The sequence below is a fragment of the Xiphias gladius genome, chromosome 3, assembly GCF_016859285.1.
Source record: "Xiphias gladius isolate SHS-SW01 ecotype Sanya breed wild chromosome 3, ASM1685928v1, whole genome shotgun sequence".
NCBI lineage: Eukaryota > Metazoa > Chordata > Actinopteri > Istiophoriformes > Xiphiidae > Xiphias > Xiphias gladius.
The window spans coordinates 1,813,670-1,953,314 of NC_053402.1; the positions used below are offsets into that span (position 1 = coordinate 1,813,670).

The 139,645-nt window shown below is 40.6% G+C and overlaps 10 protein-coding genes across 23 annotated transcripts; 7 read left to right on the plus strand and 3 right to left on the minus strand.

The window, feature by feature from the left end:
* The first annotated feature begins 1,761 nt into the window (after nt 1-1,761).
* dus1l (dihydrouridine synthase 1-like (S. cerevisiae)) lies at nt 1,762-11,747 on the plus strand. The gene is made up of 14 exons (XM_040154668.1): nt 1,762-2,132; nt 2,991-3,290; nt 3,506-3,614; nt 3,689-3,739; nt 3,954-4,066; nt 4,570-4,652; nt 4,850-4,953; nt 5,098-5,245; nt 7,414-7,510; nt 8,608-8,696; nt 8,886-9,055; nt 9,148-9,185; nt 9,583-9,658; nt 11,177-11,747. The coding sequence occupies exons 2-14, from the start codon at nt 3,054-3,056 to the stop codon at nt 11,311-11,313; spliced, it is 1,452 nt and encodes a 483-aa protein (XP_040010602.1). The 5' UTR covers nt 1,762-2,132; nt 2,991-3,053; the 3' UTR covers nt 11,314-11,747.
* Nucleotides 11,748-17,887: 6,140 nt separating this feature from the next.
* Nucleotides 17,888-26,241, minus strand: LOC120788232 (tryptase-2-like). Of its 3 annotated transcripts, none has more exons than XM_040123837.1 (5): nt 26,116-26,241; nt 25,033-25,207; nt 22,892-23,169; nt 21,200-21,339; nt 17,888-18,245 (listed from the first exon to the last, which is right to left on the minus strand). In XM_040123837.1, the coding sequence occupies exons 1-5, from the start codon at nt 26,165-26,167 to the stop codon at nt 18,057-18,059; spliced, it is 834 nt and encodes a 277-aa protein (XP_039979771.1). In that variant the 5' UTR covers nt 26,168-26,241; the 3' UTR covers nt 17,888-18,056. The 3 variants fall into 3 exon arrangements, with proteins under 3 accessions (XP_039979771.1, XP_039979769.1, XP_039979768.1); XM_040123835.1 differs by having other exon boundaries at nt 22,895-23,169; nt 26,107-26,230; XM_040123834.1 differs by having other exon boundaries at nt 26,107-26,230.
* A 1,264-nt stretch (nt 26,242-27,505) lies between these two features.
* Nucleotides 27,506-44,225, plus strand: cln3 (CLN3 lysosomal/endosomal transmembrane protein, battenin). Of its 3 annotated transcripts, none has more exons than XM_040123872.1 (15): nt 27,736-28,019; nt 28,129-28,165; nt 29,410-29,506; nt 29,649-29,732; nt 30,249-30,328; nt 31,790-31,875; nt 33,935-34,007; nt 34,898-35,041; nt 35,920-36,059; nt 37,165-37,217; nt 37,305-37,373; nt 37,568-37,623; nt 37,725-37,818; nt 40,365-40,474; nt 41,644-44,225. In XM_040123872.1, exons 1-15 carry the CDS (start codon nt 27,965-27,967, stop codon nt 41,687-41,689), a joined length of 1,224 nt encoding a protein of 407 aa, XP_039979806.1. In that variant the 5' UTR covers nt 27,736-27,964; the 3' UTR covers nt 41,690-44,225. The 3 variants fall into 3 exon arrangements, with proteins under 3 accessions (XP_039979807.1, XP_039979806.1, XP_039979804.1); XM_040123870.1 differs by having other exon boundaries at nt 40,334-40,474; nt 41,644-44,223; XM_040123873.1 differs by lacking the exons at nt 27,736-28,019; nt 28,129-28,165 and adding an exon at nt 27,506-27,720 and having other exon boundaries at nt 40,334-40,474; nt 41,644-44,224.
* A 917-nt stretch (nt 44,226-45,142) lies between these two features.
* LOC120785530 (serine/threonine-protein phosphatase 4 catalytic subunit B) lies at nt 45,143-53,966 on the plus strand. The gene is made up of 9 exons (XM_040120325.1): nt 45,143-45,351; nt 46,029-46,328; nt 47,504-47,555; nt 47,647-47,697; nt 48,390-48,491; nt 48,820-48,993; nt 49,188-49,314; nt 51,320-51,509; nt 52,998-53,966. Exons 2-9 carry the CDS (start codon nt 46,219-46,221, stop codon nt 53,125-53,127), a joined length of 936 nt encoding a protein of 311 aa, XP_039976259.1. The 5' UTR covers nt 45,143-45,351; nt 46,029-46,218; the 3' UTR covers nt 53,128-53,966.
* Nucleotides 53,967-56,134: 2,168 nt separating this feature from the next.
* Nucleotides 56,135-69,251, plus strand: aldh3b1 (aldehyde dehydrogenase 3 family, member B1). 5 transcript variants are annotated; one of them, XM_040123428.1, is made up of 10 exons: nt 56,135-56,606; nt 57,081-57,250; nt 57,624-57,734; nt 58,731-58,851; nt 59,272-59,357; nt 59,857-59,938; nt 60,955-61,347; nt 66,288-66,454; nt 66,544-66,647; nt 68,383-69,251. In XM_040123428.1, the coding sequence occupies exons 2-10, from the start codon at nt 57,089-57,091 to the stop codon at nt 68,600-68,602; spliced, it is 1,446 nt and encodes a 481-aa protein (XP_039979362.1). In that variant the 5' UTR covers nt 56,135-56,606; nt 57,081-57,088; the 3' UTR covers nt 68,603-69,251. The 5 variants fall into 5 exon arrangements, with proteins under 5 accessions (XP_039979362.1, XP_039979357.1, XP_039979350.1 ...); XM_040123423.1 differs by having other exon boundaries at nt 56,136-56,795; nt 66,544-66,643; XM_040123416.1 differs by having other exon boundaries at nt 56,136-56,606; nt 66,544-66,643.
* A 3,862-nt stretch (nt 69,252-73,113) lies between these two features.
* On the minus strand, nt 73,114-79,822 carry LOC120804748 (caseinolytic mitochondrial matrix peptidase proteolytic subunit). Of its 3 annotated transcripts, none has more exons than XR_005709481.1 (8): nt 79,706-79,822; nt 78,177-78,278; nt 77,530-77,601; nt 77,329-77,425; nt 76,375-76,562; nt 76,136-76,241; nt 73,620-73,949; nt 73,120-73,268 (listed from the first exon to the last, which is right to left on the minus strand). XR_005709481.1 is itself a non-coding variant. In XM_040154339.1 (7 exons), the coding sequence occupies exons 1-7, from the start codon at nt 79,715-79,717 to the stop codon at nt 73,720-73,722; spliced, it is 807 nt and encodes a 268-aa protein (XP_040010273.1). In that variant the 5' UTR covers nt 79,718-79,822; the 3' UTR covers nt 73,114-73,719. The 3 variants fall into 3 exon arrangements, 1 of the variants encoding a protein (XP_040010273.1); XR_005709482.1 differs by having other exon boundaries at nt 73,122-73,233; XM_040154339.1 differs by having other exon boundaries at nt 73,114-73,949.
* Nucleotides 79,823-82,935: 3,113 nt separating this feature from the next.
* On the plus strand, nt 82,936-85,940 carry si:dkey-204f11.64 (uncharacterized protein LOC100537752 homolog). Its single transcript, XM_040121967.1, has 3 exons — nt 82,936-83,190; nt 85,190-85,318; nt 85,506-85,940. The coding sequence occupies exons 1-2, from the start codon at nt 83,020-83,022 to the stop codon at nt 85,313-85,315; spliced, it is 297 nt and encodes a 98-aa protein (XP_039977901.1). The 5' UTR covers nt 82,936-83,019; the 3' UTR covers nt 85,316-85,318; nt 85,506-85,940.
* Nucleotides 85,941-86,897: 957 nt separating this feature from the next.
* carm1 (coactivator-associated arginine methyltransferase 1) lies at nt 86,898-114,408 on the plus strand. Of its 3 annotated transcripts, XR_005706473.1 has the most exons (17): nt 86,898-87,039; nt 90,951-91,076; nt 95,006-95,112; nt 96,398-96,502; nt 97,897-98,007; nt 98,204-98,381; nt 99,219-99,309; nt 103,400-103,481; nt 103,927-104,012; nt 104,175-104,264; nt 104,391-104,528; nt 105,706-105,795; nt 105,916-106,028; nt 107,141-107,218; nt 108,573-108,641; nt 108,759-109,599; nt 113,883-114,408. XR_005706473.1 is itself a non-coding variant. In XM_040118648.1 (16 exons), the coding sequence occupies exons 1-16, from the start codon at nt 86,898-86,900 to the stop codon at nt 108,896-108,898; spliced, it is 1,746 nt and encodes a 581-aa protein (XP_039974582.1). In that variant the 3' UTR covers nt 108,899-111,644. The 3 variants fall into 3 exon arrangements, 2 of the variants coding, with proteins under 2 accessions (XP_039974582.1, XP_039974594.1); XM_040118648.1 differs by lacking the exon at nt 113,883-114,408 and having other exon boundaries at nt 108,759-111,644; XM_040118660.1 differs by lacking the exons at nt 107,141-107,218; nt 108,573-108,641; nt 108,759-109,599; nt 113,883-114,408 and adding an exon at nt 106,357-106,547.
* A 1,636-nt stretch (nt 114,409-116,044) lies between these two features.
* Nucleotides 116,045-129,845, minus strand: yipf2 (Yip1 domain family, member 2). Of its 2 annotated transcripts, none has more exons than XM_040123895.1 (9): nt 129,553-129,845; nt 129,219-129,284; nt 127,987-128,141; nt 127,808-127,888; nt 127,524-127,611; nt 124,338-124,454; nt 124,075-124,241; nt 117,911-118,093; nt 116,045-117,828 (listed from the first exon to the last, which is right to left on the minus strand). In XM_040123895.1, exons 2-9 carry the CDS (start codon nt 129,247-129,249, stop codon nt 117,739-117,741), a joined length of 912 nt encoding a protein of 303 aa, XP_039979829.1. In that variant the 5' UTR covers nt 129,250-129,284; nt 129,553-129,845; the 3' UTR covers nt 116,045-117,738. The 2 variants fall into 2 exon arrangements, with proteins under 2 accessions (XP_039979829.1, XP_039979830.1); XM_040123896.1 differs by having other exon boundaries at nt 129,458-129,845.
* A 5,627-nt stretch (nt 129,846-135,472) lies between these two features.
* On the plus strand, nt 135,473-139,404 carry timm29 (translocase of inner mitochondrial membrane 29). The gene is made up of 2 exons (XM_040154475.1): nt 135,473-135,758; nt 138,488-139,404. Exons 1-2 carry the CDS (start codon nt 135,653-135,655, stop codon nt 139,162-139,164), a joined length of 783 nt encoding a protein of 260 aa, XP_040010409.1. The 5' UTR covers nt 135,473-135,652; the 3' UTR covers nt 139,165-139,404.
* The last annotated feature ends 241 nt before the right edge of the window (nt 139,405-139,645 follow it).

Genomic DNA, 139,645 nt, shown 5'->3' on the forward strand with positions numbered 1-139,645 from the left:
TCGGCTAACTGCCAGTCTATCTCAAGGTCAAAAAGCACATGATGTCCTGAAGTCCTTCAGCAGTCACCTTCCCTGGGTACTCCCCTTTGTATTTCCAAGATGTACCTAGGGGCCGGAGACCCTAGAAGGAAGTATGGGCCCCAAAGATGTCTGTCTCCTAAGCTGCCCAGTGACCCAGAGCCTCAGCTACCCATCGTCACCAATGACCAGCCTGCTCCTGGTCCCATTCATCCCAGCCGCTGAAGACCAGCCTGCTCCTGTGCCCATCATCCCAGTCGCCGATGACCAGCCTGCTCTCGACGCCGTTGTCTCTGCCAACACTGTCTCTGCCGATGAACAGCCGTATCCCAACCCACTGCCTGCTCCTGAGGCTGTATTCCCAGTGGCGAATGCAGCTCTTTCAGTTGCTTTCTCATTGTTATTGGTGGTGCATTTGCAGGGTAACAGCAAATGATGTAACACAACAGCTGAGTGAGTGATACATCTATCAGTATCCATAGTGAGGGATGATTTCTAAGGTGAAGAATAGTGAGTGGGACTTAATGTGAAGTGTCACTCAGTTTAGGCAAGGGTTGTGGGGTTTTCATTTTCATGATTTAACTGGGAAGCTGTTCAGTGGGACAATCTACCAAAATAATCGTGTGTTTCTTTAACAATTCACCTGCACTAACTGCAAAATTTTATTTTTTAATGCTTCTATACTACTGGTAATTAAATGTTACATGTTGTTTTAGTTTCATATGTTATAGATTATTTTAGTTAAAAGCTCGACCTCCACCAACTACGACACACTCACACCTGAGTGCTTTAGTATTTACAATCCAATAGTAATACATAAAATTATTTTAAAACTGGCAGGAACCACTTGGCTGCATAATGAGTACTTTCAATACTCGGTACATTTACTTAAGTGAGATTTTTAATGCAGTGCTTTTACTGGTATCAGAGAACTTTGCATGGCTCTATTGTTAGTTTTAATCAAATAATGTTAAAGGAGCTGAATACTTTCCTACCATCTGCTTTCATGTTTGTTCCATACACCAAAGCAGAAGGGGGCGATAATACACAAAATTAGACGGATACCATACAGCATTTCTAAGAGGACGAAGAAGAAGTCCCCCCCCCCCCGGGCGTTATTTCGCCGTTGCATAGCGTTGGAAAAGTGCTGCGCCAGGAACCAAAGGTCCCGTCGGCTCCGTCCCATTACACACACTTGCACTTTTAGCGACGACTTAAGTGCCCACTTGTGTGACGTAGTTGCCACGGTGCCCGGCCGCTCGTCGGGCCTGCAGGCGCGTTATGTAATTACCGATAGGAGTGTGGCTCGATTAAACGTTTGAACGGCTTGCCGTAGCGGACTTTTGTCATACGTACAGCGACGTCCTCGCCGTCATCACGTCAAGTCGGCGAGGGAATGAAATTCCCGCTGAGACAGGGCTTGAAAACCTCATTTGTTTCCCTGGAGATGAGCTGGAGTTTGTGGCTATGTAACTCATTTCAAAGTGTCTTTCTGAATCGGCCCCTTACGCACACGCTATGCGCAGCTGTGCTGCTTTACACAGTAGCAATAACAGATATGGTCAGAATGTGCAGTGAAATATTCCCTTTAAACGAGCTGCCAAACACGGTTTTATATCGCCGTTAAACTCTCAACTGAGGATCCTCACACCATAGATGGACAGATACCGACCTTTGCCCGTTCGGTTTTTGCAGAAGATAAGAAATGTGCAATAGGAAGCCTTAATGCGTCAATGAAGTTAAACTACAAAAATGAAGAAAAAAAAAAAGAAAATGCCCTAAAAAATAAATATGGTACTTATTTATGTATGTATTTATTTATTTATTTAATCGTCACGTCCATATCGCGATGGATTATGGGTCATTTCCCGAGCGAAGTCTGGTGAAGTCTGCATCCCGTGGGGACTATCTGGAGGACTGCAGAAAGTCCGCTTGAAGCCCCTTGTGGACTTGATGAATGGTAGATATGGACAGCCCTCGGCACTCACGGACTGTCCCGCACCGCGCCCGTTAATTCAGCGACTCAGCGCCAGTGCGGTGAAGTCCGGACGTTTGGATTCAGCCATACTCTCCATATCTCACGCTAGTACAGGTGAAACGACAAAACGATCAAGGTAACTGATTTTGTGATTGATAACTACAGCTAGAACATGACCAGAGCAGCGCTTAATGGCGCCAGAGAAACATAACCGTGATCACTTTTCTGTCCAACTCGTTACAGTTATGAACTGCAGTGGTGCATCACGTGCTACATGTGTTTGCTAGCTAGCCGACAGTACAACACACACAGCTAACACAGCTAGTTAAATGCTAATAACTATTGAGGCAGACAGCAGAAAGTCAAACATTGAAACTTTAGAGACAAACAATAAAAATAAAAAAAATTGAACTGTCAACATCACTCTTAATGTTAGAAAGACATGTGAAAATTTGGCTAAGCTACAAAATTAAGTGTCATAAATAGTTAGTTACTTGTTAACGTCGTCAAATTGGTGGGTCTGTGCTTTAAGTAGTCGACGTCCATACGGTTCGTCTGTACACAACTGAAATTTGCTGAATTGAAAGTATTCCAATTGCTTCTGTATTAAACCGGCAGCCACTTGTCAGTAACTTTAGACACTTACAGATATTCACACAGTAGTGCTGGTTTGACGGTAACAAACTAACGTAAAGATCAAGAAATGCGATGTCATCGGTTTGTTTTATGTATGCTAAGTAAGCTACCCATGCCATCAAAATAAAGGAGCAATGGAGGAGCATTATTTTGTTGTTAGCTTCCCTGCAGCGCCAGGTTTCCTTTCAAGCCATGTCTTTTAAATTCAACATGGTTCACAGTTGCATTTTAAAACACTGACAACAAGGCAGGAGGAAACATGGGGATTTAAGGGAACTACTGGGAGCTACAACAAAAGCAAAACGTGTACACGTGTTCACACTGTATTCCATGGAGTACTTTTCCTCATTCTGTCCAGTGTTGTGTTGCCAAGAAGGAAACCACTTTTTGCGGGGTCTCTTGTGTCGTGAAGTCAACCGTGATGGCCAAGCTCCAGGGCTTTGAGTTCTGGAATAAGACACTGAAAAAGGCACGCTTTGTGGTGGCACCCATGGTGGACCAGAGCGAGCTGGCCTGGCGCCTGCTGAGCCGCCGACATGGTGCTCAGCTCTGCTACACCCCCATGCTGCATGCTCAGGTATTTATCCGTGACGCCAACTACAGGAGAGAGAACCTCTACAATGAGGTTTGTGCGGAGGACAGACCTCTCATCACACAGGTGAGGATCTACAAAGGCAAGGTCTACAGATTATTAATGATGGTAGATTGAAGTGCTGTTGGAAATCCCAGGGCATGGTTTTTCATTTTTGATAATCCCATGGAGTCACAGGCTTCTCACAAGGCATATTATGTGAACTTACACACACTTACATTTGTATTGTTCCTTATGTAGTGTTAGATCTAAAACACAGTGTTCCATTTCCCTCGTGTCAGTTTTGTGCCAATGATCCAGAGGTGTTCCTTGAGGCGGCTCTGCTGGCCCAGGACTACTGCGACGCCATTGACCTCAACCTGGGCTGTCCGCAGATGATAGCTAAGAGAGGTAGGCACAGTTTCTACAGAAATTAACCCTCAAATTCTTACTATCACTAACCTCTTCTGATGCTTGTTTCTAAGGGCACTATGGAGTCTTCTTACAAGATGAATGGGAGCTGTTAGAGAGAATGAGTAAGTCTATCCATCTTAAGGTTCAGTTAAAACATCAGCAGAACAGAAATTTCAGTAGTTTACTCATCTGAAACCAGAAAATTCTGAAATATCACACTTGGTCGGCGTAGTGCCACTTGAGCTTAGTTTTCTCTCAATTGATTTATAGTTTTTTTTGGTTGACAATCACCTCTGTCTTAATGTCTCAAACTAAAATGCCACTCTTATTTTACAGTCAGGTTAGCCAATGAAAAGCTCTCGGTGCCCATCACATGTAAGATCCGTGTCTTCAAGGAGATTGAAAAGACGGTCTCCTATGCCCAGATGCTGGAGAAAGCTGGATGTCAGGTAAGATTATGGTGATGATTTGAATGAGTCCACTGCCTATCACCTCTAGTCAGTTCAGCTCATACAGTCACACTGCCCCCTCAACCCTGTTCTCTCTTAAGGCACCATCCCTCCTTAAGTTTTTTCCCTTATTTTCTATATTTTTTCCTTGTAGTGCTGTCTTTAGTTTATTTAGGACATCATTATCACTATTGCTACTATTATTACTGTTGTTGCTGTTACTGTTATCACTTATTTTCCACATTCTCTTTTTAAAAAATCCCTAAAAATCTCATTATTAAAACAGATTATGAATCAACTGCCTCTGTGGATCAGTGCTTTATGGTGTACAAATGTACAAATCAGATATTGCTTCACTTTCCCTCAGAATGAGAAATATTGGGCGTATTTTAAGTTCAAGCATGTTTATTTGTATATATCTTGTAAATTATCCAGAAATGCAGCTTCAGGAAGAATTAGAAAAGTCCTAAACTTGTCTTTTCGCCCCTGCATTTCTTTCCTAGCTGCTGACAGTGCATGGCAGAACCAAAGAGCAGAAAGGAGCCATGACAGGTATTGCTAGCTGGGAGCACATCAAAGCAGTACGGTGAGCTACCACCACTTTGTTTCAATCCTTAACTGTATTGAATTTAATCTGACCGATGGTCCCAGTTTAATATTTTAGTGCCTGGCTATCCAGTATTTTTGATATTAAAACAGAATCAAATGACATTGGCTGAAAATTTCCGTTATCCTGTAATGCATATAATTTTCATTAAATTGTTTGGTCTGCTTTTGCTACAGGAAAGCAGTTAATATTCCAGTGTTTGCTAATGGCAACATTCAACACCTGAGTGATGTGGAGCGCTGCATTCAGGAGACAGGGGTCCAGGGAGTTATGAGTGCAGGTTAGGGTTGCTTGTCTAGTTTTTGTTCATTACACACATTTTTTCCTAATTCATTGGTGTTAATAGATGATATACGCACGTTCCTGCAAGGGTTGTACATTGCTCTGAAAATACTTTGTGTTCTTTTTTGTATTATTTTTTTAGAGGGGAACCTCCATAACCCCGCACTATTTGAGGGCCTCAGCCCTCCAGTGTGGGAGATGGCTGAGGAGTATCTAGAGGTGGTGAAGCAGTATCCTCCCTGCACGCTGTCCTATGTGCGAGCCCACCTCTTCAAGCTCTGGCACCACACGTATGTCTGTCTGGTCTGCGTGTGTGTCTGTGTACATATGCATATACTTTATTGGGCTGAATATAGTACAACCCCCTACTTTACTGTCAGATGTTTTCGGGAGAAGACTTCTTGAAGATAAAGAACGCTTTATCAGACTGGGGCCCTGTTGGTGAGCGTTTCCAGAGGTGCAGTTAGTCTAGAGCTCGGCTAGTCCTCATCATATTGAATCCTCAAAACCTTTACTTGTGAAAAAGGGACACATGAAATTCTTCTATTTAAGTTATAAACCTTAAGATTTCAGTGCTGTTTGATGTGGTGACATCCACGGTTACCATGGTAACAGCAGTGTGGTTTAATACAACAGGTCCCAGAATTCAACAAACACTTTACTTGTGCTGTTTACTGTGCAACAAAACAAACCCATACTATTTATTTTTTTTAATAAAGAAGTCAATCAGTAACATTTGAAACTGATTCATGCTGCACACTGTGTGAGTAGTTTTCCACTCAATCACAGGTCACAGTTAAAGGAGCCGGTTACCTGGCTGACACGTTGGAGGTGTGCAGCCTACGGCCTGCAGCTTTGCATCTAACAGCTGAGGCTGCTGCTTCTTTTTCCATTATTCCCTCCAATATTTCAAACTGATCCCTGTCCAAAAATGGATCAGACCAGATCTCATTTTGTGGATGCGTTTTTTAATGCGTTATCCTCTGAGACAAATACATTGCATTTCCTATGACTACTTCATAATGTGGGCCAGTTTATGAACTAATTTGTAAAATGTGTCGTCCGACCACGTCAAAAATCTAAAGTGTTCTTACCTGATCCGAATGGCCACGCTGGAAGGGGGAGCAAAAAGCCGGCCGTCATAGAGAGGTGGGAGATGTGATATTTCTTAGAAACTGGGAAATCGATAGACATTTTGGAGTGTCTCTCCATTCATAGTGTTCCACTTGGTTGCTCACATGAAAAGTGCCACAAATAGTTGAGAAACAAATGTTAAAAAACAGAGTAAGAGAGAGAAGTTAAATCCGTGGCTCGTCTCACCTCCGCACAGCTGACCAATGTGGATGTTAATGTCAGGTCATCATTTATGGAAAGTTAGAGAAATGGTCGGACAAAGGCTGCCCTTATCCAGTGGGGGACAGGGGTTTCCAAAGGTATCCAACCATCTGATAAGCAGTATGGAAGGTGTATAAATCCTGCTTAAAAGGCTACAAACAACCCATAATGCAATGCTCTGAATGTAATAGACCTACTTTGTAACACAGGGCCAGTATTCACTCCATTGAAAGACAACATTGCTGTGTTGTGAGTGCGTGTCTAGTCATCGAATATCATATGAGCTCCAGTTTTTCAAATGTAATATCCAAAAAAATATAGAATATTGGCTTATATTGGGGCCAATACAATAATCATTTAGGACCAAAAGCCAGTACAAATTCTGTGGTAAGTCTGGAGAATGTATATGTCTTTAAATATAGTTAGTACAAATCTTCTCCTTTTTTTGAATATCGTAATGATGGGTTTAATTTGTAGCTCTCCACTATGTGGTGAGAATTTAAGATGCAGGCTGAGCCTCAAATCCAAGAAAGTATTTATATAACTAGTTGAAAACGTCATGCTGTCGTGCAAGGGGTGGGTGATATGATTATATATACTGTGAGACTATCTAAGTTTGTTTCTGATTTTTCTATATGATTTATACCATGGATAGCCCTCCTTTTAATATTTCTTGAATTAGCAGGACTGCTTTCTTATTATATTGGATTTATACATGATTTGTATGATGAAGCGTTGGGGACTTGTTGGTTATTTAATAAGCTGCATAAGCCCATAACAGATTTTCCTGTTTGGCTGTTTTATCCGTTAATTGTTAATTGAGTTTTTTAGAAAAATTACTTTATAATGAAATATACTGTATATTGGTATCATTAATGTGATAGGAATGGCTGAAATCCATATGTAGTACCGTCTCATTCACATCTAATATTTCACATACATTTTAAAGTAGGATTTTTTTTTTTAAAAGACAGAATTTGCAACAATGTCATGCTGCTCAGATCATACATCTTGCCTAGTGTATACCTGACAAGTAGCTAAACCTTTTGACCCCGTCTGAATGCTTTGTATATGCTGAGTTGTAGCTGTGTGTGTGTGTGTCCGTGTGTCCGTGCGCGCGCAGTCTACAGATCCACCAGGACCTGAGGGAGGAGTTGGCCAAGGTGAAAAACCTAGAAGGTTTGGCCGATGTCAGCAAAAAGCTGAGGCTGCGCTGCCAGGTAACCGTAACTATAAATAAAAGTTGAGAATAAAATTGCACCTCTCCTAGTATCGGAAGAATTATCAGGGAAAACAGGCAAATGTGACAAAACAGCAGCTGACACTTATTGATCACATTGTACATTTCTAATTTATCAGAACAGCATGTTACACTGTTGAGGCATGTTGCCGCTCAGTCAATCACAGTCAGGTTTGCATGTGAGAGAAAAAATCTGCCCGTTACACAGGATTGCAAAGCTAGTTTGATAATCATAAGCAGAGTTAGTTTGTGTGTGTGTGTGTGTGTGTGTGTGTGTGTTTGCTTGCTTGTTTGTTTGTTTGTTTGTTTGTTTGTTTAGATAGATAGATAGATAGATATAGATATAAACTATGCTTACCATCTTCGTTCTACCCCTATTAATATTGCAATGGGAGAGGGTTATGGGACAGATGGGGATAGCCGAAGCAACTATAGCATGCTTTTCTATCTTTGCTAACTTGGCTAACATTATTCATACTGTAACTGAAAGTCTCCTGAAGACATCTTGCTTTATGGGCTCTACTAACTTTTCCCAAGCTGCCCTCTACCAGTGATGTTTTTAGAGGTAGTTGTTCTCTAAAACACCACCAGGTTTTTTAAATGTTTTTTTGTTTTTTTGTTTTTTTTGCAATGTTTTTAAAAATGTGACCAAATTATACAGTAGTTTAGATCCAATATGGGCCACAATTGGTCTGGCTGATCAGATCTATTTCTGATTGAAATAAGTTCTGCATGCATTTACAGTACATCTTGATTTGACACGCATTTTTCCTTATCCAGAGGAGCTATCCATATACAGATTGCAAATGTTAATACCAGGCAGAAATTGGGTCTTGGGTGGTGGCTTCAGGCTACATACACATGGCAAATAAATTGGGTCCAATACTTGTTGGACATGCAGGTGACCTCTGATCTCTGACAACGACAACGTCGACTAAAATCTTTTGAATTCAGCTTGTCTAAGTGACACAGAGCTTTTTAATGTGACTTTTCCAAGCAGACTGGAATAATAACTGGATGGAGGATGACTGGTATAGATGGTTTTCTATACCAATAACTGCATGTGTGTTCGTACAGGAGGAGATAGCCAAAGGAAAGGATGTGGAAGAGAAGGAGGGCAGCCAGCCCTTCCCCCACTGGATCTGCCAGCCTTACGTCAGACCAGTGTGAGTCTTTTTTTATTGGTCTATATATAATCATCTTTTCACTGAAGCAGTTTTATAAAGTTATCATACATCAGTAAACATCCTATCAAAGGAGGTTCTATCCTGACAGCAAGAAAACAGATTGTTTAAAAAAAAAGAATTTATTTTTTTTGCATTGTAATCTTACTGTTGACTGACTGTACCTTACAGGCCTAAGGAGCCAGTTGCCAATGGTAACAGCCAGGGTTCAGAGGTGAAAAGGACAGCGTGTCAGAAGAGAGCACTGGAGGACTCTGATGGATCTGCTGACACACTCTCCAAAAACAAGCAGAAGAAGAGATCCCGCAACCCCAACAAGAACTTCTGTCCCGAGCAGAAACGTAAGTCTAACCTATCACTTTCTGCTAAGATGCTGAGTTCCTAATTTGAAATGTATGAAGTCTGACAGTGTCCTCCTCCTATATTTCCACAGCCAAGTACATCAAATGTGAACAGTGTGGGAACCCAAAGGTAAGCAGCTAGTTTAAACACTGTGTGTGTGTGTGTGTGTGTGTGTGTGTGTGTGTGTGTGTGTGTGTGTGTGTGTGTGTGTGTGTGTGTGTGTGTGTGTGTGTGTGTGTGTGTGTATTTCATTTGAATAATGGTGACAGACGAGCCCAAATACAGTAGAGTTGTAATGTACATATACTGTACACATCAGTTAGCTGTCATCATAGGTGTCCCAGATCCCCGCTATCTGAAAGGATTCCCATTCAAGACTTGCCCTTTTTTAAAAGCATCTGTGCCTGAAATTCTGCATGTGTTGCATTATGTATTTAAACTTTACCAAAGACTCATTTAGAGCCTTCTAGTGCATTTGTTTGATCATCCACTTAAGCACTTGATATTGTTTTATTTTGCTCTTCAGGGAAATAAGTGTGTCTTCAACCTGTGTCGAGGGTGCTGTAAGAAAAAGGCCTACAAGGAGGTGGCAGACTGTCCAAGTCAGTACACACACGCACATACACAGATAAGTGTCAGAAAATTGTGCAGATGACTGCTGTGCTGTTTTTGACCACAAGCCGATTGTTTTATTGCTTATATATCTAATGAGTTTTGTGTTTTAGATCAAGTTGGGGGGTTTTTTTGTTTTTTTTTTTAAACCAAATGTTACCCAAGTTTTATGCAAAAGTCATTGTATCATGCAAATCAATGTATTCTCATAAATACATAATCTCATAAATACATAATATGCTGATTAGGGACTGTAGGAATATTACTGAAGGGTAGAGAGAGGGGGTCAGAAATTATTGAAATTTTTCTTCTTATTAAACAGAGGTGAGTTTGACTTTTCTGGCGGAGCAGGGGAGGGTTTCTTATTTTTTCCATAGTCTACATTTATATTTTACTTCACCTTTCCCTTGAGAGATTTGTTATGTTGAAAAATATCACATAGTTACATCAACAAGGTGGCTTTCATGCGTCTCCGGGTCATTTTTTTCACCAGCCTCTACAGTTGTGGTCCAGTCTTTGGCTCAGCTGTCTGGACAAAACAAATTCTCTAAGTCTCCAACTGCTGCTCAAAAACACACTGCTTAACATGCCTGATTATGTAACTCAGAATCATGTAATTGGCTTAATAATGACAGTCAGTCAGACAACTACTTTATTTTAGCTTAATTTATTTGAGTCCAGGTTGGGGTAAAAATGTTTTGGTGCTAAGTCCACTCAGGAGCCACAGCTCGTGCCTGTGCCAAGTTAACTCTTTCAGTGAAAGTGGAATATCTATTCATTTAGTAGCTGTTAGTTCTAAGACAGAGAGTCGCTGGAATATTTGGTAAACAGGAAGCATGAATTGCTTGCCATAAATTTTGCAACGGTTTATTTCACTTCTGATGTGCTTACTGGTGATGCACGTTGTGAAAATGAATGCTAAATTAAATGTTAAATGTTAGTTAAATTAATATTCTATTAGCACATCATCTTAAATTTGTGATGCTTTTACTCTTTTCCTCTAGCTATTTATTTAAAGTATTTGTAGCATTTCAGTAATTTTAATATTTTGGGATATTATAAGGGACTGTGTTATTGTTTCTTTTCTAAATTAAGGGTTGGGTCCAAAGAAAATCCTTGCTTCTTTAAAAAGAGAAACCTAAGGTTCCTCTCCTTCCTCCCTTCCTCCTCATCCCTACACAATAATTTTCATACAGTCCCTTAGCTTATTCATCGATAAATCTAAAATTAATCAACAGTCAGTGAACCACATACATTAATAATATTGATAATATATAAAAGTACCAATTATTTGCTGGTTCCAGCTTGTCAGATGTGAAGATGTGCTGTTTCTCTCTGTTTCATATCATTGTAAATTAACACACTTTGGACTTTTGGACAGTTGATAAGACTAAGTAATTTGATGACATTACTTGCAGCCCACTGTTATTTTCTGCAGACTTAATCAGTTAAAAGAAAAAATAGACTAATCAGTACTGAATACAATCTTTATTACCTGTGATTGACAGGCCATGGGTTGAGGTTCAAGACCAAGGCAGAGAAACGGAAAGCTGACGAGGACAACGGGAAGGAGGGCTCAGCAACAGAGACAGAGAAAAGCAGCAGCTCCCCTCAGCTTATCCCACAGCCAAGTACAGCGCTATGAGCAGGACTATGGCTATCTCTACATGCACAAACCATAAATTGCTGTTAATACGGTTCTGAGCCGTCAAGTGTTCATCATAGTAACGATCAGTACAGCAAGGCTGTTGTGAGGACCTGCTTTGATATATTTTGATGGTGATGAACACATGACGGGCGAGCTTTTGTGTTTACTCGGGCAACTTCAGGTGAGCAGGTTTATATGTGCATGTAGAGGTAACCAATGATTAGTCAGGACGGTATACACAGCTGCTAAATAACCTCAATATCTGTTGTTTCTCCAGGAAGAGACTGTCTGTTATGGACTAATGATGAAATACGTACATTGATCACCAGACCAAAACCATAAAGTAAAAAAGAAATATTTTTTTATTTGATTTGGATTTCCAGGACGATAATTAGCTTGGCATTTTTTTCGGCAGGAGAGATGGGAAGTTTTCTCATGAAAATGAATTAATTCTCTACAAATTCTGTCAATTTATGTTTTTTTTTTGTTTGTTTTTTTTTGTTTGTTTGTTTTTTTTTTTTTTAAGACAAAGATTGTATGAGGATATGTTTTGGACATTATTTTGGCCAAAGTGGTTACTGAGCCACCAAAGTTTAAATATTCAGTAACTGTCAGACTCTGTGGAGAAAATACCTGGTCCTGACAGACTTTATTGCTTTCATTTAAGGTCATGAATGTTGTTGCATTTTCAACTGATTAGTTAAACTATTTATTTGGGGTTTTAGGTTCGCCTTGACAGTATGTGCCTTTTGATGAGAAATACTACTGCCTATCCAGATATGAACTTCATCTCATGAGGGGAAAAAAGGGAAAGAAAGATCAAAGTGGTGGTCCGTCTGGTGTTGTCCAATACAAGCTCAGTGACTACACAATCCAAAAAATGTATTTAAAGGCTCATCTGCCTGTAAAAGTGAACACTGACATTTTGGGAAATATGTTTCCTCAATTTACAGCTAGATAAGCTCATTATCAAAGTTTTTAGCCTAGCTTAGCACAAAGATTAGAACCTAGCCAAGCTCCACCAAAAGTGGGGAAAAAAAGAAATCCAGAGACTCAAAAAAAAAACAACTTAGTGAACACATTGTCCTTCTGAATTTGACAACACAGAAGTGGGAAATTACATATTGTGACACAGACAACTTTTGGATGTGTTGGCGACCAACTTACTTAACTAACAAGGCACAAAAAGGGAAAACAGCAAGGAAAAAAAAATCTTTTAAAAAAAATAACTTTTGATGGAGGCTAGCGGTTTCCTGTGGTTCTTGCCTTGTGCTAAACTAGCATAAAAATGTTACATCTCTCTACTGAAACCACAATTAGGTAATGATATTGATTCATCGTGTGATCTAAAGAAATAGTTTGACATTTTGGGAAATACACTCATTTGCTTTGTTGCAGAGAGCTAGATGAAAGGACTGGTACCACCCTCATGTGTGTTTGGAAAATATGCAGCTTATCTTAGCACAAAGACTGCAAACGGGAAAACAGCTAGCCTAACTCTGTCCATAGGTAAGAAAATCCACTGGTGCCTCTAGGCATGTTTTGTTGCGTTTTGACCTTAGGCTAGCTGTTGTCCCCTTTTTGCAGTCTTTGCGCTAAGCTAAGCTACATATTTTCCATACATGAGGGTGGCACCAGTCTTTTCATCTAACTTTTGGCAGGATATGTATTAGAAAAAATACATACCTTAGCTTAACATTTCAAACTAAAAGCTCACTTGTCCAAGTTAACTTCACCCATCCAATGAATCATAACTCTACTTGTGAGAGTTGATGTAGCTAGACAAGAGTTAATTAGATAAATTGACTCAATTAGCATTATGTTAGCCTGGATTAACTAAACAGCATACACAGACTGGGGTGCCGATCTTTGTGTCAACTTGTTTACTTGAATCGATAAACTGAGAACAGAAGACACACAAAATCGATCTTCCATTTCATCCAAAGACTCAAGATAGCTAGCAGTTAGCCTGAATAGTAATGTGACATACACAGAATGGGACCCCACTTGATTACTTTGTAGCTTGAAACAGGAAGAGACTGCTGTTCATCAAATGCAAATAGACCTAACCCCTTTTTAAGTCTCTAACAATAGCAGATGTTGGAGAAAGTAAAATGCTAACAAAACTCTTCCCCCACATGATTAACGTCTTAATGAATTCATGATGAAATGGTGATGGGTAATGAAGTCTTAACCAGCACTGTGCCTGCTATTTAAGAGAAATATTTAAGAGAGCACCCTATTGGAGATAACCTGTATGTCCATTAGGGGGGTTACATTTTACAGTACAATGGGTATTTTTACGCTGATTGTAGCATTTCGAAATCTGTCGATACTAAGATCAACATAATAAAGTAAATTATTCTGTATTTCTCCACCAGTTTTATTCCTGGCTGCAGAGAGAATGATTTGAATCAGCATGTAGGCATCAATGTTGGGAAATAAAACAGCAATGCTTTATTTTAACGGGCCATAATTTCCTGATAACTCCACAGGAAGTTTTCTGTTATATGAAGAATAGTATTAAATTACATCCGACTCATTTGGAACATGACAGGTTGTTTTGATGAAAGTTCATCTGCCATAGCTCAGGACGTATTTCAGACAGAAAAGGGTTGGGAACCACTGGTTAAGGATGTGAAAAGACATTGGTGCCCTAAGCAACTACTGTTTTTCTCATGTTCAGCTTCCTGTTTGCCTGACTTACCGGCTATGATGTTTTGATACATTTTTGAAAGCATTTCTACATCAGACATTTTAATCAGCCTGAAGTGTTGACTGATGGAAGGAAAGTATTCCCAGCAATCTGGTCAAGCATCAGCAGCATTTGAGGCTGCTTATCTTAACACAGGGCAGAGCCTTCAAAATTTGAAAATGTAGTATCAGTTTCTGCTATATCTAAATTGGGAGGTCAGCAAGTTGACCAATAATTTAGGTTTCCTCTTTTTTTGCAGGTTTTCTCCTGCAATGAAACGATTGTGCTACAATTGTGTTACTTTGTCAAAGTCAAGGGTTTTTGTTTCTGGTTTGATTATTGATGTATGTGTGTGTATATATATATTTTTTTTTTCATACATGTTGACTTGGTCCAACATTTCCCATTTCTGCCCATCACACAGTATCATACATTTAGTGATGAATGACATCAGCTTTAGTAACACTGACCATTAGAGCAGCCCAGATTAAAACATTTCGGGTCCCCTGTTGCTCCCAATCTGTTTGTTTTGTGTAAGAATCTTGTTGCTTTTAAGTATGCATCAGGTAGAAACACATAGCAGCTTCATTATATTTTGTCCAGAGATAGAGAGACCAGCCAGTACTCTAATTGAAGTATATCCTGCCATGGGTTTGGGATAATTTTATTAAAATGTGATTCTTAAAAAGGGCCTCTACCCCAGGATTACGTAAAAATGCATATTTTGCCTGAAAAGATTATAGACAAATGAGAAGTCCGTAATATCTTAATGCAATCTATCAATGCCCAACACTGTTAAACCTCTGACAATTTTCATTTTCCTTTAAAATCAGTAGTAAGTTTCTTTAAATTCAGGATAAAACATATTCTGCACTGTCTCATGTCTCAGGTATCCCAAATCTACTCATTTCATCACTTTACTGAAGCTACTGTATGATGCCTACACTGTTTTTTGTTTTGTTTTTTGTTTTTTGTTTTTTTGTTTTTTTTAAAGCATCTAACTATAAATGGATGCCTGCCTGTCTGTGTGTTTCGATTTTCTTCAAAACCGGTCATCCAATCAACTTCAAACTTGTCGGGTGCATTGCTGAGGACCCAAGGAAATGGTGCAGTGTGAAGTTTTTTGGATGAGCAGTTCTCGAGAAAGCTTCAAATATCGCCTTTCTACATGTTACTTGACGTAAACAAAAAATAGATAGAGATGCAAACCAGTACCTGTGGATCAAGTATATGGAAATACTTTTAAGTATATACTTAAGGATGAAGCAAACACTAGTGTAACCTGCAAAATATGCAGATCTGTCCTTAAATACAGTCCTGGTTGAAAGTATTGGCACTCCTGAATTTTAAGTAAAGACTTCAGAACATATTTAGGAAAAAAAATGCAAATTAACTAATTTTGTATAATCAGAATATTTTAATAAAATGTCCAAGGTTACTGAACAAAGAAAAAAACAAAAAACTTGCATAATAGTAAAATGATAAAATAATACAATAATTGGCACCCTTCACTAATATCTGGTTGCAGAACCTTTGTTAAGAGTGACAGCCTCTAAACGTTTCTTGTAACCATCTAGAAGCTTCTTGCAGCTGTCTGCTGGTAGTTTCTGGCACGCTTCCATTGCTGTGTGTTCAAGCTCTTTTGAGGTTGTAGAGGTTCTTTTTGCAATGGAAGACTTTAGCTCTCTTCAAAGGTTTTCATGGGATCTAGGTCAAGTATTATTGCTGGCCAGTTTAAAACAGTCCATCTTTTCCTCTTCAACCAGTCTTTTATGCTGATGGATGTTTGCTTTGGGTCATTGTCCTGCTGAAAGACCCAAGACTTTTGCTTCAAACCTAGTTTTTTAACACTGGGTGACACATTTGGCTCTAAAATTCCCTGGTAATCTTCTGATTTCATCATTCCTTTGACTCATCCTCTCAGACAGATCTCTTGTTTTCGTCAAGGAAAAAGAAACTGGAATAAAACAGCCTCTTCTTATGCAGTAAAACCATCCTTCATTGGTTAATTCAAGTCATCTGAACGCTGAAAATCGAGCACAGCAACACATTTTTTATTTTGTTTGAGAAAACAAATTTAAATTCATCCAAAGGGTGCAGATAATTATGTCAAGTGTACATTTTATGTCTCTTTTATTTCACTGTATGAAAACATTTTTTTGTTGTTCAGTAACTTTGGACATTTTATTAGATATTCTGATTATACAAAACTGTTTAATGTGTATTTATTTCTGAAGATAGTCTAAATTCTGTACTTAAAATTCAGGGGTGCCAATAATTTCAACCCGTACTGTAATACCAGAAGTGCCATGCTAGCAGAACAGCAGACCAAAACCTGCCATAAACCTGTTTGACAGATGAGGTGGTGGCTTTGGGTCATGAGCTGCTCCTTTTTTCTCCATACTTTACTATTTCTATCACTTTGATAGAGGTTGACTTTTTCTTCATCAGTCCGTAGAACTTTGTACCAGAACTCTACCGGTTTCTTTTTGTGTGATTTTGTGAACTGCAGTCTGGCCTTTCTGTTTTTGAGGTTTACCAGCATCTTGTGGTGAATCCTCTCTGGTCATGGTCCTGAAGTCTTGTCTTGGTCGTTGACCAGGAAACATGTCCAGCTACATCCTGGAGAGCATTCCTGAGTTGCTGTGCAGTCATAAAGGGGCTTTTCTTCATGCAAATGATTTTCTGCTCATCCAAAAGACTGGTGATCCTCAGTCTACCAGGTGGTTTGCCATTTTCTAGTTTTCCTGTACACACCTGCTTTTTTTAGAGTGTACCCAACTGTTGATTTTGCCAGACCAGCTAGTTTTGATATCTGATAGATTTTAGCTTTTTTTTTTTTAGCCACAGTATTATCTTCCTCACTTGCATGGTCACCTGTTTATTTTATACTATGTTGACAGACAACACCAACTCCATCTAAGTGGAAACTCTCGACTCTCAGTCAACTCTGAGCAACAAGTGAGCATGAACTAATGTTGAAATGACAAGCAAGTTTCCAATTACTTTTGAACCCTTGCAATTTGGACCATATATGTTAGAAGATGTATATCTCCGACACAGCTCTTTCAATACTGATGTAAATCTGCTAAAAATAAAGCTGAGACACGGCGCTTTAATGTAGTTTCCATTATTTTAGTTCAAATTGAATTTGCTGAAGCTCAGACCTGGAAGAACAAAAATGTGTAACTGTCCAAATACTTAAGGTCTGGACTTCAGTTACTCCTCCAAAAAAATGTATACTGGTTAGTGTTTTTATCTTACGCAGTAGCCCACAGGACCACGTGCCCAAGTATGTTACTTTGGCTACTGTTAACTAATATAGTAAGCAATTTGAGAAAGCTGGAATCCGTACACTGTAAAAGATTTGTGTACTACCCCAACCCCCTACCATCCCGCAGGAGGTCCCAGAGCATCAGGACTTCTTTTAACAGGCTCTGCAACAGCGTCTTCCTTTGAGCTGTGCGCATCCTCAACAGCTTTTACACCCTGGCCAGCACCCCCGTCCCCTCCCAATTGGTCCATGAGAAACAATATTTTGATTCTACGTACTGTATGTATGACCTTCATATGTCAAAATGAAAACAGAAAAGCTTGAATCTTGAAACCTAAACTGTTGTACTGTAGCTGGTCAAGGTGGAGCTAGTTTATGCGCTGGAAAAGTTTGATAAAATTTAAAAAACTTAAATACTCAAGTAAAATACAAATGCCTAGAATGTGTACTTAAGTAAATGTGTGTAGTTACCCGTCACAACTGGAGTAATTTGTTTTGGGAGTTGGGGTATACTCTGTGTTAGCCGTTGTAGATGTCTGTTTTTGTTGACGTGTTTGAAGCATGCGAACAGAATTTCTCCAATACATATAGAGAGACTAAAATCAATGCTTTCAAACTTTAATGCAAAGGATTTAGTTGAACAAATCAGAGTACATGTCAATCAGCATAAAGAACTACATGGACTTGACAGTACAACACAGGGGAAAGGCTTTAAAGGGTAAGTTGGTTTGTCAGGTGAGTAGACATGGACCGCTTCAGCTTCTCAGAAATTTAGACCTCAGCTGAGGCTTCCTCTCGTTGGTGGATGTGATCGTTGATGAAGCGCAGATGCTTGGACACCTGCGTGTAGATTCCAGGGCGGCCTGGGAGACCACAACCATCAGGATTCCCATTACTCATGATGCCAGCCTGGATGAAGCCACCGGCTGTACGACACACCAGGGGGCCACCATAATCTCCCTGTGGAGCACAAAAAACACACACACACACACACACTCATTGTGGTAGTCTTTACACTTTGCATCGATCCTTCTGTATTTTCACTTGTGGAGTTGATACACAACCATAAAACCGATAAATATGGTAGTGTTGGGGGAATAGGTCAATAGCTCGGTCATTATCAGTGGTGGAAGACACTCCTTAATTAAAAGTACCAATACAACAATATAAAAATACTCAATTAGATGTAAAATTCCTGCATTCAAAATCCTACTTCAGTAAAAGTACTATGAAGTACAGTATTATAAACAAAATGCATTGAAAGTATCACTAGTGAAAGTACTCATTTTGCAGCAAAATGTCTGCAGTAACTAATATACATGACATTTTTAATTATGATGCATCAGTACTATTTTACTGTTGTAGCTGCTTGGGGTGGAGCTAGTTTTATGCATTTAGGAAGCAGGGGGTCGGCCCCCTTCAAAGGGTCACATGATAAAGCTAAGGGGTCGTGAGATGATGACTGGCGTTGGAAAGAAGAAAAAACAAAGTTCTGATACACAAATTTGTTTTCATTGTTTGGATTTTCGAGTGAATCTTTACCTTTTTGTGAAATATTGGATCCATTTACCTCTATGTACTTTAAACAGTTATAGAAATCAAACATGAGAAGTTTAAGAGGCTCTTTGGTGGAACTGCTAACAACTCCAGGTCTCATACGAAGTTTTTAGAAGTTGTTTAAAGCTTAACCAAAACTCTGTTTAATCAACTAAGGCACAATATTATTCTGAACTGAATAATAAAAATACCCACAAACTTAGAATATTGTCATGAACAATCAACTCTACCATAAATCCTGCTGCTGCCACCGCATTGGTTTCAACCAGTGTAGCCTGTGAGAATTTTCTTATATTTTTCAGCCATAAAACGCACAACATAAGATCTTATATCCCACCCTCAGATTCTGATTCCTCTAAAACACCATCCAGTCAGTCGCCTCCAGCTGTTTAAACCTGTGTCATCCTCCCAGCTGTCTGAGGTGGTCTCACACATGAATTCCGTCTATTGTCCCTCAGATATTATACTGTCACGCCTCTTTAAGAATTTTTTTTGTTGTTGTTTTTTTATCACAATTTTGTCCCATTATTTTGGCCATAATTAATAGCTGCTTAACAGGTTGAGTTGTCCCTTCCAGTTTTAAACATGCAATTTTGTAACCTAGCCTTACCCCAGTGACCAAAGTACCTACAGGCCCATTTCCAAGCTACCATTTATTTCCAAGGTTTTAGATAAAGTTGTGTTCTCTCAGGTCTCTTCCTACTTAAACACTTCCAGTATCTATGATGAAGGACACGTCTGGTTTTAGAGCTCTGCACAGTACAGAATCCACCCTATTGAAGGTACACAATGACATCCTTCTCTCTATCAGTTCTGGTTCTCGTGCCATTTTAGGTCTGCTTGATCTCAGCTCAACATTTGGCACAGTCAACCATGACATTCTTCTAAAATACCTGGAGGGCGAAGTTGGCCCCAGTTAGGCATGGTTTCGTCTCTTATCTAAGAGGGAGAACCTTTTCAGATAGAATAGGGAACTGTCATCCCCTGCTCCCATTTAATAGGGCATCCATCAAGGTTCAATTTTAGGGCCTCTTTTATTTTCACTTTACATGCTTCCTCATGCATCTATCTTTCAAATTTACAATATTCGGTATCACTGTTGCGCCGATGACACACAGTTTTACCTGCCAGTTACACCTGACAGCCCTTGCTCACTGAAAAATCTTTTTAACTGTCTAGATGACATTGGATGGGGAAGAACTTTTTAAAAGTAAATGAAAACAAAACTGAAGTAATTATATTTGGCCCTCCAAACTAGCCTGAGCGATGTGCTTAGCCCCCTGTCTACAAATTCGCACAAAGTGGTTAATAAACTTGGTGTCTTCTTACACACCTCTCTTAATTTTAATAAACAAATTAGTAGTGTTGTGAAAGGCAGCTTTTATCAGTTCAGAACTACAGCCAAATTAATGCTGTTTTTATCTCAGAAGGACCTGGAAACAGTCATCCATGTTTTTATCACCTCTCCGCTGGATTACTGTAACTCCCTGTATATGGGATGGACCCATTCCACCCTTTCTCGAATATAAATGGTTCAAAATGCAGCTGCCAGACTTTTAACTGGTACAAAAAAAAAAATAATATAACACATCAATCTTGTTCTGGCACACTTGCATTGGTTACCAGTGAAATACAGAATTGATTTTATAATCTTAATCTCTTAATTTATTTATAAAGCCCTCAATGGTTTAGCTCTGCAAAACATTACTGTATTTTCGATTGATTGATTTCTGCCCTAAGGTCACGTAGGTCATCTGCACAACAACACCTTTCAGTCCTCCACTCATGCCTTAACACCAAAGGTGACCCGGCTTTTTCTGTTGCTGCTCTGGAATAGTCTCCTGCCCCACATGTATCATAATTTGTAGTTGGTTTTATTCAGTTTCTCTTAAATCTCTAATTTCTCTTGCATTGATTTGGATTTTATCCTCTTGCTACCTATTCATTTATTTATATATACTTGCATTGCTAATCCATCTGCCGCAATTTTAAAGCACTTTGGGTCAACTTCTGTTGTTTTTAAATGTGCTATATGAATAAAAGTGACTTGACTTGACTAACTCACAAACAACAGTGACAAGGTGTCCCAACTAGACAGTGCTTTTAATTGGCCCTAACCCAAAAAGCTTGGAGGCCCATGTTTTTTTCAAAAAATATTAAACTGTAAAATAACAAATAAAAACAGCTGTCCGATAAATGTAGCAGAGTAAAAACTATTATGTTTGCCTCTGAAATACTTTACCTCTGAAAACCTATACTTTAAGATACACCCCCTGATTTATTGAATACAATTGATTCATTCTGCTATGAAAGAATACTGAACTTATATTTCAGCCGACTTAAATAGCAAAACTCACGTCGCAGGCATCCTTCCCTCCATTAATGTACCCTGCACACATCATGTCCGGGGTGATCTCAGAATACCATCTCTTACAGTCTTTCTCACTCAAGATGGGAATCTTCAGCTCCTGAAGGGTTTCTGGATCCTGCAGTGGAACTGCATAGACACACACAAGTGGAGAGGATGAAGTGATATTTTCTTGACATCTTCCTCTTATAGGTAGGCTTTGAATTTGAAAAACATTATAAAGTGTTAAGTGTTGTTGACAGTCGAGTAACATTAAGGAACTAGAATTACAGTGGCTTCAGGAAGTATTCAGAGACCTTCACATTCTGCACTCTTTATTTTGTTGTAGATTTATTTTAAATGGATAAAACTGCCATATTTTCTCATCAGTCTACATTCGATGTAACCTGTAATTACAAAGTGAGAAAATGTTTTTAGAATTTTTTGCAAATTTATGAAAAATCGAAAGCTTAAACCTCTCATTTACAAACATGTCCAGACCCTTATTTCAGTTCTTTGTAGAAGCCCCTTTGGCAGCAATTGCAGATTTAAGTCTTCTTCTGCAAGTCCCCATAAGCTGTGCGCACCCGGATTTGGGCAGTTTATCCCATTCTTCCAGCCAGATCCTCTCAAGTTCTGTCAGATTGGTTGGGAAGTGTCATGGCTGTATGCTTCAGGTCATTGTTATACTGAAAGGTGAACTGTCGCCCCAGTCTCAGTTTACATGCACGTTTTTCTTCAAGGACCTCTCTGTATTTGCTGCATTCATCCTTCCCTCAATTCTGCCCAGTCTCTGCTGCTGAGAAGCACCCCCATAACATGATGCTGCCACCACCAGGCTTCAATGAAGGGATGGTATTAGCCAGGCGATGAGCAGTGCCTGGTGTTCAACAGTTGTGCAAAAAAGGTTCAGTGTTATGTCTCATCAGACCATAGAATATTTTTCCTTGTGTTATCAGTGTCCTTAAAAGCCAAGCACTCCAAGCAGGCTGTCATATGCCCTATATCAAGTGGCTTATGTTTAACCGCTCTACCGTAAAGGCCTGATTGATGGAGTGCTGCTGAGATGGTCGTCCTTCTGGCAGGTTCTCCCATCTCTGCAGAGGACTTCTAAAGGTCTGATGACTGCTGGGTTCTTTGTCACCTCCCTGACCAAGGCCCCTCATGCCCAGTTATTCAGTTTGGCTGGACAGCCAACTCTAGGAAGAGTCCTGGTAGTTACAGACTTCTTCCATTTCACAATCATTAAGGCCACTGTGCTCCTGGGAAAATTCAGAGCTTTAGAAATGGTTTTATACCCTTGTCCTGATCTACGCTTCGCCTCAATTTTGGATTTCCTTGGATTTCATGGCTTGGTTTCTGTCCTGACATGCAATGTAAAATATGGGGCCTTACATACACAGGTACGTGTAATCCAATCAGTTGCCGCAGGTGGACTCCAATTAAGTTGTAGGTGCATTTCAAGGAAAATGAAAGCAAACAGGATGCACATGAACAGAATTTGGAGCGCCACAGCAAAGGGTCTGAATACATTTGTAAATAAGAGATGTTAGTTTTTGGTTTTTAATTCATTTGCAAACATTTTTAAAAACATGTTTTAACTTTGTCATTATGGGTTGTTGAGAGGAGATTGATGGGCAATTATTTTTTGTTTTCATTTGTCCTTATACAGTATCTTATAGGCTACTTTATGTGTCCTTACTACCCTTTCCAAGGTTTCCCCAGCCAGTGATCCAACACTCAGATGATGGGCCAAAGTTGTTGTTGACACTGGGTAGACTCACTGGTTGGACTTCATCTGAGAATATCAGCTTCTTCTTCAGGTGGATCAGGGCAATGTCATTGATAAAGCCACTGCTCACAGCTTGGAACCTTGAGTGTGTGATCACATTTTTTATACCCATGTAGCGGACAGCCCCCTTTCTCAGTTGGTATGCACCGACCCAAACCATTGATCGTCTATAATCAGGATTCCTCCGTCTGTCAACACAAACACATGTATTAGTTTTTCTGCATTTATGGATGACGCTCCATTAACTGTAAAACCCAACAAACATTCACTACACAGTAGTATTCAAACATGAATGAAGCTTCAGCAGATGGGGGACATCAGTTAAAATGCGACATGTAAGCATTTCCTTGTTTTGCCATTTGATTGATAGAACCAATAAAGATTTTATAATCTTGGCAAATCTACCTGTTATTGACCAGTCACTTTTGTCTGTGTGACATCTTGACTGTGGTTTAAATTTCAACTTAAAAACATAAGGGCTTTAATGGGGTTATCATTATTTTTTTCAATAGTAATAGCTCAAATGACCACTTGCTTCAATATAGTTAATATCGGTGTCATCCAGCATTGTGTATGTTTAAAGCTGCAAAAATTAGTATTTTTTTATTAACTATGGCTAAAATGACAATGTGTAATGTGAAGGAGATCACTCGTAGTGATGAGCCCACAGAGAATTATCACCAACTCTGTAGTTCGCTCAGCTCGATGGACCTTTATGGCGTCTTTAAGCTGATTGTTTGGAAATTCCAGCAAAAAAACAAAAAAAGAAACAAAAAAAACCCCCCTGCAAATTACTTGCTCAACACGAAAAAGCAGACAAAGCAGATAAAGAACAGCTAAAGAGCTAGATACTTCCCTCAGGAGTTGGGGGAAACACAACACAGAACTAAAAGAAGTGTAAATTTTGCACTTGCATTTTTCATCATCATCAGACTCCAAACAAATGCTAATGCTACTCTGTGTTTGGATCTCTGGATGTCTGTATCTCTCCAGTGTATCAACTCAAAAGGTGACAATATATCAAAGTTGTTCTCATAGCTTGTTTCTGCTGCCCCAAAGTGGCCAAAAATCTTTTACTGCAAGTTTGAATAAATACAAAATGGCCAGCTATAGCAATGTGTCTCAATTTGAAGCATGTTTGCTTAAGGTGCTTTATCTAAACATGTTTTATACAGTGTTACTTCAGTATTATAACAGACTACAATGATGAGGTGTATCAAGATGTTTAAGCTGCCATGTTGTAATCTAGAGGTTGTTAGTTAATGTCAGATCAAGGATGTCCAATTTTGAAATTATAATTTATTTTCAGAATTTCTGTCTTTAACGACACTATCTATATATTAATTACAACATACTGCAACATGGTGTTTCAGACCTCTACATCCGTATTAGGCTATTAACCATTGCATTTTTTAATATATAACACATAGTATTTTAATGTTCAAAGATTTATTTAACAATTAGCTAGTTTACATAATCTAATGTAATAGCACAGTTGTACTTTTAATGACTTTTGTTGTTATATGAACTGCAGTAAAATTTTCAAAGGTATATTGACAATTTCAGTATCATTTATTGAAATGTTTCATAAAGAACACGGTTTTACTCTTAAATGAATTCTGCAGGTACAGTAAACATGTTGAAATGTGTAAAAGAGTTATTATACATTATATAAAATAAACAAAAGCATTGTAGATTTGTGTCCCACTTTAACAGACCAGCTGTCCAACTAAAACCGTAGAACATGAAGGAGGGAAAAGGGGAACTTTATGGGTTTTATATGATTATAATGTTTACACAATAATCAATTCCCTTCAACGCTTTACATGAGTAAATTAACAAGAATTGTACCATTTCACAACGCCATTGGTTGACAATATTTTTTTCAAGCATATGACCCCAGGGTGGCTCCATGAAAGGCAGTATAGCAGCCTTGATACACCTAAATGCTTTTAGTAATGAGGGGTTTCATTACTATGGAAGATGATGAGGGTCATGTGAAAAAAAGAAGACATTAGAATTCAGAAACCACAAAAAAAACACAAACTTACGAATCCCAGCAACGTGCAGCGGTCAGCACCCAATATTCGTTGAGGATGGTGCCGCCGCAGCGCCACTTGATCTTGCTGTCAGATGTTATGTTTAGGTGGACCATCCAAGGCCATCTGCCCTTTGCTGCATTGTTACCCCCAACGATGGAGCTCCTCATCTCAGCTCCATGCAAACCTAAAAGAGCAATGAGGAATCTTTATAAAGGCTATGTTAAGGTTGAAAAAAAAAATAATTACACCTTTTTTTTCCCAACAAAATGTTGGAAATTGTCTTAAATATTTGACATGTTCAAATATTGTCCTGGGTTAAAGGAGTAGTTTGACATTTTGGGAAAAACTCTTATTTGCTCTCTTGTCGAGAGTTTGAGAGGAAGATTGATGCCACTCTAATGTCTGTATGTTAAATATAAGTCTACAGCTAACTGCCATTTATCTTAGTTTAGCATAAAGACTGGAAACAGGGGGAAACAGTTAGCTTGGCTCTGTTCAAAAGTAATAATATCCGCCTACCAAAAAAATTGTACAGATTACACAAATGAGATATGATGTGTTAAGTATTGAGCTTTAAGGATGCTGTTTGGTGTATTTTGTTACCTGTGGACGGAGCCGGGCAAGCTGTTTCCCCCTGTTTCCAGTCTTTACGCTAAGTTAGGCTAACAGGCTGTTTGCTGTGGCCTCATATTTACCAGGCAGATATAAGAGTGGTATCGATCTTCTCATCTAACTCTTGGCAAAAAAAGCAAACCAGCGTATTTCCCAAAATGTCTGTTACTTTAAATCTACAACATGTTACAGGCAGTCATAGGTTTGTAAATACATAGATCAGACTAAGATGCCCAGTCATCACCATTAGTCGAACAACTACCAATATCATCAGAATGATTTATAATAACAGAGCAATTTCACTGGTTTTATAAGTAGTTTATAACAATCTCTCAAGGTAAATAATTAGATTCTATTAGTATGAGTTTAAACAGGTAGAAGAGTCATTTAAACAAAGATGAACCTCCACAAACTGAATACAGATGAGTCAACACAGAATAATGTTCTCATAATGCCAAGGATTGTACTTGCCCTTCTCACCTCCAGTGTTGTGGATCAGTACCAGCACAGTGAGTAGTTTGCAGAAAGCCATGGCTGTGGCAGTGAAGCAGCGGCTCTACAGGCTAGGGGGGAGCAGCTGCAGATTTATACAGAGAGCTGGGGAGACTGAATTCTTATCAGCGCTATAAGGCTTCCTTTTCCGCTCACACCACACATAGCAAAGTACATTTACTCAAGTATTCATATTATGATGCTGGTACTTTCCTTGAGTATTTCCAATTTATAAGGCTTTATATATTTGCTCCACAACATTTTGTAGAGAAATGTTATATTTTTAATACAATATTCATCTCACAGATGTAGTACTTTGTATTACAAGGTTATGATACCACTTGCAGAACATGCTATCAGCTCTTTAAATATGATGGACTGTCAGAGTTTAAAGTAGACTAGAATATTCCGGTCCACAGTAACAGCAGAATTCTCTGTTTTACACATTTAAAGACAGCTTTTGAAAGCATCTTTTGAACCATAATTGTGCCTGGTGGTAAGTTTTTGTGTTATGAAAATAGTTTAGAGCAAAGTTTAAATGTATTTAAGTATTTAAATGGAAAGTTACCAGTGTGAAATATCAGAATATAAACCTGACCAAGTATTGGAGCTCTCCCACCTGCCCTGACCCATATGAAATTATCATTTTTTGTATTATTATTATTATTATTATTATTATTGTATATCAATTTTTGGTCCATCTGCAACTCACACTATTTTCTTGAAGTCCTGTATATTGTTGCATGAGAATTTATTTTAGCCTCCCCAATTTAACATTTATAAGCAGAATAGAGACCGTCAAATTATTTATGACATGCTATACTGTAGTTTAAGATAATATGAGGACATTTGAAAGCTCTGATTATTTTTCTTATCATACATTTTTAGCGTTTATTCGTGGATTTTTTTCAACAATTATGACTCCTCATATGTAGCATCTGTAACTATGTATAAAAGGTTAATGGAAGCCTGATGGCGCAGTGTAATGTAGCTGTATATTACAGTGTGTTATAAAACAATTTTTAACTGCAGAAATCAGTCAATGGTGGGTGTAAATCACGTGTACTAATGTGTGTAAAACTCACAGACATGTCATTATATATGAAAACAACTACGTTGTATCTATTCGTCAAGCATTTTAACAGTCTACATACCACTTATAGATGCTTTATGAGAGGAGTTATCATTGTCATCAAATACATTAATAAACACTTAAAAATAACTTCGTACTTGCTTACAACCACATTTTAGTGTTTTATTTATGTTCAGTTATATTTGTTCTAAACCAAGTATTTATAGTGCTCATAAATGTTAAATAGGGGGCTTTAAAAAAAATTAGGCACAGCTGCGTCCATGACATAGAACATAGAACTGCTGAAAGCGGAGACCATGAAAGTGCCTTTTACCACAGCACACTGGGCCGGAGTTGTTTTTAGCTGGCTGCTGCAAAGCCAACGATGACACGAAAAATGAGACGAAAAGCCTTTTATTTTTCATACGACAAAACGCTGCAATTTGCATCAGAATGATAAACGTGAACGTTCACAGATAAGTTTGTATCCCGAGTCGCGACACCGAAGGGGAACGTTCAAGGTGGGTTTTGTTTCCGAGGGAATTTATTTGTATGAAACACCGTATTTCATGTGACTTCGTTAAAGTTTACAAAATTGATGAGAAAAATAAGCTACGTTCATTCAAAGTACAGCTCGCAGTCTGTTTGTGGAAGCGCATTGAGCTATTTAGCATCTAGCTTACGATGTCGCGTTTATTGTAGTAGCGTTTACTGTTGGTCAGGTGGTGCGGTTCTGTTTGGGTCCGACTGGGCTCATTTGTAAATATGGAGCAGACTGCTAGCGTCAACGCAGATCCTGTTCAACACTCTGACATTAATGGTGGGTCGGTTATCTTTCAGCAGGTTCTTTGACTTGACGAATCAATATCATATTACAAACATTATTGTTACGTGAGTCGCGAAAGGTCTTGTTTATCTATCAATTATAGGTCGTGGCACACAATGGCGGAACTGGGCTGGATTTTGGTGAGTGTTCAGTTTTTTAAACAAGCTGAAAGTTTACTTATCAAAACCGCCGACTGAACTTGGGAAGGGGCCGAACTACAGCAAGGTGTCCTAAACACCCTCTCAGCTAATGCTACCAATTTCCACGCCTGCATTTAAGGTGTAATGTAGGAAGGTGACAGGTGAGGCTGTATTATGTATAAAGTGTAAGAAATGCTGATGGTGAAACTAAACTGACGAAGCCCACAGCTTCCTCATATTGTTGCCTCGCTGTCAGCAGGGGTACGTCCACACATGCCCGAAACCTCTGTGTGATGTTAGCAATATTTAAGAAACGAAAGGCTCTTTGCAGCTCCTGACAACTTCAACAAAGAAAGAGGTACATCTAAAAAAAAATTGTTTTTCCCAAAACAGTTTCAGATCATTTTCGACTTCAATATCAATAATATTAACAAACTATTCAGCAACACAAGGAGAAAAAAAAAAAGGAATTATCTTTCTTTGTAACTAAAAGCTAACCGGTGCAATCAGGAAGAAAACGAGCTACCCCAGGGGGTTACAACAAGACTCTACCAAGTACTTATTACCTCTGCCGAGAGGTTACGTGATCACCTGCATCTGTCTGTATGTTTGTTTATTTGTCAGCAGGCTTACACAAAAACTACTGAAGCGATTTGCACCCAACTTGGTGGAGGCATGGGGCATGGGCCAGGGAAGAACCCATTTTTTGGGGGGCAGAACCGGATCATCTAGGAATTAGAATATTTTCTTTTGACGTCTGGTGTATGTTGTTTGGCCTTGGCAGAGGTCTGCGCCCTACTGAGCACATATTGTAGTTTTTTGTGAATTAGTGCTACATGCAGGGAAAGTAGGGATGGAATTAGCTTCTTTGTGTCCTATTGTCGGGTGTCAAAACCCAATACCTTCCAAGTACCAACAGAAATACTGTAGGTTAGTAGAATCTAGTGACAAAAGCTGTCCAGTATTGAAAGTTGGGATTGTTTACATGTTTTTTCTTATATATTTTCAAAACTTAGATTGTATATTTTTTAAAAAATTAATTGAGGAAAAAAATCTTGTAAAGAAAATGTTAAAACAGACACATTAAAAAGTTTGATGTGAGGCCATATTTAAAATAATGTTTATATTGCTTTTGCTGTTTTCTCAAAGAAAAAGCCCCAGTTGGTGGTTTAATGGTCAGTTATTGATACATTTGAATCTGCTTACTCTGTTTTATCTATCCCTTCTTCTCATGACTTCTTCAGGCTCCTCGGACTGTGCAACAACTTTGCCTATGTGGTAATGCTGAGCGCTGCTCATGACATCCTCAAAAAACAAGAGTCGGAAAATGCCACAGCACCCGTAAGAAGGCAAATTTGTATTTACATTTTTTTGTATTAGCAGTGATTGTTATTGCTAAGGGTTCTAACATATAAAGTCTGTTTAGATATAAAGCTGTTAATCAAATTATTCACTTTTCACCCATTTCTTTCTTTAATTGTAGACACCAGACACATTGGCTTTGGATTTCCAAGGTGGGAACAGTAGCAACAGTAGCCGTTATGACTGCAATCCTGTCTCTGCTGCGGTAAATGGAAATTCACAACACAATGCTAAATAACCTCAATCAGTCTGTATGTTGACAAAGGAATTAATAGTTTCTCATGGTGAGGTTTTGTGAAAGACGACACAATAAATATGTTGAGCATACTTTGGCAGGCATCCTAGGCCGTCATTTAGCAGTGATAACTGAGTTTTAATTTTATTTTTTATTTTTTTAAAAGCAAAAACTGAAATGAAGAAACGGGTACTGAAACTAATATGGCAATACATCTAGCAATAAAAGCACAAGAAAGGAAATTCCCTACAGCTCTCTGTACTGATGAATCCCATGGTTTTATGAGGCGAAATGTTGATTTGTAATTTGCTCACATTTTCTTACATTTACACACAAAAAAACGCAAACCAAGTAGCATATTCTGTACAGACTAAATTTAGTTCTTTTGTCCAGCTCAGGTTTGGGCATCTCAGACTTTGTTGAGGGCTAAGATTTATCAGCAATCGTTTGAGCTCTGAATGAGAGTTCTAATGCTTTTCTTCTCAGGCTGTGCTGTTAGCTGACATCCTCCCAACGCTTGTCATCAAGCTGTTTGCTCCTTTTGTAATCCACAAACTACCTTATGGGTAAGACCATGATTATTTCTTCTAACCGTGTTCATGAAAATCTTGGGCTTTGATTACAACTGACTACCATTTGATTTAAATAAAGGCCATTGGTGGATTTGATTGTGTTGAGATGAGTATTTATAGCTATTAGAAGCTGATTATTTACGGGAAGGTCCATAAGTATTTGGAAAGTGACACAATTTTAGCAGTGTTGCCTCTGTAATTAGACCAATTTAAATAAACTAAGTAACTAACTGTAACTACCTAAGTATGAGGATTATTTTTAATACTTGGGTGAAAATCCTTTGCACACAGTGAATTCCTGAAGTCTGGAACCCATGGACATCACTCAATGCTGAGTTTCCTCTCTTGAGGTTTCCTTAACCAAAGGACTTTTACTGCGAAGGCCTGCCGTAAAGGCCTTTGTCAGGCCGTTACTGTCTTCCAGGCATTTCGGTGTTACTGAGCTCACCAGTGCGTTCCTTCTGTTTAAGAATTAACCAAATTATTGATTTGTCGGCTCCTAAAGTTTCTGCCGTCTGTCTGATAAGTTTGTTTGGTTTTTTCAGCCTAATGAAGGCGTCCTTCATTTGCACAGACACGACTTTGGGCTACATATGTAGAGTTCCCATGAACAGCTACCAAATGTAAATTCAACACTTGGAATCAACTCCAGCACTTTTATCTGCTTCAGTTGTCAACTGTCCAATTACTTTTGAGCCTCTGAAAATGAGGGACTATGTATAAAAATGGCTGTATGGCCCCTTCACGGTTGATTCGATATTTTTGTTAAACCCCTTGAATTAAAGCTGAAAGTCTACACTTCAATCACATCTTGATGGCTTTGTTTCAAATCCATCGTGGTGGTGTACAGAGAAAAAATTACAAAAATTGTGTCAAATACTTATGTACCTAACTGTAAATGTCTTTTATCTCAGTTGCTTCATGTGTTGCTTTATCTAGCCTTGCAGACATTTCATTTTTAGCCACGCTGACGGTACGACTCTAGGGATGGCAAAAAAATACTAAATACAAAAATACTGTTTACATTCAGTATTAGTTTTCAGTTGCTTCTACTTGGCTTCTTTTTGTATCACTGTTAAGCTACCATCATTAAACTCAACACTTCCTTAGTACTGGTGGCCCAGATGTTTGTATCTTCCAGTAGTTCTGTGGCCGTAATCCTTACCATTGCTGGTGGGATTTTACTTTAATAAAATGTGTGAAGTGTAGAGTTTAATTGAATGTATCTTAGAAGTGATTTTTAAATAAAGGCAACATTGTCTCCCTCTATTTGTTTGTGCTGGCTATTTTATTTTTTTTATTTTTTGAATAACACCTTTGATGTTTATTTTTAATGTCACTTTAAGTGACATTAATATTAATCTACAAATAAAAACATGGTTGTTTATTGTTTTTGTACTCCCTAAACACTACTACATTACAAATTTTGTGCCTAATTTCTTTCTTTAATTCCAGTATCCGAGTGTTGTTCTGTGCCATCATGGCGACAACAAGTTTCATCCTTGTGTCTTTATCTTCAGCGGTCTGGATCAGCATTCTTGGTAAAACCACATTTTTAAAGATCTGTTTCTCATATCAGTGGTAGCTTTTATCATTGTTGATGGAACTGACTCTCGTCAAGAATTCAGATGATGGATTAGCTGCAGTTTAAAACTTTTGATTCGGTCTCATTTCCTGTCATCTTATCTCAATGGCAGCAGCTGCGGTTATTCCACAGAAATTTGAAACCATTTTAGTTTTATCATGACCCCCTGCTAAAAATATTTATCACCATGCTTTTTTGCCGGATCAGTAAACTGATGTTCAGAGTCATATATTTTCATATTTTTTTCGTTGATACTCTTTGAAAACGGTGTGTATCAAAAGACTTCTCGTTAGACTTCTAGTCTAATTAGATTAACTAAGCATTCAGTTACAGGACAGACATTTTTTATTACACCATATTGCGGGAAACAGAGTGACTTGATGCTGAGGTCCTTGTCCTCCTCCTCACCACATTGTGATGCTGTTCACAAAAGGACAGCATCACAACATCTCCAGTCAATATTGTCATCATGTCTAACATGACAGGGCACACACCTCTGCTGTTGGCAGAAATGTGTATCACATCACCTTGTGCTCAGTCTCATTGAGGACATGGACCCTGCAGGTCCCAGTGACCCAGTGAGCCCAGGCTCCTGGTATGGCAAGGCCGATTAAATCCGATACAAGGCCCCGTGGTGAAAATTAGTTATACGCCCATGTTTAAAACCCTGTTCCTCCCACTATATAGATAGCCTATGGGCTATCTATATAGCCCCGAGGTAAATCTCTTACGAGTTTGAGACCTTCAAAGGAGGTAAAACAGATGGTGTCAACCTAAGGCCCCTATAATCAGAATCAGAATCAGCTTTATTGGCCAAGTATGTTTGTGCATACAAGGAATTTGACTCTGGTTTCTAGAGGCTCTACTTACACACTCTAATAACAATGCTCACAATGTACAAACAGTATTAACAACCAAAAGGACTGTGTTCAAAATCTCACTCTGTTTCCTGTAGAGTTTTCACTTTTTTATTTCTGAGTGTGTCATTTATCCTCTATATATTGCCCTCAGAGACCCCCACAGTAGAATAAAAAAGTGTCTATAGCATGTAATGCAATGCATTCATGTTATTGATGAAAAAAATTACAGTTGTACAAGTCTACAGCTTTCAGTGATAACACAAAATGACGATGATTAATAAGTGTCTGAAATCTCAATTGACTGCTCACTACATTGTAAACCTTTCTTCCAACTACGTCAGTTAAATAGTAAAAGTGAACTTACGTCACAGTGATATTACAGGTTTTACATTAGACTGTTCATAATGGAATTTGAGCAGCAATAATTTGATAATGCAACAGGCTACAGCAAAACTACTGAATCAGAAATGAAGATGTCACCAGTAAGGTATTAAATTGAAATCACCAGTAAGTAAATGCTCATGATTCTGAGAGACCAGGTCAAATCCAAAAACTAAAAATACAAATTAGCCCCTGCTGAGCAATTGTAAAGTACAGGGGCAGAGGAGAAGTAACATGATTGGATCTAATTATTATAACAGTCTATAAGGGGTATATACAGTCCGTTGTCAATTTATTAGGAACACCCAGCTAAAACTGATGCCGTCTAATACAGCAGTCCTACAATAAATCCTCCCCTCATGAAGGTTTCAGTGTTCAGCTTTTGTTGAAACAGTGTTGATCCAACTATATGATCATTTTGGAGGTTGTAGTCTGTGGTGCTGTTGAACTGCATTGCGTTATGTTCACAGGTGTTCCTATTATTTCGTCCACCCCATTCAAATCAATGAGGGTAGGCTAAATAACAGACATACCTCTCTGTATAATGCAATACAGTTCAACCGCACCACAAACTGCATCCTCCAAAATGATCATATAGGTGGATCAATGCATCTTTGACATAGTTTCAACAAAAGCTGAACAGTGAAACCTGCATGAAGGGAGGATTTATTCATCCATCATTTACTCATCTACTAATTCATGAGAACTCTAAAAGCATCTCTGTCCTTCCCAATTTCAGTCACTTAGTTTGCTTGTCTGCCACTGTGATTGTAGGAGTGATCTTTGCCAGTATCAGCTCAGGACTGGGAGAACTGTCCTTTCTTTCTCTCACGGTCTTCTTCACTAGGTAAACACTTCATCTTTTTCCATTTTTCCATGAACTTAAGCAGATGACAAAATTTGAATAGAAAGGGGCTTGAACAGTGGGACATTATACAATATGTATTAAATAGGAACCATTTCAAAACTGAGAACATAATCAAAGGACATCCAGCATTTGTACATGTTTTCCCCCATTACTACAAATTGTAAATGCTCTGCATTAATTATGTTTTCACTTTTTGTCCTGCTTTCCAGGCAAAGTTTTTTAATTGCTTCGAGTTGTGGTTGTATGGAAGCCTATTTCTGCCAGAAAAAGGGGGAAAAAAAGGTTAATAGATTAGATAACATACATTTAAATGAGTGTATTTTATCAGTTTGACTCAGTATCTAACAATTCTGACTTACTATCCTATCATTTTGACTTAATGTAAGAGTTTTTATTTTTATTATTCCTGACTTTTCATCCATTTCTTTCGTTCCCTGTCAGAAATGGGCTTCCATAGTCTGTGAGCCGCGGCTATTTTAAAAATACTTCCTATTTCGAAACTTTGAGGAAAATCTGACATCCCTGATTTCCAAATTGTGCCAGTAAATTTGTTTTTGGCGCTTGAAATCCCTGATGTTAGAGCTTAATTGAATGCACCTTCAAGGAGGAGGCTTCAAAACAGTCCCTCCTTGCAACGGCAGCACCATTTCACAATAACATAACCACAGTTGATTCTCTCTATCGTGAACTTAAACCTTTGGAAAACTTGAAACTTGTCAGCAATGATGTCAAGAACCTGCTAATGACCTAACAAACCACGTGTGTGCACGTATGTGTATTTCTCTTGTTGGTGTTTTTGTAACTATTGTTTATTAAATATAGAATGATGTGTCTAATGATTGTGAACCTTGGTTTTGTGCCTGCCTCAGGGATGTACTAGGAGGTTGGGGCTCAGGTACTGGTGGCGCTGGTGTTGCTGGAGCCTTCCTCTATTCAGGCCTCACCCAAGCTGGCCTGTCACCCCAAATTACACTTCTCATTATGCTGGTGGTCCCATTTGCTATGTTGATTAGGTAAGAATGGAAGCAGAAAGACAAGAAAATTCTGTGTTTCTTGTCTTAACTAATCAACGTTATTCATTTCCCTTTAGTCTCACCTTCTAAGGACTGTAATGTTAAATGTATAAACCTGCCAGGAATAATTTTTACCATCCACAATACAACCAAACTTTAGTTAATGTTTAAAGGCATGTAGAAACAATTTACGGAACAATTTTAATATGAAATCTTCTTTGTCATCGGGATCTTCCAACTTTGTTCCCCGGACATTAAAGATCTGATTAGGATTAATATATAATAATATATAACTCACTGAGCACATTGCCAGTTTGCGCTGGTTAGGTGTTGTTTACACTGTATTTCTATAGACGTGGGCCACCTCACCTGAAATAGAGACTAGCCCCATGAACGTCAGGAAAAATGTATAAAGGCTTTTGAAATAAAGCATTAACCTTTAGGGAAAAAGAGCAGAGGTACTATTTCACACTGTAAATGCCAATTAAATGGCATTTACACTGTGCAATATGGCTATAGTTTAGACCATCATCTACTAACCAAATTGGTGATGAGATGAGTCGTATCAGGATCTGGATGGTTGACTTCCTCTGCTTCTCCCTCTGCCAACAATTTCTTGGGGGTACACCATGGAAACTAGTAACCATATTCGTAGTATGGCTTGTTATGGATTTAAAGTACAGCTGAGGCATATAGTTTTGCAGGTCATAAACAATAAACCAAGTATTTTGCCTGATGTTGGTGCTAGATGCAGAGTCAGTGCATCACTAAAGTTATTACTCCTGGTTTATATATATTATATCTACAGTTATATTTCCTGGTTCTTATTTCTTTTCTTATACCAACATGTTGCTCTACTCCTTACCATCCATCACCAGCTATTTCTTCCTGCTGGTTCCTCCACCTTCCTTACCTCAGTGGAAGAGCATGGAGACAGAATATACAGCTGTGGGCTCAGAGGAGAGACAGGGGCTGATGGATGGTTCAGAAGAAGAGGGGCTGGAGAAATCAACCCCAGGTACGTGTCACAAACTCATCACGCATTAAGAATTATAAGTAAGTAACATTGAAAATATTTTAACATAAAAAAATACAGCGACCAAATCCAGGAAAAGCAGATTTGTTGGTTGCTGAATAGGCTAATCTAACACCAAATTTTTTATAATACTTGCTAATGTGCAATGGATTCATTTGGAAGACCATAATCAGCTAATGATGAGAACCCGTGTCATTTTTCCATATAAAGGGGGTGAGAAAATTTTGGTTCAAACTTTGCTTTTCGGCTCGTAAAAATAACTTGCAGTTTTGAAGATATACTTATTTGCTCTATTTCCTAGAGTGAGATGAGAATATTGATATCAGCTTCATGTCTGTGGTCAGTACGGAGCTGGACTCAGGACATTACTGGCCTAGATATAAAGATAAAGAAGAAGATTAAGACTGGAAGCAGTGAGATATAGCTAACCCGGCTCTATCCAAAGTTCAGATACACAGCAACCAACATCTCTACAGCTCACTAATTAACACGTTGTGTCTCATTTGTGTTATCTGTACACAAACAGAGATATGAAGATGACAAATTATGTGCTGAAACTATTCCTTGGTAGCCAGGGGCAGTGACCTTGTCAGTAAAAAGCTCCACCAAATAACCCCCCCTAAAACCACAAACTGTCATTTTTACATTTCTCTTTATGCACAGGTTGAAGAAAAAAATGCAGCCTCTTGAGCAGTGTCGGTAGGAGTACTGTTTTAGCTTCAGACAGATTTAAACTAGCAGTGCTCCCCTGCTTCCAGCCTTTATGCTCAGCTAGGCTAACCACATCCCGCCTCCACCTCTGGACCTCTTTGGGTCTTAATGAATTATATATGGACTATGATGTGACCAGACCACCAGCAAAGTTTTCTCTTGTAAAATAGGGTGAACCAGCAGTGTCTGAATTAATGTGACACTGATACCACAATGAAGCCACCCATTTGTAATTTGTAATTTAGAGGAGATTGCTGATTTCCTGTCCCACAGCGCCACACTGTTTCTGTGAATGAACTGTAATACTAAAGCACTGCTGTTGAATAACTTCTGAATAACTACACAGACCATTTTCTCTTCCCCCTGAATGTAACAGAGGACAGAAGCACTGGACCTCTCACATTCATAGAGAAACTACATGTCATCAAAGTAAGTGTACTCTTCATTATACGTCAGGCTTGAGTAATCAAGTATTTGTGTGGTTACACGACTGTTCCTCTTGATTCTTATGAACAGGGCTTGCTGAAGTTTGTGTTTCCCCTCGGACTGGTCTACTTTGCTGAGTACTTCATCAACCAGGGGTTGGTAAGTTCTCTGGTGCTATCTGGCATCACGTTCATCTTACTGCATGTTGTTAAAACCTTCTGCTTTAGGCTGTATGGAGTTTCGAGATTTGTAATTTTCCTGTATTTAGAGCCCATTTAAACATTTCAAAAACACTGCTGGTATTTCAGGTGAATATATTGAAACTGAAATAATGCAGATGTTTCCTCCTCCAGATGGAACTCCTGTATTTCCCAAACTTTTTCCTGTCCCATGCAGAGCAGTATCGCTGGTCAGTTAACCTCACTGGAATAATATTGTGAAGGAATTACTTTATTCAAATTGTCTAAGGATGTAGACTTCAGTCTTGTTATTATTTGTGTGTGTACTCAGGTACCAGACACTGTACCAGTTTGGTGTGTTGGTGTCTCGATCCTCCCTGTGCTGTGTGAAGATCAGGAAACTGTGGGCTCTCTCTTTGCTACAGGTGAGATATAGAGAAGAGATTTTTTTTTTTTTTTTTTTCCCCTTCAACCATTATGTTTTCATCAAAACGTGAGGATGTCTGGATTACATTTTCCTAAAATGATCATATTTCCAAAATGTTCACTGCTAGTATTTTTTAGTTGGATATTCCTTTAATTACTACACATGGCAACTAAATTACGGTTTAGATCACACAACTTAAAATTATTTTCCTGAGGTTGAGTAAAGGTTAAATATTAAAAAAGTAAAAGATAGGAGCTTGATAGGTGCAGTAATTACCTACAGTTTATTAAGTAAAAGTACATTATATATGTTTGAAACATAATAGACCAAAAGTGTGTGCAGTCAGTGTGTACAAACAATAACATAGGACTATGGGAATGGGAAGTTCAGAATTTTTTGTTCTGTTGTAGTTCTTATAATAGGTTTATAGTAGTTTTATAGTAGTTCTTATAGTAGTTGTATAATAATTGTATTACCTGATTCCCACTGTCATGATGATATCACATGGCTGATTAGCTGCAGAACACTGCGCCACCTATTGGCTGGCTTGATTAATACCTCTAGTGAGCAGTTGGCAAGGCTAAGGCTTAGAGGTAGAAATTACTAATCACTTTGCTACATTGTTGCTGACAATGTAGTTTTTTTCCCTTTTTTCTAAGCTAAGCATTTCCATCATCATTCAAATGTACTTCGTTATGTACAACAGCAAGTGAACACAACACTGTTCAAACCATCCCCGACATTCAGCGCTAATCCTGACGGTCTGTAGTTCTGTATGTTGCTGATTCAAACTGTTACGTTCAGTTCAGTACAAAACTAGGCCTGAACAAGCACTGTTCATACGGTTAATAGCTCAGCAGCCACCTATTTGCAACACAGTTATCACGTCATGATCGTTTCTGTGGCTTTCGCTGTCCCTGATCATAATAAGCTTATGATCAGGAAGTACCATACTGTGTATCATGTGCTGGCAACAGCGCCCCCAGGCACCAGTGAGGAGCTCCGCTGCTAAAAGCTACTGATTCATTCACTGACAGTTGATCTATTCAGTTTGAGGACTCGGGCCACATTTCCGTGGGAGCGGAACGACCAGCTCATGCAGCGCTCCAACTGTTTGGTATTTTTCTGAGCCTGAAATTCTCTGTGCCTGTCTGCGTGGTATTTTGGTGCCAAGCACAGAGCACACGGTTCACAGGTGGGAGGAGAGGCGCAAACAGGTGGGCGGTTCATTCAAATCAGGCAGCACAAAGAGAGTTGTTGGTATTTTGGTGGAGAATGTGTCTTAGGCATTGCACTGAGAATACACATCTCAGAGCCACTGTCTGTTTCTGGTCCAGCGTATATCTGCTGCCACTTAGTTGATTTTATCAACAAAAGCAAACTAAATACTTAGAGCAAATGAGTAGCAATAACAGAATAATGCTTAAAATGGAAATAAACCATTTAAATTGGCATCAGAAAATAACATGTTTCATTCGCCTTTAGAGTGTTTATTTTGTACCTGTGTAGATATTGTTACTCTTTTTTAATCTGACACACAACCAAGAGTATTGCGCTGAGCAAACAGACTTATTCTCATGCCTCTTGACCGACGGTGAGTCTAGTGTCTCTCTCTCTCATCTTTTATCATGTGTATTGATATTTCATTTTATATAGTACATTGGTTGGAGACCGGAGATTGTCCGTGTGAGACGTGTTCACACCACCCGGACAATATTCCGTCTGGTTTAGGCAAGAGGTGGCGCCTGGGTGGAGCATGGAGGAGGCAAGATAGAAATGTCATCAACATACACACACTCGCTCGCTGTGGATTCTCCGGACGATTACCTTCTGAATCCACACAATGGCTAAATAGCACATTACACAGACTTTGTACAAGTGAGCTGGAGGGGTAAAGTCCATGGTTCAACTGATACGTGCATTTTCGTTCAAACATACAGCTCCTCTGGGTAATGTTTAGTGATTGAAGAGTCTGATACTCACTGAGGATCTCTAGATTTACCCCATTTGTTATATTATTGTTATCACCTTAACTATTTCTGCTAAATGTGTTATCATTATTTGGAATTATAATTATTGCAAGTCTCTTTTTAGTTAGTCCTGCATGCTGATTTCCCCTTTGTATTTCCATTTTATTTTGTTTCTATAGAACCACGCACCTATCCTCATCACCAAGTTGTTAATAAAAAAGAATTCAGTATTGTGTCCCGACTGACACTCAGTGGAAAATGTCCAATATGCACCAGCTTTAAAACAGAATATTGATTACTCACTTTAAATAGTAATAGGTACAGAGAGCAGTAGAAAATATGCTTGAAATTGCCAAATCTGTATTACAAAAATGAGCTACAAAGCGTGGTTTTCAGATTGTTTGCCAAAGAGCTGCATTTGATAAGGTGTCGCATTCCTGCTGACCCATCTGTTTTTCAGTGCAGTTAGTTTGTGTCTTGTATGAAAGTGCTGATTGCCAGGCTCTGTGTTTTTCCATCTGCCCTCCTCTCTGACCTCCACAGGTGGTGAATGCAGCTTTGCTTCTATCTGCAGTGCGTTACCAGTTCCTGCCTAGTGCCTGGCTGGTGTTGGCTATTGTCCTCTATGAGGGTCTACTGGGTGGAGCTGCGTATGTCAACACCTTCTACTTCATCAGCAAGGAGGTCAGGTCAACTTTCTGTCATTTGGGGTCTCCATGTGTCATGAAAAGCAGCTGGGCTGAACTGTAATCCCTTTGGTGATCCCTTACCTTATGTAGCACCATCATCAGATGAAAATTTCAATTTGTCCAATACTTTGGCTTATGACAAAACATTTACAAAACTAATGACATTCCTGTCAGCCTGAGCTGTAATTTGTGTTTAGTGCAGTCCAGCAAATGTTGGCACGCTAATACTCTAAACTAAAGACAGTGAACATAGTAAATATTACCTGGTAAACATCAGCATGTTAGGACTGTCATTGTGAACCTATTAGCAGGATGACATTAGCTTTTTTGCTCAAAGCACCTCTATGGAAAAGTACAGCCTCCCAAAGCTGCTAGCATGGCTGTAGACAAAAAAGCATCAAAATGCTCAGTAGAGTAGAGTTTATATAGAGTAGTGTATATAGTGTAGATAGGGTATCTTTTTGTGCTGCTTCTTCATAAAAGAAAGTAATATCAAAATATGAACATAAATGCCCATTAAATTAAATTAAATTGTAAACCAGAATTAATTGTATAGGCCTAGGCTACCTATATTTGTGGCAAGTTGACAGCGCCTCCTTAATTCTTGGCTGATGAGCTGGGCTGTATTTGTTATGGTTGCAGACGTTAGCTCAGGGTGAATAACGTTAACGTGGTTCCTCAAATTTGTTGGATTACCAAAGTTTTCAATTTTTGTCTGGCAGATTTTACACACAGTGTACATCTTGTCCATTTCATGCTTCCCAGTAAGTTCATAAAATCCGAAATGTGCCCAGATGTCCGCTTTCAAAATACTGGGTGCGTTTTTTTTATCGCTTGCGGCTGATGTCTGCCTCACCCTGCCCTATGTAAAAAAAAAAAAGCGTAAACGTGAAAGTAAAAGTAACCTTAGCCTAACATTTGCCCACAATTCAATTCAACAGAGCGATGCTGCAAAATGACGACGTGACTTTACAACTTGATTGTCCAGCCGAGGTTGGAAAATCAACAGTCGACATTAGTAGGCTATAATTTTGTGTAGGCTGCAAACTCCTTAATGTGTTCTGTCACTGTATGGATGCAGAGGTCCGCATCGCGATGAATCTTAGAATTGAGAAATTACCACACCTGTAGTGACCATCCTGACTTCTCTCTTTTCGCCCGCAGACTGAAGACCGACAGAGAGAGTTTGCCATGGCTGCTGCCAGTGTAGGGGACAGTCTGGGCATAGCTCTGGCTGGACTTGCTGCTTTCCCTGTCCACAGATACTTCTGTTACCTGTGACCCAGCCCACACACTGACCAGCAGGATTTCTCAACAAGATGTGGGTGCGCTCCATTTAAGGTTTTTTTTTTTTTTTAGGTGAAATGAAAAATGCTGACGTTACTCCAACATAATACTGACTCAACGAAAAGTAATGCAGAGTCCTTGTTGTGGCCCACCGGTCCACCAGCCCACAGAGGTTTTTCCCAGTATGCCCGATGGTTCTGTTAAATTTCATTGTTAATGATAAAACATTGCTCTAAGCAGCAGATAGGTCTATGGGACGCTTCAATAATGCCAATCACAGCAGCTCCTCTCAGAAATAACAGACAGCTTAATGAGCCGAGACTTTAACAGGAAACTTTCAGTTCCCTGAATATTAGCTTACCTCACCCCATGAACACGGCATGCCGCATTCATCATACAGCATCCCACATCTGCTACCAGGGGCAGGGTAAAATATCTGTTTCAGGAAACACTGAAAGTCCTGTCAGTGCATGAGTGTGCACACTTTTAGTAAACAGTCATACCTGTGGGCTACACATTGTAGAGCCAAGATGTGCTTCTGTTTGTTAAATTCATTTGTAACGCAGCTGCATTTGTTTGCATTTTCATGCTGCGCCCAATACTGCCACTACTGTAAATACTGTGTGCATAAGTCTTGAGATCTTTGATAGAGTTCAGGAAGCACTATGAGGACAGCCACTATGCTCCAAATGATCTGAATGGATCCACGTTAAATGTGAATGGAACAGCTCACCGGTGTGTAGAAAATGCACAGAGGGTCAAGTTAAGTACCATTAAATCCTGCATGGAGTCGTTTTGAATATGTAGTCAGTCAAGGATAAAGGCAGGCAAAATTTAAAAATGTGGGTACATTACAGATACCTGTTACTGTAGTATGACTGAGGCGTTCAATGTAGGAAATAAAGCACTTAATACATTCTACAAACAGTACTGGAAGACAGTATCGGTAACACTCAGTCTCTAATTTAGCCCAGCACAGACTACAGTTGTATTTTGAAGGAAACTTTGATGGAAAGTATTCAGAAAGAAAGAAAAAAGAAGCAAAGAAGAAGAAAACATAGGAAACCAAGCCTAATCGAGCTTTTCTTTTCTGGTTTGAGGCATTCACATTGACTTAAACTTGTGTACAGTTTACTGGGACTGTTGGAAGCCAGTCACATCAACAGTTACTGTCATATTGCTGAGTGTCCGCTGGACAATACAAAAAGTCCCAGTAAAATGTGGAAGAGAGGACGATGTCGCCTTTAACATGGTGAAGCTCGTGTTTAGCAAACTGGCAAATGAAAAGCTCTTTTGGAAAGATAAGGAGCCAATCTGCTACTGGCTCAAAGTAAAGTAAAAGGCTCTCGACTCAACTAATTTTAAATATGTAGGAATCAATTCTTTGGACTATTTGGGGCAGCAGAGATCAGGACGTAAAAACAACACTCACATGTTGTCACCTTACAAAGTTGACATGTTGAGACCAAAGGGAGAAAATGGCAAATGCCTTTTGCTTGTAATTAAGCAACAATGTTCCAGCTTTAAATTCAATTAAATTGAACGACTTCTTACGGTTTAACATGAATTTCTTCTAACTATGTTGACTCCTGGTTCATATAGTATCTAGTCGTCATGGTATTGAATACTCAATAGCTTTAATCAACTGGGCTGATGTATGGATGCACTTTGGATCAAATGGCATCGTCTGAATATTTAACTATGTTTCACAGCTGATTTAATTCTAAAGAAAGAAAGAACACTAGTTCCCACATTGGACTCTTGACAGCTCTGAAGTTCCTTGAACTAAAATGTTTCTGAATGACAGGACAAAAATCATAAAAATATAAATCTTCTCATTTTCAAAAATTACACCTACTCTATCTTTGTGCTATTGCTAATGCTAATTATATGAAACTTGAAGTCAGTGAAAAGGTGTAATAGCAAAAGATCCACAACAATAGGAACATGTTTTAGGTATGCCTGTTATGACTGTTAACATCACCAGGGCATTTTGCCTTAGTTGTGCACTATTTTGCTCATGTTTTGCTCAAGTTTTTCCCCTTTTTTTGCAACATAAATCTCAGTTTTCGTGCTTTCTCAAAGTATTGCAGGTAAACTTGGTTTAAAATTTGATTTACTAATAGTAGTAATTATTACGATAATAATCAAGTAAGAGCCAGCGCAGTTTTCGTGTCCTGATATACTTTGTCCATATACACATCATTTTCTCAAACATTGTGCACATTCCTACTGAAATTTTTAACCACCGACATTTTATATGTTCCAGCTGCTATTGAATCGTCAGAACTTTTACAATTTGATGATACTGTTATGAGCATGTGCTATTTTGAACAGATTTTTACATAATTTAAATATTTTGAGGTTTACTGTTGATTTAACTACATTAGCTATTATTGCATAATTGATTTTTTTTTTTTTTAAGGCACAGACAAAGCATTAAAATGAATATCATTGTCTTGTAAATAAAACTATATAAATACATTTTGAAGTGCATTATAAAATGAGGTCTTTTATTATAAAGTCATAGAAGAGAATACTTTGACTGTACTGTAATTTAGTCTCCTGGTCATTTGAAACTACCTGGCATGGTGTATGCACTTTAGCTATAGTGTTTTACAATGTTAGTGTTAATGAGTCACTCGAGTCCAGCACATATTATCTGTCTGCAACCTAAATGCCTTAGATTTTCATTCAAAAGCATTTAGCTCTAAAATAAAACTGAGGATAGGTATTTTCATTAGGGCTGTCATAACTGGTATTTTACAGTCAATTTGCAAGCTATTTTCTCGATTAATCATCTCATCATTTGGTCCATGAAATATCATGAAAAATGCCCATTTCAGTTACCTGAAGTGCAAGGTGACGACTTCAGATTGCGGGCTCAAAAACCCAAAAATATCACTTAAGATGGTGAAAAGTAGCAAACCCCACAGTTAAGAGACTGAAACCAGGACATAGTATTTTTGCTTGAAAAATGACAAATGATTAATCAGTTATTAAAACTGCCGAATAATTTTCTGTTTAATCGACTAATTGATAAGCTTATTTCTTTAGCACAAGTTTTCTTGTGAACTGATTGAGTTTGGTGAATAATGTGGTTGAACACCTACAAATTACCATTTGTCTTGCGTTTTAGATATAAAAGAAATCCTCTAAACATGTTTTAAAACACATACAAATACTGAATAGTAATTTGTGTCAGATATATTTGTTCCAGATAAAAAAGTTCAATTTCCTTCTTAAAAAAACCCTTTAAATGTCATCTCTCCCATCTACTGAAAAAGTCCTGAATCTAAGAATATAAAAAATTCTTCATTTCAAAATGTTTAACGGCGACGCGGACTTTCATTTATCATTTCTCTTGAGTCCCAAGTTTTCCCGTGTTTCCCGTGCAATGCGCGTTCCCTACACCGGAAGTTACAGCCAAGTCGTTAGTGTTCATGAGCACGGCAGGAGCGAGTGTACCGGCAAAGACCGGGGAATGAAGAGGAGCCGGTGAACGGCGAAAAGAACACACAATCCACGGAATGAAACACGCCGATGCGTGTTTCTTCTCAAAGTTCAGCTACCACTCACTTAACGGTAATTACTTTTACTTTTGTTTCATCGATTTAGCGGCGTGTGAATCGTTTTGATATATCTCGCTAGCATTAGCTAGCTTGCTCACGAAATTAGACGAGAAGCGCTAACCAGTGTTGACGCCGTCTGTTCAAGTTAGCCAGGTGCTCCGAGAGCCGTGGTTTGCAAGCTAACACAGCCTTTCGTCAACTAACCTAAATGCATCACTTAATTTAATTGTAACGCTAATAATGTATAGTTGTTCGGCAGCACTTGGCAAACATTAGCGGTAACCTTCAGGGCAACTTCCCAAACAAAATGGTTGGCTTAAATTATCAAAAATTTAGTAGTTCGTTGACGTCGTTAGCTGAGATGTAAGCTAACGTGCTAATGGTTAGCTTAACGTTAAGCTACGCCCATAGGCCCCACATTCCTTGACGAATAACGTCAGTTTTGTTTGGCACACTCTTCATCTGTATTCAGTGTAAATAAACGAAAAATATAATGTGAGTTTCTTATTAAATGATCCTAATCGTCCAGTTTGGAACCAGTTTGAGGAAACTCAGGTCGAAGTTATTAAGCAACAAATGTTACCTAAACATGTTTCTTTGGTTACGTGAATGTTGTCGCGTTGTTTTGGTGTTTATTCAGGTTCGTTGTTACATCACTTAGCTGATAACTGTATTTTTTTCTCTTTACAGTTCCTTATTCTGAGCATCCTCATAGTAAGACTCTGAAGTACAAGAGTTGAAGAGCCGTGTATAATTCCGGGGAAGGGAGACTGTTGTGACTGTCCGCGCCGTTGCCTGGAGAAGAAAGAGCCTGGTAGTTTAGTGGCCCTGGTGTGTGAGAAGAGGAGTGTGTGACCATAGTGTGTAAGCAGCTCTCCCTATGTGTGTGACAATGGGGGACATCAGTGACCTGGACCGACAGATAGAGCAGCTCAGACGCTGTGAGCTCATTAAGGAAAATGAAGTCAAAGCACTGTGTGCCAAAGCCAGGTAATGGTTCATAATACAGACACACAAAAAAACGTTGTTTGCGATGCTAAATATATACAGCAGTTTCATCAGACCATTTGAGTCCTGCTAGATACATCCATTCATGTAGGTAGCAAAACACACACACTAATCTTAATAGTGTGCTGTTATTGAGATTAGTACAATACGATCAACATGCTTCAATAAAAATTTTGGGACCACATTTTGCATTTATTACATAGCTGACAGTGGATAGATGACAGGAGATGAAGGGACATGTACACATAAACACACTGACAGGCATCAGTCATACTGCACTGAAATGGAAGAGACAGACCAGAAATTAAACAAAACTAGGTTAAAAAAAAAAGCATATGACTGGTGTGCGTATATTCAATGTAAAAATTGAGGGCATAGTTGAAAACCATTGTGTAACCGCTGTAAACAACTACTTTCAATGGAAAGTTCCTAAAGCCTTCTTGAGAAGTAACTAAATGTTGCCTGATAACTAATCAGTATATTTTTAATATCATCATGTTGTATTTGCATTCCCCTAAGTGTCAGCCGTTTTCAGCCTTTTTTCTGTTTGCTTCTCTCCTTCTCTCTGTGCTCACATATGCAGTTACTTAATACAGCAGAGTTCACATAAAGCTGTCCTCATTTACTTGCTTTTCTGTTTCTGCTGTCAGACAACGGAACAAGCATGAAAGAGTGACTGAAACGTGGCCCATTAAGACGACATGTTAACCAGCAGTCACTTCCACGCCATTTCAAAGCTGCTGCTCTAGTACTAAAATCCTGATTTTATAACCACGATGTCGACAAAATCTGACAAAATCCCCATACATATAAGTTGAGAACAACAACTGTGCTGTGATTTCGGCTATATTTACTTGCAAAATGATCCCTCAGAAAGAAAGTTAGAAGCTCATTCATATGTGTGTCAGCTGCCATGGGGTCAGTTGAATGAGATGCTCATAGAGGTGTGTCTGTGGCGTGGGGCAATACTGGCAACTCTCTTTTACAGAAAGTAGCTAAGGTCACCAGAACGTCCACAAATTACTCTATAACTGAAAGTAATTACCAGCTACACTTACTTCATATGCAGCTTGCCAGTCCTAACCTTCAAAACTTTAGTAGAACTAAATAAAAACTCAGGAAATCATATTTTATTATGTATGTGTATGTATTTTCAGAGAGATTCTGGTTGAAGAAAGCAATGTCCAGAGAGTAGACTCTCCTGTCACAGTAAGTAACATTTTTTGACAAATTCTTTGCTCAGAATTTAAATAAAGTTAAATAAGTGTGTTAAATTTGTTTCTCCTAATTTTCCTCATAGGTGTGTGGGGATATACATGGTCAGTTCTATGACTTGAAAGAGCTATTTAGAGTAAGTATCTATCTGCTGTTACACACTGCTCAATACAGACTAAAGTTTGTTGGTCATGCTGGATGCCTAACGGATAAATCTGGTATTTAGTCTAGCCCCTGTTCTCCTAGTATGATAATGGTGTGTGGAATATTTTCCCTTACTTCACTGCAGCTGTCAGCACTACCCTAAAAGACACCCATACAGGTCCAAAAAGAGTTTAAAACACAATTTTAATGCAGACACACTAACTGCAGTTGGACTTGTCTTTGATAGCTGCATCTAATTTTAATAGCCTATTTGATGTAGCATTGTTCACCCTGTGTGCTGGATGCTAGATTTCTACAGTGTTCAAATTATAATGAACAAAAAGGAAAGGAGGGTCATTTTTGTTTGGGTTTTTTTTTTTTCCAGTTTGGAAGGTTTTCTAATGAGTTTAGTTAGTAGAGTGCCAACATGTAACTTGACTATTTGAAATAAGGTATAGACCGATCTCATTGCATTGTGGGGATTTGTAGGGACATGCAGTGGTTGTCCGATAGACTCTGTTGTAAGGCAGAACTCCTTACAAACTGTTGCTTGGTCAAGTTTGATACAAGTTGAATCCCACTGAGAATGGTGGTGAGGTTATTCATTACATTGATGTGTTTTTTACGTAAATTCTATATTATCGGATGGTTAAACTGCTTGTTAATAATCTTTCCACCTTGCAGGTTGGCGGAGATGTCCCAGAGACAAATTATCTCTTCATGGGCGACTTTGTGGACAGAGGATTCTACAGTGTGGAGACTTTCCTTCTTTTGCTAGCTCTGAAGGTACACGAGAATTTTAGTCCATGTCCACTGCTGATCTGCACCAACCACCTCTGGGTTGGCATACGTGGAACAAGTGTGCATTTAGTAAACAGATCAGAAGAGAGCAATGAATATCTGAATTAAATTCTATTAACGTTGGTCTGGATAGAGCTCCACGAATAGGATTTGTCCCACTTGTTTTTTGCCACTTAACAGGAGCCCCGTGTGTTACCTGCAAATGCAGATTTCATTCATCTTTTCGGGGTTGTCATGGAATTTAATTTCTGCACATGCATTTAAGGAAATGCACGAGGCATCCTCACATTTTTGCCTCTGCTGTGCTCCTAAGGTGCGTTATCCAGACAGGATAACCTTGATCCGAGGAAACCACGAGTCCCGGCAAATCACCCAGGTCTACGGCTTCTACGACGAGTGCCTCCGCAAGTACGGCTCAGTCACTGTCTGGAGATACTGCACCGAGATCTTTGACTACCTGTCCCTGTCTGCTATCATTGATGGCAAGGTGAGATGCATTGTCCAGTACTCTTTGTGACTTTGATGAAAATGGAAATTAATGCACCAAATTCAATGACATGCAAATTTTTTTCTTAGAGGTGTCGCTGCTCTAATATCTGGTTGAGTAACTTGACAGTCACTGATGTATTGTTATATCTGGTCCATCATTTGATTTGTTACATTCCTCTTTCTGTCCTTCAGATCTTCTGTGTACACGGTGGCTTGTCTCCCTCCATCCAGACTCTGGACCAGATTCGGACCATTGACAGAAAACAGGAGGTGCCCCACGATGGACCCATGTGTGACCTCCTATGGTCCGACCCTGAAGGTATACAGGAGTCTCTCGGGCATTTTAAACACTGCATCATCAACTCATGCTTATTTATGTTCAAGGAAACAGTTTTTGACATGATGGAGGGCAAACTGGCAGCAGTGGTGGAATTGTAGTTTGATATACACAAGTACGGTCGTGCAAAACCTGGAAAAGTCATGGACTTTCTAAATTGCATTTTCTAGGCCTGGAGAACTTTTGTATAAATGTGAAATCCTGAAAGGTTTTTGGAAGTCATGGAAAATACTTGCATAGATATTTCAATTAAATTTAATGAATGTCAGTTTTACATATAACCTGTGTATATATTATATCAGGCAGACAAATGATCACTTGGGTATGATGGTCACAGGTGTAACAGACCAGGGTAAAAAGCTACATTGTCTTGTGTGGAGTGTCATGCATTCTACTTCGTGGGCTACACTTATACAATATACTGTATGCCAGGGCTTTGAAAAGACAACGCAAAATGTGGATTGTGTGGAAAAACCTTCAGCATTTGGACAATGGGACAGGTGGCAGGTCTGATGTCCACTGAAAGTTATGAGTCTTCAACTAACCTGTGCTTCAGCAGACAGAAATTAGACATTTTATTCATTTTTTCATTTTGGGTCTTCAGTTATGCAATTTGAGATGGTTCTGTGTCTCTCTTTCTCACACATGCACTTTCTTGCCTCTTTTGTTTGACCCTGAAACTTTACATTGTTGAAAGAGATGCCCCCATAAAGCAGCTTAATCAACACTGGGTGAAAACAATATTGGCAGAACAAAGTGTATACTTTCATTTTTATATAAAGCTATTGACTCTGGCTGTAGACTGTTGTGAACTGCCTTTTAAGATCACAGTAACACTATGTCAAATGCTTTGCTAGGCAACATCCAGCTAAAAAGGAAGGGGTTCACAAGGGTCGGCCAGCAGTTTTGTGATTCTGAAAAATTTTAAAACCAGGAAATAGACATTTCACCTATAGCTGTTAATCTCAAGAGCATGAAATAGCAAAGCACTCTGCTACATAATTTTAAAACGGTGCATAGCGCTCTCTTTCACATACAAAGACTGCTTCTCTCCTCGTGTCACAGACCCGTTGTACCGCCATTGTCTCTCTCCCACTCCATCACTCTTACCTGTGAGTTCTTTGTATCTCTTAATTTTCTGTGTGGATTTGGTCACATTTCGTCTCTGGTCTTCTCTCCTGTCCCCTGAAGCTGTCCCTTGGACTCCGGCTACCAGCTTCACCATGGCTAATATCATTGAGGTCCTCATTTAAATCCTCTTTTCCTCTTCCTACCATTGGTTGATTTGGACTGCCAGAATCTCAAAAATATGATTATACATATAAAATTACATTTGTGTGGTCCTCATTGAGAAGCTATTTGTCCTTTTTTGGTTGGTGGTGGTGGTTACACAGATAAGCCTAGCTCCGAACTCTCCAGTCGTCATAGCTGTCCGGTTAAGCTGTCCAGTTACTAAAAGTTACTCCACACCCTTGAGCCAATCAGAATCCAGAATTTTTAATGGCCATGGTTCTGCAAACACGTATGTTTGTTTTCAGATTTAAACATACTACACACAAGGAAGCACAAACGGCACAAGATGCACTGAGCAGGTTTTTCCACCAGTGTTTAAGTTCTTTCGGTTGTTGGTAGCCAGATGGTAGCCCTTTTCAAAAGGGAAAAAAAAAAAATCAAGGTGACGTTCCTGTCATTAATTTCTAGTATGTTAGGTAAACTGTATGGTGGAACTGGGTGATACGGTGGAGAACCATATCACAAAATTAATTTAAAAAAAATGGAAATATCTATGTAAATCACAATATGGCTAACTGATTTTCAGTGCAGTGAACTGTTTTTTCTGTTATGCTTTACATCAGACCACATCCTTCAAATGTGCTTTAAACATTAATTTGAGTAGCAAAAGTTTTCTAAAAGTCAACCCCTAATCCTGATGATGCCTTTTAAAATCAGATCTTCACCTGACGGATTTTTGTCTCCCTGCTCGAAGACACCACAGGGTGGGGAGTGAGTCCCAGAGGTGCTGGATACTTGTTTGGAAGTGATGTGGTCGCCCAGTTCAACGCTGCCAATGACATCCACATGATCTGCCGAGCACACCAGCTGGTCATGGAGGGCTACAAGTGGCACTTCAACGAGACAGTGCTTACTGTGTGGTCAGCACCCAACTACTGCTACAGGTAGATGGTTACAGTAAAGCTCAAGTAGTCACTGTTTAATGTGTGTTATGCGCTTGAGTAGTGGTCAAATACGTGTGTGGGGGTCTAATGGTAATCAGTGACCCTCTTTGTACAACACCGTTCTATCCTTTTTGAATGGCATTAGGGAACTTATTTTCCACCCACCATGTGTGGTCCAAGCTCGAAGCGCTGAGTCGGTCTGTTCACTAGCAGCGATCAGCCTGATTCAGAGCATGAATTATTCTCAGAAATGCCTTATTTACATAGTGGCATAGGTTGTAATGAATCAACCAGTCAGTCGGGCTATGTTGGTTTAGTTTTAGGTTATGACATTAATCCTATCAGCCAATGTGTAAACATTCCTCAAAAAATAAAGCCTCGCAAGACACTGCATATTATCACATAAAGAAGTGACTTAAATTCAGGGCAGAGGTTCTGTGTAAGGCGCCTTCTCAGGGTGCACGAGAGAGCGGAAGGCAAAAACAAGTAGTTAGGTATTGTAGTTTGGCTGCTGATCTGGCCTGCTTTTAACAGCATGGTCAACAGCTGGAGCTGCAGTTACGATGCACAGCTCACAGAGGCAGTTAAGGTACTTGAAAACCTTGAGTACCCAATTGCTGCACTTTGCATAAAAAAAATCGGACTCGGAGTTATAACTCCATCGAATCCCATACATGCTACGCATTTTTAGATTTCAGTGTTACTTACTCTTCCTGAGGATATCACTATCTTGACTAAATGTCCTTAATCCACTTAGAAATCATAGAGAAAAGACTTAGCTTGCAACTCCAGAACTGGCCTTAGAATCATCAGGGTTTAAGTTTTCTTCAGTATTACGGTAATCCAGTTACCTTTTACATCCGTGGATACAATGCAAACAGGGACTTCTACTAGCTAATTGATATACTTTTAATGGTGCCGGTTTGTCAAAATGGAAACAAATATAGGCTTAAACAACAGGAACAAGTTGTAATCCACAGCTAACTCATTGAATCCATGGCAGCATTACACTTCCTGTTTACATCTCCCAAAGCATTGTGGGACTGTTGTTCCAGAACTGTAGTTCTTAAACTTAGAGCATGATAGACAATAGATTTTGTCATTCAGATTATTATTCTTTAATAACTGTTTTCATGTTGCACTATGAAGGCTCAGGATGTCCCATCAACATGGTTCTTATATTCTTGCAACACTGACCCTCTCCTCAATCCATTCATAAACAACACGTAGTGTATTTGCCCGTTTGGACACTTAATATGTGAGCTGTGAGAACTACCTGGTTTGATATCTCAGCAGGTCCAGGTATTTTCGACCACTGAAATGGCCAACATTAATACAATTACAAGGCTAGTTTTACATCAGACTCTAGTTTGAGAAAATCTGCTTTGGAAAAGAGCGGTGTGTTGTTTCATCCTCCAAATTTCTTTTCTGTTACCTGCGATTATTTGAATATCGTAACCAGTTTTTTGCCTCTCTCTGGACATTCAGATGTGGCAACGTGGCGGCCATCTTGGAGCTGGATGAGCATTTACAGCGAGAGTTCATCATATTCGAGGCAGCACCTCAAGAGACCAGGGGCATCCCCTCCAAGAAGCCAGTAGCTGACTATTTCCTGTGAAGTCTTTGAGCATACAGCCATGTTGTGTTGAAACCTCCGGTACCATTTCACACCTGCCGCACTCCATCCTGCTGCTGGACGGTTCTGTCAGTCTGAACTCACAGCAGTTAGACAGAAACCCTGCCAAACCCTCTGAAGCTCCATACAGCTTCAGCTTGAAGAGCTGGATTTTTGCCGTACTGCCCAAGCCTGACAGAGCAGTCACTGTGAAAGGTGTAGGGGTGAGGTTGACACTGGGCCCATGACTGTTGTCACTTCTCTTCAGCTATATAAGATGGTCATTTTCTTTCTGCCCTCAGCCTCCTTCCATTTCCATCTGCTGTCCTCCTCTCTCACTCTCTGTAGATACGACACTTTCCCTCCTTTCCTTGACTTAACCTCCACCACACTTGTAGTATTTTTTTTTCATGATGAACATTGTCATTTAGTTTTAAAAGTATTTGGAAGGAGTTAATCTCTTTTGTTTTCCAAAAACCTGCAGATGTAGGAAGTTTGACAATTTTATCATTTGAGGAATTCCTTCAGTGCATATGTTTTTTGTTTTTGATTTTTGAATATTTGTTGCTGCCAGGATTAAATGCAAAATGACCAATCTCCCCACCCTGTTTTTGCTCTTACGTTTCTTTTTAACTGTCATTTGTCATGTGAGTCACTATTTAACCCAGTGCTGCTGCTCAGCACCATCACAAATACCATTAATGTAATGACTCCCAGTAGGAGTCATTACATTCACCGTTGTTTTCTCTCAATTCCTTTTAATCTAAAAAATCCTTCCTAAAAATCTCTGTAGGTCTGTCAATTTTGATATTGTGAGAATAAAGTTTTTGTATTAATGCTGATTTATTTTCAGGTGTGATTTAATGATGCATGCATTCTGACATGATTGTAACTGTAAAACTTTATTTTTGATCCAAAAGTCATCTGAGCTCAATTCCGCCATGTACATATTTTGTATTCGCACGAGTGACGTTCTGTCCTAATTAATTAATTAAGCGTGTCCAAGTGAGCTCCGATAAAACTCTACACGCTTGCAGACTTAACGGGCCCTTAGACGCTGGTGCAGGTAACGGAATTACGTCGCATAAGTAGCCACTCGACTACTCAGTAATAGTGAGTATTTCCAGTTTGAGTATTGGGTGTTGCACACCTTTCAGGCCACAAGAGTGCCGGGCACATTAACATCATATGCCCTATCCAGTGGAAGTAAAACGATATGCTTCATTATCTTTCCAAGATCTGAAGCTGCAGGCTGCGTAAAGCTGATAACTTATGAAATCAGAGTGTTCTTTCTAAACTAGTGTGGTAATACTGTGTTTATACTACCTGTGTTCTCTTACTGCAAATTAACAAAAATCAGTGCATTCAGTAAGAATTCAGACTCCTTCACTTTTTTGTTATGTTGCAGTCTTATGCTAAAATTATTTAAATTCATTGTGCCCCTCATCAAGCTACACTCAATGTCCCATAATGACAAAGTGAAAACAGAATTTTGGACATTTTTGCAAACCACAGAAAGGTGGGGAGACAGTGTTTTGTGTAAATACTTTTCTTTTAAAGACCGGACATCTGAGGAACATCATCATCTGCAGATGATTACGACACTGATGGTTTTGAATCCACTGCCTATTTACATGCCAATCAAGTCACTTACTCATGTTTTAGTTTGGCCCTCTACAGGTTCCCACTCTGTTTTGGCAGATGGGACTGGCTGTCACTTCATATCAATAACCCTCTTCGGCTTCATTCTCTCTCCAAATTCCATTTTCAAAACAATGTTAATGCTGGAAGAGGTGTACCTGACATACCTTAAAGGAATACCTAAATATCTACATGCATTTGTGTATCAAAGGAAAAAGTAAATAGTTCTATTTTCAAAGTCAATTTAGGACTATGTTATGATCACTCAACATTTTGAAATAGGTGTTGGGTTCTATCCAGCTTTTTAAAAATCTTACGCAGTGGATAGGGCAACAGTACTTCTAGGACCTACCACTGGCTGGCTACAGCGCTCTCTCCAGGCTGACTATGGCGCCCAAGCTTCACCTATCTAATGGCTCTTAATATCATATAGAAAATGGAAACTTTGAATAGTCTCAGTGCATTCAGAGAGTATTCAGACTCCTTCCTTTTTTCACTTTTAGTGATGTTGCAGCCTTATGCTAAAACTCAATCTACCCTCAATGTCCCATAATGATAAAGTGAAAACAGAATTTTAGACATTTTTTGCAAATGTATTAAAAAGGAAAAAGTGAAACATCTAATTGACAACTATTCAGAGCCTTTACTCAGTACTTAGTGAAGAACCGTTGGCAGAGGTTACAGCATTGAGTCTTCTTGGGTGTGACAAGCTCTCTAAACCTGGATTTGGAAATTTCTGCCGTTCTTCTCTGCAGATCCTCTCAAGCACTGTCAGGTTGGATGGGGGCCGTCGGTGGACAGTCATTCTCAGGCCTCTTCAGAAATGCTCAGTTGGGTTCAAGTCAGGGCTCTGCCTGGGCCACAGAGTTGTGTCCTAACACCTCACTCTTTCAAGTTTCTTCTCTCTCACACACAGGAGGATCAGGAGCTCAGCCACAGTGACTATCAGGTTGTTGGTCAACGCTCTTACCAAGGCCCTTCTCCCCCGACTGCTCACTTTGGCCGGCCGACCAGCTCTAGGAAGAGTCCTGGTTGTTCCAAACATCTTCCATTGAAGAATAATGGAGGCCACTGTGCTCTTGGGGACCTTCAATGCAGCAGAATTTTATTGTTATTATACATTGTTATATATAATATAATTATACATTATTAAATTGTATTATTACAAAGCAGGTTTGTTTTAAAGTGCTGTCCTACAAAAGGCACAACTTCCCGCTCCTCTCCAAAGTTTCTTTATCTCCGGAACTCCAGCCGTTTTTCCCCCCTGCAGGTCGAATCATGTGTCTTTGCACTCCCAGCCCCCCGACGCGTTGCCACCGGGACACTCTTTGTATCCGTTCATCCATCGGGTGTCCCTCGCTGGACGGCTTCACTCGGACATCCAGCCCCCTCTTCCTCCGGGCTCCGGGGGTCTCTTTGAGTGCAAAAGGCTGCCGGAAACCGACCGTCCCCACTGCAGCTTCCTGCCACTGCCTCCCCGCGCAGATCTCTGCCGGTCTCTGCTGCAAGGCACTTACTCCCCAGACTCTTGTGTTTGAAGAAACGCGACTCCATGTGACTCTGTGGGCGAGGGCGACCGCGAACCCCTGGCCGTGGGGCCCTGTGTGCGGACCACCGAATGAATGCGGGGGGACTCCGGACTGAACGCGCGAGGTCGGCGCTCTCTCTCGTCTGGCAACTTTTGCGGCTCGTTTTTCAGGCTCGACCAAAACTGCTCCACCTCCCGTTTCCAAGAGCTACAAAGTGAACCGGTAGTTAGAGAAAGGACAACACCCGGAAACACATTCCCATCAGCGTTTCATCGGCACTGGAACTGTGCGAGACAAAGCTCAAGGTAACAGGTAACAGGTAGACTAAACGTCGCACTGTTTCAGCTCGAGTTCAGTTTCTGTCCGGTTTGCCGGGTGTTAGTTCCCGGGGGATGAATGTCGTGGCGGAATAAGTGTTTGTAGACAATTCCCGTCAATTCCAGAGAGGAGCGGATAGATTTGTTCTCAGATGACCCTCCTGTTTAGAAGCCGTTCCCTCAGGTAATCACCAAATGCTCTGTTTTCTGTCCGCGCAAAGCTCGAACTGCCCGGTGGCCTCTCCTCGCTTTCAGGCGTAAACATCCACAGCAGCTCGCGTGGAGGCTTCCAAGCTGCCCTTTGCCGCCAGCTTCTCAACGGGGATGCGTGTCCGACAGCGGCGTGCGAGCCTCCATAGACAGACCTGACAGTTCCTACTGCTTTCCTCTCCCGTAAAAGTGGGTCCGCGGAGGCACCTGGTGAGACACTAAAGCCTTCTGGTGAATTCGGCCTTCGTATGTGTTCCAGGTGAAAGGATGGAAACCCGGAGCCAGGTCGTGGGTAGGCTGCAGGCGGCGTTTCGTTCAGGTGTCACGGTACCAGAAGAGTTTCGTCGAGCACAGCTCACCGGGCTCATGTCCATGATCCGAGACAACGAGGAGCTGATCGTAAATGCATTGCACAAAGACCTGGCAAAGGTACGAGACTGTGCTCACCTGTCACAGACGGACAGTGCACGCGCGTACACACACACACACGAGCCCTTACTCGACGCATACCCATGCGACTCAAGCCTAAGGGCCAGCAGCCTCAAGCGGCCTGTGTCGCACAGCGGTTCCGTCTGGACACAGTCGTCCTGTAAAAGCAGCTACACATTTTTCTTAAAGACCACAGTAAGACCAATTCAGACTCAACGTTTTGTTAGACCATTAGCTGTGCTTTTGCACTTGAGTATTGTCTAATGTGTTCATTTTTGTAAGAAAAGCACGCACTCAGTGTTTGAAGCGCAACATATAACATGTCTGTTTGTCCGCTAAAGTTCTGTTTCCCTTTGCTCGTCCCGCACATCAGCCGAAATTTGAGGCCATCCTGTCTGAGGTTGACATAGTGATCAATGAGCTGCACCACGCCATCGCTAACGTTAAAAGCTGGATGCAGCCGGAGTATGTCAGCAAAAACCTGGTAGGTTTAACAATCATTCTTCAAAACTGCCTGTTGCTTACATTTCATACCATTACATTAAAGGGCATTATCATTTTTCTTATCTATCAGAATTAAGTGATGTCTTGATATTATTTTGTGTGGCCAACATTACACACATCCAAAGGTTTTCACTTTACAGAGTTAAAGAGTTACTTAACACCAGGCTCAAAAGTTTTCTTACTTTTGACCACACCCAGCAGTGAGGCAGCTCTGATGTCACCGTGTACCGACACACCCTGGCATACATCTGTCCGTCACTGCAGCAGGGTGAGAAGTTAAACCACTGGGGGTCAGAAAAAGAATAAGTTCTTCAGCCGGTGTGAAAATGGTATCACCGTGATTTAGTGTTGCTCTTCCATGAAGTTGTGGGACAGGGACCGAGGACAAATTTAAAAAAAAAAAAAAAAAAGATAAGTTACAATCTGCGCAGCAGAAGCTGCGATATCCTGACAACGACTCCCTGTGAGCCTCAAGATCCTAAACCACTGGGTTATACATTTCCCATTATGCAACTTGGTAGCATCTTTCATTAGGTTCTCCCTGCTTCGTTGATATCCCCCTCTGTCCAACTCCACAGCTCCAGATTGTAACACAGGCTTGCTCTGAAAAGTCTGAAGCCTCGAGTCCAAGCTGCGATAACCCTGGTTACATCGTCCGGGTTATTTTGTCAAAGTTTGCAAAGCTCCTCTGAGGCCACTGAAGGCTTTGTACAACTGTTTTAACAGGCCAAGAGGTACTGGACTCCATGTGTAAAACCAGTGGAATGCCCCTTTAAGTTGCTCCTTTGTATAAAAGCAAGCAGACCTTCGCACTTAGAGGATGGTGCAAGCAAATGTTTGGTTTCTCATTTTCAAGAAACAACAGTATGTATGCATACTATGTCTATGTTTTCGTACTGTATTTTCAAAATGTGCTGCTTTATAGTTTGTTTGTTTGTTTTATTTAAAAAACATTTTTATGTTAACCTTTTTTCAGGCCACAAAGCTAGATGAGTGTTTTGTACGGAGGGAGCCACTAGGAGTTGTGTTAATCATTGGGACTTGGAACTACCCCCTGCAACTCCTTATCTTACCCATGGTTGGGGCCATTGCAGCAGGTATCATTCACAAGCTGTTTTTCTCAAATCTAGAAGATAAGGTGGGTCCTTGCATGATAAAGGTTGTTCTGTAGCTGACTCTTATGTCTCTATCTTGAAGACTCAGAGCAGTCTGTGGTTGTGAGGGCATCAACTCAAAGCAATAACACGACCTTACTTGAAGCCAGTAGCAAATAACAGTATTTCTGACTTATAATGCAGATGTAAAAATGCAAATGCTCCTTGAGTAATGAGCCAGGCTATCATAGTCAGGCTGTGTCCGACCATTCTCAGTAAATGTGGCCTTTATCACAAAGTGAGGTTAGAGGGTTTACGAGCTGAATTTGGTCTCAGAAGAACATCGAAAAGCCACCGAAACATATGCAATGTAACTACTGTCGACTCAGTCACTAGCTGGTTGATGTTGCTGTCTCCAACTAGGAAACTGTGTAGTCATCAAGCCTTCAGAGGTCAGTGCTGCCACGGACAGTCTCATAGCAGAACTCGTCCCCAAGTATCTGTCTCAGGTAAAGCAACTTCTGAGGTTTTCTTTTGTTCCCCAGAGTTTTTAACTGTCTAAATCTCCAAATTCAGTGTTGTATTGCCAGTTCTGTTGAACCTGTGATGAAATCCAAATAATTAAATCCGCCCATCTCATAATATTAGGTCTTTTGCCAAGATAGCCAAATACGTGTCCGAATTATGAGGATGATGTACTGGAGAAGACTTGTGCAACATGTTTAATTTTGATGGACTTGTACTACAGAATTGTGACCATGATATGAAATGAGCAACACATTTTACAGTTGAAGAACAAACTCCTCTGTGCTTTCTGGTGGAGAAACTATGTGATTGAGACACTGTTTGTAAAACATACTCACTGGTTGATGTATACACCAATAGAATATAGCTCTTGTTTTGGCCATGCTGATGTACATTCAAGTCACTGGACATTAGTTGTCATGTTAGACCTTAGAGCTCGGCACAGTGAATCTGACAATTAAAATGGGACTCTCAATTTGACAGGACTGTTATGCAGTTGTTCGTGGTGGACCAGAGGAGACCAAGGCACTTCTGCAGAATCGCTTTGACCACATCTTCTACACAGGTAAAAGCCTCCAGGTCCGATCAGATTGCCGCATGTCACAGTATTTTAAATGTAAACATGTATAGACATGTCTATATTGCCCTTCACACTGGTCTCAAGACCAAAATGTCAGGAATTTTTCTTGGACAAGAACACAACGAATAAATGGTAAGATCCAAAGCCTTACTCTGTTTTCAACAGATTTAAGGGTTGATAAAGAATAGTAGTTTATAGAATGATGTATGGTTTGTCCTTGCCACTGTATATGAAATCTAATTGAAAAGTGACAGTGATACACCTGCCTCCTACAGAGTGCTCTTGACCTGACTAGATGTTGTGAGGGGTTTTTCAGCACCAAGGGAAGAATTCTGTGATCATCCACTTTAGTTGTGTTCTGTGATCTTCCAGGCATTTTGGTGTTGCTGAGCTCACCAGTGCGTTTCTTCTGTTTAAGAATGAACCAAAGTTTTTGCCATCTGTCTGAAAGGCTTGTTTTTTTGAATTTTATGCAAATTCAACACTCGGAATCAGCTCCAGACCTTTTTATCTGCTTAATTTTTCACGAAATAACGAGGGAACAGGCCACAGCTGGCCGTGAAACTGATCAGTTGTCAACTGTCCAATTAGTTTTGAGCCTCTGAAAATGAGGGACTATGTATAAAAATGGCTTTAATTCCTAAACAGTTGATGCAATATTTTTGTTAAACCCCTTGAATTAGAGCTGAAAGTCAACACTTCAATCACATTTTGATGGCTTTGTTTCAAATCCATTGTGGTGGTGTAGAGAGGAAAAATCAAGAAAATTGTGTCGCTGTCCAAATGCTTATGTAACTAAATAATAAGGGGTATTTTTAAACCCAGACCAGTAGCGGAACTTAAGGATGCTGATGTTTGTTTGCCAATCATCTGTCCTACACTTTGGTCCATAGAAAGATTGAATACTAGTAGCCAGATAGTCATGGAATGTAGAAATGTAGTTCATGCTCAGCAGAAGATTCCTGTCCACTTTGGACATTGACTTTTAAGCTCTCTTTTAGGTTCTCAGACTGTGGCTCGCAGCATCCTGCAGGCAGCTTCAGTCCACTTGACCCCAGTGACCTTGGAGCTGGGCGGCAAGTGTCCGTGCTTCATATACGGACGGGTGAATATTGCAGCTGCTGCTCGCCGCTTGGTGTGGGCTAAGTTTTTCAACTCTGGCCAGAGTTGCGTGGCTCCGGACTATGTGCTTTGCTCACAGGCCACACAGGATGCCCTGCTGCCTGCGCTGCGTGAAGCCCTGGAGGATTTCTACGGCAAGGAGCCTCAAACCTCTCCTGACCTGTCCCGCATTGTTTCACCCCGACACTGGACGCGTTTGATGGAACTGCTCAAGAGGTCCAGCGGAAAAGTTGTTCTGGGAGGAGAGAGTGACCAGGAGGACAAGTACATAGGTAAATTAAGAAGTAGCAATGGGCAGTATAATGACTGACCTTTGTGATACTGAGAGAACAGCTACTTTAATTATTTTATTTTATTTTATTTTATTTTATATTATTTATTATTTTATTATGACTAAACTTTATTATTTACCTCTATCCAACCCTTGGTTTATCTTAATCCCAGAGTTCTATACAATGTCAAACCGTACAACAGAGTTATAGTGGGCATTTCAAGGGATTTAAGGTCAAGTCAAATTTTCGTTCCAAAACTCCCAAAGGTAAACTGTTATTAGTTTAAACTTGAACCCTCATCGACGAGCATTACCCACATACAGTCCTGGTTGAAATTATTGGCTCCCCTGAATTTTAAGTACAGAATTTAGAATATCTTCAGACATAACTGCAAATTAACCAGTTTTGTATAATCAGAATATTTAATAAAATGCCCCAAATTACTGAACAACAACAACACAATTGCTTTCATGTTGAGAAATAAAAAATACAGACATAAAATGTACGCTTGACATAATTAATGGCACCCTTTGGATGAATTGAAATTAGTTCCTCAAACAAAATAAAAAACGAATGAGACTCACATGCTGAATTTTCAGTGTTCACATGACCTGAATTAACCAATGAATGATGGTTTTACTTCATAAAGGGGCTGATTTATTCCAGTTTTTTTTCACAATGATGAAGACAATAGAGCTTACTGAGAGCATCAGAAATGCTATTATCAAAAAACAGAACGATTCCAAAGGCTGCAAGGAAATCACCAAAGATCCAGAAATCCCTGTTTCAAGAGTTTGTAATGTTATCAAAAAGTTTCACAGTCATAAAACTGTTAAGACACTTCCAGGACCTGGTGCTAAGAAGAAACTCATTGAGACAAGTCTGCAAACGTTGATTGTGTTTTGTGGTTAAAACACCTCCCAAGACATCTAAAGAGCTTCAGGCTGACCTGGATCAATCTGGAGTGGTGGTTTCAGCCTGTACCATACACTGCACACTAAACCAAGTAGGGCTCCATGGTCGAAGGCCAAGGAGGACACCACTATTAAAAAAGGCACAAAAAGGCAAGACTTTTGTTTGCCTAAACTTTCATATTTAGTCCCAGTCTTTCTGGGATAAAGTTCAATGGACAGATGAAACCAAAGTAGAGCTCTTTGGGAATGCAGTGCTTCAGTTTGTTTATAGGTGATGAAATGAAGCCCAGAAGGAAAAGAACAAACTAGCTACAGTAAAACATGGTGGAGGTTCTATCGTGTTGTGGGTCTGCTTTGCTGCCTCTGTTACTGGAGCCACTGAATGTATCAAAAGGAACGATGAAATCAGAAGATTACTGAGGCATTTTAGAGCCAAATGTGTTACCCAGTGTCAGAAAACTAGGTTTGAGGTGAAGGTCTTGGGTCTTTTAGCAGGACAGTGACCCAAAGCAAACAACCACCAGCATAAAAGACTGGTTGAAGAGGAAAAGATGGACGGTTTTAAACTGGCCAGCAATGAGTCCTGACCTAGATCCCATGAAAACCTTTGGTGAGAGCTGAAATCTTCCATTGCAAAAAGGAGTCCAGCAAACTTAAAAGAGCTTGAACCCATAGCAATGGAAGAGTGGCAGAAACTACCAGCAGACAGGTGAAAGAAGCTTCTAGATAGCTACAAGACACGTTTAGAGGCTGTCACTGTTAACAAAGGTTATTAGCGAAGGGTTCCAGTAATTGTCTGCTGTGTTTGTGTCATTTTGTGTTTTGTATTATTTCACTATTATACAAGTTTTTTAAATTTTTATTTTGTTCAGTAACCTTGGTCATTTTATTTAAATATTTTGATTAGACAAAATCCTTTAATTTACATTTATTTCGGAAGAACTGTACTTAAAATTCAGGGGTGCCAATAATTTCAACCAGAACTGCGGGTTACAATAACGGTTCACTTGCTGATGATTGCACCAATATGCTCCTTTTCCACCAACACTCATAAAAACAACTAAAGAGATAAATGCTGGTCCCAATGTAGAAGAAGTTTTAGATCCTTGATTTGTATGTAAGTTTCTCTGCTGCCAAATATTGGTTTCTTGCCAGTGGTGATAGTCGCCTGCCAAGAGCTTCAGCCATCGTTGCATTTACTGGTTAGCATGCAAACTTCAGTAGAGCAAAAGAAGTGATAGAAATAAAAGCGAAACAAGGGTTAACATTGGCGTTGCTTTCTATCGCTGGAGACAGCTCCGGGTGAGTAAAGGAATGACGTTTGATCCTGAACTCGCAGCGTTTCTTCTAGACTGGTGAGTAAACAGCTGTTCATGCGAACGTTGGCTGTGTAGCGACTTCAAAAACGTACATACGGCTTCTTGAAGTGATGTTACAAGATACTGGAAAAATACTCTATTACAAGTTCAAAAGTGTACTTAGCTAAATTGAATATTGTGTGAGCACTTCACCTCAGGGAAGCTGAGTAAAAATCAGGCAAGTGAATGCTTTCATTACAATCAGCAACCCTCATTAAAGCTACAGTATGTAACTATTTTTCTAACATTTTTTAGTTGAAATATGCTCCAAAACATATCTTAATGAGCTATTCTAAAGTTTGAGTGAGCCTCGCCTTTCTAACCAATTGGAGGCGGCCAGAGTCAGCAGTGGGAGGTTTCTTGTACTACTCTTTTAGCTACTACTAAAACTAATCCAACGCTTAGGGCTAGAATTAGTTGCTGGAAGATATCGATATGGCTGACTCACAGGCTAGGAATTTCCAGATTCCTGCATTAGCTTAGACAGGGTACATGACAAGTATGTAGATGAAGGGATGGGTGGGGTGTAACTGAGCAGGGAGAGGGAGGGGTGGGTGGAGCGGAGTGGTTTTGATTTTGAGTCTTATGCTAGCACTAGCTTGATTTCCAGGACTTGCATATTTTATTTTTGAAAGCACACATTAGGTTGGTTGATGTTGACCAATAGGAACACAGAGCACTCTTCTGTGCGCAACAGTAAACATGACGAAGCAAAAGAGGAATGATGACGATGCTACTCATGCTACTAGGTGGAACTGTGAAACATAGAGGTTTGTGAAAGGTTTGTGGAGGTATGGCAAAAGCACTTCTGCCTTTGTGATGTGTCCTTGAGACAGAGGACAGCCGGTATCATACATATTGCTTTGGACATTGCATTCTGTGTTTCCATTCTTGTTCTCAGAAGCTGGTCCCTGGCACCTGTTTCAGAGGACATCACGCAGGTCTATTAAAGACAGCAAGCTATAATTTGTTGGGTCCCACCGTGTATTCTGTCATATCTCTTGGTCAAGTCAAAAATATTGTGTGGTTTGAACCCACCATAAGACATGAGGGAGGTCTGTGGGTTTCCCGAAGGCCCCCAAATCTCTAAATCCACCCCTGAATCTAGTTTCACTTTTCAATGTAATAAAAAAATAATCTGTTTAGCCTGTTTAAATTCAACTATTTTATCCCTCATATAGTAATAAAATTCCCTTTACAATTTAAAAAAACAAAACAAAACAAAAAAACTAAGGATTTTTAAAACTGATTTACAGTACACATCTGGTCAATATCACTAAAAATTTTTAAAAAAGACAAATCCTCTCTATTTAATACAATTTTTTTTATTTGTATTTAGCCAAAGCCCAACAAGAATGACGTCAATTAATTTGAAAAACAAATATGTTTGACTAATTAAACTACAATAAAAGGTCCATATTCAAGGACCAAGTGCAGCAAAAATCAGTACACTCTTCATTAGTGAGATTCCATTCTTTTATTTTTTTATTATTGTGTTTGTCCGCTTACATTTTTGATGACAGATTTCATCCTCTTGGGCATGGATGATACCAGTCCAACAGCGGGGCCAGCCCTGTAAACACGAATGTCTGTGACTGACTGACAGACTGACAAAGTTACACCACTAGTCGGCCCGCCGAGTGTTGGAGTTTCCCCATTGGCCGCTGCTCTTCCAAGATGAAGTAGCGCAGAACAGTTCCTATTGCGTCATCAGGGGGCATTCACAGGCAGTGTTGCCCACTTAGCACCTTAGATTTACTGACTTTTCAGGCTCCTTTAGTGACTTTTCTTCAGACAACGTTTCGGTTATTAAATCAGGATTTCAGCAGCAAAGCAGCAGCTTGGAAATGTCTTGGAAGTGACTGCTGGTTAACATGTCGTCTTAATGGGCCACGTTTCAGTCACAGTTTCAGCAGCACTTTAGAGCGGCTGCATAAGCATGCCGTTAAGAGTTTATTAACGTCAGCTGTCTGTGGTGCTGAAGATGATGCTGAACACACTTTGCACAACACTTTTCATATATATCTGCTGGTAAGCTGTGCTATACTGTATATAAAAAATACATCAGTCACAAAGAAATGTTTTATACTTGGAATTGGTCAGTATAAAAACAAAGCTTAATGTGGAGTAAACAGTCCACATCCTTCAGCTTTCTGTCCTTTTTAATAATTCTCGTTTTGGTGGAAGTTCAAGAAAGTAAACTTTGATTTCAGCTTCCGCTCGAGGTAAGCATTACACTCTTAAACATTAAATGGAAAATAAACCAGTGGCAGTTCCTATAGGTTTCATGGTTACGCACGTCATCTTTTGTTAATGTCCTTTTGTCTGTAGTTAAGCATGTGGTCACCACCATATGCACTATAAATAAAACGAAAAGAGGATATTGAACCTGAAAATATACCATCACCACTTCAGCCAGAAGAGATGAATATTTTAAGCCCGAAGAGGGGAGAGGATGACAATGACCATAGAACATGTGAGATCAGTTGAGCAAATCAGTGTTTTTTTTTTCTCCTGAATAAATAATTTGGGGGCTTTTTAGAGATAACATTTCATAATTCTATAAAGCAAGGTTGCTGCATCATCCACAGAGTGGCTGAAATAATCTCTTAAAGGAGTAATACATACACACATACAATAATGGCTTTTGTCATTGTGCTCTTCTCAGCTCCCACAGTGATGGTGGATGTGGCTGAAGACGATGCCCTAATGAAGGAGGAGATTTTCGGCCCCATCCTGCCCATCCTAACTGTCGAGTCTCTGGAGAAAGGCATCGATTTCATCAATCGTAATGAGAAGCCATTGGCTCTCTATGTTTTCTCTGACGAATCATCTGTAAGAACACACAACTCTGCAGCCTCTTACCTCATAGCTATAGACATACTCTGTTATGATTTACACCAAATTGTCTTCCCTTTTTGAAGGTGGTAAACACAGTGCTGGAAAAGACCAGCAGCGGTGGATTCTGCTCTAATGATGGGATCGTCCACATGACCCTGCCAGGCCTGCCTTTTGGAGGTGTAGGTAGGTGTGACCCTGGTCTGACTATCTCAGAAAACAGACTTATGTATAAATTTCAATCAGGCTTCAGAAAATCCCACCTCACAGTCCCGTGCTTAATGTACATGTAATTGACTGTATTAGACTATAAGTGGTTAGAGAAAAGTTATGTGGTATAGTTTAGCTGGACCTGCAGAAAACAATTGATCCCATAGATCATTGGAAAAAGCCCTAACAGCTGAAAGGAGCTTGGGATTTAATAGCCTGGTTATAGATTGGGTCCAGTCTATCTATCGAATCATACACAGTGTTTGATATAAACTGGGCATCAACTGAACCTAAAACTATTGAATATGGAGTGCCACAGGGTCATGTTTTGGATCTGCTATTCTTTTTAAGGTTTATGAAGGATTGGAAGACAACCTGCTCTAGTGATGTTTTTATATGCAGATGATTTATACACAGTCTTTAAGCAAGGCTCTCCAGGCTATGAGCATTAGGCCCTCTTACTATAGGTTATTCCTCCATCTTGGAAAGATGGGAGCTATGCTTTTTAGATCTAACGGGAAACGTGGACTCCTAGTTAATGGTTAAAGATGGGTGGGTTTTAGTGACCGTATTTCATTATGGGAATTAGATCAGTATCTATCTGGTGATTTAATGGCTTTAAAAATTCTTTCCAAAACTAACCAAATGATAAACTCTTTAGCGAGGAAAGCCATGTTCTTAACGGCCGAACATACCTCAGAACACACGGACAGCGGACGTGCATGCGGTTCCTTTTACACAACATTAGGTGTCCTCATAGACGGACTCCATGGATGGACATGGATAGATGGTGAAGTTTATGTGATGTGGACTCTTACAGCCTTATGTGTACAGAAAGTATCATTTGTGCTTTAAATTGGTCAGCTTTACGGATTCTGGCTAGAGCTCTGGTTCAACCACGTACATGTTGTGTATGACCATTTCAGGAAATGTAATTGGAAAACAGCAACAGCATTTAGTCATGCCAGTGTCGTGGTTCTAGGGATTGCATTGTTGGTTGGTTTTTTGGTCCACCACTTTGGTCCAGACTGAAATATCTAGAAAACTCTTTAATGGATTGCAACAAAATTTTGTCCAGACATTAATGGTGTCTCGACAATCCCACTTACTTTGGGTTTCCCCTGACTTTAATTCTAATACCACCACAAGGTCGTCCTTTGTTTGATTCAGACATTCATGTCCTCCTCAGGATGAATTGTAATAACTTCGCTGATCCCTTAGCTTTTATTCTAGTGCAATCATTGGGTCAGAGTTTCATTTTGTCAAATACTTGATTTGGTTTCTTACCAAATACTAGTTTAAAAAAAGTAATGACATTCAATCAGCCTCAGCTGTAAATAGTATCTGGTGCCAGTTAACAGATGTTAGAATGCTAACATGCTAATGAAAATGGTAAACATGGTAATAACTACCTGCTAAACATCAGCATTTTATCATTGTCATTTTGAGCATGTTATTATACTGTCGTTAGCATTTAGCCCAAAGCACCGCTGTGCCTACTTACAGCCACACAGAGCCCCTAATGTGGATTCAGACTCTTGAGTCCATTTGATCATGTCAGAGAGTATTCCCAAAGTCACCTTGAAATTATGGCTTCTCAGTCATGTTTTAGTCTGATTTATATTTTGGAGAGAGATATGAACATGTGAGTTTGCCACTCTGGATCTGTATGTATGTGTCTTGACTGATAGTATGGTTTTTACTGCTTGGTCCAGGGGCCAGCGGTTGGGGCAGTTACCACGGCCGCTGGGGCTTCGAGGCATTCAGCCACCGGCGGGCCTGCATGCTGCGCGGCTGGGCTTTGGAGAGACTCAACGGCCTGCGGTACCCACCGTACAAAGACAACAAATTGAGCTGGCTGCGCTGGACCACCTCAGCCAAGAACAGCTGCTCACTCATGTGACGACAGGCAGGGGGAGTGTGTGTTGTGTGTGAAGACAGTGGAGCTTTTTATACCGAATGCATAAGAGTGAATGTTGGGGAAATTAATTTAGAAACAGGATTAATCACTTTTTTTTTTTTTTTTTTTTTAAACCTGTTGTAAAGGTTGTGTTTATATGCTTGTGTATGTTGTTAGTGCACTGTTGTGTGTGCCTTTTCATCTTGCAACTTGATCTCCCGAAAGCAGACCTCTGGGACACTATGTAATAGTACTGCTGTCACGGATTGTAATTTTGTATTTGCACTGTTTTCATAATATATTCTAGACTGTGTTTTCTACTAACTGGAAAAATTCCTACCTTTTCTCACTGGGATCTTTATGTCACATACTATACTCTCTGAGCTCATGTATTCTGGTTAGTACAGATTAGAGAAAGAAAAGTCAGTTTTTTAATGGATAAAACCCCTTACGCTGACTCGGATATCTTAAATGCCAGGGGTTTAACTGCCTGCTGTGTTTTAACAACCTGATTTGAGTGTCATTTAGAATCTATTGTATATTTTTGGTCAATTAAGTTGTTTTCTCTCGGTATATGAGCAGATTCAGATTGGTTATTGTCTGTATTTTAATACTGTTTTCATGAAATACTGTACATGAATTTGAAAGTTTACTTTTATCGCCAAATAAATTTCTTTGAAAATTGCTATTCTTCAAAAAAAGGTGAATGGTGAAAAAGGAGAAACGTAATCACATAACTAGAATAGATTAGGAAGCTGTAGATTAACTCTAGAAATACACAGATGAACCACCCAGGCGAAGCAAATACCAAGGGTTATCTCGTAAAAACCAATGCGTGTCGAGGTCTGGGATATATGACACGAGGTGCACAGTGGGTTCTCATAGTCCTAGTGTTAGATGCCACTTTGACAAGGGCCAAGTCATTACGGCCAGGTGGGTCAGAGCATCTCCGAACAGCAAGGCTTGTGGGGTGCTCCTGGCCGGTCCGTCGAGCGGCTACAGAAACAACCAAGGGCGCGATCACCGGAAGCCCGGTGGAGCAGACCAGCGTCTGACGTCTGTTCGGGATGTATTTTCAAGGCGTGGCCAATCATTTGCTCAACAACTTTGTCTCAGAATTTGTATGAGTTTTTCAGATTGTTGAATTTTAGTACTGTCACCTTTTAACGTGATATTGAAGTAAAAAAAAAAAAAAATGGCAGCACAAAGATATCGGGGTTACTTGTCAAATGAAATCATCACTTCAGCCCTTGAGATTCAAAGGGTTTGCTTTAATGAATTTGAATATTTTACCCAGTATAACTTCTGTCATGTGTTGGAACAAACAGATACAGAGATGGAGTATGTCTAAGAGGACATTTTTATCCAGTGGAGAAAACAGCCTGTTTATTTAAGGGGAAAGTCAGTGAACTCAGCAGGTTGAAGGGGTGACTTATTTCATATCCCAGTTCTGTCAGTTGCATTAAAGTTACTAATACGATTATGTTGTGGAAATTACCAGTAAAACAACTGGCAATTCTGAAATAACACAAAACAGTGACGGGTTGGATCAAATATATATACTATATATTGTCTAAAATGGAGGCATGTACCTCACAGGAGTCAGAAGGATATTGTGGCTGTGGATTTTTCCTTGTGACGATCCATCCGTCCGTCCGTCCATCCATCTGTCCGTCCATCCATCCATCTGCCCATCCATCCATCCATTCGCCCGTCCATCCATCCATCCATCCGCCATCCATCCGTCCATCCATTTATCCATCCATCCATCTGTCCATCCATCCATCCATCCATCCGCCCGTCCATCCATCTGTCCATCCATCCATCCGTCCCACCATCCATCCATCTGTCCGTCCGTCCATCCGTCCGTCCGTCTGTCCATCCATCTGTCCATCCATCCATCCATCTGTCCGTCCATCCATCCGTCCGTCCATCCATCCATCCATCCGTCCATCTGTCCGTCCATCCATCCGTCCATCCATCCATCCATCCGTCCATCCGTCCATCCTATCCACTGAGTCAATCGGAAATCTGACGTACTAGGGAGCTGGCAGGGTAAAGGCCGTTTAATGTCCGGTCCAACTGATTGGGACAGTTGCGTTCACACATACAGCTCCTCGGGGTCATGTCGAGAAAAGTTTAGGGTTGCAGTACGTATGTGAAAGCAGCTGTAGACAGAGAAGGTGAGAGAAATTTCACCACACTGTGTAAAACCAACTTGTGGGTCTGAGCCTGAATTGCCCTTGGGTTTCAGAATCCAAAACAGTGACACTGATATGAAACATAATGACCCAATTCTAGCATCTCTTTTGCAGAAAGCTAAGGGGAGTAAGGAACAGAGCTAGAGTTTTGCAGCAGTAAAGACTTCCTCCTGAAAATTGTTATCCTTTATCATCAGCAGGGGGCAGACGTACAGCTGGTGGTCCCTAGCGTAGCAAGGGGAACTGTGCTGACCTTGGGGCGCTCTCTCCGTGGGCTGGCTATATTTGGAAGCACAGAGCCATTGCTTGCATTAAAAGGCACTTCCACTGGCCTTGCATATGTGCAGTTGGAATGGACATTGTTGGCCCTGTTTAAAGGGAGCAAGGCAGGCAGCCGTTTCAGGCTTGTAATAAGAGACTATACCGCAAAATATTCTGATGGTTTCCCCTTCAAGTCCACAAAGGCTGAATCAGTTGCCTTTGGTCTTTTGCAGTACTTTTCAAGGGTTGGCTTTTGTTGTGAGATCCTCAGAGGCCGTGGAACTAACTTCGTCAACCTTGTTAAAACAAGTTTACCAGCTTCTTTTTTGTTTTGGCATTTTTACAAGCACTTCTTTTGTGTGAAATATGTGATTGTTGTTGCATTTTCAGCAAAACCACAATAACAGGAGCAGTTTGTCAAAATACGTACTTAAGTTTGAAAATGATCATATTTACTTGAGATTTTTTTGCTCTGCGGGAGGTACTCTTTTGTACTGATCTTGTCCTGTTTCAACTGCGCCTTTTTGTTATCATAATAAACCAAGATATGATTATTCACATCTCTAAACCATAACTAAGCTGATGTGCGTGTGTTTTTTTAAATGCAGTACTAATGCATAAAAATTCAATGTCTGCTTTTTTTTTTTTTTGAGATGTGGATATCTGCAATAAACCTGTGCATCTTCTTTGCTGACATAAAACCCAATGACCTAATTCTCTCTTTAAGTTTCCCCTTCTTAAAAACGCAGGTTCCTCTTTAATTGGAACATGCTCCAACCAAACAATATATTCTCAGGCTCAGCTACTCCTGCTGACATAGCTAAAATATTCAGTTTATCTGAAAAGGACACTTTTCCTTGGGAAAATGTGAACTAGACATGTCTCTTTCTCTGGGTGGAGTTGTCTTGATGGTTATACCTGCAGCCTCATAATTCACCCTCCCCCCACCTATAACTTTTTTTGATCCATAATTTTTTTTAATTGTGGTCTAGGCAAGGGTTCATAAAACTATGAATATCTCATGTCTGCACATATTAAAAATGGTAGCAATCGTGCCACCATGTGGCCAGTTAAAAAACTTTAATTCTGTAAAGTTTCCACACTCTCCTACGCTCACGTGCTTACAGCTAGAAACATGCTTCCATGCTGATAATCATGGGTCAATCATTTAAAGAAAGAAACTTAATGAAAAAAACAATCTAAACTTATATTAAGGAGACTGTTAATTCATCTTTTGTCAAAACGTGTCATTCAGCTTAATAACATGTTTCTGCTGCTCATCATCTAAATGGTCCACCTGTGTGGGGCTCAGTCTTTTTTCTTCTTTTTCCTCAGAACCAAAACTCACCTGCTAAACTAACAGTACACAGCTCCACCCAAGTGTTTGTTTTTCTTAACTATAGTTGGTAATAGTTTGTTGTTAATAAGATGTAAAACCAGTGCTCCTTTCTGAGCCGCTCTCCGTTGTTGAGTTTGGTTAAAGATCTCACAGAAACTAAAGTCCATTTGTTTGTGCAGTGCTTCTAAACAACTTCCTTGCAAAAACTACAGAAAGGATCGTTGTTACAGGGTCAGAAACTGTGGCTGACAGCGCTCATTTGACGACTGTGATGCTCGTGCATTAGTGCGACATGTAACGAAAAACCAGGAGAGCAGCTCTTCTTCCGGGGACTGAGAACGTCAGTAAAGGATGTGGTCAGACTGTCAGCAAGAACAGTCCGTCAACAGTTACACAGAGAGTTGTGTTATAGTAGGGTTGCAGTGCACGAACCCCTCATTACAAAGATTTTATATGGAAAATTGAACTGCTAAGCCTTACGTGGATCCCCTTGCTCATCTAATGTTATGTTTTATATACTCATTTACAGTTATCTGAGACACAAACTGATTATTTAACATGTCCAATTCAAACTCTTCAGTCTTGAGCGTGTTCACTGCAGGGCGGCATGTTAACCTATACATACTTTGGGCACAAGGGTAATTGTGCAGCATTTCAGTTACCATACACTATACACTATTAGGATGAAGAACTATTGTGGATCAGGAACAAACAGTCCATGCTTTTTGAATTTTGGTCAAAATTATCATATTTATTACAAATATGAATATTCAAACAGGTAATACAAGGTCCTCTGCACTCTTCAGTGGACATTTCTGCAGCAGGGAGGTATAGAACAAGATGGCTTCCTTTTCCCCCAAAAAACCTGTGTAAAGTAGAGTATCTCCTTTAGCTTCCGCTCTGCAAGAATTAAGAACAACTCAACTGAAATACAATACTCTCCCACAGGATTGAGTAATGAACAATTTGCGTGTAGAGTCAAAAAATAAATTACGGATTATTGCTGGTTTTTACAGTCATGTAAAATTTCACTGTCATTTATTTCATAGACTGCAGGTATAAACATCTCACAAATAATTAAAAATGAAACTGTATCCAGTACAGTTTAGTTTTTAATTATTCACTGAATGTAAAGATGTTACTTTCTGATGACTGTGCATGAAGCCAGCATTGTGCCTGCACACGTGTAGTCTGCATAGTGTTGTTACTGTAGGGGGAAGAAAGAAGCTACTTAAGACAAGAGAAACCCACCACGGAGGATGGGCCTTGCTCTCAGGAACTGTCAGGCACTGTCAGGCACTGAATCATGAAGAAGTGCTTGCAGAACTCAGACAGCTCTGCTATGGTGGGTTCATGGCTCGGGTTTGTATGAAGAGGGGGGATTTGTCCCTGGGGATGCCTGCTCAGGGCCTGGAGACTCTGGAGTTGGAGAGGAACTGGCTGCGGCTGCTGCTGGGTCTTTCTGCACCAGCTCAGGCTCATCCTGGCCTGCCTGGGGTGGGTGGACCAGGACCCGGTCTATGAGACCGAAGTCCTGTGCCTCCATGGGACTCATGTAGCGATCCCTTTCCATCACACTCTCTAAAAGACGGGAGAAGGGGAAAAAAAAATGAAGCATTCATTTATGACAGGTCCATTCCAACTAATCACTGCAGTAGCTGATTTCCCCGATTAGCTCTTCCTCTCTAATGGAAATGGACTGGAAAGTCCACTATTCACTCTCACGCTAGCTCTGTTTTACTTTCCAACAACCACAGAGAAAAATACTAATAGAGTTGGGTGATGGTTCTCTGTGGGTTTGCAACTACGAGTGACTCATTTGACCCATTGTTAAACCAGTAGTCCTGAGAAATATGCTATATGAGTCTTGCTGGTAGGGGGTTTTGGAAAGAACCAGGCTCAGGAGGCTAACTGTTCCCTTCTTTTTCCACGCTTTATGCTAAGATAAGCTAGCTGCTTGCTGGCCATAGCTTCATATTTAAGGTACAGACATGAGAGTGGTATTAATATTCTCAACTAATTCTCCAAAAGAAGCAAATAGGCTCATTTCCCAAAATGTTGAGCTATTTCCTTAGATATAAAACTATTGATCACTGCAGCTTTAATTCAGCCCATGCAAAATGATGCTGCCAGCTGTTTTGACTGACTGTTTCTTGGCTCTAACCACCCCCCCCGTGTATGTGAGCACAGAGAGTAGGAGAGAAGCAAACAGATAATCAGTGGTCCAGCCATATTCTAGGTTTTGACCTAGTCTTGTTTTCATCCTGGCTTGAACGCTTCACTTTCGCTCTCTGCCATCCTGTCGCTGTTGAATTCTGAGCTCCGGTGTCCTCGTCTGTATGCCCAGGGCTGCTTCTCTGGCCGTCTTGTAGGTCGTCAATCTGCTATTCCAGTGAATCTTGATCTTGGTGAGTGGCGTTTGGAAGCGGGCCCTCTTCTCCTTAAGAATCTTTTTTATGTCAGAGTAGGATTTTCTTTTCTGAACAACTTCACTGGGGTAGTCATGGTCAAATTGGATGCGCTTTCCATTTATGAGTATCTTCTTCTGCCAGGCTTCTTTTTAAAAGAATCAGATCTTTCATTTCAAACTGTAAAAGGTTTACGACAACTGATCTCCGAGTGTATCCTGGCCTCTGACCGAGTGCTTGATGAGCTTGTTGGATCTGCAGAAGGGATCTTTCGGGTATCTTCAACTCTGTTTTCAACAGCTGGTCAATATAATTAATCATGGAGGTGCCTTCCGCGTCCTCTAGTAGACCAGAAATTACGGATGTTGTTTCTTCGTGATCTCTCCTCCAGGTCGGTAATTTTATCTTGCATCCGCTGGTTGTGTTTGATCAGCAGTGACAGCATCCCTAAGCGTCCCGCTCCTCCAGCTCTGCTATGCTAGCCTGGGCTTCAGTTAAACTTGCCTTTTGCTCCTGCATCCGCATTTTGTACCTGAGAGCTTGCAGTCAATCTTGTTTACTATTATTTATTATTAGTTCTACTATTATTTCTTGCCTCAGATCTCATTTCAGTTCTTCTTTGACTGTATGTAAGTGGCCTTGTAGTTCTTGTTTAAGCTCTAGTATGTCACTGTGGATAATAGCTAGTCTGACTATCAGTGCTTTAGCTTGGTCCTGTTGCCTCTTCCACGTGCTCATTCTCAGCATTTTCCTCTCTTTCCTCCATTCCGCACTCTTTGGCAAGTTTATCTAGGTGTTTCCTCTTTGTATGTTTTTTTTTCATTTGTTTTTCCCCACTGATGTCTTCATGACTAGTCTTATAGTGTCAGGTTAAATTGATGTAGTGGGTATTTCTATACCAATTTAGGAGAGCAAAAGAACTATGCTGCCGCCTGCTTCACCATCAAGCTGGAAGTCCAAGAGCAATGTTCTTAAGAATCTACCAACCAGTACTTTGTCTAACGCAGAACTGGACTGTTGCACCATGTTGAATTGTTGAAGTTAAGCAGGAACGGCAGCAAACTGTGGAAATAATCTAGTCAGCTGAAAGCTTGATGAAGACTTGACTCCTGATCCGGTCCAGGGCCAAGCCTGGAATAGGAAACTAAACCTCCCATTCATTACATCTGCCAGTGTCAAATGCTGCATGTAGCGTGAGTAGTATTCTATTCTGCCTGCAAAGGACAATTCTTTGCAGGAAAATGTAGTTGGAACAAAGAAAAAGAAAGTGATGATGATGCTGTCATTTCTTTAGAAGCGTCACTGTTCTATGTCAGACCACATAAAGGGGGTTGTAGATAAAGAGCTGAGAAAACCTACCAATGGTTTCCAGTGGCTGCCCCGTGTGTTTGGAATAGATGTTATTGATCTGTCTCTTCAGTTTCAGGATCTCCTCAGCCTGGATGGCGATATCTGTGGCCTGACCCTGGACACACAGCATACTGTGAATATTATATCCCCGTTTCAGTGAAATAATCACCTTTACAATCTTGACAACTTGGCTTGATCCCATGCTTGATTTCAGATCAATATTAAAGGACTTGGGGAGACCACCTTACCCTGGCGCCTCCTGAAGGCTGGTGAACCATGATGCGGGCGTTGGGCAGTGAATGCCTCATCCCTGTTGTTCCTGCTGCCAGGAGCAAGCTCCCCATGCTGGCTGCCTGGCCAACACACCAGGTGGAGATGGGATTAAGGATGTACTGCATGGTGTCGTAAATGGCCAGACCTGCTGTCACGACACCGCCTGGGACGAGAGAGGAAAGATAAGAGAGGGTGAATGAATTTACTCATTTTAAAGGGCTCAAACTTGGATTATTTTACCAAGAATCTAATTTAAAAGGGAGACTGGATAATTAAAAGAGAAAATGGCAAATAGACTATTATTGTTTTGTAATACTCAGGATGATCAGGCTGTTATTAAATGATGAAAAGAAAAAGGTAACTGAAAAAGCAAATTGGATACAGACATGACAATTTGAAAATGCAAAGTGAATATTTTACGTTAATAGTTCATTTTTTCTTTTACATTTTCTAAATATGTTTTACATAACAAAAAGATATTCAGGTTACAATCAGAAGATAAATCATGTGATAAGCAGGAACCATTAAGCATTTGATAGCATTTTAGTCACATTGAGACACATTGTTTTGGTTATGGACTTTTGACAGGCATAAAATTCACAGTGTGAAACAACACATCTTTATACCAAAGCCACAGGCTGTAACAACCCATCAGTCAAGTTTTGAATCCTAAAGTAACTTTTTTATGGAAGAAAATTCTGTATTTTAATTTACATTTGTGTTCTACAGTTTCTAACATGCATTGTTTGTCTCATTTTCATGATGCCTAATTATTTGTCCACTGGTCCAAGCCTCATTGCTGATACCCTCTTTTCTTCAGTAATGTACATTTCCAGGACTCAGGTGAGAAACTGCAACGTAAAGTGGTACTGTTCAAGGTTTACAACACCATATTTCAACTCTGCTTTTGTCATCAATGATGCCCTTACCAGGACTGTTGATGTACATGTGGATGGGTTTGTTGTTGCTTTCTGATTGTAGGAAGAGCAGCTGGGCAATAACCAGACTGGCTACAGAATCATCAATCTGAGCAGAGAAGTGAGAAAACATGTTTAAAAACAAAACAAAAAAACCAAAAAAAACCTAAAGTTTACTCTTGATCTATCTCAACATTCAGAGGGGACACTTACAGGTCCCATTACACAAATGATTCTCTCCCTCAGGAGGCGAGAGTAGATGTCATATGCTCGTTCTCCTCTCCCCTGAAAAAAAAAAAAAAAGTCAAATTTCCAAACATTATAAATAACACCAACAAAACAACCTTATCTAGTGACAAAAAATAATCTGCATTATGCCAGCATACTGCAGCAAGCCACTGTATTCAGTTCATTTCAGTACACTAAACCATCTTGCAGAGACTTTAAATCTGCTGTAAACAGTGACCAACACACTAGAGGGTGTTTTTAAGACTTTAAAACTCAAACTTTTCCTGTCGGTGCCATCAAGGATGCTCTGACTTCTGAGGATTTGCAGCTATCAGAGGCACAGCAGCCATTATACTGCAAGAAATGACAACATTGACAGTGTCCGCTTTGTTTATATGTTTGTCTCCCCATCAAGGCAATGATTGATGGCAGATAGCTAAGAAATAAATTCAGTTGCTGTGCTGTTTACTGTGAAGAATTGCTATCAGAACCAAGTTTCTGGTCTCTGCAAGTTGATTTCCTGGTATTATGAAACCGACTCTTTCTGTGTGTAGTGTTATTCATGCATAGTGCAGCATTAACAGACATGGCAGCTTTGAACACAGCTGAGCGGTTCAAGTCATTTCACTCACTGTCTGCTCCACAACTATAGGTATAAGAGGACTCCTCCATACAGGACTGTGGTGGATGGATCTGCTGTGTTTCATTGTTAACCCTCCGATGTGCAATACCCTCTGAAAGACAGACATGTAGAAAAAACAATTGTTTCTTTGTTTTTTCAAACTTTACTAAAGTTTCATTCAACAATTACAGTTTTATTTCCGTATAAGACAAAGGACTAAGTGGCATTTTAACAACTTAACGAGACCAAGAAATATATAAATATATGGAAGCAATATATACATAAAACAATTATAAATAAATATAGAACATAAAAAGTTAAATAACTAAAACAAACGGGGTGAAGGATGTATTAACATCAGGCTATTACATTAATAATGTGCAAAGAGAGCACAGTTTTTGTGCTTTCTTGTTTTTCATTATTTTCGGGGATTTTAATGTATAAAACTCATTTGAAAATGCTTTGTAACCAGGGAAAACCTTCATGACTCATGCCATATGTAGGTAAAATTTTGCTAAACATTAAGCTGCAACAGGAAAAACCCATAAAACTTAAACTGTGATAATTTAAAAACTAAAAGATTTTAACAAGATGATCGGTAGTTTAATGGTTCAAATTCTTGTGACCCATTTAAAGTTCTAATGTAGTCTGTAGTTGAAAGTAGGCGGAAGTAGTACAACTTCGAAGGGAAGCAGGTCGAAGAGGGTTGAAGATTCCTCCCATTGACTTCTTTTACAAACAAAGCTTAAAAAAAAGATTGTTACACACACACACACACACACACACACACACACACACACACACACAGACACACACACATATATATGTGTGGTAGAAAAAAGCTGAACGGTAGCATGGATGTCTTTGAACAGCTGATCATTTTGATACGTGAATGGTGATTGTAGCTGAGAGTATGCAGAAGTACAAGTCGAGCAAATAACACAGGAAATCCGAGTAATAAAATCAGCATTCACAATATAGCAGAATTTGATTATGGAATTCTAAATGTTATGGAGAGCTTATCAATGTCGAAATAAAAAACTAATAAGATTAACCCAACAAGTTTGTCCAACTTACTTTGAAAAACAGTACCATTGTAGCTAATTGGTAACAGTAATCCCACTAACTGCTGCCGTCAGGCCAAAAATTCTCTTTAGTACTTTTTATTTATTATTAGTTTTTCGCCGTTTTTTTTTTTTTTTTTTAACCCTTAACTATTATGACACCGTTCAACATAAAACGCAGAAACTTGATTCAAACGTCAAAACTTTCGGCTTCCTCAGCACGTTATCGGAATGACCTTTCCCAGTGATATCTTGTAGTATTCTCCAAAAATACATAACATCTTGTTGGAGGTTTTCCCCCAAATTGGACGGACGGAATGTGATGCCATGAAGCAATGTTACACAAGCTACTAGCTAACACGGTCAACGCCACAGGCAGCGATAACAACAGCAGCCACCGAATTAATATAAAATCAGTTTCACAGTATCCCACACGCTGACGGGAAGGTTCACTAAAACTGCTGGTAGTACTCACACGTAACAGCATTTTGAAATCTTTTAGGTTTCACTCCCCCTCTGTGTGACCCCCAGCTGCTCCGGAACCAACTTCAATTCGACCTTTGAACCGCCGACTCTCCGATTATCCAATTTGTCTCGTTAGCGCCACCTAACGGTAACTACCAATATCGACAAAAAGATATAATTGAAAAATAAATAGCTTATGTGAAACATCGACAGAGGAAAGGGCTGAATTGTGTCCCCAGTAGAAAAACAAAGGCAAAGTTAAAAAAAAAAGAGTGTAAACTGAAGAAAATGATATTATTATTGAAGACCAAAAGCAGATTAATGATGAAATCTGGATCTTCTATAGAAATCAAATTTCCAAAAATTAGAATGTGACTTCCTTCCTGAAACAGTCAAAGACAACATAAAATCACTAAACAAGCAGGATAAGAAAATATTAGAAGGGCACTTGACTATATCACAAATTGAAATTGCATTGAGGCAGGTGAAAAGTGGAAAATCCCCAGGAATTGACGGTTCAACATCAGAATTTTACAAAGGCTTTTAGAATAACATTATAGACATGTTACATAAAGCTTTTATGGATGTATAGGAAAGGACGTTTATCCCTCACAATGAAAACAGGGTTACACACTAACTAACCCTTCTCCTAAACAAAATAAGCATTTCATGAAACTCAATAACTGTTTGAATCTGAACAAATGTGAACTAATAACACTGTATCCTTGTACAGGTGCTTATATAATGTCCATTCCTGTTAAGCATGAGGTGAAATATTTAAGCATTAATGCAATTGAAGACGTAAATTAAAGGGAAAAAACAATAATGAAAACAGAGAATATGAAAAAAAGTCCTGAAATCATTGGCTTAGGAGAAACCTCTCCATTTTGGGTTGTAACCTACTGTCCAAAGCTGAGGGAATGTCAACATTGATTTATCCATGCCACTCTTTGTATGTTGCTCCTCAGAACACCAAAAAGGCCAACTCTGGAATATACAGTTTTATATGGAGGAACAAAACACACTATCTTAAATAAATCACAACTGGTCAAAGAATATAATAAGGCTGGTTAAAAAAACACTGACTTGGAATCAGGGGTAGGAGTGTTCAAAATAAATAGGGTAAAAGCCTTTATGTCACAGACTGAGTCAATATGGTTTCACATCGCCAGAAACTTTTTTTTTCCGTTATTTTGAAATTACAAAATTGCCCTTGTAGTTGGCAAAATTTCATAGACAAATGTTGTAATATGGGAAGACAATATTTACTCATAATTGCACTCCCCATGGTTCCACCTTTTGGAACAACAGAACATTACAATTGATAGGAAAACCTTATTCAATCAGAAAGTCCCCATGGTGCACCTGATACAAGACACACTCTCACGCACAAATGTACAGATAGTCATCCCAGATTCACAGATTGGCCAAATTCTTATCAGTCACTGAAGTGCAATAACAAAACTATCAAGATAATTCCATGTGTAAATTATAACAATTATACAAGACACACAAACATCAGAATAAGTGACAATAATGTAACAATCGTGGATAAATATTCCAAATATTTAAAATGGGCAATTTCTCCAAAGGTCAAAGAATTAGAGTTTAAAATGATTCAAGGATATTGTCCAGAAGCAGAAACGCTAGGAAATAGATCTGGATTTGAGGTTGACCCCTGTTGTTTCTGTCTCGAAGAACCTGAAACTCCTGAACGTCTTTTCTATCCATGTCCAGTGACGATCATGAACCTTAATAACTGGCAAGGTATTAAAATGGAAAAACAGCACAGCATTTGACACACGCCAGATTCTAATACACAAATATAAGCTCTCCAAAGAAATATCTGATATGGTCAATATTATCATAATTATGGGTAAATATCACATTAATTCATGTAGATGGAAAATTAGAAACACTAACTAACTTGGTTTGGAAATATAATAATATATAATATTATTATTAATATAATAATTATTTTTCTTCTCTACAAATATTAGCTGATACTCACCAGTCAGTACAAAAAATGGTCATACTAGGTCACAACGTCTGGCGTTTTGACCAAGATGGATTGTTTTTGTTTTGCATTTTTTACTCGTGTCATCGGCTCTGCCACGCGGGTCATCTGTGTGATGTGTTGATAGGGTCTCAAGATATAAGTCATTTGTGGTACAATGGTATGTTCAGCTGTGGACACAAATCGAGTTGAGGACTCTTACATTGACTGCTAGAATGTGAAGAAGCCCTGCCTTAAGTATATTTATGTTATTATGTACTTGTACTATTATTTTATTTTATTCGTATATATCTGTGTATCTGTTTTCATTCATTGTCAATATAGCCTCGCTCTTTTGAATCTGTTTATATTGTTTTGAGGAATCCAAAATCTGTATTGCTACTGGAAATTGTATTTTGCTGAATTGTTGTAAATAAAATTTTTAAAAAAGAAAAAAATATATTTCTATTACTTTAGAATATTAAAATACTCAGTGGATCACAGAATAGAGCATGTAAGGTAGAAATCCTCCACAGAACAGCTCCTAAATTCCAGCAAATAAATAGCTAAATAAAAAAATAAAAAAACAGCACAGACAATACACAGTCATGTAGATCCCCTGCTGCTTTCCAGCTGCAGTTTAAATCCACAGTCCTGGATGAGATTTAAAAGCAGAAAGAATAGCTGTTCAGAGTGGATTTTGTTCTTAACTTTTAAAACCTCCACTATACATTTGTGACAATGTGGACTCCGCACGTTGTTGCTAACTGAATTCCCAGGACTATAGAGAGTCAGGCTGTGCGCAGAGTTGAAAACGTGTCTTCGGACAGTTTGGGTCAACTTATTCCTACAGTTACTAACTACTTTTCAGCAGATTCAATAAAAAGCAAAAACTGCGTCAAATAATGCAGTAGCACAGCAGATCTGCGGCCACTGCCTGATTATTATGGTTCTAGACATCTGAGTAATGTAAACCCATTTAATTATTGCCATTCACTCTTAACCAGCTGTTCTCGGAGTAAAACATTCATGTTGATGTTGATGTGATTTCTGGTGGATTTTGTGAGTCCATTTATTCAAGTACTGTACTGAAGTAGGGTTTTGAAGTGCATGTACCATATTGGAATATTTCCCTTTCTCTGCGTCTGCTTTGCACTTCGGCTCCACCGCAGCGAATTCTGCCTCCGCCAATAGAAGCGACTTCATTGAATCCGATCAACAACCCACTATGTCCTCTGGCGCAGCCCGTGAGTCGGTGTGGGCGTGGGGAGTTGGAAAAGTGAACGAATGGGCTTTTTTTCTTATTTTGAAAGTTTTGACCGGAAGATATGTTTTATTACAGCCTAGAAGTGAGCGATCGGGGCAACGAACTGCTTGGTCAGTTTCTCTGTTATTTTGACTCAGTCATGTCAAACAACAGCGCCGCTAATAGCAGTTTAGTCATCGCCCAGAAAGCAGTGAAACAGCTTCGTCTAGAGGCCAGCGTCCACAGGATAAAGGTATGTACATGCGGCTCAAAACTTCCATTAAACTCTGCCTTTTAAACTCTCCTGCGCGCACGACTCCGGCTCTGAGGCGCAATACGACCTGTAATGTGGCGCGTCCTGCTACTAATTAGTCTGCCAAGCTCTGTTAGTCGCTCTTCAGACTCGGGCCTTTTATAAATTGCCAGTCAACTCAAAACCCGTTACAGTGTAACAGTAAGTAGCCTACAGTCGAGCAGACAATCTGTCCTGAATATTCTGAATGTAAGTCTGCTCAAATGCATCTTCAAGAAAATTGTATATAATTCCAGTAGGCCTAAAATATATGGCCTATGATTGTGCAGCACATCTATGATTGGGTAAAATAACTGTAAGGGTTAAAAGCTGCTTGCTGTTACTAAAAAACTAGCTTAAACTGTAACCGTCTCTTATTTAAACTGCAGAAAAAACTTCACCCATATCCTGGAGTGCAGTGAAACTAGCAAACAGACCTTTCTGTGCTAGTGCAGCACAGTGATAGCTTTGTTGATTGTGCTGCTGTGTGACTGGTGTGATTGTTGGGCGGCTACTTATTTTAGAACAAAAGTCAGACAAGTTCGCAGTAAGCTGTGGGGGACAGGCTCCCAGGATCAATAAATCACAGATGAATTTCACTCACTCTACAGATTACTGCAATAAGTTATAGTGCAAACCGTCGTGTCTTTAAACAACCACTGAAGCCTTGAATCGGTGATATTGTCAAGATGAAAAAAAACCTTACACAATGAAGGTTCAGGTGATTACTATGCTGTGACACAAGGGGAAGTTTAAAGCGACAACCTCTCACATTTTTGTATTATGTCTATGTCATATATCATAGCCCATGGCACTCTCTTTCACTGATGGCTTTCTAATATTGGTACTACCTTAGAGCGAGCCCGTGTAACTCGTGAAAGAAGAGATAACACAATCTTCCTCTTACAAATGAAAAGTAAAATTCATAATCTATTAAACACACCCTTGCTCAAGTCAGCGCACGCAGAGGTTTTGCCGCTACAGCTTCACTTGGTCTGTTATTCAATTCAATTTATTCAATTCAGTTTTACTTATATAGCACCAAATCACAGCAGACGTTGTCTCAGGGCACTTTTCATGTAGAGCAGGTCTAGACCGGACTCTTCATAGTTAGATTTTCAGAGACCCGACATTCCCACATGAGCAAGCACTTGGCGACAGCGGCAAGAAAAAACTCCCTTTCAACAGGTAGAAACCTTGAACAGAACCAGACTCATGGTTGGCTGTCATCTGCCCCGACCGGCTCGGTTGGGGGGGGCAGAAGGGAGGAATGAGAACATAGCACAGTAGACTTATAACATAAAAGATGTGTAACTATAATGAGACTAATAATAAAATTAATAATTGTAATAACAGGGTGAATAATAGTACTACTAAAACTAAATATGATAATAGATGATAATCATAATAACTGAAGCAGTGGGTGTTGAGCAGGATCATGGGGGCAGTAGGTGGTTTGCAGTCAAAGATCCAGACTCTCTAGCACCAGGGGTAGAAAAACCTGCAGAAAGCGACAGGCGGAGAGACGAGAAAGCACAAAACTACGGGAGAGAGAAGAAGTCAAGTTAGTAACGAGCATTGATGGGATATGAATGTGTACAGATGGAGAGCAAGAGGAGAAGAGAGGAGCTTGGTGCATCATGGGAAGTCACCCAGCAGTCTAGGCCTACTACATTGTGTTCACAGTGGCCAGTGTTAAGCCAGTTATTTGTTGATGGTTTAAATCCTGGATATTAATATGGGAATTTTGGCCACATTGACGAAATCAGGGAGTGCACCTTTAAAAGTTTATTTCCCGTTGTTATTGTACAGCCGCTACACTTTCATATAAATATAACAAAATGTTCACATAAATGACTAGGCATCATCAGGCTCTTGATGTGTTTATATAATATCCTCACATAATATTTTAATAAAATAATATCCTTAAAAATATTCTGATGCACTGAATATTATTCAGGTTTCTCAGGCTGCTGCAGAACTGAGGACCTTCTGTTTGCAAAATGCCCACAAGGACCCTCTCCTCACTGGGGTGCCCTCCAGTGATAACCCTTTCAGGCCTCCCAAGTCATGTGTCCTGCTATGAGGAGTGAGTGTTCCTCAATTCTCTTTGCCTGAATTGACCAGTTATTTTTTTTATATTCAAAAATTATTTTCTTTTTTCCCCTCTGATTCTTTTTCTACTGTACCTCTTGAAACTGCCGAACAATGAACGTGCTGTCTTTTAGAGCATAAGACACATCCCTTAAAGCAAATTTGATTTCTTGTCTTTTTAGGACGGAAGGAGTGAAAAACACTCAGATGCCTCATCATTCCGATGTGGGTTTCTGTCATGTGCCCCACTGCCTATGAAGATAAAGAAGTCAAGACCATTCATACACTCTCTCTCTCTCTCTCTCTCTCTCTATCACACATACATCCTTGTTGGTATTTCAATTATATTTAGTACTATGTGTTTGTCTGTGCTTTAATAATGCAAGCTATTACTGGTTTCATTTTTTTCTGTGTTCAGGATTCAGGGGTTTATACTATGGTAGGTTTACACAACAAACCTTAATGCCAGTATGGAAACCTGATACACTCCTATAGTTGATGGATAATTTCTGATCTTGTTGCTCGCAGAGTGAACACATGGTCCAGTTCATACAGTTCAAACAATCTCTCTCAACGTCTGTGCAATTTTATAAATCACCATTAAAAGTTACCATCTGCCTGTTTTTGTCATCTGTGACTGAAGCTGTATCTTCCATCTTCTGCTATATCTATTACATTAAATATACCAAACATTACTGATGAAAAATGATTTCACTTGAGGAAATGGGTTTAAATGACACTTGTGTTTATGACTTTCTGGTAAAATAAGGGCACATAAATTATCTTTTTTTAAAGTTGGAATTCAAGTGCTTTTACAATCAAAAGCTGAATAGCTGACAGTTGGGATCAGAAGCAACTGAAAGAGACAAAAAGAAAAAAAACCAAAAGAAAAACTAGATTCCTGTTAGACATAATGCAGCATAATGCTTTACAATGAACACAATTCATAGTGTCGTGCTATTAAACCTGCAAACTTATCTATTTATCTATCTATCTATCAGTGTGTGTATTTTTATATAATATAATCACACATTAAATTATTACCACAAAAACTATCCTTTTTTGGTTCTTTGCTGGTTTTCTTCTGGTGGGATGTTATTCACTAATAGGATTGGGGATTCTTTTCTCATGTTTTATGACATTGTCATACTTACTGTTACTGTTGTAATACTGCTTTTGCACTGTATTGCTCTAAGCAATTTGTTTTTGACTGACTGTGATATAGCTTTCTCATATACGCATAGCTTTGGTTTTTGAGGTACCCATTTCTGAGATTTCTGCCTGCACCCAAATATAAAGGACGTGAATTTCATTTGTGGTTCTCGCAGCATTTGGAGAAAAGCCAGGAATGAATCCAGGAAATTATTTCAGATTTTAAAATGAAAATCTTTGAGAGCCCCTGGATTGTACGCAGTCGTGACATATGCCAGCTGTGTTTACACAATACCCGCTTTAACCCTCCTGGTGGCGCTGTTGGAGCGGCTTATCACGTTAATGCTCAGCCTGCCTCCGGCAGAGAGCAGTGCGTGGTTGGATGTGAGCGCCACCGACCTGTCTCGACTTCCAGATCGAAGATGGCGGTCTCGGTGTTCCCCGGCGTGCGGCTCCTCTCCATTGGAGACGCGAATGGAGACATACAGCGACACTCAGAGCAGCAGCCCCTGCGGTTAGAAGTCAAAACCACACAAGATGCAGCTCTCATCAATCTCTCCAATGGTGAGTTGACCTTTTCTTCAGCTGCTCCTCGGTTGGTCGGCCCGTCTTAACTGCCAGTGCTAATGCTATGCAGTGCTAATGCTTATACAGCCAATCTGGCCATACGTAGCGCTAGCTACCAAGAAGCTAACCCATCTTGAGAGACCACGTCGCCTCCCCCTGCTTGTCACGAGGGAGCCCATAAAACTCCAAATTTCTCGTTGTCCGTTGGGGTCTAGGGTTTTTTTTTTTTTTTTAAGCTTTAGGCTCTCAGCTCCCACACAAGTCCACCGCTTTGGAGACCTCGATAAAAATATAGTGCAACACAGACCGTAGCTTAGTCAGTCACATCAATTAGCAGGGCAGCTAAGTAATATGTAGTTTAATGCTAGTTAAACAATGCCACTAGCCTGGCTTCAGCAGTGATGCGCTAACGTGCAACAGACACGCTCGCATCTAACATCTTTTGCCCTTGAGGGTTCACTAACGTTTATTTTGTCAAATACATATGCCCTGTGTTTTTTTCCCCCTTTTTTAAGCGGACATATTCCGTTTCGTCCCATGGTAGACCCATATAATGTGATTCTGCTTTTCAGCTTGTGAATTAGCTTTTCTGGATTGTTTTGGAGCCCAGAGCAGAGGGCATCACTCGTGGCTCTGCGCTCTGCGCTGTGGTTGGCGGCTGCAGCTGCTATAGTACTGTATTTAGCCAGTAGCCAGTTCCGTCCTACAGCGGTAAAAACATAAACTTTTGAAGCGTCTACATTTGGGGAAAAACGTTCTTAGCGTTTTGGGTGGCGTAGCGAGACCGGGCCCTCATTACTTATGCATTCATCTTTGTTCTCATCGGAACAATAGACGCTTCCCCGCCGCCTTCTTCCCTCCTCTGTGGAGGCAGGAGCAGAGCCGCTCCGCTCCTCCGCAGCTTTTGTTACTCAGTGGGATGTCCCGCTGAAAAGAAACAGTTGCGCGGCTGGCCTCCTCTACTGTGATGCTGAAGTTAAAGAAAAGTGCACATTTTGTACAGTAATTTATCGTAGATCTTTGAGCAACTCTGCATCAAGTTTTAGTGTTAAGTACTCAGACGCCTCCACACAGCTCTTGCAGGACAAATTAAAAGATGAGTAATTTCTCTCTAAAAATACCATGATTTAAAACGGAAAAAGAATGTAAAAAATTGCCACGCAAATGCATTCATGTCGTTTCTTGCCTGGAAATGCATTAGATATGTTACAACACTTGTAACCACATTACTGGTGTGCTCCTGGAAACGATATTGATATGAAAATCTCCCAATCTTCTCTGTGCCAAATATAAGCTAATTAAGCCATCATCTGGATAGTATTTTGTTGCCGCAGCTGTAATATACAGTGTCCAGTAATCTTGCTTACATCTAGTACAGAAAGTCTCTAAATATATCACACAACATATTTGCATTAAAGGGGAACTCCACTAATTTCACACATAAAAGTCTATTCTCACTCATAGGGGAGTATCAGATCTGGTGGCTGGGGAGGCCTCTGAAGTTCACTGAACTCATTGACATGTTCATGAAACCAGTTCAAGGCGACTTTTGCTTTGTGACATGGTGCATTATCATGTTGGAAGTCACCATTAGAAGATGGTAAATTATGGCCATAAAGGGATGCACTTGGTCAGCAACAATACTCAGATAGGCTGTGGCATTCAAACCATGATTGATTGGTATTAAGCTGCCCAAAGTAAGCCAAGAAAACATTCCCCACACCGTTACACCAACACCACCAGCCTGGACAGTTGACACAAGGCAGGTTGGGTCCATGGATTCATGCTGTTGTTGCCAAATTGTGACACTACCATCTGTCTCAGCAGAAACTGAAATTCACCAGGCTATGTTGTTTTCAGTCTCCAACTGTCAAGTTTTGGTGAGCCTGTGCCCACTGCAGCCTCAGATTTCTGTCCTTGGCTGAGAGGTTTGCTGACCTCAAGATTGGACATGTTGTTCATTCTGAGAAGCTTTTCTGCTCACCACGGTTGTAAAGAGTGGTTATCTGAGCTGGCTTAGTCTTTCTATCCGCTCCAACCAGTCTGTCCATTCTCCTCTGACCTCTCTCATCAAAACGTGTTTCCGTCCACAGTACTGCTGCTCACTCGATGTTTTTGGTTTTTCGCAACATTCTGAGTAAACTCTAGAGACTCTTGTGTGTGAAAATCCCAGGAGGTCAGCGGCGTCTGAAACACATAAAGCAGCCTGTCTGTCACCAACAATCATGTCATGGTCAAAGTCACTGAGATCACTTTTTAAGCATAGGCCTCAGCACCTCATTAACGTCCGAATGACTTCAAAGCTGTGAATCATTAGTTTGCGCATTATTTGTGCATGTTTGTGCAAGCAAAACAGACATTTTTGCTTCATTAATTCTCAAGTTATTAGCATTAAACATCAATTAAATAAATTGTGTTGACTTATGAAGCACAGATGTTTGCTTTGCTTCCACAAATGTGCACAAGTGATGTATAAACAAATGAGACCATTTGGGAGTCATTTGGGCATTAATGAGGTGCAGACATAATAGACCTATGATTCAAATTTTAACACTCAATTTTTCACAAATGGTTTGAGCAGAAATTTTTATTTAGTGTGCACTAAATGTAAAAACAAACTGAAATCATATCTTGATCACATGTAGTGCCAACCTTGCGGAGGTTCAATGTATATACAAGGTTCAGTTTTATTCCCTGCAGATGTCAGCGATTCGGTAAAGTATTGTACTGTTAATTAATTAAACAACCAACCTGAGTAATTAATGTGAAACGTTCAGGTATCACGGCAATGTATGGAACAGGCTGCACAATAGTGTTAATACATAGCCTGACGGGATTAACAAGTAACCATTTAGCTTGGCTTGAAACAGTCATTGCTTTGGAGAGAAAGAAAAGTTTACTTTGTTTAACTCAGTTCTGGTACGTATGTTATATTTTTACTGCCTTTACAGAAGAAGTTAGCAAAGAAAAGACTTCTTTTAGGAGAGTGAGGTAGGTCTCCCCTGTGTCCATATGCTGCTTCTCCCGAGTGACCTGGACAGCTGCTGCACACTTACTCACGACAGCCTATGTTGGACTGCTTAACTGTGACGCCACTTTGTCTGCGTGTTGTATTTGTTCGTGGGTGTGTGATAGGGTCTTCTTAATTTCATACTAGCCCCAGTCATCGATGACATTTTAGAACGTGGAAGTTTTGGTGGTAATGTTTTGTTTTGAATATTAATAAACCATTTGAAATTTCAGCAGTGCCACTTATAATTCAGCAGTGGAACATGCATATAGAGGAAACACTTGCGTTTCCTCCTCTGATTTTGCACTTTTCATCAGATTTGTTGACAGTAATTAAAATATAGAAGAACACCCGCTGCATCCTTTTACCCTAAATGGATTTAGCCTCATAACCTGCTTGTTAGTGTAGACATAGAAATCTATGCAATTGTAAATATCTATCAACGAAGAGGGAAGACACTGATAGCATTAGTAGGTGTTTTTAAAAAAAAAAAAAGTGTGAATATAATAATTGCGTATGAACTCCTGCTAATTTGCCATATTTCAAGCAAAAGACCAAATTTCAGTAGTTGTGGATGTTCTACAGTATGTGTGAGCAGCGGAAGGAGATATAGAAGCTGAGGCTGCATTGTATTCAGCTCTCCCACACAGGAGCAGATTGTGTTAAGTGTTAAATGTGTGACTAGCACCACGAAAACAGTCTCTTTGCCTGTGAAATGCAGAAAAAATTGATTGTTAAAAAAATCGAAAGTGGACATTTTGAAATCAATTTATACAAAAAAAAGGAAAGTTTAAGCAGCATACTGTACATCGTACAGTACATTTGGAATTTTCAGTGGCTGCATGCAAATATGTCTCATGTTGTCCTAACTCTTTCCATCCCCTCTGTATCATTCCAGGAGAGGAGGCGAGTGTGTTCAAGTGTTCGGTTTCCAGGGAGACAGAGTGCAGCCGCGTGGGGAAGCAGTCATTCATCATCACACTGGGCTGCAACAGCGTCCTGCTGCAGTTCTCCTCACCTGCAGGTACACAGAAAATGCCCCAATACAATAATGCTGTCACAAACTGTACATAAGTAACATGCACAACACAGTGTACAGTGCATTTGGAAAGTTTTGAGACCCCTTCAATTCAATTTATTCAATTCAGTTTTATATTATATAGAGCCAAATCATAACAGAGGTTATCTCAGGGCACTTTTCATGTAGACCAGGTCTAGACCGGACTCTTTATAGTTGTATTTAAAGAGACCCAACATTCCCCCAAGAACAAGCACTTGGTGACAGCAGCAAGGAAAAATTCCCTTTTAACAGGTAGAACCCTTGAACAGAATCCGGCTCATTGTGGGCGGCTGTCTGCCTCGACCGGCTGTTATGTTGCAGCCTTATGCTAAAATCGTTTAAGTACATTTTTTACCCTCATCAATCTACACTCAATACCCCATAACGACAAAGCGAAAACAGAATTTTATAAATTTTTGCAAATTTATAAAAGAAGAAAAACTGAAATATCACATTGACATAAGTATCCAGACCCTTTGCTATGGCACTTGAAATTTAGCTCAGGTGCCTCATATTTCTCTTGATCATCTTTGAGATGTTTCTCCACCTTGATTGGAATCCCACTGTGATAAATTCAACTGATTGGACATGATTTAGAAAGGCACACATCTGTCTATATAAGCTCACAGCTGACAATGCATATCAGAGCGAAAACCAAACCATGAGGTCTAAGGAGCTGCCTGCAGAGCTCAGAGACAGGATTGTGTCGAGGTACAGATTTGGCAAAGGCTATAAAAACATTCTGCTGCATTGAATGTTCCCACGACACAGTGGCCTCCATTATTCTTCAATGGAAAAAGTTTGGAACAACCATAACTCTTCCTAGAGCTGGCCACCCAGCTAAACTGAGCAATTGGGCGAGAAGGGCCTTGGTAAGAGAGTTGACCAACAACCTGATAGTCACTGTGGCTGAGCTCCAGAGATCCTGTGTGGAGATGGGAGAAACTTCCAAAAGGACAAACATCACTACAACACTCCACCGATCTGGTCTTTATGGCAGAGTGGCCAGACAGAAGCCTCTCTTCAGTGAAGGTTTGCAATAAAGCACCTCAGGGGTGTTCAGAAGGTGAGAAACAAGATTCTCAGGTCTGATGGAACCAAGACTGAACTGTTTGGCCAGAGTCCTGTCTGGAGGAAACCAGTCAGCACTCATTGACTGCACGTTACCACCCCAATGGTGAAGCATGGGGGTGGCAGCGTCATGCTGTGGTGATGTTTTTCAGAGGCAGAGCTAGGGACAGAGAGACTGGTCAGGGTTGAGGGAAAGCTGAACGGCGCAAAGTACAGAGATATCCATAATGAAAACGACTCTGTGAATGTCCTTGAGTGGCCCAGCAAGAGCCCTGACTTGAACCCAACTGAACATCTCTGGAGAGACCCAAGAATGGCTGTCTACCGACGGTCCCCATCCACCCTGACAGTGCTTGAGAGGATCTGCAGAGAAGAATGGCAGAAAATCCCCAAATACAGGTGTGGAAAGCTTGTTGCGTCAAACCCAAGAAGACTCGAGGTTGTAATCCCTGCCAAAAGGTCTGAATATTTGTCAGTGTAATAATTTCAGTTTTTCCTTTTCATAAATTTGCAAAAAATGTCTAAAATTCTGTTTTCGCTTTGTTATTATGGGGTATTGAGTGAAGTTTGATGTGGGAAAAATGTATTTTCTTTTGATTTTAGCGTAAGACTGCAACATAAAAAAATGTGAAAAAGTGAAGGGGTCTGAATACTTTCTGAATGCAATGTGTGAGCCAAAATTAGTTTCAAACCTTTGTCTGCTAAAAGATAACGATTTTAGGTGAAAATATGCTAAATATGAAACTACCAGTGAAGAGGTGATTTCCTGTGTAACCAAACTTGCACTGGAACAATGAAAGAACAATAAAACCTCATTAGTGGAGAATTCAGTAAACTAAATACATGTGGTCCTCCTCAGTGCCCACTTTTAAATACCTCACTCTAACAGCATATTGGCTTTGCTTTGTCTGTTTTTAACCTCAGAGTGAGCCAGTTTGCCAAAGTTTGTTAGGTAAGCAGTGAGCATGTGTTTCCCACACACTTGGTAGACCTTTCACTGAGTGTGGAGTATGATTAATAATGTGTTGGTTTTATATTTCTCAAATGTTTTAGAGGTAGAGATTGGAGTAAATGTGTAAAATGTAAACACTGTAAACCTGTCATTATGCTACATCTTTTAGCAAGTGCGCATCATTTGTAACCCCATTATAGGTTTTTTGCCAGAAAGAGTAGTCTGTCCAGAGTGTCTGGCTTGAAAGCTGCCCTGTGGCAGGACAGAGTAGGACTTCTTGAAAGTGCTGCAGAGTGTCTTCTTCTGCATTTTGGCTGGTGTAGCTGCAGCTTCTCCTCTGCTTCCCCCCGGTGCAGTAGATCAGAGTTTGCAATGTGCTCTGACATTCATCCCACATCTGAGCCACAGCTCTGGATTTCACGGCCTCAACCTTGTCATCTTTGATGTAGCAGGTCTTAAACTGAGGATCAACTAGGGAGGCCGTGTTCAGGAGGTCATCAGTGGCAGCATCATCATATTTCTCATTCAGACAGCTGATGACACTAGCCTTGATGGTCTTATTGAGCTCTGGATCATCAGCCTCTGGCTTGAAGACCTCCTCATTGAATAGCTACAGCACGTTTCAGTTAGGACACATTCATGTGTGCTTCACCATGAAAGGTATCAGTGAAGTCAACAAGTGGATTTAGAGGCAAGTGGACAGACTCCAGGATATGAATATCCTGCCATGAGGGAGTCAATTACCTTTTTTAAATTAGCCATTGCAAGGTTTTATCAGCTTTGTCCTGCTCCAACACTCACACAAATGGTCTTTGCTAAGGCCCAAAGATGCGAGTCTATCCTCCAGCCCCTGGCAGATTATTTCTCTGGAAATTATGCCATCTGCAAGCATCTGCTTTAAAGAGCCCACTCCTTGTCAATGTAATGCATGATGAAGCTCATGTATGGTTCAGATGTACAGCTGGACTACCTGCTTGTTACAATCTTGCTCCTTTTTGATCACTATTTGTATGAGTCCGAATGAATGGCCAGAAAAGATGACACAATTGATTGTTGTTTTGGAACAGCCCTGCTAGTGCTGCTAAATCTTGTGGAGAGACTAACAAGGGCCCACATTTTGATACACTCGGTGTGTATCTTTTCAGGTGATGGATAAGATTTGATGTGTTTCCTGTCTTCCTTGGCACCAACCAATAACATATTTTGCAGACTGTCTTAATCTGCGCTTATGCGCTTTTTAGACATTCAAAACCACTTCTTGACGTCGTTTTACCTTTTTTGTCAACAGTTTTGTCAGCTTGAGAGGATAACACGAGTTCACTTTCACTGTCGCTTTTGTGCCTCTCGCTGGTTCTTACTTATCTTTTTCCTTGTTTCCTAAGCTATCTTCATCAGTAGCTCAGATAATGCTTTGCAGTAGGAAATGGACGTGCACTTTGACGTGCAAGCCAAAAACTGCTGACTGACTGGCTGCTGCGTTTATTTCTGCTTAGTGGTAGGCTGTTAGATCTATTGTAACTTTTTCTTTTTTTTACAGATAATCTGTTCTAACTAATGACAAAGATATTTACCAGTACTGACAACCACAAAATGAGGACATCTAAATTTGTTATAGAAAATGTAGCTATGTAACAAGACACTGTTGACCCAATGTTCACACACTCAAATTCATTTTAAGCAAGTCAGTATGTTAAACCTCACATTCATTGTTTCATTTCAAATCCAATGTGTGTGAGTGGCCCAAAAGATGAAAACAGAAAACTGTCATTATATTTTGACTCCACTCTATGTATACATTATTTACTCATTGTAATGTAGGTGCAACGTGCCCTGTAATTGCTCATGTTTGTGTGTTTGTGTTCTGCTTCAGATTTTCAGTCCTTTTATAATCTCCTGAAGAACTGTCGTGGGCATGTTAGTGAGCGCTCAGTCTTCAGTGACAGAACAGAGGAGTCCTCTGCTGTACAGTACTTCCAGGTTAGAGGAACACGAACACACACACACACACACACACACACACACACACACACACACACACACACACACACACACACACACACACACACAAAAGTTTTGATATGTTCATGGGGATCCATCGTTGACATACTGCATTCCCAAGCCCCTTACTCTAATCTTAACCACCAAAACTGAATGCCTAACCATAACCCTTACCCTAACCTAAACCTAATTCTAACCCTAACCTTAAAACCAAGTCTTAACCCTCAAACAGCCATTTAAACTTATGGGTAGCAGAATTTACGTCCTCGAAAAACTTTTGATGGAATTCTATGCAGTAGACCTTAGGTTTTAATCCAGTCTGCCTCTTGAAACACAGAACAGTTGTCCATTAATTACTACCATGCTATTTATAGCTTCATTACTTTCATTAGGAATATTCGGTCAGGAAAAACCCTGTTTGTGGAAGAATGTTTTGTTTTTCAAAAGTGGCCACAAATCAATTCCATGAAGCATAAGGAAAGCTGACTGAAATTAATATAAAGTTGTTTTTTTTTTTCTTGCACAGCATACAGATCTGCTCTGTAAATCATATGTTCTCTGTTCTCTTTTGAGGAAAAAAGAAATAGTACCCTAAAGGAAGAAATTTATGTTTTGGTCTCCAAAGACATCCCCTGCCTTTGCATACCAGTAGACATGTGCTGTTCCTCTGACTGAATAGACAGAACTTCTTTGTATACAGCCAATCAGATCATTACAATTTTCAACTGTATTTAAATAAAGCAGAAACTTCACTGTTCTGTCGTTGGCTGCTTGTAATACTGTTGTCAAGCAGCAACTGGCTTCACAGCACAAAAAGAGCCTCAGACTTTGAATACAACACTCATAAGCTTTCTTGCTATTGTGTCTAGCTTCTCCAAAAACATGGACACATCTTGTCTTGCACCTCAACTTGCTGAACAATCTACCAAACAAACAGAGAAAAAGTGCCCTCACTAACATCCTTTTACAGACTTCATAGCTAATAAGCTAGTCAGTTGTAGCACATAGGACAGCTTAAGAGCTTAACTTTACCTGGAAATTTATAGTTGGACGGTTCATATGATATCTCGTGTGGTCTATATGCTTCAACACCTCATTTTTGATTACAAGACAGGATTACTTCTGCAAAATTTTAATATTATATTTTACTTACTGAAATGTCTAGATATTTATGTCCTTGCTTAGTTAGCTTGTACAACATGGACTTCATATAAATAAAAAAATTGCATCAGTGTATTGATATATTTTTCTCCTCTCTCTGCAGTTTTATGGCTACCTCTCCCAGCAACAGAACATGATGCAGGACTATGTTCGGACAGGGACTTACCAACGGGCTATTCTCCAAAACCACACCGACTTCAAGGACAAGGTAACCTTATACTACTGGATATAATGCACCATTTAATAAAGGCTGGGGTATGCTTGACATTAAGTAGTTCACATTAAGTGTTAACAAAAGTTTTTAAAGCTGTTCCAAATGACCAAAGGCCAAAAATCCTACTGTGATGATAAAGAGGGGCAAGATGCGATGAATCCTACAGATGGGGCTAATGGGGATTAAGGCAAACAAAGTCTCTCCTTGAAGACATTTACTGCCCAGACTGTCCAGATATTTACAGTCTGGAGTGTATGGTGTTGCACTTGGTTGTCCACCGGCAAATACTGAGAAGGAAAGAAAGAGCTTGAGAGAGAGGTTGAAACTCTGCCGACTTGCATACTCACCATTATGTGAGTCATTATGTGAAGTAGTTGCCAAAAGTAAAAAAAAAAAAAAAAGGTTGAGTGCAGCACCAACCAATTCAACATTGGAAAAATGCTGGGTTACAGGGTTACAATCACTATTTGGCCATCTGTCAAGTACTTTGGTTGAAGCATACTGACCCCTTTAGACACCAACCATGATCAGTAGCTACAGTTTCCAAAGTATTTGCCAAATTGCAGTAATAATAATCGGTTTTAAAGGAAACAGGGAAGTTTGGACAAAACCTCTCTGACTTTTTGTATATGGTGCAGCATTAAGGTTTTGGAACAATGCAAACAAACAGTAAAACACATTGAAAATGGATCCTTCATTTTAGCTGTGCGACTGGGTTGTTCTTTAGTACATAGTCCTGCTGACATTTCATTTAGTGACCGAATTGCTGAGCAGCTGATTCCACTGTATTTTCTTACGTTACACCACTGGTCACCTGGCTGAGTGTTAGTTTCCCCAGTGACTATTGCTAAAGCCACTCAGCAGCTATCTTAGCAAAGTCCCCGTTCAGTTTTTTTGGGCTAACAAGACCAGGACCCTATCTAAATGAATGGGGGGAGAGCCATAAATTCACTTTCAATGGTCACCAGGAAATAAAAACTGCATGTATAGAACCACCAGTCAAATCTGATAACATCTGATTACAAAGTTTGGTGACTTTGCCCTGAAATACTGTTTAAAACTCTACGCATGCATCAGTGCAACAACACAACTGGCTTGATATGTTTCCCATTTGGTTTTCACACATTGACTGTAAACGGTCCAGCCATATAGTAGGATTTGACCCAGTCTTATTTTTTTAAATCTTCATACAGACTAGAGTATGACCAATGACTTGCCCAATACTAAGTAGTATTTAATTCAATTGAGGAAATGTATTTGTTTACTTCTCTCTGATGGAAATCTGTTAATCAACACTCCAAACTTTATATGACGTTTGCATTTCGACGGAAATGTAGCTGTAATTGTTGATGACAGTGATGTAATGTTTCCTTTTGTCTTTTTTCCAGGTGGTGCTGGATGTTGGTTGTGGCTCGGGGATCCTCTCTTTCTTTGCAGCTCAAGCTGGAGCCAGGAAGGTCTATGCTGTGGAGGCCAGCACCATGGCACAGCACGCCGAGGTCCACACGCGCGCGCGCACACACACACACACACACACACACACACAGATTAATGTTAATATCGGTGACCTGACTTTGATATGTTTTGAACCACTTGGTTTATGTGTTGCTCTGTTCTGACCATGGTAGCTCAAAATTAAAACCACCATTAAAGTAGGATTTCCAGCTCTAGTGAAAGGTATCCTCTGCTTTACAGGTGCTGGTGAACAGTAACCGTTTAGGGGAGCGTGTGGTCGTCATCCCAGGGAAGGTGGAGGAGGTGACGCTGCCTGAGCAGGTTGACATCATCATCTCAGAACCAATGGGCTACATGTTGTTCAATGAGCGCATGCTGGAGAGCTACCTGCATGCCAAGAAGTTCCTCAAACCCAATGGTGAGAAGGTTTGGAGCACAGAAGAACGGGGAAAATACACTCAGCTGGCAGCTTGTTAAGTAAACGTAGCTAAAACTAATGCAGTCTAATACAATAGTCCTGCAATAAATCCTCCCCCCTGATGGTCATCATTTTCAGTTTTTACTGAAACTGTGTTAAAGAAGTGTTGATTCAGACCATTCTGGCAGCTACAATTTGTGGTGCTGTTGACCTGTATTGCATTATACAAAGAGGTGTGTCTGTTATTTAGCTTACCCTCACTGATTTGAATGGGATGGACACCTGTCAACATAATGCAGTGCAATGCAACAACAGTGCGCCAAAATGGTCTAATAGTTGAATTAATGCCTCTTTAACACAGTTTGACAAAAAGTAAACACTATAATCTACATGAAAGTAGGATTTACTGCAGGGGCTGTTTGACCACATTAGTTTTAGCTAGGTGTTCCTTATAAACTGACTACTAAGTGCACGTTAAATAAAGGGTGAGAGACTGCTGAAGGCCATGGGTGCAGTAGGAGTAGAAATAACCTTTGCAACTACTTGGCTCCTGCCAACTGTCTGCAGTTAGTTTTAGATATCATCCGATAGATTAACATGACAAAGCCACCGTGGGTATACACAAGTGTATATGCAGGCACGAGTTAATGTTAATTAAGATTTAATGTTTTAAATCTCATTCTGTGTTGCTGGCAGTACATTAGTTTTGTTGACTGACTTGTGTGTGTGTGTGTGTGTGTGTGTGTGTGTGTGTGTGTGTGTGTGTGTGTGTGTGTGTGTGTGTGTGTGTGTGTGTGTGTGTGTGTGTGTGTGTGTGTGTGTGTTGTTTTTCCCCAGGTAAAATGTTCCCTACCATTGGTGACGTACACCTGGCCCCCTTCACAGACGAGCAGCTCTACATGGAGCAATTCACCAAGGCCAACTTCTGGTGAGGAGGCAAAGAGGCTGGGGAAACTGCAACATGAACCTTGTTAGAGTTTTGGGTCCACTTCACTTTAAAGGCCAGAACATTTTGGATACTCATTATTAAAAAGGCAACAGAGGGACCAACTATAACTAAAATGGAGGCAGCATGTTGAACCACTTCATAGTTTTTCAGTTTCCTCCAATGCACACAATGGGCCTCCTACAACAACCACTTATATGAACAGATTCGTTCTTAAGTGGCATGTACAGGTAATTTAGGGGAACAAGGGGGGGTTGTTGGAGGCGCATAGGGAGGTAGGCATGCTTGTGGGAGGGCACAATGTGTTCCCCTACATGCACACACTATAGCCGCTTCTTCTACACTGTGGGAGAGGAGGCTTATTGAACAGCCATGGTGGTGTTTGTGTGGAAGCTCCTGCACCTATTCCCAGACAGCCGGACGGACAGCAGACTGTAGGAGGGGTCCCCTGCGATGCTGCGGGCTCTGCAGGTGCAGCATGGATGATGGATGTCCAGCAGGGAGGGGAGAGGGGAAGCAGTGATCTTCACAGCTGTCTTCACTATCCTGTCTAATTGTTTCCTTTTGGAAATTTTGCATTCCCCAGAACAGGCAGTAATGCAGTCAGTTAAGACACTTTTGATGGTGCCCCTATAGAAGGATGTGGATTACCAGGGTGGGGAAATTTGCCTTCTTCAGCCTGTTGAGCCACTGTTGAGCCTTCTTGATGATTGTCAAGATTACCTGACCACAGTGATAACCATCGTTAGGTCATCTTCCAGGTCCACACCTAGGAACCTGGTGCTGCTGCCTATGGTGGCACTGTGGATGGTCAGCGGGAGATGGCGGTGTGTGCAGGCTCTCCCAAAGTCAATAATCATGCCCTTGGGCTTGTTGACGTTGAGGTAGACGTTATGGTCCTATACCAGTCGTTGTGGTCTGATGGTGTTAAATGCAGAGCTGAAGTCAATGAACAGAATCCTGGGATAAGTGTCCTTATTTTCTAGGTTGGTAAGAGTTAAGCGAAGTATGCTGGAAATTGCATCCTCACAGGGAGGTGGTCTTGATGTACTGCATAATAAGCAACTTGAAGCACTTCATGGCTGCGGGAGTCAGGGCCAGGCAAGATGGATTTGGTTTCTTGGGGATGGGTATGATGGTGGTGGTTTTTTTAGGCATGAGGACGCCACGGCTTGACTGAGTGAGGTGTTGAAGATGTCTGCAAAGACATCCTTCACCTGTTCCACGCAGTTTTTGAGAACATGGCCAAGCATGTTGTTCGGTCTGGAAAAAGCCCTCTTCACCCTAGCTAGGGACAGCTGGAGTACCTGGTTGCTTGGTGGTGCTGGGAACGTCTGTGGTTTTTGTTGCTGGCCTCAGACCATGTGCTGAAGTTGTTGGGTTGGTCTGAGAGGTAGGGATCATTTGGGCATGCATGGGGGGGGATTCAGGATACAGGTTGTTCTTGGCCAGTGTGTACAATGCTTTGTCACCGGATCTGAAGACAGAATCCTGGATCCTTAAAATCGTGTGGACCTCCTCAGTCAGCCAGGGTTGCTGGTTGACAAATGTCCTGTAGGTTACATGTTAAGTTTGGTTAAGTTCCTGCAATGAAAAGGGGCTGCTACATTTTCTCGTGGTACAAAATTGGAGTTAGAAACAAAGATGTATATGTTACCAGCAACATGGCCAGGAGGTGAATTTATCTGACAAAGTGGGAACTTGGCTTGTGCTGATTGGCGATCAGAACTACTATTGATGATTTAAGAGACAATCACAGATTGTATTTTTTCTGCCAATACTACAGAACAGTGGTGATGATCACTGTTAATCACTGACTCTTTTCCTTAATTTAAAGCAACTCATTTGTTATGCCTAAAATTTAGATCACGGTGTAATTTCAAGCAAAGATGGTAACAGTATCTCCTACATGTATCACGGTATATTCCTTTTTCTTAAAATTTCAATATAAATGCTTCTAAAGGGGTAAGGTCTCTTAGAAGGGGCAAAATCGATACCATAGGGCAAATTCAGACTGGTGTACTTTCTATACCAGTTATACAGTCCACCACTATTGTGTATTCTTGACTCTGGTTGACTGACTGGTTCTGTAGTGTAACAAGCAGTTGCTCTTCTCCAGCTCAGAGTAAGTCAGTAAGAGGTGTGGTGGTTTTACTGTATACCATGGTGAAACATTGTAACAACGCCACAGACGATTATTTTCATTATTTTGAGTGTTTTCATAGGGCCCAGTGCTCCTGCCTTCATCAACGGTTTTATTTTGATTAACCTCAAGGGTCTGCTTCTTTCCTGGTCCACCAGAGTGGCAGAGCAGTCACAGCAGGTCAAGCAAACAAGGTTCCTTTTCTGTCAGACGCTAGCTGCTGTAGCTATAGCTTCCTTGGCTAACATTAGCTACTTGACCTACTGAAGTGAGACCAGTTGGTGGATACCAATTTGTAACTTTAAGTGAGAGACAGAGACATACATATACATAAACGCACACACACACACACACGTATCTATATCTCAACATACAATTTTTCCAATAATATATACTAACATTGAACATATTTGCCAGCTTTGCTTGTTTACACTGAACCAAACAAAGCTGGCATAATTCCACCCAAGTGTGGGATTATACATAGCATGCCGGTGTTCAAGAACCAAAGGTGTGATGTGTAACACAACAGCATTGGCCTCTGTACCGCAATGCCGGCTCTCCACTCACAGACAGTCCGGCTCTGTGACTATCTGTGCCGGCTTAAAGGTGGAAAAACGAGGCCCCTCAATTTCGTGTTTGTACCTTTTTATACCGAACGGCGAGGCAGAATAATGGCGCAACATTCCCACCGTGAACAGGCTGCATAAAAAGGGCTACTATCACTGCAGTCAAAGTAATTTGCAGTCAGCTGTCAGCTTTTAATCACCAACCTGCTGTTTGTTTTTATATTATATATTTTATGTTTGTTTTTCCAGAGTCCCATAAAGTTGCAAAATACAGTTCATTGTTCAGTTTTTCAGATTTAATAAATCTAATGTAAACATGGTGTGAAGCGTTTTTACTGTTTCAACTGTAAAAGCAGTATTTCAGGAAAGTTTGATTATAACATTTTGGGCCAAAATAATTGTAGCACTAAAATTTGATACTGGCACATCCCTAGTAATTAGGTTTGTAATTTAAAAAAGGGGAATTGGATAAGTAAATTATGTCTTTATGCATAAATAACCGGTAGTTGATTAAAAGCTGAGTCTTCAGTAATGGCCGGGGGCGTGGTCGAAACGAACAAATGAAGGCCGATCCGCAAACACAGGCTGGGAAAAACAAAGGCGCAGGGTTCAAATTGACGCAATGGTGGCATATGATTCATTCCTTCTGATCCACTTTTAATTCTGTCTGGCTGTGTTGCATATGGTTTGCCTGCAAATTTATCACAATAAAAGCCCTGTTAAGAAATGAAGGGTTTCTGTCAACTGAAACGCTACAGGGTTTTTAATTTTAAACGGTCACAGGAAGTGTTGAGATTGTATTAACAGCATAATGAAGTAACTTTAACAGGGCAAACAGGAGCGGATCAAAACAATGCTTCATACGAGAATCTGATACAATTATACTCAAACAGAGGGACTTAGAAATGAAGGCCTGTTTCTAATAAAGGCCTGCATCAAATAAAGGCCCGTTACGTTCTGCAGTTGAGGTAAATAAAGGCCCCGGTCACTATTTGAGGAAATATGGTACATGAAAGTTTATCGGCTAAAACAAAGCTGGTTTGGTTTCTGTTTTAGTTGCATTTATTACAGCAGGTTTGAATTCTTGTTTTCTTTTTCTTTACAGAACAGGGTGTGTTTGTTTTTTTTTTTGTTTTTTTATGGAAATGTTTTAGTTTCTTATAGTCCTCACCTAAAGCTTCACAGCTAGTTCCCGTTTCTGAGAATAAATTTTAATTTGATTGGTCAGAAATGTTTTGTTGTCTGCATTCAAAATATTATTTTGAGATAGTAACAAAGATATGGCTTTAGTTATAATGTTCAACATTTCTATAGCTATTGAAAGGGAAAATTAAAATTCTAAATCTGATCTTTTGGCCCTCAGGTACCAGCCCTCCTTCCATGGTGTAGATCTCTCTGCCCTGCGGGGGGCAGCCGTGGATGAGTATTTCCGCCAGCCAATTGTGGTATGTTATCCACAACACATACACAGAAGTTTACAGTTGTTAATTAATTAAATGTCTGTACATGGCAAATGGGCATGGAAATTTAAGTCTGGTACTGGGTTCTGAATTGAGGACTGATTGACTTCTTCTGGACCCAACAAAGTTTACTTTGAGAGTTCTGGTTGTGGCCCAGATATGCAGTTTTATCATATTGTGGAATTATCATCCTTTTTTTTGGTTTGACATCGTGTAAACCTAAGGACCATCTCTTACAAATGATGATACCAGCCTGCTGGATGAGTCTAACATCAGGTCCATGGGTTCATTATATTGCTTCACGATACTTTTGCAAGTCTAGTAATCATGTCTCCTCTGTTTGTGATGCAGTCTTAACTGTGAGTTGTGTGAAATTGGATTTATTGTTGTACTTTAGTCTTGTATGATGAGCTCATGTATCCCTCCACAGGACACATTTGATATCCGTATTCTGATGGCCAAATCGGTCAAATACACAGTCAACTTCCTGGAGGCCAAAGAAGAGGATCTTTATAGGTGTGTGTGTGTGTGTGTGTGTGTGTGTGTGTGTGTGTGTGTGTGTGTGTGTGTGTTTGCTAGAATGTTTGCTAGAATGTTTATGAGTAAATATGTTAAATGTATGCATCATCCCCAGTGTAGTAAACATGTCTCTTTCCCACCTTTTCTTTTGGATCGCAGGATAGAGATTCCCTTTAAGTTCCACATGATGCACTCTGGCCTGGTACACGGCCTAGCGTTCTGGTTTGATGTGGCATTTATGGGATCCGTGTAAGTCAGCCAGTCACTAAGACACATGGACATTTGGAGTTTGCTGAATCTTAAAAAATGCATTTAATTAGTCCCACACAATTGCCTTGCCCCTATACTTCAACCCCTCTTGCGCCCTTCCTGCAGGATGACAGTATGGCTGTCCACAGCACCCACAGAGCCTCTCACCCACTGGTACCAGGTGCGCTGTCTGCTGCAGTCTCCCCTCTTCACCAAGGCTGGGGATACACTGTCCGGCACTGCAATGCTAGTGGCCAACAAGAGGTATGAAAGCTGTGTGTACTTTTAAACCTACAGTAATTTAGTTCTCTTTGGCATTGTTGTCCACTTTGTCTATTTCAAGTAAGACGCTTAATATTGTGGTCCTCACAAATTCAAAGTATTGACCCTGAAAACGAAGGCAAAGAGCAGTGTTTATGTTTCAGACAAAAAAACTTAAGAAAACTACTTTGAAAATTTTGAACCACAAGGAAACTAAAAAATAGGAAATGCTTAACTGGCTACTATAGAAAGAAAAGGAATAGAAAAGAGGAAATAGAAATGGAGGGGGAAGAAAAAATCTAATTAATGGAACTGTGCAAAAAGAAAAAGAGCAACCAAAACAAAGCATTTATGTAGAGAGGTGTTGTTTAAAATAAAACTTGCTACAGACAGCAGTTACAGCTATTGCATGGATACATATGGATGGATACAACAGCAGCACCACAGATCATGGCAATTCCCCACTTTAACAAAGCTGTTGAAAAGTTAAAGGATGTTCAAAATCATGGAAAAGTGATTTTAATAGTTTCAAAAGTCTTTGTAATCAGTCAGGCCACCATCCAGCTTTGTAAAAATGTAAAGAAAATATAAAACTAGCTGTTAATATTTTAAGTTAGTTGCTGTCTTTTAGTTTCATTCCAAATATTCAAATGTTAGTGTTTTTCCTCTGTGCTGTCTTTTTGTTACGTATTTGGATGTAGACACCTTCATTGTAGCCTCGCTCTGCCTGGTCAATAAATAATCTGGCATATACCTCCCTGTAACACCACAATGTAATTTTTCCGTTTTGGTTTTTGTATAGCTTAAACAAAGAGATATGATATGTTAATTACTTTAATAAGCTTGATTAGCTTAATTAGCTTTTGAGGTTCTTATAGGTAGCTTTTAGCTAGTTTTCATGTTTCGGGCCTTTGTGCTAAGCTAAGCTAAAAGACTGCTGGCTTCATATTTAGTATACAGACAAAAGAGAGTGGTATCTATCTCCTCATGTAACTCTCAGTAAGAGAGCAAATAAGCATACTCCCGAAATGTCAAACTACTCCATGAAGGCCCCAGGGCACCCTGCTATATTACTGAGCCAGCCTTTTGCTGATAAAGCTAGAGGCTCTCAAATGCATCTCACATTATGTGATTTGTATGAACTTATCAAATAATACGAAGCTGATCTCCTTCCCAACAGACAAAGCTACGACATCAGTATTGTTGCCCAGGTGGACCAGACAGGATCAAAGTCCAGCAACCTCCTGGACTTGAAGAACCCCTTTTTCAGGTGAGTTGGTCTCTTGACCCCAGTAAACACACTTGTAAGCACATGGCACTATATAGGGGTAGAGATCGGGATCACTGTCTGCCTCTCTAATTTCGAACATGTGTGTGTATGTATATGCAGGTACACAGGCACCTCCCCCAACCCTCCTCCTGGCTCACACTACACCTCCCCATCTGAGAATATGTGGAACACGGGGGCAGCCTACAGCATGAATCAGGGGATGGCTGTATCAGGTGAACACACATATAAACACTGGTAGATGAAACATATCCTCCATAGGTTTACAAAAGGGTACCCAGCTTCAGATTTTCCAACTCTTAGGGATTTTCCTGAATATTACAGACATTTAAGATACAGGAATTGGCAGAAACTCAGGATATCAGGTAATGCTGAGTATTGATTGTACATCTTCTATTTGTAAGGTATTGTGTGGCTGTAATTATTCATCAATTCTTAACTGTAAGTGGGGATGTTAATACACTGTTCTTTTTAAGCTTGTATGAATTTGAATTACATGCCAAGGTTTCCGGATTGCGCATTACATTGCATTATGCTTGGCAGGAATACTGGTGTCGTGAACAGTTTGCAGACCTGACAAACAGCCCTGAGCTGCTGTGAGCAGCAGTGATCGGAGCTGGCGTTGCATTCACTGCTTTCTTTGTGTCCACATGCAAAAGTCTTCACTGAATGACATTATCCTATATATCTACATTAAACCACTTCACCTGTGCATGGCTGTGTTTTTACTTTACAAACCAAACATTTACAGTTTTACCAAGTCCTACCACTACTTTCACATTTAAAAAGCACATGCAGGAAGTGGCATAGTGTCATCTGCAGCTTTATGCATCATTTGCTCACCACACTAAATATATAGAACAAAACAAAAAACTGTACTTAATGTGTGTCGTTGATGTCTTTACATGAATGTATCCACGATGGCCAGTATCTGATTCCTGTCAGATTTCTATCTACATATAAGTGTAGCCCAAAACTGCTTTGAGAATATTAGTTTCAGTGTGTTTTTTTCCCTTACATGTCTAATATGTATGTGCATAATACAGATCGGCGCCTTATGTGAGCCAAAAAAAGCAGAATTGAACATAACCTCGGTGAAAAAAAGGTTTAATGAAAACTACCACCAGATCTCTAATTATTTCAGGCACAGTCCACAGAGCCTAACACTTAACTGTGTTGTAGAATTAACATGGTTGTGTTCATCATGCCTCCACTGCCTCACTTGAGTTTCAAGCTAATGTTGCTGTAAGGCATTTATATTTTTCCACAATTTTTCCATCTGTGGGGTAAAATGTTTATGGCTTTGTTATCTGTCTGTCCCCTCCAGGGATGCCTGCAGCTTATGACCTCAGCACAGTCATTGGCAGCGGCCCGTCAGTGTCTCACAACAACCTCATCCCCCTAGGTACGAATCACACTCCTCCTGACTTCTCTACATCGCATGGAGCTTAATGTTGTGGGGAAGAAATAGGAGAGCGACAGAAAGCCCCCTTTGCAGCTTGAAGTACCAGGCGCGCATGAAAACGGATCAGAAATGCTGTTCATGTTCAGGTCTCTAGTGAGCACTGCAGAGCTATATGACATGGAGAAGAATGATAAGACTTGAACTTTCACTTGGCCAGCTAATTTCCCATTCACAAGGCTGAAACAAGATATTCTGTAGAATCACGAGTTTAAAGAGCATTACTGAAACAGACAACTGTCACATGACATGTGAACTCATAATAAGTGACAAGCTAATATAAGTTAAACAGTAAAGAGGCAGCAGCATGTAGAAGCTTGAGCCTTTTAAAACATTGAGGGACAGTATATTGGGTTTTTAGCCTGAACCTCTGACTTGATGTTTAGTGTCCATTTAGTAAATGTACATGACATTCTCATCCTAGTAATTAAATCATTCTTACTACATTTTTGTAAACCGACGGTGGTTGTAACTTGATAACATGTTAGTGTTACAGCCGGGTGCTCTTACTTTAAAAAAAAAAGGGGGGGGGCAGCGTCTATATCCTCTAGAACAAAGTAAAGAAAAAAGAAAAGGGAGCACTCCATAGTTTTAAAAAAAAACAGCGATGTTTTTTTAGATGAATTTATTTACAATCAGTAGGTTGACAGATCTGTTGCCATGTTCTGGTATAAAGCCTTCCTCAGAGCATTTATAAAGGCAAGCAGCAGAAAATAATTTCACCTGCACACCTGAGAGGAGGTCCTCTACATGGTGTTATATATGTATTCACTTGAACTGGCACTCATTTATTCCACGACTGAGCTGACACCTCCATCTCAGTTTATCGCTTACACTTCAACTGACATTTCAGCTTCTTACAAGGCCTGAACTGAAGCAACTGAATCTTCAAGTCCATTCGGCTCTTTCATTTCAGCTGCCACTTCAGCGTTATTCAGTCCTTCCACTTAAACTGAAACTGCGACTTCTTTCGGCAGTTCCATTTTAACTGCTATTTCAGCTTCTGTCAGTATTTGTATATAATATTTTTGAACTGAAAAATTCCAGCAGCTAGCACAGGTACATTTTCTTAAGAAAAGACTCCCTTTCTGCCTCTCCCCACTATCTGATTGTTTGGCCTCTGGCGGTTACAGGTTGTACTACTAGTACTGTGAGTAACTGGTTGATGTAGCAGGCGTAAAGGGCTCTCATGGCATCTAAAGAGTATTTTGTAGTTAGCAACAGAAAGCAACAGACTAAAATCTGTTGTAGTGATGCACATATCATGAACTGTTCTTTCCTCTCTGACTGATCACAGTGAACACAGGGATTGTAAACCACACCCACTCCAGGATGGGCTCCATCATGAGCACAGGAATTGTCCAGGGTATGTCCACCTGTTCAGAAATGAACAATGAAATCAGTTTGTGCAGCTTAGCAGAAATTTACCATGCAATCATCTTCAGCGCGAATGTCGAATGTAATGCTTTGTTCTTCCATCCAGGAGCCACTACGGGCCAGTCGGGCCCAAGCAGCAGCGGTACTTACTATCCCGTCACCAACCAGTTCACCATGGGGGGCGCTGCCATCTCCATGGCCTCGCCAATGGTCATCCCCAGCAACACCATGCATTACGGCAGTTAAGACGAGGACGTTGCGAAGACCTCTTCAACCTCCCAGCCCCCGCATGACAAGAGATCCCCTGCCCCTCCCAGTGGAGCCCCTCAGTCTGCCACCCCTCCACCCCTCAACCCTGACTGATCCACCATCCGCAGCCAAAACCGATATACCAAAACCAGTGCTGTGCTGGCACTTCCTCCCATTGTTCGTCATCCACATTCTACTCTGTTCAGTCCATCACTATATGAACGATACGAACGGTCAAACGCTCTCTTATCCGTCCAGACTCTTGTCTTGCTAACAGCCGAAACCTCCCTTTCCTTCTCTCCTTCTTGGATTCATTTGGACTGCAACAAATGCACAGCTGAGATGCACAGCAGTTATCATCTGTCCCTTTCCTTAGTTTTCACCCTCTTACTGTATCAATCCCTCCACTCCCCTTCTTTTTTATATCATGATGACCCCAAAGTTTTTCCCCAAAACCTTCCCTCCCTAAGAATCTACTTGTTGCCAGATACCAGCATCAGTCCGTTCCCACAATTCTCCACATCTCAATACCAGATCTACACTGAAGCTTTTCATTCGTGTAGTAGGACACCGTTATCATCATCAACACGCATCTCTGAGCTACCATCTTGGCTTTTCATATCGGATACAATCTTGAAAACCTCTCCGCACTTCTCTCAAAAGACTGACTCATGCCAGACAAAATGGTTCCTTTTAAAGTATCCTTTATTTTCCCTGTTTACCTTTTGTGGATAATTTGTTTTTAGGCAGATATATCAGAAAACTGAAGTTATCTACATACCTAGGCACCCTAAGGAGTGTGTGGGGAAATATGTTTTTTTGGGTGACTTGGACATGTTAAACATCTAAGTTCCTCTCATTACCCAATGTGTGGTTGTACGTTAAAGCAGTGGTGTTGATGCATTCCACTAAGGTTCACACATACATCAATTTTTGGGAGAACCCTGGTCACCTTCCATGCTTAGTGATGAGATAAATAGGCACAGGAATCATCTGTCTGCCTGCTGTAGAAAATCTAAACACTGAGATGAAAGAAGCTATAAAACTCGGTTAATCTGAGGAGAGCTGTAGCGTTGAGAGAAAATTCTTTTACTTTATCACTACGAGTGACACCTGCTAAGGTACACAGTCATTTGGTCCATTGTTAATATAAAGATATTGATTAGTGCAGCTTTTAAATGTACTTGTACATCCAGACCTGTGATGTGGTTAGCCTGTCCTAGCTGGAAACAGGGAGAAGTGGTCTCTCCCCATCTCTATCCAAAAATTCTAAAGCTGTTGTAGTTTATTTCTTTATATATTTAATATGTGGAAAAGAAACTTTAAAAATTACAGCATGTTCGGAGCAGTTGTGTTGGAGGCATTTCTTGACCAACAACAGCTGGGTTCAAGGTCAGCAGCGCCTCACAAGTCCTGTCTTCATACACGTCGTAGGGTTGCCAGGTTTGAGCACCGTACTAAGTGAACAAAATGGCAGGCGACACTTTTTATCAACTCCTACAACCAATTTAAAAAAAGGACTTCCTCGAAGGTGTATTTTGTCTGATTTTTGACAGAGCTAGGCAAAGTTTCTTGTCCTACCAATAAACTCGAGATATCTCTGTACTGCACACACTGAAAATTTAATTCATTCATTAAATTTCATTGTGTCAGTGTGTCTTTTAGTCACCTGACTGGGATTTAGTCATCTGAATGGGTTTGGATTTGACAGCAGACAAGCATATTTCCTGAAATGCTGGAAGTAGGGTTAAGGCCACAGAATGATTAAAGTGTGTTGTAAGATTGCATTTAAAGGAACAAGTGTCTATAACCGTTCTGAACGGCCACACTCGCCATAGCCGCCTCATGGCTGCATCCCGGTGTCTCCCTGATCTCTCTCAACAAACTCTGTGTCTTTGCAGTCTCAATGCAATGAATTGTACAGCACTGTCTCACTCTTCTTAAAAGCATTCTTGGTGTTGCCCTTTGTTATACACAAAAAGTGACAGTAGTAGTTGTGTGGATGAAGAATGCAACCTTGAGAGAGAAGTTCAAACCCTACTTTCCATGGAAGATGACTAATAGGAAAGTCCCCCCAAAACTTGTTGTTTTTGTTCATGCTAGAACACTTGAGTCCGGTAAACCTAAAACAAGCCTTCTGCTGCTCCCAGTGCCCTCCCTCTTCACTTAGTATCCATTTTTAGCTGAGAGGACTCCTCCCCACCTAGTCATGTACAGATTACTCCAGCAGTTGGAGGAAGAAGACTTGGAGAACGAACCCGTAAGGACCAATAAGCCAGGTGGCAGCCCAGAGGCTGCTAGAGTGAGAGAAACTGTGGATTGGCAGCGTCCTAGTTCACATCCTTGCTTTCTTACCCTGCATTTCTTCCCAACCTCCTTGACTGTGAGACTGTCACAGAGACTTCAGTGTTGAGGCATGGGAGACTGGGCCTGTCCACCCACCTCCCTCCTTGTCTGTTCACTATATATGACCGCCAGCATATCATGCCCCCAACACCCTCGTCCCCTTTTATTAGTCAAGGAGAGAAAGACTGACACGTGTATGCATAGCTTCCAGTGTCACAACTACTGGACTTGGTTCATTTGGAATTTATGAGTTAGCAAGTTTTAAGAGAGCTGAGAAAAAATGTCTCTTTGTAGGATTAACCTTTTTTTGTTGTCTTTATTTTTTCTGTCACAAAAAAAAACAACAATTAAAAAAAAAGAGAGCAAATTAAATGTGGTGGAGATGTTCCAAAACCCATCAAGGAATCAGGTGTTATACTTTAGTTTGTTCCCTCTTGTTTGTGAAATAGACTGTGTACAGGCCAGATGTTTGACATATGTTAGCCTGTAGCCATGCCGTCCCTTTATATCATGGAATCATTGCTGTGTGGAGTCAATAGTGGCGTCCACTTTTATCATGGAAAAGTGTATTAGGAAGACTGTGTGTCATGTTCTGTTATTTCTGTGTTGACGAAGCAGTAATAACACCTTTCCCACTGTCTGACATCGACTCTTCTGCTCCAGACACAGCCAGCGAAAGTCTGCCCTGAATGCTGCGGCGAGCATTTTCTCCGTCCAGAACATAGCGGTTGCAATTCTTCAGTCCTAAATGAACTCAGTTTCAGCCTTCATGTTGTGCACCAAGTGCTTGGGTATGTTAGTTGCTGATGGCTTCAACTCAACACCTTTTGATATAACTCTTTAAATCATAAGCTGTTCATTTTGCATCAACAAGTGGAAACTACTAATACCAAGTAAAACAGAGTGGAGTAGTTGGATTGGGAACAGAATTAGAAACACTTGTAATACTGTATAATACAAGTTCTTGGACTTGCTTTTCATTCTCATGTGAAATTGTTTTGAGGAGTTAAAGCAATTTCATATTTCACCCAAAAAGATGACATCTGTGCAGATGCAGAACAGACCCTGAGGTCGCAATCGTCCGTTTCCGCCACAGGAGCTTTGCTGCACGCACAGCTATATCTTTAAAATGGGTGAATACAGAAAAGGTTAGGGATGAAAGAGTGTTATATTCTCAACTTTGCCGCCACACAATCCCCGGCCCAGGCTATGCACACAGCTGGCTACCCTACTGAGTTTCAGCCCATTGGTCACCTCCCTGACCAAGAAGGGTGACGAACGCTGCGTCCCAAATCCATGCTACATACTGATTCAGGTTTTAGTATGAAGGGGATTCACACTAGAATATAGGCAAACCAGATGGCATGCAAACTAAATACCGAAGATTTTCTGGTGTGCCGTTAATGCACACTACTCTCCCACAATGCAGTGCTCAAAGGAGCTATTTACAGCTGGGAAAAAAAGGTGGATTGTGGTGAAAATATTGTAAACAAAAAATTAAATCCGAAGACATTTTTTAAAAAAATATCTATTAGTGAAATTTTATTGGCAGCGACATTCCAAAAGTCAGTTTAATTGACAACCAATGTCACACGCGTTGTCATTTCCTGATGGTATAAAATGGTTAACTAAATTTTTTTTTTTTTTTTTTTTTTTCTGTTGTATACTAAACGCTAAAATGGACCAAAGGAAAGGACTGTAATGTCCAGTATGTAATGCATACTGTATACATTTAGTATGTAATATGGATTTGGGACAAAGCTGAAGAATCTATGACCAGGCTAGCAGCTCTTTGAGGATATACAGTGATAATGTGTAGAAGGTAATGTTTTCCAAGTTCAGCTTAAATATAGTACAGCTGAGACTGACGGGAATGCCATTAGTTTAGCAGTCATCAATAAAATTATCTGTACCAAATTTCATGGCAGTCCGTACGATATTTATTGACATGTCTCAGTCTGGATCAAAGTGGAGGACCATTCGACTGACAACTGTCTGTTACTAGTTGACAGTTTAACATTTTTTGATATAGGTGTAGGTACCTGAGTTTTGGTACCAATACCAAAAAGATACTTTTTTGTTACCTTCCCTTGAGAGTTAAAAACATGTTTTTCTACAATACCCTTTTATCATTTCACAAAAAAAGCCAAAGTTATAAAATACTAACAAATACTTTCACATTTTGGTAAAGTAGCTTTCTTGCCAAGACTAAGTTGAGAAGATCAGTGCCACTCTGTATATGAAGCTAAAGATAGCAGTCGGTTCACTCAGCTTAGCATGAAGATCGGAGCTGGGGAAAAAGCTACACTGCTTCTGTCCAAAGGTGACAAATCCTGCTACCCAGCACCTCTAAAGTTCACTAGTTAACACATTACATCTCATTTGTTTAATTTGTACAAAAAAATGTAGTGTGTTTTGGTTTGTTGAAAGGGTCATGCGCCACACTAGTTCTTGGCCAGTTTATTGTAGTTACCTTCCTGTGGTTTTCTTACTCTAAACAAATTTCCCAAAATTTTGAACTAATCCTTTAAATGTTTAAATTTTCACTTAAATTTAATGTTTCTATTCTGACTTTGCAGCTGCTTTTAGCCTAGTTTGTCGCTGTTTTGGAGCACTTAACTCAGACTTTGCTCAGATTGAGTCAAATGCATCATAAATCATTCACCTGATCTCAATCCGGCTGAGCAGCAGTCCACGTGGTGAAGACCAGACTAAAGGTGGAGAGACCCCACAACAACAAGACCTGAAGGAGGCTGCAGTGAAGCTCTGGGAGAGCATCACCAGGGATGATGCAAAGAATCTGCTGGTGTCTGTGGGTCAGAAACTTCAGGCAGTCACTGACTGCAGAGGATTATCCACTAAATATTAAAAAAAAATGTTTTACTTCATATATATCTGTCCAATTACTTCTGAATCCCTAAACTTTGGCTGCTATGTGCTAAAATGGGTAAATCTCCCAGAAAGTTCTTTCTACATTGATACAAAGCTGAGACTTGGCCCATTAATGTAGTCGCCATTATTTTAGATGGAATGTGCTGAAGAACCGAAAACCATGTAACTGTAATAATGTAATTGAAATGAAGCCATCAACATGTTTGAAGTGTAGACTTTCAGCTTTCAAGGGGTTTAACAAAAATATCACTAACAGTTTTTATACATAGTTCCACATTTTCAGAGGCTCAAAAGTAATTGGACAATTGATTGACAATCAGTTTCATGGCCAGGTGTGGCCTGTTCCCTTGTTATTTCATGACAAAGACATGTCGATGCAAATGAAGGAGGCCGTCATTAGGCTGAAAAAACTAATCAAACCTATCAGACAGATGGCAGAAACGTTAGGACTGGCTGAATCGACAATTCGGTTCATTCTCAAAAAGAAGAAATGCCGTGGTGAGCTCAGCAGCACCAAAAGGCCCAAAGATCACAGAACAAAACTAAAGAGGATGATTGCAGAATTCTTTCCTTGGTGAAGAAAAACCCTTCACAACATCTGGCCAGGTCAAGAACACTCTGGAGGAGTTAGGTGTATCATTGTCAAAGTCTACAATCAACAGATCACAAGGTGCAAACCACTGGTAACACTCAAGAACAGAAAGGCCAGATTAGACTTTTTCAGAAAACATCTAAAAATGCCTCCCTAGTTATTGAAGAAGATTCTTTGGACAGAGGAAACCCAGATTAACTTGTACCAGAATGATGGGAAGAGAAGAGTATGGAGAAGGAACGGAACAGATCGTGAGCCAAAGCCACGACATCATCTGTCAAACATGGTGGAGGCAGTGTTATGGCTGCCAACTGAAATGGGCCACTGCTGTTTATTTATAATGTGACTGCTGACAGAAGTAGCAGGATGAATTCTGAAGTGTATAGGACTAAACTGTCTGCTCAAATTCAGCCAAATGCTGCAGGAATGATAGGATGGTGCTTGACAGTACAGATGGATAATGAACCAAAACATACTGCGAAAGCAACCTGAGACCTTCTCAAGGCAGAGAAATCGAAAATTCTTCAATGGCCAAGACAGTCACCTGACCTCAACCCAAGTGAGCAGGCTTTACTCACTGAAAAGAAAAAAAATGCGGGCAGAAAGAGCCACAAACAAGCAGCAACTGAAGGGGGCTGCACTAAAGACTTGACAAAGTGTCTCAACGGAGGAAACTCAGCATCTGATGTCCATTGGTTCCAGACTTCAGGCAGTCATTGACTGCAAAGGATTTTCATCCAAGAATTAAAAATAATCACTATATTGATGATTATGTTGGTTTGTCCAATTACTTTTGAGCCTCTGAAAATGAGTGAATATGTATAAAAATGGCTGTAATTCCTAAACGGTTAATGTGATATTTTTGTTAAACCCCTTGAATTAAAGCTGAAACACTACACTTCAATCACATCTGGATGGTTTCATTTCAAATCCATTGTGGTGGTGTACAGAGGCAAAATTAAGATCGTGTCACTGTCCAAATACTTATGGACCCAAGGCAAAACAGCTCTAATTCGGACCCGCTTACCTCTACCTGGGATTTATTAGACCCATGTGTAATTCAAGACAATTATGGCAGTTTAAGTACCTTACTAATGTAGCTTGATTAGCATTTTAGAAAGCAACTCCAACATGCAGACCACAACTTCTCAAATTTATCATAAATTAAGCAGCTTCACCTTTCACACAGGAATTTTAAACAATGTCAAAATGATTTTCAACCTTGGCTTCTGTGCTGGAAATCATACAAGCACCACCATGGAGCCACAATGGCATGCACTGTTATCAATAACTGTGACCAGTACTGTCAGCAATTACAGACAACAAGAACAGAAGCTGTTTATTAACAAAAAACCCTAAACAGCATCAAAGTTATGCAGTCATAAGCCTTTCCCTTAATTTACATTAAATCAACTATGCAAATAATGTAACTGAGTTCATTTTGTAAATGAAGGTTAAGAGGGTGGAGAAGCGATGTGGTGCATCAACAGGAGTTCTCTCCGGTCACTGTTCATTGAAACACTTTCATTACACCACACGACAGTCTGGAGTAGCTTCCTTCTCTACATCTGTGACTGAGGCAAGCTGCTTTATGGGAACACATTCACAGGATACAACAGTTATGTTAGGTCTTCATTTTGCAGTATTTGCTGAAAGCTGTTGCTTCTGGGAGAGAGCCCTCTTTTACGACATTCAAATGGGAGTCTGAGGTGAAATTAGGAGAAGGTTTCACTTAGTGCTGAAATGATTAGTCAAGTAATAAATAAATAGGTAGAGAAAAAATTATGACATTTATCAAGGAACAAGACTAAGAGCCTACAGTCATACTAACAGCTCTGTGAGAATGTCCTAAGGCTCACAAAGTCCATTCTAACATAAAAGACAGAAAATGACTGTTAACATGCTGATGTTTAGCAGGTGTAGTGTTTACCATGTTCACTTACTAACCTTTGCTAATTAGCCCTAAACACAAGGTACAGGTGAGGCCGAAGTGTTTGGACGTTTTAGCCAATGACGAGAGCTCCGCGGATCACCGAAGAACTGACGTTCTGCAACAAGTATCGTGGCATTGGCGAGGCATCTGCTAGCCTCGTAGTCACATTCGCTGCTTTTTCTATTTCAAATTTGGAGCAGTTTAATTAGTTGAATGGACTGGATTGCTGTTAATACTCTGTTTTATTCACATGGAATTGCCTGTGTTGTTGGCTTTGCAGCCATTTTGCCAGCTCTGGTTAATGATGCTTCCATGGTTCGTTGGGAGACAACGTTGCTGTCACAAACTCCCAACATCTGAGACAGAGTGAAGTGTAATTTCTCCCCGCTCAGTTCCCTGTCATTACGGTTTGAACAATATGACGTGAAGGTGTGAGTGATAAAATGTATCATGGCTAATTCCATTTAGCTGCTTCAGTTTCAGGGTCCTGGAGATGCGCATGCTGGTTCACTGTCACACTGGCATCGCTTACTGGGACAGTTGATTAGAACAGAGCAGGGGTAACAAAGAATTGATGAAACTAACTTGTACTCCAGTGATGCCACAGTTTATTTCTCTAAGTTTAAGAATTCCATTGTTGTCCATGTGATGTGTCATAAGAAGGGACGATTAGGGATTGTTTGCTTTAGTAATCTTACAGTTTTTCTCTTGTCTTGATGAGTCACGGTTGATCCTCTCTTGTTTCTAACTGGTGTTTCAGGGAGTTAAGGGAGTCATTCTCAACAATTTGGATGCTGCCCAACCTGAAACATCAGTTATTGCAGTGAACAACTGTTACTTCAGTTACAGCAGAACCGCCCTCAGGATAAATTAGACAAACAACCACACACACACACACACACACACACACACACACCCATCCCAGCACATAAGGGGAGCATACAACAAGTCACAACAGCAATATTCAACACTGCCTCACGCAGCCTGCCTGAACATGGTTTTATATCCGCCTGTGTTCCAGGCATAACAGCCTTCATTTTCTCTCCTCCTGCCAACACTCCTTCCTTCCCTTGGTCAGTGGGGTTTGGTGGCCAGTGTTATGTGAATCGAGGGGGGCGTGGGCGCTGGTGTTGGTACATGGACTGCTGTCTGGAAGAAGTACAGCTGAAAGAAAGGAGGAAATTAATTATGTGGTCAAAGTTAACTGCACAACTGATATGAGGCGACGCTCACGTAGCTCACTAACCTTACAGCCTATTGCCAGCAGCGTGTGCAAAACCACTATGGTCACAACTGTAGCCACAGCCATCACCTTGGTGTCGTCACGGACAACAGGCCAGAAGGTGAGGACCAGGACTGAGCCGGAGATCACCATGGCAACCAGGATCAGTGTCCAGCGCAACCACTCGAATGGGATGATCCACAAAACCTGGGGATGACAGGGTTTACACGTCTGAGGGTGTTTCACACCGACCACGCCACACACAACCTGTTTGTTTCGGTTACAACAAACTCAGGTGCGTTTGCCTGGTTAGCGAGGTTCGTGTGGGCAGGTGAGAAAGCTGTGGATCGGACTGTGGCGTAGCCTAAACAACCGAGATGAGACTGTTTGAAAAGAGGGTCTTGGTCCCTTTATGGTGTGTTTTGTTTGTGGTCTGAAAGCAAACAAACCATCTACTGGTCATGAACTTTTCAGGAATAATAATTAAAATAAAATAACTATCATCATTATTATTATTATTATCATTAATAATAATAAAAATAAACTTTGCTTATATAGCCCTTTTCTTTACAATGGTACAAAGTGCTTTAAAAAAGAAAACAGATAAAGGCAAGGAAGAAACATGAGCACAGAGGAAGTAAAAAACAATAAAATGAATGAGATCACACAAATAGGAAAAAAACAGTATAAATAAAATCCTGTGTCACACAGTTCCGAGGCTTTCACAAAGAGAAAAGTTTTAAGAAGAGAGTTAAAAGAAGCTAAAGATTTGGCGTGTCTGAGTCCAGTAGGCAGAGAATTCCATTGTATGGGGGCTCTAATAGCAAAAGCCCAGTCACCTTTTGTCACTAACTGTGAACTGGGAGTAACCAGCAGGGCCCCACCCGCGGATCTCAATGATCGAGAGGGCACATAGCAGGTCACTAAATCAGAGAGGCATTTAGGAGTGAGCCATATAAGGCCTTGAAAGTGAGTAATAAACTTTTAAAATCAATTTGAAATCTAACAGGGAGCCAGTGTAGGGAGGCAAGCACAGGGGTGATCGGATCACGTCTCTTTTCCCCGGTAAGGAGCCGAGCAGCAGTGTTTTGTACCAGCTGGAGACGGGGGAGGGAGCCCGGGCTGATACGCGGCATTGCAATAGTCAAGTCGAGAAGAGCTAAAAGCTTGAACAACTTTCTGTAAATCATCAGTTGAAAACAATGACCCAATTTTAGAAATTATCTTGAGCTGGAAAAAACAAGACTGAACTAAATTTTTGACTTTTTTGTCAAAACAGAGGTTAGTATCAGATATTGCCCCTAAATTCCAGGAAGTGATCTTACAATCAATTTGAATACGCAATGTACAGTACATCTATACATGTAGAGATGTTTACACACACATACACATATATAAACACACACACACACATATATATATACACACACATTTATAAAAAAAACAGTTCTATCAACGTATTTTATGCACATTTTGATGTATCACATTGGAAAAACTGAACTGCTTCATCCAGTTTTTATGCGCCTTTGAGGTGGGCTTTTGCCTTTTCTGCGTGTAATGTGAGATGGAAACACCTTTTCTGAAGAAGTTCTGACGTAGCGAACATCTAACTGACATGACTGATCAGCTGTTTCCACTTCTAGAGAAGTCTCCGGAGAGCATGAAACATGGCCTATACTGGCTGACATTAAAGAATCATTACAACTTGCCCTGTTGAGAAAAAATCCTGAAGCCCTCTCTCCATTTTTCTCTCGTAGATGGCCAGGGCGACTCGTTCCCTTTCTTCTTCTTTCAGGTTTTTTCGGAGGTTGGCAAACAACTTGTTTTTCTCTTCGGATCACGACTTCTACTTTTACTCTGTTTATTACAGCCGCGCTAATGTGGCCTATACTTCCACCTTCTGACAACACTAAGCAGCCTGGTTTATTCGCTCCAAACCAGTTGATGGAAACGCGCCTGATTTGAATTCTCAAGCTTATTTCTTCAGCTATTTAAAGGAGCCAGTGAGGCCCAGTGCTTAAAGGGCTGTGCCTCTACTCGTAGAATCTAGAGTCACAATTCATAACTAACGTTCCATTTCGTATAGGCTTTGTCCTTCAAGGCTATGTCTAGTGGGTTAAAGGCGAAGCAGAATATAGTCCATGTCTCACTGGTTCCGTCTGCTACCACAAGCAAAAACACTACTTCAATAAACAAATCAATAACCACTCCATGCCCAGCCACTGCATCATTGCACCACAAGGCCCCTTATGCGCCTGAATGGCACAGCATAGTAGAATGAAAAACATTCTCTCTGATGTGGCGAAGGCTGGGAAACAGCAAAGCCTACTGCTGCGAGAAAGTGGAGACAAAGGTAACTCATTACAACAGTCCAGCGAGAAGCAGAGTGGGAAGACAGGTGTCTCTCCATATGACTACGGGCAGGAGGGAGACTGCACATCCAAAAACATAAAATATTAATCACTCTGTCAGAACTTTGAGTAAAGAGTGAGTCAGAGAAATGGGAGAAACCCCGCAGATAAAAATGGATGAAAGATCAGGGGGAAGACCAAGAACCTACAGCACAAGTGCCTTCCACTGTCATTCCTCCGTGCAAAGCCATGGAGGATGAAATTCCTCTTGTGAAGAGAGCCCTGACACTCTCCACGGGATCCATCTCAGAGGAGAGATATGTCACAGCCAGTGTGACAGGCGCTGTGCAGACAGAGGAAGCGCCTGACATTGCTCTCCGTGGTGCACAAACAGGCGCTGGGAGCGGTGCAATGCAGCTGTGCGTGAAACATAGCAAGACAGTACGTGCACTGGGCAGAGGAGATGAGACGTGGCTTCCGCCTCAGAGTTGTGAGGAGGAGGAAAGAATCCATCTATCCATCCAAAGTTATCACTCTCAATCTGAAGGAGCTGGTGATGCTTTTAGCTGTAAAAGTTAGGTTCCCCTTGGACCCTGAGACATGAACGGGCCTCAGAGATGGCAAATAAATCACTGACTCTCCTTGCAGACATCAGAGACAACAGCAGAGCCCTTTTGGCAGAAAGAAATTTACACAAAACCCGATCCAGAGGTTCAAACGGGGCTTTAACCAGCACAGATAAAACCAGCGCTAAATCCCACTGAGGGGCAAGAGCACGTGACACTGGCCTGTGTCTCCGTACACCTTTTAGAAAACATGTCATCAGAGGGTGACCAAACACCAGACTGTCACCGAAGCCCTTGCGAAAGGATGAAATGGCAGCAGCAAATGTTTTAACCGTGCTGAAGGCCAAATCCCGATCCACCACCACTGACCACGACTTTCTGTATAGTGAACGACCTGCTCTACCTCCTGAGCCACAATCACAGTGGGTCCACACACAGCAGCACTGAAAAGCTGCCCATTTGACATTGTAAGACGCTCTGGTAGACACGGCTCTTGTGCCCTGATAGTGCGCACGACATCCTGAAAGACGCCCAGCTTCTATAAGTGTGCCCGTTCAGCAGCCAAACCCTGAGGCGCTGGCCCATCACCTGGTAATTCCTAATTGCTGCTTCCGCATGGCAGAGCGTCTGTGCGCCACAGACGTTCCGAGGGATGGTCTGTTAACAGCCGTGGCAGGCCCAAAAACCATGAAGTGCCAGTGCGCTCTGAGCTATTAGGATTGCTGACAGCCCCTCTTGCTGCACACATTCCAGGAACCGATGGATCAGCGGGACACATGGGAAAGCATAGAAGGGCATCCTGGGCCATGGCTGGTGCGCAAACTCATCCAGTGGAGGACTGTCCTGTATGCTCAGTGAGAACCAGAGAGCACACTGCACGTGTGCCAAACAAATCGACGTCTGCTTTGCTGAACCTCTTCCGAATTTGGAGGACCAGTAAAGGACCCCCCTTGACATAATGTCCGCCCTTCTGTTCAGTATGCTGGAATTGTACACTGCTCTGATGGAGAGTAAGTGTGTGTGCGCCTAGCACACCGGCTGTCTGGTGAAGTTCAACAACTGCGCTGAGCACACTCCTCCCTGGTAATTTATGTAAGCTCTGCCCAGATGCTCTCCCTCTCATAGAATCTGAGGATTTTTCCAGAGGGCCAAAATCAGGGCAAACTGTGAGGGGAATCATACATCTCCGCTGAAGCACGGGTTCGATGTGCAGGTGAATGAACCATCTCTGTAGCCATCTCATGTGGAGCAGATGCAGGGGAACCACATGTCCCACTGACATCATGCTAAGCTGCATGACAGAGAGAGTTGTCACAACATTGTAAGGTGACTGTGACACGGCGGAGAAGAGCCGTCAGCGTCTCAGCTCTTGGCTGCAAAAGCCGCGCTCCCATGGCAGCTGAATTTAATTCCACCCCCAGCTAGACAATGAGCTGGGAGGGCAGAGGGGAGCCGTCTTTCCAGTTCATGGCAAAGCCCAGGTTTGACAGATGTGTTACCGGTTTCCTTGTCTGTAATGCCGCTTCCTCACTGGGGCGAGCCAGCAAAAGCGGGTGGTCCAGGTAAAACATCACTCTCATACCCATCCTGCACAATGGCTGCAGAGCTGCCTCCACACACTTTGAAAATGTTGTGGAGCCATGGAATAACTTAATGGCAGGAGGTCATAGTGTTACAGAGTCCTCTGAAACAAGAAGCGCAGGAATTTCCTGTGTTTCTGGGATGGTGGAGATATGTAGCACATTCCAGCACCTGTCTAATTGTCATCATGTGAGAGGGTCTTTCCATTATCAGTTTGTTGACCAGCGATAAATCGGGTATGGGTCTCAATCTGCCCGTCTTTTTTGGAACCAGGAATAACGGTAGTAAAATCCCCCGTTTTGGAAGGGAGGGCCCAAAAAGGTGACACTGAGGAGCGGTCAGATACAAAATCACAAAGAGTGAGGAGAGGAGACTCTGCACGCAGACAGAGGTGTGAGCGTGCTGTCCACACCAGGCGCAATGGTGGCCATTGTGGGCTCATCATCACACTTATCATGAGAAAAAACGTGTACGGGGAAAACTGTGTGTGACGGAGGAGGGGAGGGAAGCCCTGCTCTGTGAATCCCTCAACCTTGGTGATGGGAGCATACGTATGTGGAGACCGGAGCTTTCAGCTTCCCCGGCTCAGCCATTGCCACCGACTGGTACGGTATGATGGGCAGGAAACGGAGCCAGACAGGGTTGCGTTGGGCCGTCTGGGCTCAAGCAAAGTTGTGTGTCGTGTCATCTGGGGGAGATGGAGCCCGTGCTGGCGGGACAGTCAGGTTCTTTTAGGCAGCTGGCATCTCGATAGACCCCAGGGAGACCTTGGTGTGTACCCGGCCGGTTGTCGTCAAGAGGGGGAGAGCTCTGGCCTGAGGCAAGACTCACAGCGGGCTTGCAGATCGAAGCTCATGATGTACCCTGTCTGGCACGCTGAACACACTCGAATGCTGCTGGATGAAGACATCTCTCTTCCTCTCCTCATAGCTTTCCAGATACTGCATGTCACTTGTCGCTAAGAAAAAAAATGGGAGCTGACTGTCTGGTCTGAGAGTAATTTATATCTAGGTGAGACCGAGGGGAGTCCCACTCATGGAGGTGGAAGTGGACTAAAATTTTTTAGTGCTGCATGTGGGATAATGCAACTCAGTTGCATGATGTATTGTAAATTGCTCTCGCAGCTCAATTTTTGTGGAGCCAGTCACACTACATAACTATTTCACTAAGGTTAAAAGTTCTTTCGTGACCTTGGAAACAGCAGCTCGGAAAACAATCTTACGATGAGGTCCATTTAGTAGCTGTTCTGGAGCTTCTCAGTCATATCACTTACTCCTGGTTGTCACAGAATTGTAGATTCAAATCAAATTTCCATTTTATTTGAACATTTAAATGGCTTGGATGAAGAGGAGAGAAAGTGGCAAAAAAAATGGAGGGAAAGAATGAGCTGTGTTTATGTTCTTTCCTTCAATCACAGGAGGAGAAGCATTTCTTGATCATAAAATATGTTAATGACATTTGTGACTGCATTTATCCATCTCTACTGGAAGAAAATAAACCCCTGTTCTGATCATGCTTTAAACAAGGTGGAGAGATGGCATGGTGTTGGGATAATCATCAACACTCATGTAATTTTTACACTGAAGATTAAGCAAAAACACATGGTGCTTGATATTACAATAGTTTCTGTTTCTGTGTGTATTATGACCCTGACACTCAGTAAACCTTTCAGAAAGGCAGATGTACTCACTGAAGTGGGAATATAGATGAAGAGGGAGTAGCCATAGACACACACTGTCTCCAGGAAGGAATAGCCTCCAATCTGCCTCTCAGTGCCTTGCCGCCAGGTCAGGAAACCCCATAAACCAATTGGCACCAGCCAGGCGTACATGAAGATCACTACCGCAGCTATCGTTACTGCAAGCAAAAAGCAGGAAACAGAAACAGACTCAGCCTGACTCACTAAAAGCACACAAAAAAACACAATGAATTCACGCTGACCATAGAACTGACCTCTGTGGAACTGTGGTCTATAGTGGTAGGCAGGGTTTCCCATCTCGCTGAGGAAGGTGGACAAGTTCCCACTTATCGCTACTGAGAACACCAGTGTCACACAGATCCAAAATGGACCTACGCTCACACAAACACACACGCACACACACGCACGCACACTTATATTAGCATTAATGAGGACTTTCACTGACTGCTTTCATTCCCTACAGCCTGAAGTCCTAAAATCAGATTTAGGTAAGACACAATAAAATGTCCTCAGTTTGAATGATTTTTGACTAGACCAAAACAGCGGGGCCTGCTCTATAAAAGCATATGCCGCTAACCGACCGACTGACTGACTGACTGACTGAGTGCATGCGTGAGTGATACCATCACCATTGGTTGGCTGGCCGAACATTAGAGTTTCCCCACTGACCACTGCTCTTTCAAAACTAATTGGCACAAACAGTTTCTATTGCTTCATCAGGGAGGAGTTTACAGGCAGTGTTGCCAATTTAACCTTTGTCACATGATTTACCGACTTTTCCCACCCCTTTAACATCTTTTTTTTTTTCCCCTCAAAAAAGCACCTAGCAACAACTTTTTGGACAAGCCTTAGCTATTTTCCGTTGAAGAGAATTGCCAGTATTGCCCCGCAGTAAGCAGCAGAGAGACAGAGCAGTACTTTGTTACCCAGATGGAGGCTGTGCGCTGTGTGAGAGACAAAAAATGAAACATATTCAGTCGCTCCTAACTTTCTCTCTGAGTGATTATTTTCAATGTAAATAAGGCAGAAATCACAGCACGGCCATCGTCTTTAACTCATGTGTCTGGTGATTATGTCAGACGACGTCATGGTTATAAAACCAGGATTTTAGCAGCAGAGCAGCAGCTTTCAAATGTCTGAAATGACTGCTGGTTAACATGTCGTCTTAATGGGCCGCGTTTCAGTCACTATTTCATACTTATTCCGTCGTCTGACAACAGAAACAGAAGAAAATGTAAATGAGAACAGGTTTATTGTGAATTCAGCTGCATTAAACTACTGTATATGTGATCACAGAGAGTAGGAGAGAAGCTAATGGATAAAGGGCTGAAACCGGGTGACACTTGGCAGAATGCAAATACGACAGGATGTCAAGAATGTATTGCAAGTTTTCAAGTAGGCTTTAGTTACTTTCCATTGAAAGTAGTTTACAGCAGTTCCATAACAGTCGTCAACTACGTCCTCAATTTCACGTTGACATACACGTTCCAGCCATATACTAAGTTTTGACCTAGTCTTGTTTTCAGTCTATTATAATAAGGATATTGGGTCTAGTATTGAACATCAGGAATTGAATTACTGTTATTTCCTGTGAATTCTTGCCAAAATCGACAACTCAGCATCTGTGTACCTGAGTGTTGCCATTCTGAAAACTTCTCTAAACCTCATTAATGCAGTCACACAATGCCACGCAGGCGGTTCAACAAGCTGTTTAATCAGACATGCAGGCTTCCATCCTGAGGAATCAAAACAGCATGCTAACATTGTGGCATGCAACAGTATTTCTTTCCCTGTCACTGTACACAGTAGTAGTGCCAGATCAGCACTAGAAAGACGCTCATATACTCTCATATAACAACTCAGATGTATTAAAACTGATAAGACAACGTGTTAAAAAACAGAGGTTCAAGCAACTGTGTATAGTTGGCGTTTTGTTTTTTCCATCTACAAGAAAGCTTTTAAGAGCGACTGTTGTTCTACTAAAGAATTTGCACATCATCGATCATATATGAAAATTAGAATAAACACAATTTTATCTTTATGGTAAGAAATCCCGTTGTTCCCAAGAAAACTCTGATATACAGTGGCAAGAAAAAATATGTGAATCCTTTGGAATCACCTGGTTTTCTGCATTAATTGGTCATAAAATGTGATCCGATCTTCATCCAAGTTACATGTGTAGACAAAACCAATGTGTTTACACTAATCACACAATAACATGCTTAACTACAACAGAATCCAATCTGTTGTAGATTTAGTTCAGTGTTTCAGGTGACTGTCCTGCTGCATCACCCGACTTCTACTGAGCTTCAAATAGCGGACAGCCACCCTGACATTATCCTGTTACATATGTGGGTATGCAATACCCCTTCTGCGCCATACAGTATCTAGTGCTGCATGTTCTTCTCTAACAATAAAACCTCGGTCAACAGTCCACACAAAATTTTTCCAGTAGTGTTGTGGAGAGTTAAGTTGCACTTTGGCAAACTTTTTTGGGGAGCAGTGACATTCAACCACGCACCATGATTTCCATATGGTAGACTCATCAACTGAGATGTTCAGCAGCTCAACTGATCCCTTTAAGCCTTTAGATGTTGATGTTCCTTTTTTTTTTTTTTTTAACCTCACTGAAAATTCTGCAATGTGCTTTTGGACTCATCAGGCGGTTGTTGTGGTACTGAGTCCCCTGAAACAAGAAGCGGAGGAATTTCCTGTGTTTTGGGATGATGGAGATGCTGGGCACCCACTTCTAGGGTGAGTAGCCACAGAACACAATCATCTCCATTAATAAACATTTGGTCTGACTTTGGAATGTTCAATATCTAAATCTCTTTGCGATGACCGTGTGATCCTTTCAAGCTTCGTGCAAATAAACTATTCTTGATTCTCAGTCTTCTGAGACCTCTTTTTTGTAAACCATGGTTCATATCAGTAGATGCTTCTTGTGATTCAGAAACTCAAGATGTTTGAGTGTTTTTTTTTTGTTTTTTTTTCCCCAAAGTAGCTCCAACCCACACCTCCAGTCTGGTTTCATTGACTGGACTCAGGGTTTGGTAACTCCTGACTCCAATTAGCTTTTGTTGATGTCATTAGCCATGTGGTTCACATATTTTTTCCATCCTACACTGATTGTTTGAAGGATGTATTCAGTATGGACAAGAACAATGCAATGATTTGTGTGTCATTAGTTAAAATAGATTGTGTTTGTTCATAATTGTAACTTAAATGAGGATCTGACCAAATTTTAAGACAAATTTCTGCGTAAATCCAGATAATTCCAAAGGGTTCACTTTAACTTAATATAGAAGATGGTAAAAAAACAAAAGAAAAAACAAAAGAAAAAGAAAAAGAAAAAGAAAAAGAAAAAAAAAATCACAAACATTTGCACATAAGGTCTTTAAATCAAGGGAAAATAATTGAGTATGTCTCTACTGGCTTACCATATAGATCTGGGTTAGATCTAAGGTAGTGTTTGATAAAGTTTCTTCCAGGTAATGGCAACACTGATCCCTTCACTCTGTCCAGTACCTGCATCACATGATGGAGTGTCAAAGAAAAGAACAATACAAACTATTAGGAACTGTCACAATTAAAAATTCGAATTTATGTCTCTGAACTTGGTTTATTATTATTATTTAAAAAAAAATAAATCACTTGTATCCATTGTTCAATTACAACTGCAGTTACATAAGGACTCTGTTTGTAGAGGGGGAGTGGCTCATACCTGCACGGTGTCCACATTGAAGAAAGACTCATAGTACTCAAAGGTCCAGAAGCCGCCAGTTGATTTCTTTCCTCCTAACAGCTGGAAGCAAAGACATCTCTCAGCTGCTGTCAACCCAAAACATCAGCACTCTCAACCGGTGTCGTGGTTACACAAGTTAACAAAGATCATTTACTCACCTCTGAACTCTCCTCCTGACCCTCCTCGTCCTCTGATAGGTCTAATTTCACATCCTCTCCTCCTATTCCTGCTGTAGCGGGAGTGTCTGAGCTGGACAAGCGGACTGTGGAGGCGTCTGGGTTTGCAGACAACAGCTCTGCTGCTTCCTCAAACTCTACAGACATGCAGAGGGGAAGACAGGGAGTCACTCAGTGGTAGTGGTGGTGCTACAATGGGCCCAAATCTAGGGTGTACATAAAGCACACTGTTCTACTCGAGATGAGCTTTTCCACTTAATTATTATTGGCTGATCAGGCAGAAGAATTATAACACAAACTGATTAACCTAAAGCACAAGACAAGCAATAAGCAAACTTGGAATTTGTGAAGAGAATCCTGTTATTTTTGGCCATTGCTTGCAATCAGAAGGTTGCTTTTGAACAGACAACTCATCCAAAGAATATCCGATGTTCTGAATAGAACAAAATGACATGGTCTCTTAAATTCCACTCATGTGTCCTCAGCAGCAGCAATTTAAACTGCCCCTGAGGTTTAGTCTGACTGCAGCTCTCGTGGCCTGCAGAAACAGCTAATGCCACTAGAGGTCACCGTATCCCAGGTTAACAATAAATCTGCCGCAGACCCGGGGAGCTTCTGGTTTGCCTTAATTTTGTGTCTCCTCGCTCCTGAAATTGATCTGGTCCGCCACCATGAAGGATGCCTGTGAGCATGTGGAGGCCAATGCAGGAGAAGACCATTAAAAACAAACAGCGCTGACAGGAGCAACCATGCCTCCTTTTATAATTCGGACAAATACAGTCTTTTGCATCCAAGGCATCAAAAGTCAGCACAGAGTTATTAACACCTGCATACTGACAGCTGACCCAGCTGTATCACCAGAAACAGATGTCACTGGAGATCACAGTTTAGAAGGAAGGATGTTTCATTTCACCAAAAACATGTTCCCGCAAATTTTCTATCCTTCTTCTGGCTATCTCCTTGCCTTCCCGGTGGTAGGGACCAAGATGGGAAGAAAGGACCCAAGTTGGGGAAATGTGGAGACAATTAAAACAAACCAGAAGCACCCATCGTGAGGGCAGCTGTCACAGCTCAAGTAGTTTAATTAACTGCCAACAGCTGTATCTTGTGAAAACCAGATTATCATAAAGGAGGTAATTGAAACAAAAACAGCAAATGGGCAGAAAAAACAAGAAGTGCAGCAAAGACTTATATTTAAATTTCACGATCTTTACCTTGGAATTGTAGATCATTTGGACTGGCCATTGTTTCAGTGGCCTAACAGCAACCTCATGCAAGACCTAAGAGATGATGGACACTGAGGTGAGACGTCAAGTTCACATAATGCAGCTTCCTGAAGGCTGGAAAGAGCTCATTAGTCAGTTGATATCTCTTTCCAGACCAAACATCGGTTAGTTTACTGAGCAGCTAGCTCACCTATCAGGAAGCTCTTAATAAATTAAAGTAAACATACCATAATCCACGCCATTCTCAAAAGTAATCAAGACACATAACTTTTCAATTCTGCCCATGTGTCGTGACCAGAAAAGCATGGGTGAAAACTCGCACCTGTCCGCAGAAGGATGACCCTGATGGTGATGGCGTGACAGCGGCCACACGGCTGTAACAGCTCAAACTAGCTAAGCTAGACGCACACCAGCCCTCTTGTTTCGCATTTGTTTGAGCATCTGAACGCGGCTCCGTAAATACATGACACCGCGGGCAAAATGTACGTTTTAATAAACTGAAAGCAAGTAATAAAACGCTGCTAACACTTTCACAGCTAGCGCCACTGCTCTCAGGGCAGGCAGTTCGGTTAGCCTGCCTTCCGGTACACGTCAGCTCGTAAACAAAGCTGTCACGTGAATCATATTCTGTCTTTAAAAAAAAAAACCAAACCAACCACCACCTTTTATTTGACTGTTTACCTGAATCAAAAATGCATAGAAAATCTCAAAAACTAGGAAAAGAATAGGAAGAAGAATAAAAATAAGTAAAGACAGCCCACGACAGTAATTTAAACAGTAAAAAGTCAGCAAGGATAAACCAGGGGAGATTGCTGATTTAATCAAATTAAGGGATCAAATTGAAAGACACAGACAGATTCAGTTTTCTTTAAAAGCCTTTCTTGTTAACAGTGGATTCAATAGTTTCAACATAAAGTAAGAATTCATTCAAGAAAACAGAAAATACAAAGTTTTCCTTCCACATGTGATTTATCACTAATAATATTATTACATTAAGAGAGACAATGTTTTCTCTAGATCTCCAAAATTATGGACACACCACGTTATGGTTACAAAGAAAAATCATCACACATATTAATAATAATAAAACAAGCAAGTTCTTGCCAAACTTTTCTAGAGAGAGAACAGACCCAAAGTAAATGTTATGGTATTCTAAGCTTGACTGAATGAACAATTCACATCAATACCAGGGTCATTTAATTCTGAAGTGGATGTAATCATGTTCTTCCTTTCTAAAATGTATTAAAATGAAGCTTACTGTCCAATGCACAGTCATTTGACACATTGTAAGATTTCCCAATTGACATCAAAATTACGACAAAATACATAGGCGCTAAGTTGGCAACACTGCTTGCAAACGCCAACGGCCGCTTCTCTTTTGAAAGAGCATCGGCGCATGGCGAAACTCCAACACTCGGCCGTCACGAGGCATTCAGGGGACCATTGGTGTAACTTAATCACTCACTCACTCACTCACTCACTCACTCACTCACTCACTCACTCACTCACTCACTCACTCACAGACATTTGCCTTTATAGGGTTGGCCTGGCTGTTGCTGTTCAGCCAAAAAAAGAGAGGATAGCACACATGACAGCTCGCAAGAGCTCCTGAAATCATGATAGAGGACGTGCTTGTTTATTAACCTTGGAACCCATCTGAGATTAGGGATATGGTTAGGAAAGCCTCAGATCCATTTAGTCGCCCAGATGATTATTTAACATGGGTCACACAAGTGGGTACTGTTTACAACTGAGTAGTACCTGCTGTGAAGCAATTGATAACATTGATGTATTGTACTGATTGAGTTCTGCGTAAGGAAGCATTTACTTTCCCTGAGACTAAAGAAAATGACCATGCTATGTTCTCTTTCCTCTTTCCTTGCCACTGTTGCCAAGTCCTTGCTCATGGGGGAATGTTGGGTCTCTGTAAATCTAACTATTAAGAGTCCGGTCTAGACCTGCTCTACGTGAAAAGTGCCCTGAGATGAACCTCTGCTATGATTTGGGGCTATATAAGTAAAACTGAATTGAATTGAATTGACCAATGGCCTAGAAATAAAACATTGGCTGATTGGTTAAACAATGAGGCAAAAAGTCCATTAGACTGTTCACGACAGCGCAGTGATTTTTCACAGGTTGATCAGTGTGTGCAGGAAAATTTGGAATCCTCACCAGAGTTCATTCCATGATTCATCACAATATGAGACTCAAATGTTGGAATATGCAGACAGCAGGATGAATTAACCTGTTTGAGGGATGGGACAGTTAAACATGGCTCATGTTGCACTTGGGCCCACACGTGTAGGAAAAGAGGAGATAAATGAAAAGATTCGTTCACAGTGGTCTGCACCAGGCATCACACAAATTTCACCCCCGCTAGTGAACAGATGAATGACACGTCAGCAAACGAGGAGAAAAGACAGCTCAGTGAAGCACGACCATTTGGAACCCGCATCGTGTCCCTTTGTAAATATGCAGATAGACTTTGTACATATGCCAAGTTGTCAAGGTCATAAATACTCGTTGGTAATAGGAGATATGTTCTCCAAATGGGTAGAAGCCTTCAAAGTGCACCCAGTGCAACTACGGGACTAAGTCCTCGTGAAGTATTGATGGGGAGGCCTATGTCCACAGGGGCAAGCCGCCCTTTGACACCCCACGAAACTAGTCTGTTTTGGACTGATGAATATATGACTGTATGGTGAAAGACTCATGTCAGAGGAGCGTATTCATTCATTTCAAGTGGATGATTTTGTACTAATCAAATCTCTGGGGAAAGTGTGTGAATCTCTGTCTCCTAGGAGAACGGACCATTCCAGGTGCTGCGGACAAACAGAACCGCCGGTAAGGTTGAAGGCAAAGCAGAATGGATCCATGCATCCAGGTGCAATTTGAACGCGGATGCTCTCATAATCTCAACACCGACACGGTAAACGGGTGCTGCAGAACATCACTCTGCTGTGCGTCGATGATGAACTACATCAACTGAATAAACTGCTGAAAAAAACAGCTCAAGAAAAGGCATATTGACTATGCGAGCAAACAAAATCTAAGCAATTGCTGGATATGCCGCAATCAATGCATTCCCCAGTTTTCAATCCAATCCCATTGCTAAAGCTAATTATAGACTGTTTAACTGGAACGGTCTTGCTTGTAGGCTGTGCGATTGTTCAGTCTATTTAGCCCCTGTCTCAGTTTCTGAATTAAAAAAATGTTCCTTTGTGTTCCCGCGGAGTAGGGACAGGACAGGGACAAGAATTGGGACGACGTAGTTGTCTCTCTCAAACAATGCGACAGCAGAAGTTATGTATATGGTTCATGACACAGCAAAAGGTATCAAAGAGCTACATGTTAATCATGGATTTAGCTTGGGGGGTTTCTCATATGTTTTTGGGTCATGGGGGTCCAGCATAGTTCAATTCTTAATCACTTTTACATTGTCAACGCTCCCTTTGCTTCTTCTGTGTTCCTGGCTGGTAACAGTCATTAAGCTGGTAAAAACAACTAATGTTGCAATTCAAGCACTGCAGCAAAGCTTCAAGCAGTGCTTGAATTGCTGCTGCTTTTGTTTGCTTTGCTGATACAACTATTCTTTGCTAATAATCATTTAGTTGCCCTTATGCTCAAGAAAAAACAAAACAAAAAGAAAAACATCTCTGTTATGCCTATTGTTTGTTATAGTAGCGTTTTAGTCTTTACCTATATTTCAAATATGTTCCACTCACATGCATACTTAGTTTTATGTATGGTATTAGTTACTTATGCAAACGTATGTCACATTGAATGATAGTGATTGAGATTTCATCACTTTTGTTTTGTGAGACATTTTCTATGTGGACTGTTTGATTAAGCATTATTTTGATGAAGTTTAGTTAGACAGGTTAGGTTTTAATTATTGCTTTGATTCAGTGTTTGATTGATTTAATTATTATTCATTGATTTTTTTTTTTCATTTTGATTTTGATGTTGATTTTATCTATTAACTATTAGTACATATTTAGTCCCTAGTTTTACTTAACACACATCCTTTATGTGTAGATAATACATGAATTATGATGGTTATTTTTGATTTTTAATTTGATTTCCATTTAATTTCTTTTGGATTTTACTTCTTATATATATAAATAAATAGCCGGGATAAACAGCCGGTGCCTAAAGGTCTCATGGTCATTTGGTTACCCAAGTCGTCTCTAAGTAGGACAAAAGTATTGAGATATGTAACGTGAGTCAGGTAAGAATGTGAGTTAATGTTTTGAATTAGGTTTCCAATAGAATCTTCACACATTTATGTAAGCAATGTAGTTAGAGGAAGAATAACCCTGTTTGGACATAGAGTCTGTGCCATGTGAGGATACGTGGATTCAAATACGCCTAGCCAGAGGACAGCTACAGAAATTTGTTGGCATTACGCAGTGTCAACTTGTATTGCTCATCTCTCTTCTCCTCGATGCATCGAGCATCAATAAATGCTTCTGCCTACGACATCTTGGTCTCCTGACACTTCTTCCAGCAGCTCACAAGATTTCCATCACAGTCTCAGAAATGGAAGAAGCACAGCGGGTTCTATTGCAGTTTTAGACCGGGGTATTGGGGTAGCTACTGTCAATAAGGAAGCTGTAATTGAGGTATTCTTGGATATTGAAAAAACATATGACCCTTTGGAAGGGGGGGGGGTGCTTATCAAACTCCATGATGCAGGTATTAATGGCAGAATGTTTTATTGGATTAAGGATTTCCTGTGGGAGTTGGAGTTTTTTCTGAAAGCGCTGACACTGAAAATGGTACACACCAAGGCCAGTCATTGGTCAGGTCCTCTTTACTGGAAGGATAAATGGCATCTTTTGAAAAGTCCACCAAGGTTTTGGGAAGTCTTCATTTGTGTATGATGGCACCATCTGGAGGAGAGGGGTAAATATTGGTCATTTCTTCTGTCAAACTCAAAAGGCCTTGGACCGAGTTGTTCAGTGGGCAGATCAATGGGGATTTAGGATTTCCATGTCTAAAAGAAAATTCATGATCGTTGGCTTCAAGAGAAAAATTCCTGCTTTAAATCTTTCTATCTATGAGTGTCCATTACAAAGAATCAAAGTCTTCACATTTCTGGGTGTACTGATGGATGAAAAGCTAACATGAAAAATCCGACAGATAAAATAATTTTTATGAGAAAATAAATAGCATTCTCTGTTTAGCTGGAGGAGACTGGGGAGCCGAGAGAGGCAGCTTGCTTATGATTTATCAAGCCATGATAAGATCTACTTTGGACTATGGTTGTGTTGTGTTTGGGTCAGCTGCCAAGTCTATTCTTAGCAAATTGGATCGGGCCCAGACAAAGGCCCAAAGAATTTGCCGTGGAGCTTTTAGAAAAATGCCCATTCTGGCCTTACTCGTGGAAATGAGGCGAAGCATCTTTAAGAACCAGGAGAAACAAACTGGGACTCCACTAGTGGTTTAAGTTAAGTGGCTTTAAATACAGCTCTGCAGCGAAATGTCTTCTGGAGGACTACTGAGAATTTATAGATAAGGAGAAGAAGACAAAGCAGCTTGCAGTAAACATTGGCAGTGTGATTGGGTCTGTCTGGTCTATTCCTTTTCCGGTTCCTCCCTGAACCTGAGGTAGATATATCTTTGATTGTTAAGATGTGTAATAGAAATCTTATTTGTGGTCAAGTTTACACATATGTAAATTAATTTCAGAGAGAGTAAACGCAGATTTTTGGAAATGTGGGTTTGGGATGTATGGGGTTAATCTTCAGATCCAGCAGAGCATCTGCATATCTGATCATTTGTCTGTTTTTTCAGCTGAGCTACTGGCAATTTTATGGGCCATGTGGTGGATAGAGCTGTTCAACCCCCCCTAAATGTATCATCTGTTTTGATTCTGCGGCTGCCATTTTGCCTTTGAGACATGGGACATCAGGGCCCACCCTGACCTGCTGCAGGAGGTTTTGTGCTGCTTGTGTAGGATTGAGAATGTGGGCCGTCATATGCGGCTTTTTATGGACACCTGGGCTCTCAGGGGTTGAGGGAAATGCAATTTCTGACAAACTGCCTAATGCATCTCTGCTAAGGGAAACCGTAGATCGTGAGGCCCTGTTGGGAAAATGTGAATGATTTAGCCTTTGCAAGGAAAAATGAAAGCTCCAGTGGCAAAAGGCGTGTGTAGAGGAGCCAAGGGGGAGGTATTATTGCAAGTCGCTGGAGGGCAGCGTTACGCTTTACAGTGTACAGCCCGCCGGAAATTCGGCAGAAGAAGAAGAAGTAACGCCAAGCGGAACGTTTGCGAGGTAGAGCTTTCTGTCGGAAGGCTTAAACAGACCCCCCCTCCACGGGCGCCATTTTGGCTCCATGCGAGCTGCCTTCTTGACCACCAGAATGTGTCTTCTGCATGAAGGTGACCGAGCTAGTCATTAAAATCAGGCGAGATGGCTCCGTGGCGTGTAGCGATGAGGACGTTCTGTGCTGCGGCAGAAAAGGCGGCGGCTCCGGCCGCAAGCAGCCGCTGGGAGACACTGAAAAACAGTAAAGCAGGTGAGAAACCGCACACACATGTTAAGAGAGATGTTCTCAGTTATTTCCATGACTTCAGTAGCTGCACCAGCATTGTGATCTGCTACTGTTGTGCCTTCACCAGGGGGATACAGGTGGTGACCTCCCATGCTGCCAAACGTTAACTCGAGCGCGTTCCCCTCGTAATGTCGCTATGGCTGTGTATCGGTGGCCTGACCACAGCTTGAGTGTGGCCGTTGTCGGGCTCGTCAAGGCTGTCGTTATACCACTCGACCACCACAGTAGCTGACTCCGACTTGCATAGCTTCAGTCAGCAGGATCCGGTACGTGTTTTGACACCGGATCTTGCCTCATCTTGTTCGACTACAGGTACGAAGGATGCAAACAAAAAACCCCGACTAAGCGTGTGTGATCCATTTCATTATCGGTTCAACCATTATTAATCCCACCCATAGCAATTGATGTAGGGTCCCTCTGTTTCTCTCTCTCTCTCTCTCTCAAAAAAAAGGTACATCTCCATGAGAGAAGACAAAAGAATCAGTGACTTGAGACTGTAATGAGAAAAAACACACACAGCTCTATTTCTCAGAACGTAAAAGCCAGTATTTGTTTGTAACAATACAGTGCATTCAGAAAATATTCAGACCTTTTCACTTTTCATATTTTGTTCTGTTGCAGCCTCTAAAATCGTTTAAATCATTTTTTTTCCTCTCATGAATCGACACTCAATACCCCATAATGACAAAGCGAAAAGAAAAAAAAAATCTTAGAAATTTGAGCACCTGTATTAAAAAGGAAAAACTGAAATATCACATTGACGTAAGTATTCAGCCCCTTTGCTATGACACTTGAAATTTGAAACTCCTAAAGTTACTCCCATCTGTCTGAAAGGTTTTAGTTTTTCAGCCCAATGATGGTGTCCTTCATTTGCATTGAGTCCTCTTTGGGCTACATACTGACAGTTCCCATGAGCAGCTACTAAATGCAAGGTCAACGGTTGGCATCAACTCCAGACGTTTCTCCAGACGTAACGAGGCCACGAGGAACAGGCCACAGCTGGCCGTGAAACCGACCGTCAGTCCACTGTCCAATTACTTTGGGCCTCTGAAAATGGGGGACTATGTATCAAATACTTACGTACCTAACTGTATGCTCGGAGCCTTTGAAATCTATGTCTCTGAGCCAATCGGAGGCAAAGGCTGTGTCTGACATCAGTCCCTATTTATGCTATATAGTGTACTGCATTTATTGGAGTCCTTTTATTTGAGTGTGCCAAGTGCTGAGTGCGTAAATTTATCCAAGGCTTTAACCCACATCTGCCATATTGTTAATTCTTCAATACAATTTTTTTTTTTCCTTTTTACTCATTGATGTATTTCTGTAAAAACCCAGGGATTTTGCTTTTTAAAAACGTTGGTTTATTTGTGTTAAATCCTCCCCTTGCAAATAACATGTGAAATGAACAATAATGTAAATATTTATAATAAATAAATGGTACAGTAGGAAACTTGCTGAAATGGAAACAAAGAAAACTAAACTGCAGGAAAAATTCTGCTGTTGGTACATTGGAGAAAACGAGGAGAATTTAGTACCATAGTTACAAGTGCAAACAGTGAATATGAGTGGAAAGCGACTGCCGACAAAGGCTGGGCAATTTTAATCCTGTTGTTCACACCCATCTTTTGGCATTTGTCAGCAAACAACAAGAATAAAGTTTGCATTGATTTTATTTACAGTCACTGTCTAAGCATCTTCATTGTCAGCACTTGTCAGTGTGGTACTAAATATTCCTTATTATATAATTTCTCTGATGTACCTTGTCTTCCAACTGCAGAATGTCTTGCAGCAGAATTTTGTTTCCGTTCAGGCCAAATTTCCTATCATTTCATCCTTATTCATGTATTTCTACATTATAAATATAGTGGATTATTGTTAACTTCCCATGTTAATTGTTGCCAGAGATTTAAAGATTTCAAACTAACTAATTTAACTTTGAAAATAAAGATCATTTTAAATGTGCCTGCAGAATAACATTCCTTTGAATAAACTAAGGATTTAAAAAAAAATGTACAATATGGCAGATGGAGGGTATATATTTTTCTGATTGGCTACGCCTTCTGCTCACACTCCACCGAGAACCTTTTTACTCTTCAGCTAGTACTTCAGAGACTTGAAAGACTTGGATAATTACAGAGATGGAAATCTATCTAATGTTCAAATCATATTCAGAAATGGGCTAAACCTACCACCGAATGACGCACATTGTTTAGCCAACATATTATTTATCATGACCAATTATGTTTTTTTTACAATCACTCAAAAACATATCTCAGGTGTGTGCTCAGCTTTGTTTCAGTACTACAGCAATGTAGGTTTTACTCTCAACCACCTTTAGAGACCTGTGAAGCTCTCCTAATATTAAGAGCATTTTTAAGACAAGAAATTTGTTAAATAGCTTTTATTCATAAGGTTGTGAGGAGGGGAAAAGGGGAAGGATTTATTTCTCACTTAAGTCCATAATTGTACTGAAATACCATTTGGATAAATACGGGCCCTGGTTTTTAATCCAAACCCTACAGTAGCTGGTTTGACTGATCAGCTCTTCAACACTGAAACCAGCTGCTGTAGTGTTTGGCTGAAAGAAAAAAGCTGCAGACTGGCCATACATGGTTGGTCCCCAGGTCCCTAGTTAAGTGTGTGTGTTTAGGACACCAGGCAGGACTAAGTGTCTTCTCTTCTGCTGTCTGTAGGTGTGTGGTGTCGCAGCCTGATCTCTGATTATAAAGAGGCATGTAGGGAGATGGTGGTTGGTGCCTGGGAGCGACCTTTCAAAGCCACAGTGTACGTGACTCTACTGGGTGGGGCCTGGGCCTGTTTCTGCACAAAACCGGACCATTCGTCCTTTGAGGCAGCTCTGCTGGAGCGCTCCAACCAGCTGGGCTTGCTGTCACCGTGGATACGCAATGCGTCCTCTGACGGCCACGTTCAGAGTCTAGTGAAGCTACGCAATGAGGGCCGACTCCGCCATGCCAGCCTGGGTCTTCTCTCTCTGGTTTACTGTGCCAACTACGACCCTGACGCCACACTGTATGAAGCCCGGTGCTCCAATCTGTCAATGCCCTGGTGGGAGTTCCCTCAGCGGGTTCTAGATGTGGGCTTCGCCGGCCGCTGGTGGTTCTTGGACTCAAAGATGCAGGCCTATGATGTGAACGAGGAAGAGTTCAAGCACTTGCCGGCTCACATGCAGGTAACTTCTCCACCCAGTGTTGAGGAGGTGGAGAGGAATGAGAGGTTGCACAAGGAGTCCTGGCTAGCACTGACAGTGGAGGACGAAGAGAAAGACACAAATGTAGTGGACAGAGAGGAGGAGAGGGTCAGTGTAAAGAGCCCAATAAAACCACTGAAAGAGGAACACACTCAAGCTTAAGTGCTGTGTGGACAGCAGCAGATATTTCACTCATATCACACAGAAACATACTGGATACGCGACTGTACCAGGGTACACATTCTCATTTGTTATGTAGTGCTGGATTCAGCAGACCATTTGAATTCACATTTTTCAGCTAGGAACTGTCCATATTGTTTACTACCACCACAAAACCGCTATGGAAAGAGGAAACATTCACACATGTCTCAACAAAGTAAAAACAGGCCTTGAGAATCCTCAGTTGTGTTTTCTTTATTTAGACATGTTTTTTTGTCTCACAGAAAGTATTGCATTAATACCATAGACCATGTGTCAATAACTTAATTTGCATTTTTTCCACATTTTTGTAATTGCATTTGGCTCTGTAACCATGGATCTGTGACTGAGCCGTGGATGTAAAAATGTCTCTTCTCCGATGGATTTCTCCTTGTCTGATTTGTTGAACATCTGCAAAATGACGGCTCTAGGAAGATGTCTCTCT

Coding starts and splice junctions, on each gene's coding strand:
- LOC120804748 (XM_040154339.1), bottom strand. Junction 77,602..78,176: donor CTATAGTTGTGGAGCAGACA/GTGAGTGAAATG, acceptor TTTTTTTTTCAG/GGGAGAGGAGAACGAGCATA. Junction 77,426..77,529: donor TCATTTGTGTAATGGGACCT/GTAAGTGTCCCC, acceptor TTCTCTGCTCAG/ATTGATGATTCTGTAGCCAG.
- si:dkey-204f11.64 (XM_040121967.1), top strand. CDS start 83,020: ATGTTTTATTACAGCCTAGAAGTGAGCGATCGGGGCAACGAACTGCTT. Junction 83,191..85,189: donor CCAGCGTCCACAGGATAAAG/GTATGTACATGC, acceptor AATATTATTCAG/GTTTCTCAGGCTGCTGCAGA.
- yipf2 (XM_040123895.1), bottom strand. CDS start 129,249: ATGGCCAGTCCAAATGATCTACAATTCCAAG. Junction 127,889..127,986: donor GTCAGGAGGAGAGTTCAGAG/GTGAGTAAATGA, acceptor CTTTGCTTCCAG/CTGTTAGGAGGAAAGAAATC. Junction 127,612..127,807: donor TCAATGTGGACACCGTGCAG/GTATGAGCCACT, acceptor CATGTGATGCAG/GTACTGGACAGAGTGAAGGG.
- LOC120788232 (XM_040123834.1), bottom strand. CDS start 26,167: ATGGCTTTCTGCAAACTACTCACTGTGCTGGTACTGATCCACAACACT. Junction 25,208..26,106: donor CAACACTGGAGGTGAGAAGG/GCAAGTACAATC, acceptor TTGCTCTTTTAG/GTTTGCATGGAGCTGAGATG. Junction 23,170..25,032: donor GCTGCACGTTGCTGGGATTC/GTAAGTTTGTGT, acceptor TTGTGTTGACAG/ACGGAGGAATCCTGATTATA.
- timm29 (XM_040154475.1), top strand. CDS start 135,653: ATGGCTCCGTGGCGTGTAGCGATGAGGACGTTCTGTGCTGCGGCAGAA. Junction 135,759..138,487: donor ACTGAAAAACAGTAAAGCAG/GTGAGAAACCGC, acceptor TGCTGTCTGTAG/GTGTGTGGTGTCGCAGCCTG.
- LOC120785530 (XM_040120325.1), top strand. CDS start 46,219: ATGTGTGTGACAATGGGGGACATCAGTGACCTGGACCGACAGATAGAG. Junction 47,556..47,646: donor GAGTAGACTCTCCTGTCACA/GTAAGTAACATT, acceptor TTTTCCTCATAG/GTGTGTGGGGATATACATGG. Junction 49,315..51,319: donor CCTATGGTCCGACCCTGAAG/GTATACAGGAGT, acceptor CCCTGCTCGAAG/ACACCACAGGGTGGGGAGTG.
- aldh3b1 (XM_040123428.1), top strand. CDS start 57,089: ATGGAAACCCGGAGCCAGGTCGTGGGTAGGCTGCAGGCGGCGTTTCGT. Junction 57,251..57,623: donor TGCACAAAGACCTGGCAAAG/GTACGAGACTGT, acceptor CCCGCACATCAG/CCGAAATTTGAGGCCATCCT. Junction 58,852..59,271: donor GGTTGGGGCCATTGCAGCAG/GTATCATTCACA, acceptor GTCTCCAACTAG/GAAACTGTGTAGTCATCAAG.
- cln3 (XM_040123870.1), top strand. CDS start 27,965: ATGGAGCAGACTGCTAGCGTCAACGCAGATCCTGTTCAACACTCTGAC. Junction 37,218..37,304: donor AGAAACTACATGTCATCAAA/GTAAGTGTACTC, acceptor TCTTATGAACAG/GGCTTGCTGAAGTTTGTGTT. Junction 40,475..41,643: donor TCTACTTCATCAGCAAGGAG/GTCAGGTCAACT, acceptor TTTCGCCCGCAG/ACTGAAGACCGACAGAGAGA.
- dus1l (XM_040154668.1), top strand. CDS start 3,054: ATGGCCAAGCTCCAGGGCTTTGAGTTCTGGAATAAGACACTGAAAAAG. Junction 5,246..7,413: donor TTCAAGCTCTGGCACCACAC/GTATGTCTGTCT, acceptor GTGCGCGCGCAG/TCTACAGATCCACCAGGACC. Junction 9,056..9,147: donor CTTCTGTCCCGAGCAGAAAC/GTAAGTCTAACC, acceptor ATATTTCCACAG/CCAAGTACATCAAATGTGAA.
- carm1 (XM_040118648.1), top strand. CDS start 86,898: ATGGCGGTCTCGGTGTTCCCCGGCGTGCGGCTCCTCTCCATTGGAGAC. Junction 91,077..95,005: donor GCAGTTCTCCTCACCTGCAG/GTACACAGAAAA, acceptor GTTCTGCTTCAG/ATTTTCAGTCCTTTTATAAT. Junction 103,482..103,926: donor ATTTCCGCCAGCCAATTGTG/GTATGTTATCCA, acceptor ATCCCTCCACAG/GACACATTTGATATCCGTAT.